Source organism: Phoca vitulina, unplaced genomic scaffold (assembly GCF_004348235.1).
Source record: "Phoca vitulina isolate PV1807 unplaced genomic scaffold, GSC_HSeal_1.0 scaffold62, whole genome shotgun sequence".
Lineage (NCBI taxonomy): Eukaryota > Metazoa > Chordata > Mammalia > Carnivora > Phocidae > Phoca > Phoca vitulina.
This window is the reverse complement of record NW_022589765.1, coordinates 6409143-6529101: the sequence shown is the minus strand read 5'-3', so window position 1 is coordinate 6529101 and position 119959 is coordinate 6409143. Positions and strand designations below refer to the sequence as shown.

Below are 119959 nucleotides of genomic sequence, written 5' to 3'. Positions count from 1 at the left end.
TCAGTGTGGCAGAGTTCATTCAGTGCATTCATTGGTTGGTTCCACCTAGGAGCATCATCCTTAAATGTGCTTAATATTTTCCCTCAAGTCCATTTCTGCTTCAAAGTAGAACCACATGAAATTGGTCTTTATTTGGTAGATGCGTTTCACATTAACTTTTTCCTCCTCCTGTGGCTGGGTACCTTAAATAGTGACACTCTTAGTCACACTTTAAAAGGTGAGATCGGTAATGTGCAGATTTTTTTTCTTTTTATACACCTCCTGAGAAACACCATTCCATCTTTTTCATGGGATAATCCTTTTAAAACGTTACAACAGAGTCAACAAGCTGATCTCTAAAAGCATCATATCCACGGTCAAAGGCACTACAAAAACCATTCATTCAAACATTTAATGCTAATTTGCCTTTTTTTCTTTACAATGTTTTTTTTTACAAATGCCACAGGCCGCCTGCATGTAAATAGAATAAGGTTAAAACAGATTTGTGAGGTCCCCTTACAAATGGCAGTCTGATTTGAACTTGAGTCTTCAATTCTGCACCTGCTGATATGGGGAAAGGGGCATGAGGGAACCACGAGGATTATAACCAAGTTATAATCAAGGAGTCCTTTATATAGGACCCATCTCCAGCTTCAGGGATTACTCACAGTAAAGGGAATGCACTGCATCCTACTAAAAAAAAAGTATCCCAGCAGAATGCATGAAATTCCCATTCATTTTGCAATCAAAGGAGAGGGGAAAAAATCTAAAAAGTAGATCTGTGAGACTTGAGGCTATATATGTAACTGAAAGTTACTTAGTATAACTTAAGTAATTCAAATAAAACTTGAAGCAGCTTATTTATCTGTGCAGGTTTTATAGCAAAGTTATTGAGTTACAAATGACTGCTCTTTAGAAGAAAAGGAAAACACAGGAGCCAACAGAATGGGGACAAAATAGAACAGCAAGGTCGTCAGCAGCTCATTCTCAACATATTTTATTGTCAAGCAGAGTTAAGTGACTTCACCCTAATTCCACATCAATACCAAAGTCGATCTAAGAAGTTAGGAAATCTGGACCCCCAAATCCAGAACCAAATATATAGCTGGCCCAATTACTTGGGAGCCTTAACTGTGACTACGTTCATATTCTGTTAAACTTATCTAAGAAAACCAGATTTATGTGTAACATGTCCCTACTCCCCACCTCCCTCCCCCTGCCCAATCATTTTGGGAAAAGAAATGTGAAGAGAGAAATGAGTTTTCACCCCCTCCCCCTTGAGCCGCAAAGCCACTCTTACTCAAGAGAACTGAAGGCTGGCTTTTCTAACTTGCTAATTGAACCACAGCTTCTCAAGGTTGGCATGAACCCTGTAGGTTTAAAAGAAAAAAATCCTATAAAATCTATAAACAGCCTAGCTTATGTTCCCTTTGCCGCTGTTAAAACATTAAGTGCCAAAATAAAATGCACCCCTCATTTCTCTTCCTACCAACATTAGGAAAGGCCACGCACTGTAAGAGAGAGAGTTAGTGAAAAGCAAACATCACACAGTTAATCACTGTGGGTGCCTAAAACTTAGAGATCCAGGTACAAAAGCCAATCCCTTTATATTTTTAAACTACTGATTTAACTACAATGGGCAGCTTCTTGATGCAAAATATAAAAGAGGGGAAAGGCAATTACTGTTTATAGTGGGCCAATTACGCGTCAAGTGTGGGGCTAAATGTCTTCAGACACTGTAAACACCCTAACTGTTCTATCATTTCATTGGCATGTTTAACTACTGATATTAACATTCATCTCTAAATATTGATCCTTGATTTATCGGAGGTACAAAACCAAAATCACATAGAAGTACACAGCCGGAGATTTGGTCGCAGCCAGCATGTTGGCCCACAGCAAAAACGTGATGGGTGACCGATGAGCTGTTCGCATCTGCTAAGTCATTACGTTCATCCACATGTGCTCTGGTGTTGAAATATTTTGTGCAAACACCACTTCCCCTCTCCAAAGACCCAGAGTGTCGCTACTAGGCTGCTGCCCAGAAATAAGCACACTGCCCATTCTGATCAACGTCCGCTCCTTTTTATTCAGGAAGCATACACTAATTCTTTTTTATACATTTTTTTTTTTACATTCCAGAAATAAGCGAAAATAGCAGTTTTAAATATGTTACAAAGTTGGCTTTTGGGGCTTAATAAGCTTTTTGAGAGAGGGACCAGCCAACTGACCTTTTCATCAAAGCACCAAGGTGTCTTCGGTCTCCTACCAAGCTCTGCCCCCGCTGTGGTCACCTTGGATGTGCTGTGCACCCGACCCGCGGGAGAAGCTGTAACGGAGAGTTGCCGTGAGGCTCTCTGCAAGGCACCAAGAACAAACAGCTCCAGCTTCCCTTCTTCAGATTGAATCAAAGTTTTTGAAACTTTTCAACTGCTCTCTCAAGTAGTGCTCTCTCAGCATGAAGACTAGAATTTATTAAAATTCATGTATCACAAGATAACAGTAAATCACTTCCAATAGTCTGGAAACCACATGGCAGAAGTTATAAATAAATGAACACTAAAATTACTTTAAGAAAGTTTTACATCATTTAGTCGGTAGGGACATTTACACGTACAGCACAATTTACTGTTAAACATTCTTTAACTGGCTTCACACAAAGATGAAAATAGTAATACAAAATGATCTGACATTTTCAGGAAGTCTGAAATTAAGACTGTAGTTTTATCGTAATCAGTATCAACTTTACATATTGTTGCAGATTGCTGTGCTATGCCCTTTAAAATGGGAATTTCTTTCTCGGGGTGAAATTCCATTTGGATATGTGTTCTTGCTTTGTACAAACTACTAAAATCGGAGGGACACAGCAATATCAAAGACACAAACAGTAACTGCACAATATCATCTGCTGGATTTAGGCTAATACAAGTGGACAGAATTCTTCGGGTTCCAGTATCTAATAAAGCACTATATGAAATGAACAAGGTGAAACATCTTAAGAATGGATATACTCTGCAACCAGGACATGTGGCATTTCTTTAATTCATAAATCTGCCTCACCGGGCATTTACAAAATAAATTAGTTAAGAGCTCAATTTGCTTGAGGCATCACAAGCTCGTAATGCCCCACTTGGCCTTCCTGTTTGAGCTGATCTAGTAGGTCTTCCTTCCGTCGTTTTCTACCTACCACCAGGTACCTATCGTGGCCTACCCCATGCGACTTACTCTTAAGACCGTACTTCTGGGCAATCTGGTGGATTTGCTTCCGCTCGTCGTTAGTCAGCTCTGTGGAGAAAGTCAAATCCGTGTGGCTCTCCGAGCGGGCGTAGTTTCTGATGATCTGTTCAATATCTCTCTTGGCGATTTTGTTCACCCTCTCTACATCAAGACCGAGCCCTTCTCGCTTATGCTGCTCTTTGACGGAGATTGGCTCCCGAATGCCCTCGCCAGATTTACCTAAACCACCACCCGTCCAGCCCATCTTTCTCAGCAGCTGGTTTCCTATGTTATCTTCTTTGATTTGTTGTTTGTAAGCCTCCTCTGCTGAGCGGCCCTGAATTTCATTTCTGGAAATCACATCTTCGATAGCTCCTTTCTTCAAATTGTTAATGACGGTCGGCTGGGTCTTTTTGAGGGTTTTCACAGCTTCCCCAGCAGCTTCGTATTTGACCGTTTTCTTCACCCCAACTGCTTCTGCGATCACTTCACTCTCTAGGATCACCTTGCATTTCCATCGGAGGCCCGTCATTCTTTCGTAGACGTACTCGACCGTCATGCGGTTAAACTGAGCTGTGTCGTTCAGGGTGCACACCGGATTTGAAGAATTCTCATAAACCACGAGATCCTTTATATCTTTCTTCTTTCCAGATCCCCTGGGGGAAGAGCCTGTCTGGCACTGTGAACTTTTGACCGAGGGGTAAGTGGGCTGTGTTTTTTGAAGGATTTTCAAAGCCTCATCGGCAGCTGCATGTTTGCTTGTTTTTTTGGTTCCATAACCTTCAGCTAAGCAGTGATCTTGCAGAAACACGCGGCAACGCCACGTGCGATTCGGCATCATCTCGTATTTGTATTCAACTGACATTTTGTTGTATGAGGCAGAATTGTTGAGGATGCCAATCGCGTCGTTTGCATTTTCTGTAAGGACAAAATTGGTCCAGTGTTTGGCGGAAGCATTAAAAATCGGCTGCCCGGAAGCATCTTTAGCCAGCACCACCAGCTCTTCCGGCGGCTTCAGAGCCGGAGGAAATTCGTATGCGGGCATGCCGATCTGACACACCACGAGGTCCTCTCCGATCGTGTGCTTGAATTTCCGCCGGACAACTCGAACTTCGATACGTTTCTGCAAGAGTTTTACAGCTAGCTCAGTAGCTCGATCCCTGGACCCATTCTTGCTGCCAGCATAACCGGTGGTTAAGTAGATATTTTGGCATCTAACTTCACACGCATAACCGTCTGTTAGAAGTTTTTTATTTTTGGGGATGTCGGCAGGAGGGATCTCTTTTAAAGGAGCATATATGTACTCAGGATTTGTCTTACATGCCTGAATACACCGAGTTAACATGTATGTATAATTAATTTTATCAGAGCCAGAAGTCATCTCTGGATTAGAAAGGTTCTTCCAGATAGTCGCTGTTAATTTTTCAATAAAATACTGCTTCTCAGCGACCACAGACTCAGGAAATGTCTGTGATGGTGAAGGCTCAGGAGCTGACTGAGAGTTTGCCTGCTGGGATGTGCTGCCTGGGGCGGGGCTCCCACTGTCGAAATACATGTTGGCTGTTACGGGCTGGTCTTTTGTGAAAATAAATCCTGATGAATCACAATACTGAGAATTCCCGTCCTGCACACTGAAAGAGTCTTGAGTATAATCTTGGTAGATGTCTCTTGGCGTGCCGGCAAAATGTGTTTGTTCATTTACCTCTTTTGTTTGAGGGCCATAAGGATCTTCCTGTCTTTCATCTTTTGAACTACTAGCTACAAAATGTACAGGCTCAAAACGAGGTCTCGCATGGAATTTGGAACCGGCTTGCTTTTTAGGAGGATTCTGACCTACAGAATGAGTGAAATTTACAATTCATTAAAAAGGGAATATTTCAAAAGAAGCAAACAGGAAAATAGTACCAACCATATTATTTGCAGGTTGCACTGTTGGTACAAGATACTTCCCATCACAAGAACTTCAGGTCATTTGGGTGAAGGGACTACCAACGTAGGATTCCAGCATAACAAGGGATGGTCCCTGTCCCACGGGTAAGGGAAGAAACTTGACAGAAAATATGCCCTGAATCAGGTATGCAGGTCACCACCACACGTGACTGGTAGGTGCTTCTGTATCTCATGAGGCAAAGCCCAGGTGAAGTGTGCTGAGTAATAGGTTGTTCCAGTATAATCTCATGCCACCTGTGCTGGGAAGTGCCCTTCTTAAAACCCCGCAAATGCAATAGATGGTTCTAACGCAAAAGAGGTGACGGCCAGGGGCGTTTACACAGCCTCTTGCTTTGGCAGCAGAGGTAACGCTGTCATAGTTCTTTACGTGGTTGTGACTAAAAATCAAATAAAAATAATTATCAAAAGATCCCAAAGGTTTTCAACTTCAAAATCTTAGTTCCGACCTACCCTGCACAAAAGGGTGGTTTGCTATATTTTATTTCTAGAACAGACAGCAGCTGGAAACTAATGATTTACGGGGGATAGCGAATCGAAAGCTATGGAAGAACTCTCTGTTGAGGCTAGGCCAGACACTAGGGCCTCCTCCCTGTAGCACTGTTCAGTAGAAAGCTGGTCCATCTTGGACCCATCCAAGAGGATTTAGTTACTTAGATGTTCAAATGATCAGAGTATAAGGTTGTTCTATTTAGAGGGAGGTTCCATGGCATGGACTTCAAGGATAGCATTATCGTGTGACATCAGTATTCTTAGTTTTCAGTTCCATTTACCATCCTCAAAAAACAAAACAAAACAAAACAAAACACAAAACTGTACATAACTAAAAGTTAAAACTCTTTTACATTTGTGTAAGATCCAATGTTAACCAATGTTATTTAAGACCATATACCACACTCATACCATTTTTAAAAAAGCCATGTTGTTTCTTCAAATCCCACCTTCCAAAAACAAGTATACTCACCATCACATGTTGAGAGGTGACGTTTCTGACCCTTGGAAGGTTTGGACAGCATCAGATCATATGACGGCATCTCCCCAATATCAATACCTTCAGCCATTTGGAGAATTTTTTCCATCAGGCGTGGGCTGTACCTATTTAAATTAATATAATCTACCGTTAAAACAGATAAGAATGCAGTTTTTAAAAAGCTTCTAAATGAGCTAATCTTGCAATTGCTCCCACAGGACTTCATCAACAGAGTATCTTGGCTATAAAACTGAACAATGTGCCCTATAATACTTACCTATCAAATGAGTAATTATGTTACTGTCATTAGAAGACATATGAACATAAAATCATTTAAGTGAAGATCTTTTAATATGAATTAAAAGCATCCATATAAACTCATGATTTTTCTCTGTCATATATGTATATTATATGTAAATAATTACATTTGTATATTTACAGAAGTACTAAGAGTGTTAAGAGTGTCTGGGTTGTTAACATCCAGACTATGGTCTTTACCATTTCCCACAAAAAGGAATCAGGGTCCTTAGAGAAGTGGCTGATTACAAGTCTGGGGGAGGAAATGTACAAGATGAACCTGGGAGATATTCCTGTGCCTGGAAACAAGGAAGCTGTGAAAGGCCTCAGGGGTTGTGTCAAATGGACTCAGAAGCCAATCTGAACACACTCCTACTGACAAAGTGAGCCAACTGGATTATCAATAAGAATAATAACCTGCAGTGGAGTCAGACATAACAAATATGCTAACGATCCATTAGTTTGTAATGATACTTACAAACTCATTATTGGTCACCTTTGGAAGATGGTAAGGAATCAAGTCATTATTCCGAAAACAGGTAATATTAAAGGAAGAAAGCAAGCATTTATCTGGCATTTTCCTGTACAAATTGTACGTCAGAGTAACTAAGAGTTGATGAGAAAAATCTCTTTTACAGAAGCATTCCAGCTAATAAATGAAGGAATGATAGACTACTGCCATTTTGCAACCCATCATAAAATAATAAATTATCATCAATGACTGCTAGGCCTATGAGGTGAAAAGCTGATGGGGAAGAACCCAGAAAGAGACCCCCACAAACATGTCCAAGCTGCAAAAGCAACTCAATAGAGAAGGACATCCTTTTCAACATATGGTGCTGGAGTAAGTGGGCATCCATCGGCAACAAACAAAACCTCGACCTCACTTCTCATCCAAAAATTTATTCAAAATGTATCACAGACCTAAATGTACAATGTAAAACTATAAATTTTTTTAGAAACACAGGAGAAAATCTTCAGATCTAGGGCTAGGCCAACAGTTCTCATACTTGATACCAAAAGCAAGATCCATAAAAGGAAAAACTGATAAAAGGGACTTCATCAAAATTAAAAACTTTTGCTCTCAAAAGCCCCTATGAAGAGGACAAAAAGACAAGCTACAGACTGGGAGACAGATTTACAAACCAAACACCTGATGACAAAACAAAACAAAACCTAGTATCCAGTATAAACATCTCTCGAAATGCAAGAGTAAAAAAATATATATATTAAAAAGTGAACAAAAAGACATGAACAGAACATTTAACCAAAGAGGATAGACATACTGCAAATAAGCACATGAAAAGATGGTCAACATCATTAACTACCAGAGAAAGGTACTTTAAAACCACAACAAGGTATCACTTTGCACCCTCAGAATGGCTAAAGTAAAAAAGAACGAGAACATCAAATGCTGACAAGGACACAGAGAAACTAGATCATTCATAGACCGCTGGAGGGAATGTAAAATGGTATGGCCACTCTGGAAAACAACTTGGAAGTGTCTTATAAAATTAAACATGCAATTACCACTCGACCTAGCAATGGCCCTTTTTTTTTTTGGCCATTTATCGCAAAGAAATCAAAACTTACATTCACACAAAAACCTGTACATGAATGTTCATAGCAGTTTTATTTGTAACAGCCAAAAACTGCAATCAGCTCAGAAGTCCTTCAACAGGTGGATGGTTAAACTGTGGTATGTACACACCTCAGAACACTACTCAGCAATACAAAGGAAATAACTATTGATACACATAGTATCGTGTATGAGTGGGAAGGAAACGTGTTTTTTTTTTAAGATTTTTTTTATTTATTTGTCAGAGAGAGAGAGAGAGAGAGAGCGCACAAAGCAGGGGGAGCGGCAGGCAGAGGGAGAAGCAGCCTTCCTGAGGAGCAGGGAGCCTGATGCGGGGCTGGATCCCAGGACCCTGGGATCATGACCTGAGCCGAAGGCAGACGCTCAACCGACTGAGCCACCCAGGCATCCCCGGATGTGGTTATAAAAGGGTGATGTGAGGGATCCTTATAGTATTGGAACTGTTCAATATCTTGACTGTGGTAGTGGATACACAAACCTACACATGTAATAAACTGTATTCAGCTAAAAACACACACACACACACACATACGAGTACTAGTAAAACTGGGAGACTAAATAAAATCAGTGGATTGTTAACAATGTCACTGTCCTGGTTTTGATATTACACAATAATTTTGCAAAATGTTATCACTGGGGAACTGGGTAAAGAATGCAGGGCATCTCTTTGTACTACTTCCTACAACTGCATGTGAATCTATAATTATCGCAATAAAAATTTTGATTAAAAAAGTTTATGGGAACTTTATAATCTTACTATCACTAAAAAACGAGACAAGCAGACATGTGTCCCCTTATATGAGAGGAAATACAAAGCACTATCTATAAAGTATTGTCCTTCAAATAATTGAACCTGAACCTAAGCAAGCCCCTCACTCCCAGAAATACGTTAAACATCACCATAAGAACATAGCCAGCCAAATCCAGAATGAAGGAAACACTATGTGACAATCCAATTTCTTCATCAAATAAAAAGCATGAAAATAAAAGGATAGGGGAATGGGGTTATAGATTAAAGGAGACAGATCAACCAAATACAGTGCATGGACCTGGTTTGGATCATGAATCAAACAAACCAAAATACAAATGAGGGGCGCCTGGCTGGCTCAGTCCGTAGAGCATGCAACTCTTGATCTCGGGGTTGTTTGAGCCCCATGTTGGGTGTAAGAGATTACTTAAAAATAACATTAAAAAAATACACGTTGAAACAAGTGGAGAAAACTCAACATGGATTTTAAGAAATTACTGTTAATTTTGTTGAGTGTAGATAATGGTATTGACTCTATTTTTTTTTTTTTAAAGATTTTATTTATTCATTCATGACAGAGAGAGAGAGAGAGGCAGAGGGAGAAGCAGGCTCCCAAGGAGCAGGGAGCCCGATGCGGGACTCGATCCCAGGACGCTGGGATCATGACCTGAGCCGAAGGCAGACGCTTAACCATCTGAGCCACCCAGGCGCCCTGACTCTATTTTTTAAGTAGGCTCCACACCCAGCATGGAGCCCAACATGGGGCTTGAACCCATGACCCTGAGATCAAGACCTGAGCTCTGAGCTGAGATCAAGAGTCAGATGCTTAACTGACCGAGCCACCCAGGCACCCCTATTATGACTCTATTTGTAAAAATTCTTATCTGTGGGGCGCCTGGGTGGCTCAGTCAGTTAAGCATCTGACTCCTGATTTTGGTTCAGGTCATGGTCTCAGGGTTGTGAGATAGAGCCCCGTGATGGGCTCAACGCTCAGTGGAGCCTGCTTAAGATTCTCTCTCTTTCTCTCCCTCTGCCCCTCTCCCCACTAAAAAAAAATAAAAATAAAAATTCTTGTCCGGTACAGATACATACTGAAGTATTCGCAGGTGAAATGATGTCGAGATTTTAATATACTCCAGACTATCTCCCACAAAAAAACTGGGGGCAACACAGAAGAAATGAGAAGGGCAGCATGACAAACTGTTGATATTGCTGAAGTTGAGTAATGGGTACATGGAAGTCCATTAAACTCTTTTACTTTTGTGTGTTCAATTTTTTCCATAATAAAAAGCTTCGAAGCATACAATTTTTAAAGGGTTCCTCATAAAGTAGGTTGGCTGCTTGACAGAATATCATATAACTGCAGAGAAACAAACATACAGGCTCAAGTGAAGTTTTTGTTATCATGGGGACCTACTCACCCTTCCTACCTTGAGAGCCTTTCCTGGCCTATCACCAAAAAAAGAGACTCCTGGTGGCCTTTGGGAAGAAAGTTCTGAATATGAGTAACTATCACACCTTGACGTGAATAGGTTCTGAACCTGAAGGAGGGTAACGTTTTCCTTTGGGCACAACTGGTTCCACACCCATCAGATGGCTTTCCCTGCAAAGCCGGGAAGTCGGGACTTGGTGGCCTTCCCGGACAGACGAGCACAAGGCAGCTCACTTCCCACTGATAACCGCGCCCACAACTGCTGCTGCTACCATCAGTATTTAAATGCCAAAAGTAATTTCATTTTCATCTATTCTTATCTAAACATCAGAAAGTACAGCCTGGGAAAAAAAAAAGAAAGTACAGCCTAAAACACTGTACTTTCTATATATCACTTCCATTCAGATTTGGGAGTCCAGTTTCCAAGGTACAGGATGAAAACAAAAGATTATGAAAGTGAAAGTCTCTAAATAATCTTGAACTGGTGATGCCACTTGTGCTACCTGAACTGGCACTACACTCAAGCCACTCACCTTGAGTTCCAGTCAGACTTCTCCAGGCTTCGATTCTGGCCTGATTCCAAATATGGCATACAACTGTAAAGGGCACGCAGGCCATACACACAGCGTGCAGAAGTGATGCATTTGGGGCTCATTCCATTCACTTTTCTCTCAGGTTTCTTCCAGCATTAGTAATGATTATACCTACTGTTCCCTATTCATTACATCTGCCACAAAATTCAACATCACCCATGGGCTATAAAAATAAACCTTTGCGTAGGTTGTGAACACAGTCAGCTTCTCAGTCCTTTAGCAGGAAGTCATAATACTGAGGAAACCCAACCAGCTCAAACAATAATGGAAAAGACCGTATAGTACCTGACTCTTGACTATTCAGAGAACAATGCAAATATTAATCTAGAGTCTTTAATAAGACCACTAGGATTTCATTCCCATTTCTAAAATTCTTCAGAGAGTAGCTATCCAAGAACAAAGAAGTGGTTCCACAAATTTTAAATAAGCTAAGCCAGTAAAACTTTAATTACGGGTTTCCATTATGTATTCTTTCGTAGATCTATTTATTTTTAAAAGATTTGTTCATGTATTTTAGAGAAAGAGAGAGAGCGCACCAGCGGGAGGGGCAGAGGGAGAGGGAGAGAAAAATCCCAGGCCGACTCCATTCTAAGCACAGAGGTTGAGGCGGGGCTCAATCTCACGACCCTAGGATCAGGACCTGAGATGAGGACCAGACCGAAATCAAGAGTCGTTCGCTTAACGGACTGTGCCACCCGGGTGCCCCTAAAGGTGTTACTTTAAAAAATCTACTATGAGGGGCACCTGGGTGGTGCAGTCAGTTAAGCGGTTAAGCATTTGACTCTTGATTTCAGCTCAGGTCCCGATCTCAGGGTTGTGAGATTGAGCCCTGCCTCAGGCTCTGTGCTCAGTGCTGAGTCTGCTTGAGATTCTCTCTCTCTCTCTCAAATAAACAAATAAATCTTTAAAAAAATAAAGTATCACCTTCACTCCAGAAATTTTAGAGAACCCACCAAGAAAGCATCTACAAACCCAACCACTGATAACTTCATTAACATTTGAAGTTTACTTTTTATTCCTTTCTCTATGCTTTCCATACCACTGCCCCCCCCCCAAATCTCTTATAGATCATCTATGTTGATTTGCACTCTGGTAGGGTGGGGGGTTGTTCTTAATTTATGAGATCATAAGTTTTTTTCTATGTCATTACCACATGAGTTTTAATGGCTATACGGTATTTTACCTTATGGAGAGACCATGATGCAAAGTATCATTAAGGCAAATCTAATACAGTAATTTTAAGATGCACACATATTATATATTTAAGTCTGTTAATTTACCCATTTGATCATAAATGCTTAAAAAAACAAAAGCAAAAAACCTCAGGAGGTCTTTAGCGTTTTCAAAGATAGCTTACTATGTACCAAGCTTTTAGAAATCAGGATGCTATTCAACTGTCCCACCATGCCTGGCATACATAAAGATGATTTATAACGGACAAAGACATGTGATTTCATGAATCTTACATTCTCAAAAAAAGATAAGCGCATACTTATGATCTACAATGCACCTGAAATTTAACAAGTATTTAGTAATGCTTCCAAATTTTTAATTAAACTGCTCTACTAGGTCCAAAAACAGCTGAGGTTTGAAAACTAAACAAAGATCAGGATTTCCAAGTATAAAATTATTTATTCAAAACTATTAAGACTTTTAACATCATAAATGAATAACACACAACCAGATTATTGATAAATCTTTGGAAAGCTCCCACTCCCACTTCTCTAGCTGGTGACTGATGCAGGCTACCTATGTGCAAAGTTAGTTTCACAACATGAGCTCAACTGGCATCTACCTTCCAAAAATCAGTCTCATAGCAACAAGGAAGAGACAATAATCAAGGCAGCAAACCTGGTTTCATTTTAAGATATATTTTTCCTATAAATATCTCATCAAAAATCAATAGGCCAGGATTCTGCTTCTAATCCTATTGATGAAGAATAATCGAAAACCTGAATGCTCTAGTTAACCATTCTGCTTTATTAAATATAGATACATTATCTACAGTTTTTAAGTAAAAATTTTACAGTTCCCCAGGCATTCATATGAACAATTATGTGAGTGCTATAGATACAGTTGATTAGAAGACTTCACTAACTTTTCTTTTTTTGTTGTTTCAGAGGTAGAGGTCAGTGATTCATCAGTTGCATATCACACCCAGTGCTCATTCCATCAAGTGCCCTCCTTAATGCCCATAACCCAGTTACCCCATCTCCCCACCTACCTGCACTAACTTTCCATTAGCCACAAGACATATCTTAGAAATTGCTTGCACAAAAAAAATGTTTGACAGGTTGTTTACTTTTATGAAACAGACAAAACAGTGAAGAGAAAAAAGTTCAGCTATTTGAGATTCCTGGTTGCCTGGACTATGAGGGAAAAATGACCAAATGGATATTGGAAAAACACTGTTTTATTTTATCCTATAAAGCAGCGGTTCTCATGGTGTAATCACTGGGCCAGCATTACCTGATCATCAGTACCACCTGGGAACTTGTTAGAAATGCAAATTCAGGGGTCCTGCCGCAGACCTACTGAATCAGAAAGCCTGGGGTGGGGCCCAGCAATCTGTGTTTTAACAAGCCTGACAGTTGATTGTGATGCTTGCTTAAGCTTGAGAACCACTGTTGCAGAATCAAGATAGTCAAGCTTGTTCCATGAAAATCGCCACTATCACCAAAAGGAATGAAACATAGTTTGCCTCCCTGAACATGTGAGCTCCTCCTGGCTTGGTCTTATGATCAAGGAGTTCTCAAAGATACCCTTGACCTAGGAGTTATTTCAGCCCTAACTAAAACAGACCACAGAAAGCTCTTCACTGCGGGGGGGGGGGGGGGGGGGGGGGGGGGGGGTGGGTAGGGGTGGGGGAGTGCTACTATTTACAACCTGTTCCCAAAGTCAAGGGATGAACAACAAATTAACAATTTAAATTCAGAAGAGGTTGTTACACCATGTATTCTGCAGTTCCCTTGAGAGAACAATCTTCTGTCATAGAAGAACAGACCAGAAAATGAGCTCTGCCAACATCAACCTTAAGAAGTACTGGAATACAGATTTTACCCCTCTGAAGCTGACAGCTAACATAAAGCCCGACTAATGTGGAACACTGCACTTGGTCCCTAGCTTCCAAGATTCTGTATTACCCCTTCCCTTTCTCTTGTATCTATGTTATCAGATACAATGTAAACATTATTCTTCAGTTAAGCTATTTGATGTTATGGCACTTCTTGTAGTGACAGAACTGACTTAACTAAAATGTGATATGATGAAATGTGTGTATGTATGTGTGTGTGTACATATATATATTCATTCATCTTGTTACACACACACACTCTACACACAGATGTGCTTGGGTGAGTGCACACACACACAAATGTCCTGGATGCTTGAGCTTTTAACACCAACTACCACTGGCCTGTTCTGTGTTGGTTAATGCCCTAGTTATATAAAGGGCTGTTGTTCTTGGAATGAAATCCTGAGATATAAAAATGATGTGGCTTGTGTCAGTTACTTGCTTTCACTCCTGGGCCATCCTTCCCAAATATAGCAGCTGTGTCTCAGTGGAAAGAGCATTAGAAGACCTGAGTCCTAGTCCCGACTGTGGAACCTTGGAAAAGTCACTTAACTTCTTGGTCTCCATTGACTTAGCTGTAAAAATGAGATACCACCTAATTCCCAAGGTTGTTGTATTAAGAGAGATACATAAATAATTAAAATATGTTGTACATTATAAAGCTATATTCATCTGTTTACCCCACACATATTTATTGAATGGCGATCATGCAGAAGACACTCTTCTAGGCACTGAGGATAAAAGTGTGAATAAGAAAGCAAAAACCTCTTTCCCAAAGGAGCTTACATTCTTGTGGGAAGGTAAGATTTATTATTAACACAAAGGATAGCTATTCTCCCCCACGTAAAAAAAATTTTTTTTCAGGATTCAGATTTCCCACGGCCTTCTGTCATATCAAGGAGATGTATGATTATAGGATAAAGGTACTTTTTCAACTGCAAAAACAATATTGTTAAGTGAAGGTCAATTAGATTTATCTGAATTGATTAATAACTGAGGCTTCCCCAGTTGTAACCAGTTCCTCCAGTGAAATAATCATTGTCTCTGGAGGCAGAAATTATACTAACCTAGAGAAAATAGGAAAAAATAAATTTTGGTGATCAGAGCAAAACAAAGTATACACTAGATGCTATGTTCAACAATTAAAGGTAGAAGTGGATAATCCTATTTTTCTGTATCTGTTATGGTCATTCCTAGAACTGAACTGGCTGAATTTGATTTGATCTTTTTCCAGAATTTCTCATCCTTCCTAATAAAAAATTCACCGTGAGGCAGGAGTGTCCAAAAAAAGAAGCTTCTCAGTCTATCAAAGGAATGATTAGTCTAGGACCGATTTGGGGTGCAGAAGGACAGAGGTCCAAGTAGTCTGGGTTTTTTTAAAAAAATGCGTTGGAACCATACTGCAGTCTCCATTGAATGCAAAGAGCTCTCAAAGAGGCCTGTTCAGAACGCGCACCAGGTTCTAGGAAAGGGGGGGTACACACACACACACCCCTAAAACCTCACCCAGAGGCCAAATGTTAATCCTCCTGATCACATTTAAGGTGAAAGGAGAGCAATCCATTTTTAGAGTAAGATATATCCATCTCTTTGTTTGCGTCCAGACACATTATGCGCAAATCTACAAGCAAGGCGGACCCTGCAGCTGAGAGACCTCATACAAACCGCCTCCCCAGGAGAAGACAGTAAAACCCCGTCGGGGGGCTGGTGCTGTTTTATTTAATGGGGATGGAAAGAGGGAGTGGTCAGGAGGAGACTAGCCGGGTTCCCTTGCCCCCCCCCCCCCCAACCTCCGCCCGCAGACCCTCGAAGCCCCGACTGTCGAGCATCTCTGCGGATACCGCATCCTTGCAAGGTCCTACGCAGGTCCGAGATTCTGCTATTCGTCATTTCCCACGCCCTCCAAAACCACCGCCACAATGACCACCCCTCAACAATCCCCTTCCAGGTGCTGCTTAATCTCCATCCCTGGTCCTGGAGGAGCTGCTCCCGCGATCCCCGCACCCTTCTTCTGGCTGTTATGTCATCCTCTACCACCTCGCTCGGCCGATCCCCCCAGACCAATAGTGAACCTCCTGGTGTCCTCCAACACCTCCAAATCTCCAGCCTCTAAGCCCTCGTCCGTATCCTGCCCCCGTCTCTATCCCGACCCCCATCCCCGAGCCCCCTACCGGGTCCCTAACCCGACCCTCACACCTTCCTCACCTGCAGCCCAGGAAAACGTGGTTGGTCCAGGCGGCGGAGAGCGCGAGGAGCTGGTCCAGGGCAGCCCCGGGATAGCTGTGCAGGTGCCGACAGATGAAGCTGCGCCGCAGAGCCCACTGCCAGTCACTTTCGTGGCTATAGCGCCACTGCTCCAGCACTGGCTCGGGCGGGGGCGGCGGGAGGGGGGGCAGCGGCGGCGGCGGGAGTGGGGGCAGCGGCGGCGGCGACAGGAAGTCGCCCCCCAGCAGCAGACGTCCGCCAGCCATCTTCTCCGCCCCCAAGCAGGGACCCCAGGGATGAAGCCGGCTACTCAGCAGGAGCGAGCGGGAACGGGGGTCGGTGGGAGGGGCCGGGTGAGGGGGGGGCGCGCCGAGGCGCGAAGACCAACTCTCAGGGGACTGGAGTGTGTGCGTGGGGGGCGACCGTTAAGAAGGAAAAGGCGAGCACGAGCTCACGTCCCGACGCCGGGGCGCAAGCCGGCGGCACTCCTCCAACTCGTGGAGGCGCAGCAGGGCGCCCGCCGCAGTCACACGCGCGCCGGGGAGGCCGGGCCCGGCCCGGTGCTCCGCACCTCCAGCGACCCGCAGATCCACGCACTGCGCGGTGACGGGGGGGAGACACCAGCACGCTCTGCTCCCCCTCTTCTGGGCTCTAGCCTACCTACCCGCGTGCCGCCCCGAGGTTGTGAGGCCAGTGCGCGTGCGCCGCGGCTGTTCCCTAACTTCGAAATCCCGTCGCCGAATCTCGCGCGAGGTACATTTTTCCCTCCTGTGACGACTACGGGCCTTTGACGCACTACGGTGACAAGCGGAGGGCGGGGACTTCGGGAAGGGAATTTTGGAAGGTTCTCTGAGGTTCGGGAACATGATTCCCTGAAATCCCTGGAAGGCGCCCTCAGATGATTGTTGGCACAACGGCTTGCCTGACGCTTTTGCCTGGGTTTTTGAGCGGTGAGACAGTGGGACCGTGCCCTTTGGGGGGGCGGGGCGGGGGACTTCGGTTTGGATTTTACACTTTCTCCGAGGCGCCTTTTCTTCAGAGGCTAGATCGAAAACCTCTACATCGTGCGTCCTTAGCCTTGTATTTTATTGTGAAAACATAGGAAAAATGTAATACTTGGCAAAGAAAATCATCCACAGAGCCACTTCTCAGGTCAGCCACTTGTAATCATCCGTATGCCATTCCAGTTGCTGACAAATCCAGACACCATGTTTACACAGTTCTGAGCGCAATTGCAAATAATTCTGTTTGTCATGTATGAATTTAAAACGTGCAAAATAGGGGCGCCTGGTTGGCTTAGTCGTTAAGCATCTGCCTTCGACTCAGGTCATGGTCCCAGGGTCCTGGGATCGAGCCCCGCATCGGGCTCCCTGCTCCGCGGGAAGCCTGCTTCTCCCTCTCCCACTCCCCCTGCTTGTGCTCCCTCTCTCGCTGTCTTTCTCTGTCAAATAAATAAATAAAATCTTAAAAAAAATAAAAAAATAAAACGTGCAAAATACTACAAAATATAAAAAGAGCTCAAAGAAGAGGGTTAAAAGCTGCACAGCAGCAAGTGGTTAATCACCCCGTAGTCAAACGTTATCACTCCACCTGCGGATCTGCTTCAGGCAGTTTCCTCGGTCCTTGTCTGCCGCCAACGTGCGATGTTCAAGTAATCAACAAATGTCTCTCAGCGGGAATTTACACAGCACCTACTGTAAGCTCAATATAGTAGAAATACAAAGGAAAAAGAAACAGGGTTTTCTCTGTTGTCCTAGAACTGATTACGATCTTGGTGGGGAAAAATAGTCCTACATAAAACTCAGCGTCCCACTGGCAGCGGGACCTTTGGATGAGGGGGCTTTGACCCATTGCCCTCTTTACCTCTTTAAATGACATATTTTTTTTTATTTTTTTAAAAGATTTTATTTAATTATTTGACAGAGAGAAAGAGAGGGAACACAAGTAGGGCGAGTGGGAGAGAGAGAAGCAGGCTTCCCGCTGCCGAGTAGGCAGCCCGCCCAGCCGGGACCCTGGGATCATGACCTGAGCCGAAGGCAGCCGGTTAACGACTGAGCCACCCAGGCGCCCCTAAATGACATATTTTTTAAATGACATGTTTCTCATTATATGACACATCTTCTGTGTAGGGGTATATTGGACTAAGAAGAGCAGAAGGTAACAGCAGTTTTCACACTGTTGCATAATGATTTATTTCCATGTCTGTCCCATTACACGGAGTGTGCTTTGTCTTTGACTCAACGGTAAGCATTCATGTTTATTGAAGTAATGGTCTTCAAACTATCAAATCAGAGAACTCGATACTAGGAAGGAAGCTTAGAGATCATACATTTAAGTCATCCTTGTATGAGTGAGAAAAATAAGGCCAGAGAGGTGAATTGACTTGCTGAAGGCTGTAGAGACTGTTCTGGCAAAGCTGAGATCAGAATCTCTGTCACCTGACTCCTTATCCAGTGTTCCCCCAGTCATTTGCCATTGCATTGCCCTGGGTTTTGTTTTGTTTTGTTTTGTTTTGTTTTTTCCTTCTTCTTCACAGCATGTACCAACTTCTGAAATTTATTTTTTAAAGTTTGACTGTTCCCACCCCCCAAGAATGTCAGTTCCATGAGAATAAGGAACTCATTCATCTTGCTTTTAGCACCTAGACCTGGCTCCGGTAGACACTCCAGAGATATTTGTTGAATTAAATGAATCATTGAATGAATGAATGAAGGCTCTTCCCAATGTCCCAACCTTGTGAAATTCATTTTCATGGAGCCTACATTTTAAGCTGATTTGTTATTTCACAGCTGGATTAATTTCAGCCTAAACTGCCGACTTTGATCAAAATCAGCATTGTATTCAATACACATCATGCCTAGAAAAAGATTTGAAAAAATAAAAACTACTTCCTCTCGGCATGGATTAAAACTTCTCCATCATATAGCAACAAGTAATTGCAATCTGAGTTTTGAACTTGGACTACAAAATGAAAGGCAGTGAAACTGATATTAGGGGGCACCTGGGTGGCTCAGTCGTTGGGCGTCTGCCTTTGGCTCAGGTCATGATCCCAGGGTCCTGGGATCGGGCCCCCCTGCATCGGGCTCCCTGCTCCACGGGAAGCCTGCTTCTCCCTCTCCCACTGCCCCTGCTGTGTTCCCTCTCTCTTATTCTCTCTCTGTGTCAAATAAATAAAATAAAATCTTTAAAAAAAAAAAAAAGAAACTGATATTAGAGGCCATTTGCCCTGGGACAGCCATAAGTGGATTTCATTTGTAATTTCCACTGTGGAAAAAAACCCAGCTCCATCCTTTAGAAAACAGAACAAAATTTGCGTGGTTCTCCATGACCTTCTTTCCCTAGTAATCCTTCTGATCAAAAAATCCTTCAGCCAACCTATCTTCAGCCCATCCCCTCTCACAAGCCACAGCTATTTTCTCAGTGAGCAGGAGCTGAGACCTCTAAGCAGAAATAAATTGTCTGCGTAATGGTTGAAGAGAAGTGTAGGAGGGAGCAATGATAAAGGCAGCCATCACAGTCCTAAAATGATCCAGAAACTTCCTGTCATCATCCATCTTTCCTTTCTTCCATCATCTTTCTCTGCTCTAACACAGGCTCTTACCACCATCTTTACACAGCACACAGGGACAAAAAAATCTTTTTTTTTTTTAAAAAAGGGAGAGCAATGACATAAGCCCTAAGTCCACAGTGCTACTAAGTAGCTAAAGAAGTAGTGTGGGAGAAGGGAAGGCCTTGGCTTACAATAGAATACTGTGTGCTGACTGGTAAACATGAAGGGAGTGCTGGAGTTGGAAATTCATCATTTTGTAGATTGGCTCAGGCAAGAATTATCAATAGATGCTAAATCTAGGGGAAAACTTTTTATGAGGAGTAGGATATCTGCATGGATTTATAGTTTCTCCCCCCCCAGATAATTAGTAGCAAAGAAGGAAAAAAACCCAGTAATTATATAGTTGAGAAATTGGGCGACACCTTGACCCCAAATGAGAACAATCTATTTTTTTAAAGATTTTTATTTTTATTTATTTATTTGACAGAGAGAGACAGTGAGAGAGGGAACACAAGCAGGGGGAGTGGGAGAGGGAGAAGCAGGCCTCCCGCTGAACAGGGAGCCCGATGCAGGGCTCGATCCCAGGACCCCAGGACCACAACCCATGCCGAAGGCAGACGCCTAGCGACTGAGCCACCCAGGCGCCCCGAGAACAATCTATTTTTTAAATGGGATTTTTAAAAATATCAATGTCATGGGGCGCCTGGGTGGCTCAGTCGCTTAAGCGTCCAACTCTGGATTTCACCTCAGGTCATGATCTCAGGGTTGTAAGATCGAGCCCCATGTTGGGCTCCACATTGGGTGGGGAGCCTGCTTAAGATTCTCTCTCTCCCTCTCCACCTGCCCTTCCCCCTCTCTAAAATATATATATGTCAAAAAAGACAAAGAAAGATTCTATATAAAAGGAGAATAAAGAGGACACAATGGGTGATCCTAGACCAAATCCTATATGGCAAGAAAAAAATGTTATAAAGCATGTTTTTCAATAGATAAAGGTGTTGTAAAAATGTCAAATTTACCGAAGTTGATAACTGTGGTTATGTAAGAGAATATCCTTATTATTAGGAAATGCCCACTGGAATATTTAGGGGTAAAGAGCCATGATACATGTAAATTACCTTCAAATGGTTCAGAAAAAATATGTATAGTTATCTATAGATCTATATCTGTATACACAGAGAGAGCACACAATGATAAAGCAAATGGGGCAAAATGTTTTCAACTGGTAAATGTGAGTCAAGAGTATGTGGATATACTTTATAGTATTCTCATAAATTAATTCCAAAATTAAATGTTTGAAAACTGCAATAGCTCCCTACATTGCTGAAGAATCTCAATCTCGATACCTCTTAATTACCTTTTGTTGTGTGGCCAGCTCTTTACAGGGCTCTCTGAAGGGCTATAAATGATGTTCTTACCCTTTGGAAGCTTGACATCTCTTGAGGAGGGAAGTCTCTCAAACAAGAGGCAGAAAAGATTATAAAAGTTCAACTAAGAAGTTTGAAAATGGAGAAGAGCTCAGGATACGTGGATGGGATCAAGAAAGACTTCAAGGAGGGACGCCTGGGTGGCTCAGTCGGTTAAGCGTCTGCCTTCGGCTCAGGTCATGATCCCAGGGTCCTGGGATCGAGTCCCGCATCGGGCTCCCTGCTCCGCGGGGAGCCTGCTTCTCCCTCTGCCTCTGTCTCTCTCTCTGTCTCTCATGAATAAATAAATAAAATCTTTTAAAAAAAAAAAAGAAAGACTTCAAGGAGAAGGTGGGGGCTGAGCCTCGAAAGCAGGATTTAAATCAGTAGAGGATATTTCAGACAAAGTCAACAAATAGCTTGTGTAATTCCAGGAGAGGCTTGTGCAGACTGGTGAGCTGAGATGAAGACTGGGTAGTAGGAAGGACTGGAACATTGGGTTGAGTAGATAAGATGCAGGCAGTCCGTAAGTTCCTCAAGAGCAGTGTCTACCTAGATCTCATGCAACAATATCCCCCATAGCATAGGGCACAGGGCCAAACCCACGGGAGGAGTTCAATATATCCTTATTATTGGATTGAGGACAAGTAATTTAAGCCCCAAACCAAGATAAGGAATTTGGCCCCAAGTCTATACATAACAGATAGATGTATAATTTTTTTATAGGTATTGAGCCCAGGGCAGGTACCTTCTAAAGCCCAAGCCAAAGGAGCTAAGAGATAGCGCAGGGTCTGGATAGAGACCCAGGTTAAGGTAGCACCTGGTGGCAAAACCACTGTGAGGTACTACTGTCTGATGCACAACTCTTTCCAGGGGGACCCGCATTTTAAAAGAAGGGCTTTGCAAGAAAGCTGTGCTTTTAGCAAAGGGATGAATCTCCCCAAGTCGGGGCATTTCGGATAGGAGAGGATACTGCTTAACCTCAGTGCTTCCAGCTGGGGCCCTGGCTGCTAGGCTATTTTGAGGGTTTTAGAGGCCCGGTTCTCTCCCTCGAAGCAGTTGGCATTGTCACCTGCTCAACAATGCCCCAGGCGCAGGCCCTCATTGCCCCAACAGGCCCCTGCCCCCGCGTCCATGCTCTAGCAGAACTGTATGCAAATTTTCCCCCACTAACTTGCATTAAGTCTTCAGCCATTTGTCTTCATTTCTGATTTCTTGTTTCTTTTCAAGATTTTATTTATTTATTTGAGAGGGAGAGAGCACAAGCAGGGAGAGTAGGAGAGGGAGAAGCAGGCTCCCCACTGAGCAGGGAGCCCAATGCAGGGATTCCATCCCAGGACCCTGGGATCATGACCTGAGCCGAAGGCAGACGCTTAACTGACTGAGCCACTCAGGCGCCCCTATTTCTGATTCCTTTTAATTGGTCAGTTTCTTCTAGCACCTTTAGGTTCAGTGATACACCAACCAGCACTAAAATGCATTAGAGGTGGGGTCGGCAAACTATGGCTCACAGGCCAAATCTGTTCCCCCGTCTGCATTTGTTTTTTTTTAAGATTTTATTTATTTATTTATTTTTCTTTTTTTAATTAATTAATTTATTTATTTTTTGATGTAGTGTTCCATGATTTATTGTTTGCGTATAACACCCAGTGCTCCATTCAATACGTGCCCTCCTTAATACCCATCACCAGGCTAACCCATCCCCCCAACCCCCTCTCCTCTAGAACCCTCAGTTTGTTTCTCAGAGTCCGTAGTCTCTCATGGTTCGTCTCCCCCTCCGATTTCACCCCTTCATTTTTCCCTTCCTACTATCTTTTTTTTTTTTTTAACATATAATGTATTATTTGTTTCAGAGGTACAGGTCTGTGATTCATCAGTCTTACACAATTCACAGCACTCACCATAGCACATACCCCTCCCCAACGTCTATCACCCAGCCGCCCCATCCCTCCCACCCCCCCACCACTCCAGTAACCCTCAGTTTGTTTCCTGAGATTAAGATTTTATTTATTTATTTGATAGAGAGAGAAACAGAGATCATGACCTGAGCCGAAGGCAGACGCTTAACGACTGAGCCACCCAGGCGCCACCCCCCCACCTGCATTTGTAAGGCCCTCATGCTAAGAATGCTTTTTACATTTTCTGATGGTTGAAAAAAATTCAAAAGAATAATAATTTAGGACATAGGAAAATGAAATTCACGTGTGAATTTCAAATTTCAGTATCTATAAATAAAGTTTTATTGGCACACAGCCATGCTCATCCTTTCACATAGGATCTATGGCTGCTTCTGTGCTAGAGTGAACAGTTGCAGAGGCCCCATTGCCTGCGAAGCCTAAAATAACTTACCATCTGGTCCTTTAGAGAAAACGTTTGCTGACCCCTGGCCTACAACAATGGTTGTCAATATGGGACGATTTTGCCCTCCAGGACGCATTTGGCAATGTCTGGAGACATTTTTGGTTAGCACAGCTTGGGGGGAGGGAGGGTGCTAAATACACTACGAAGCCTAGGACAGCCCCTACGACAGAGAACTCTCTGGCCTCAAATGTCAGGAGTGCTGGGGTTGAGAAACCCTGGATTAGAGAAGCCTAAGGTACTTCGAGTAAAGGGGAAACTCCATCCTTAATAAGGGGTGTGGTTTATTGAACAACCAGTTGGTTAATTTACATTAGCTCACGTAGCTTTCACAATAACCCTGCAAGGCAATTACTTCTATTCTCCTTTTACAGACAAGTTTTTAACCCAACTTGCCCCAGAGCACACACGGACGGCAAGTGTGTCGGGCTCCAGCGCCTGTATTTTTCCACCGCTGCTGCTCCGTGACGTCACAAGCGAGCGTGTCTCTCTCTCTCTCTCTCTCTGCTGCCCTCTAGTGTGTGAGCTGCACAAACGCAGGACAGTGTCGTTTTCTCCGGTACCGAGAGGATAGGGACGCTTCTCTGGTCTCCGGGTCTCCAGCCTCTGGCCAATCGGGAAATGAAACAGGGGAAAGAAAACCCTACCTCGACCGCAACCGGAATTGTAGAAAGTTGACCCTTCTCCCCTCTTGCCCACTTTAATGCTGGGGGCAACAGGAGGAGGCTTCCCTCCCTGGTAGACCCAGGACATAAAGTCCTACATGCTATCTATAGAATGCTTTTCGAGTCATAAAGCACGGTCATATTCATGAATTTCCAGAAGGCATGCGGTGCAGAGTTCTTTTCCTTCAGGAATTAAAACTCACCAGAATCTTGTTCTGTAGAATCTGGCACTCCACTTCCTCCACCTTTTATCCTAGATGATAATCAGCTCAATGCATCAGTTAAATCCATGCTAATGAAGGAAAAGTAGAGGACTTCCTGCCCACCCCCACCCCGACCCTTAAGAATTGCTGGCCCAAATGGGGAGAGGGGGGCACAGCAGCCCACCTATGAAGATTGTATATGGGCTTGCCTCCCCCGAGCCGCTAGCAGTCACCCCACTTGGAAGGCAGCTACCCCCTCCTAGGGCAGACCGTGGTGGAACGCATCATCTAACGATTTAAGATCAGATCACACGGCCACTGAGCATTTCTTTGAATTTTATTGAAAATTGACATGGACATTAGAAAGGTATCGAGCTAAACAGTGCTGGTTTTGGGATGTTTCTCCTGGCGAATGAAAACCCCAGAGGGGTGGTGACTGGTCACACTTTTGAGCAAAAAGAACAAAGGAGAAGAAAGGAAAAACACACAGATTCTGGAAAACATGCAAAGAGGCTCTCTCTGGAGACGCCAGACAGTGGAATGGCAATGTAGGGATATACAGGAATGAGCACGCTCACATGGTATTTTGATGTGAGTTAAGCCAATGAATTCAAGGCAGATTTATCAACACGAAAGCTCTCCTTGCAGATCCCAGGTTGAGCAAAAACCTCTCTCAAAACCCCAACTGGCCCTGGAGGGTTGAATGGAGTAATTTTGCTCTTCCTAAGCTTAAACCCCCTCCTGTCTCTCCCTTCTCCACCTGAGTGTGAGTGGATCCATTTTCCCCCTTGCTGGGGAGGAGGGGAGGAGGGTTCTGCAGAAGGCCTGTGAATGCTGAAGAGAGAACTGTCCCTTGACTTTCTCTTCCATATTCAGAAATGTTTAATAGTGGCCGTCGACAGTCAACCCATTGGACCGGAGAATTGGTGTTTAAAAAGGAAAACCGGGAAACTTGCGAACAGCACTTCCACACCCACGGCTGAGGTCTCCTGCCCCAGTCACTTACACTTGGGTGAGTCATCCTGCAGTTGTCTCTCTGTGGTTACATTTGGTCCATTCTCCAGGTTCTTTTCCTGCCTTGGTTAGGTTAGGACAGGACATTTCCATTTAAAATACCATGTAAGCCAGGAGAGAGCTTCTTGCCTGGACACAGGGGCACGTGAACACGTGTGGAGCGTGGGGTGTGTGTTATGTGCACAGTTTGAGGGGAGAAGGGGATTGGTTGGTTTCTGGTTTGAGACAATATAATGGCAGTCTTCTCCTTTAGACTTAGTGCAGCTGCTGAAGACAAGATTAAAAAAAGCTGGAGAGGGAGAGAGAAAGAGAAAACATGGAATTAGCCAAAGAAAAAGGACGTTCAAAGTAAGACAAGGCAAGGGGAGTGGGCAGCGGGAGGCAGCACAGATTATACTTGGAGAAGACAGGTTAGAAAGGGGGTCACCGAGAGACCGCAACCACCGGGAAATCTGCTGAGAAGATTTGAAGAACACCACACACCGGTTTGAAGCTTCTTGTTTTAATAAAAAAACAAAAACAAAAACAAAAACAAAAACCCAACCACATGTGAATGCCAAATGATTAAAACCCAAACCCAAACCAAAAGTGATCTGCACCGCAGCGAGGAAAAGCAAACTTCTTGGCTTAAGAGAAATGGGGTGTGTGTGTGTGTGTGTGATCACATGTGGGGATTTTTCAAGAAAGCCATTCCATTCCAGTCTGGGAAAATAAAAGCGCAGACCATTTCTAATGACTGGATTTGTTTCACCAGAAGGTAACAAAGTACTTAGGGTATTTAAAAAAAAATAGTAACAGTTGTATTAATTACAAAGCCTCTTCACTGAAGGGGAGAAAAAAAATCTTTCTGTCTACCGTGAGAAAAGCTATCCAGTAAAAGAACTATTTTAATCCTTTTAGCTAACTTTCTAAAGGCCTTCTGTTCCCTCGCAGGTTAGATTTTTTTTTTGTTTACTAAACTTCCTTGATTACAAGGATCTTGTAAGGCACCTGTTCAACACTCGTGTGCCTGGGCCCCAGTCCAGACTTCCAGGAAAGCTGACCAGCCGACGGGACTGTCAGCAGAAACACTCAGCTCAGGAGCTGGCCTGGAGTCCTCTGCTTTGCCCGGCCCTACCCACTCCATCCTCAGGTAGTTTTCTATGGGGGCAGGCAGAACCCTCAAAGGCCCTGTAATAATGCTAACTGTTCGTTTTCTCTGGACATCAAAAGACCTTGGTCTCCAGCAACATAGAGGAGCAGGTTGAATCCATTTGTGACAGGGAGCCGGGGTCAGGAGACACTGAATTTCGCCTGGGACATCGGGGCCAGTCCCTCGACTTCTCCGGGTCTCCATTGCCTTTGGGTCGTATCTGTTAGACGGACCAAAATTTCTCCCTGGCCCCGACATTCCCGCCTAGTCCTGGAAGTTCTCCCCAGGGTTGGCTGGAGGTCTACTACTTTTGAAGTTTTCAGAGCTCCTCAGGCCTCAAGTAGTTAATGTATAAACAAATGCAAATGAGAGCCCCCCCCACTTGTGAGGCAAATGATAACCCCCGGGGAAATGGTGACCGGCTGGTTGTTTCAGTCTGAGATTCTTGGGAAAGAGCCATAAAACTGGACACCGAGACATCAAAGCTGCGGATGAGATGCCTTTCCCAAGGAGACTCGACAGCCCTAATTTAGGATCTCTCTGAGCTCCTGGCGGAGTGTCCAGTTTTTGTTTGTTTTGTTTTGAACCTCCAAGCATGGAGTCTCCTAAAACGTTCCCCTATGAGACTTGGATTTTTCTCAAGAAACTAGTGTCTACTCCACACCTGCCTCTGGTCACTAACCAGTGACTCACCCAACAGCACACATCAAAACTGCGCTCTCGCTCTGCCGACAAGAACATAGAAAGTGTGTGCGTAGGTTCGCTTCATGTTTCTTCTACTTCTCGCTTCCTATTATTTATGATCTCGTAGGGAAGAGAGGAAAGCCCCTCCCCATTCTCAACACCTCAAAAAGCCCTGAAAATTTGGCATAGCCTGGTTTAACTGTGTGTTTTGGGGGAAAAAATAAGTGATCAAGAAAAAAAAAAAACTCAAAAAAAAAAAAAAGTAAAGAAGAAGGTCATGATCAGTGCTAGGGGACTCTGGAGGCAGAACTCAGAAGAAGAGGTGGGACTCAAAGTGGAAGTACATGGCAGGGGCGGGGGTGGGGGCTGCTGCCTGGTGCCCCCCCCCCAACAAAGAAAAGCTGTCAGTTAAAATAGGAACCTTGGCTTAAAAGGCTAAATGGAGTCCAGTCCAGCTGTAGCAGGGGATACTATTCAGTACACAGCCATGGATTACTGCAAAGGAAGGGCAGAGAAACGGCGCGTTAGCCACAGATCATTGCCACGTGACCTTCAGCTCTCTCTCTCTCTCTCTCTCTCTCTCTCGCTGGCCGAACACCAAAGGCCGCTGTACCTGGTGGCCCTGACAGTGGAGGGCTCTCTACTTCAAAGGGGTTCCCAAAGCCACTATCAGATGGGCCCGTTATAAAAATTGGGGCTGGAATATGTTTTAAATATCACATCGTTAGACTGGAGATAAAGTCAGGGGCCTTCCGAGACACAACACCTCTTCTCTCCTCCCCAGCTGATGGTCTCACCTCTTCTTATGGGGGGACACATGCAAAATACAGATTAAAACTCATCCCCTGCACCAAATAAACGGACTGGAAGACTCATCAGAGCAAAGCTGAAAACATTGTTTCTTTGACCACGCAGTTTGGCAGTTTCCAGCATGAACCTGCGACTGGGCCTGCCTGAGTGGGATGGTGTGGAGCCCTAAGGGAGATCACAGAGATACCGAGACACCTCAGAAGAATTCCAGAAGTCTATCATTGAAGACACTAGGCTGGTAATAACATTCAGGTTTATTCTCCCTTCTGCATTTGTGGGGTACCCAGAATTATAGAGAGCAGAAATTTATGCTAGTTTCTTCAGCAGTCATGTTTTCTGGAAAGGGCTTGGTGTCAATAAACTCATTCTGGATTTTTAACACAACTTGAGTGCACTTACTTGGAGCAACTCAAAACAGGAAAGGGCTGGGCTGAGAGGCCAGAAGAAAAAGGCACCAGAGGATCTCCTCTTGGAGCCCTCTCAGAAGGGGCCATGGCTGCTGTTGGGGCTGGGGGGGGAGGGGGTCAGGGAAGCCCAGTGCATGGGGACTAACTGGGACTAACTGGGACTAACTGGCATTTACCCAGGCATGGTGGAGGCAAATACTTCAGGGAAACAAGCAGCAATCAGAATTCGAACAGGGAAGCTGGTGGTGGAGAAGAGCAGATGAGAGTGGCTGGCGGGGGTGGGGGTGGGGGGGAACGACTGGGATGCAGGAGGCATCGCCATTTCCGAGCCACGTGACTGCTGGCTTCTTGACCAGAGGCCAGACACCATCCTCAGACTCCCAGGCTTCTATAAACTTTGGCAGGAAGAGAGGGGAGGGCATGGGTTGTGTGTCCCCTCAGGCGTGTTAAGGGGGAATTAGAGAAAGGGAGGCCCAGCTCTGTTGCGCAGGAAAAGGGTGTCTACAGGAAGCCCAAACTGAAAATGAAAAGAGAAGTTGGGTTAATGAATGGATGGATTAATGTATAACAACAACAACAACAAAAAAGGTTAGAAGAAAATTGTCGTGATGACTAATGGATAAATTAGAATATAGCTATGTTAGAATAAGGTCTTACTGCATTGGCTCCTGGGGACATGCTTTCTCTCTCACGCGCCCCCACACCCCTCTGAGTGGCAGGAGAGTGGCATTAGCTAAGCAAAATAATTACCAACAGCCACAAGAATACTTTCTTTCTAATTACTAGGTCCTAAGGCACCCCCCTGCCACCCAGACACCGTACGGGAGTCCGGTCAGCGAATCTCCAGGGGGCCTCAGGCCGCTGGGTAGAGCGCCAGGCTCTCGGCCATGGATTGCCTTGTCCCATAGGCAAAGCAGAGGAGGTGGAGGTTTCTCCTCAGGTAGACTTGAGCAGCCCCAGTCAGCTAACTGGTACCCTGGGGCAAGATGGTTTCAGAAGTATCTGGAGATGGTTGAGGGGTCTGCAATAGGGTCCAGACCACGGTTACCTGAAAACCTGAACTACGGCAATCTATTATGGGTATACATTTATCTCATTAAATCAAGGCTAGTATTAGACATCTGGGAGGGCTGTTACAGGCACATGCATATGGGAGTTATGTTTGTACAGTCCCTTCCTCAGAGCGAATACATCCACACAGCTCTTCACACACGCGCTTCTACTCTCTCTCTCTCTCATAGCCATTTACGTCAGGAATTAGGAGTTCTGCACTCCTGTTCCCACTCTGCCACTAGCTCACTGTGTGAGCCTTGGTAAGTCTCTGAAATCCCCCACTCCTCCATTCGCTCATCTGGCAAACTGAAGATTATTCCTTTCTTCTCTACCTCACAGGATTGTTGTAAGGTGAAAATAATATGTCGTCCGGAGAAACGCATTACAAATATTGAAAAGTATTAAAATGCCACACGAACGCTCACCTCTTATTCTAGTCTTTGTCTACTTGCCCCAGGAAGAGAGACCTAAACAACATGGCGACGGCCTATGTTCTGGGCTGCGTGGCAAGGCGGACATATTTTGATACGTGTATCCTGTCCGCATACTGTGCACACACACACACGTCCCCCCCACGGGCCGAGGGGCCAGTAACCATTGAGATACAGTACTGGCAACTGCTAGGGGCTCCAGAGAAATTTCTCTTACAGTTGCAGAGAGCGGCCCCTAGCACCTCCAGCAATTTCAAAACCAGAGAGGAAGAGCGAGCGTCCCTCTGCCCGCACTCCAGTTAATGAGGGGTGGCCTTTGTGATCTGCCCCTGGAATGAGGGCTTTGGGGAGGGGACAGGCTGCCTTTGTGGCTTTCAGATCCCCTGGAGCCAAGGCCTCCCTCCCTTATTTGGCGTGGAACCGCTCTTGCGGTCGGCTGGGGAGAAGCCTGCCAAGAAAAGCCAATCTACTCGGGGTTGGGGTGGGCTGTTCCCACTGGTTGCCAATTGCCTCTCACTTGTACAGCATGGCTTTAATTACAGTTTTGCCAGAAATCATTTTCGTAATGGCTACTAACAATGATTTACTCAGGGAAACCTGAACCAGATTGTGTCAGGCCATGTGCACTAACCGGAGTCAACTGAAATCGAACCCACCAGGATTCATCTTTCCTGCGGTCCTCACTGAAAACGGGGGAACACATGAACGGAGCCCCTAAAGGCGTGGGACACTCTGCTAGAGGCACGAGAGCCACGGTGGTGGACAGACACTCTAGGAGTACAAGGTCTTCCCAAAGAGAGATCTGCAGTTTAATTCCTGTCAACTAACAGGGGCTCCAAGACTTGCCTTGAAGCGAGACAATCAATCATGGCATTGTTCTTTTAGGGTTGTTTCCTTTGGCCCAATTTCAGGGGCCTTACGTTTCAGAAGCCTCTGTGGACTTCCTCTTAGAGATTTGCTGGAAAGTAGGCTGTTTTGCCGGCTGCCCGAAGTCCCCAGAACAACAGCTGCAGCAATCGGTTTGGCGACTATCAGCAGGCTCTCCATTTAAATCATAAACTACAGTGGGGAGTGGGGAGAAGCCTTCTCAATACTGTATATTCCCCGATCCAAATGAAGCAAGTGTAAAAGGCATTTATGAGACACCTGGGGTATTCGGAACACTGACGAGAGGTGTGGTGTTAACGAATTGTTCATTTTGTAGGTGTGGTAATGGTGGTGTTGTGGTTACGGGTTTTTTAAGAGTCATCATCTCTTAGAGATACCTGCTACAGAATTGACAGATGAAATGATACGGCTTTTGCTTTACAATAATCCAGCAGGGTTGGGGTAACAGATGAGATGGCACTGGCCATATGTTGAGAGTTGTCTGGGGGCTGGGTTGTGGGCACATGGGGCTGCATTATACCCTCTTCTCTCTTGTTCCTGTTTGGAAGTTTCTATGGTAAAGTTTAAAAAATAGCAATAAGCTTAATTATGTGAAACATACTTATGTTCCCTCCCTACTCACTGAGTCTAGAAAAATAGATAGAAGGGGCTTAATCATTGCTATAATCAGCCTATAAACTACATGATGCGAAGGACTGCATTATTCACTCCGCAGATTTAAGAGCCCTCAGGAATCCATGCTACCGAAGGTTACCTGCTTCCTTTCTTATCAAAGGTGTTCATGAAGCTGGTCTTTGTAGAATGAAATGTAAGGAAATCTCTATCATATTTGAAATCTCTTCATTTTCTTCCACTTTTATTGTAGTTTTTTTTCGGGGGGGGCACACAGCCAAAGGAAATTTGAGAACTTGAACCCCTCAGATAAAAAACAGCCACCAGAGGGAAATAGAGAAGCAAGTTTCCGTTGACTTGGAACATTCCCGAACCTGGGGGTCAACGCCAACTGTGACATTACAGGACAGACTAGCGAGCCCAGTGATTTCCCTCATCATTACCCGTTAGTTAATTTTGAGAGCAACGATTAGGGCACTTTTGAGAAAAAAAGAACGGCCAAAGTGACACCTCAGGGACTGATCACAGGATCCACCTATGCTACTCAACTGTTCCGGCGGCAAGTCCGAAAACACTCCACTTGTCACCACACAGGCAAACATTCCGCACGTACACGGGAGACTACAACAACTGCTTCTTAATACTGTCGGTCGCAAGAGCTAGGACAGTGAAGCAGCTTCTTTCGTGACTAGGTGTGTTGGGCGGGGAGCAGGATTTGGGGAGATGTGTTCTAGAAGCCACCGCCAGTTCTATTTCGAGTTAATAAAGCTTACCAGGACCTGGGTCTCATGCAGCATGCAGCAAACAGCAGAGTTAACTGTAAAACAGTAAGAGCTGATGAAGATGGAGTGAGCTTGAGGAGAAATCCAACATTACGAGTTGACACAAACGATGAGGGGTAAGCGATCAAAGGAAGTGAGGAAGAGTGGGGGCGGGGGAGAGGGAGGGCGGGCTGCTAGGGACCCCTGAAACACCGGTACTCTTTCTTAACCTCTGCAGAGACATGTCTCCCTACGTAGGGTCTTCTGCCTGGAGCGGGGGGGGGGGAGGGATCAGTCCATGTGAGACCACTAGGAGAGAGAGCCTGGTCTGGGAGGAACTTCCACTGAACATCCGAACAGGGGATATTTATAGTTTAGTGTCAGTGGGGTCCAAACAAAGGAATCTCCTGGGGCGCCTGGGTGGCTCAGTCCTTAAGCGTCTGCCTTCGGCTCAGGTCATGATCCCGGGGTCCCGGGATTGAGCCCCACATCGGGCTCCCTGTTCATCGGGAAGCCTGCTTCTCCCTCTCCCACTCCCCCTGCTTGTGTTCCCTCTCTCGCTGTGTCTCTCTCTGTCAAATAAATAAATAAAATCTTTAAAAAAAAATGTTAAAAAAAACCCCACAAAGGAATCTCCTAATTCCTGCAAGCAGGCTGCGAAGCTGCCCCAGGGATGGAGTTAACAAATACCCCAGGCCAGGAAGGCAGCAGGTTAGAGCTAGAAAACAAATTTAGTTCTTTCTGATCTTAAAAGCAGGAACCCATTCCTGCTGGTGTGACTCACACACAATGCCAGATCAGTTAATATATGGTGTGTCCAAAGAGGCCTTTTTTTCTGGCTGGTTAACCTTTATCCATCAGGTAACACCAAAATAAGTTCATTAGTCAGTGAATCTGACACAGAGTGTGGTGACTCAGTAACAAAAATCTCTGGGTTCATGGGTGAAAATGTTCAAATTACACTTTTGAATAACTGGATGGCGAAACTGAGTGCTTTCAAATAGTAACTATTTTACTGTTGTACCGAAGTCACGGTCTTATTCCTAAGTGATCAGCCAGGCACGGAGGAAAGGAAGAGGCTCCCTCCTTCTGGCAGAGAGCCTATAGTTGAGTCAGGAGCAAGTCGCTAAGAACAGAAGGCAAAGACCGTGCACACCTTTCGGATCCTCGGGCCCCTTTGGTAAGGACATGGCCCAGCACTCCCTGTGAGGGTTCCCTGTGTCACACTGCACAAGCAATAGGAGCACAGGGGACCCCTGGATAGGTCCCACTGGACAGCCTCTCCTCTCCTCTGACTCCGGGATGAGGAACGGGGAGCTCGGGCCGGCAAAGCCTGGAGTCGGCTCAGGGTTATGGGTCCGCAGGTCCGCACGTAAGCAAGAGCCCGTGCTGTCCTGCCTTACCAGGGGAGATGGACAGACTCTGCTTGAGGACGGGGCGCGTGGAGTCTACTAGCATCTGGGGGCTCCCCACCAAGTTCTCGGCATCCTGGGCCAGAAACAACGAAGCGGCCAAGAGGTAGGGATGGCACAGAGTGGGAGACCCAGACTGGGCTGCAGCCTTCAGTAAAAGCAGTTAAACTGCTGGCTGCAGCTAAGTGAGAATGGGGTTGGGGGGCTACAGGCATGGGGAGGGGAACACCTCAGACACAAGGATGAACAAGCAGGCCTGTAAGCCAGATCAGTGCCAACTTCTCGGGGGAGAAAGAAGGTGCCCAGAGGCTTCTGCTAGGGCACACTCTCCCCTCTACCCTCTAGCTGTCTTCTCCTTCACCTCTTTCTTACACCTCCGCAGATCTCATGGTTTCCTCCTTTCTTTCTCCCCTCCCACGTTCCATTTGCCTCTCTTCTGTCTCTCCCTCTCCTCTTACCTGGAGCTTGCAAGGCTTTCCCAAGCAGCCGAGCAGAGGGGCCGGGCTCCCGGGACCACAGCCCCCCACCCCACTCTCAGTTCCCCAAACTCAGGGGACACAGAGACCAGTTATAGGGACCCAAACACAAAACGCACCTGTCAGCCCACAGCTCACCTCTGGCCCCCAGCCCCACTAGTCTCCGGGCCCTGTGCTGAGGGGACGAGAAAGAAGCCACAACCCAGAGCCGCCTACCACTTACTTTTTCTTCTCTTTGTCCCTTTTCAGAGTCTGTGAGCCTCCAGCTTGGGAGCCCTGGGACTGGAGCAGCTCAGCTGCCGTCTTTCTCTGTTTGAAGGCGTTCACTTCATCGTCCAGGGATTTCTTCTTATCCTCCAGCTTCTTCTTCTCATCCTGGTGTAGTTTCTTCAGACGGTCAAACTTCTCGTGTAGCTGGCAGGGAAGCACAGGGAGTCTGAGGAGAGGCCCCCTGGGGAGCTCCTCCTTGAGGAGCTGAGCCCAGGGCAGGTGGGGACCGGCAGGACCCGGGCACCTGAGGAGACATTTCTGCCAGGGACTGCTAGGATGGCACCGTGTTCAGGGTGGGTCCCTTTCCTGCCACTTCACCTCCACGTTTCTGCTCTTGAATGTGGTCAGGGACTGTTATTAATGAATGTTAATTAATAATTAGTATCAAGAACCATTTCTGTTATTATTGGTATTTTATGAGGAAACAGAAGGTCAGAGAAGTGAAGGAATTTGCCCAAGGTTAATCCATGCTTCGGAGGATTATACAGTGAGATCACCCTATATGAGAGGGGGCCCCTGTCTTTCCTTACCCCCTCTGGTCAAGGAGGATCACCATGGGTTGCAGACAAAACTTCAGCAGTGCCAAAGCTGGTCAAAGAAAATACTTGTCCTCAGACATGGAAGGAGATGAAAGGATTTTATAAAACGGACTGAGTGCAGAGACCTCAGCTTTGACCAAGGGGAGACTCAGCTAGCCCTGAATAGAACCAGCCACCCAAAGGAGAATGGTAAGAAGGTTCTGGCGTACCACTGTGCTAACAGACCAGAACGTGATAAAGTACCCTGAATACTAAGAGCAGAACAAGCAGAACCTCACTTTCTTTTGAGGGTTCTGGAGAGAATTTAGGATTCCATAGCACTCGAAACATATCACGGAGGAGGGCAGGTCTCCGGCTCTCACAGGTTATTTGGGACGGCCACTTTGTAAGGGCTGGTGGACGACAGGCTTGCCGTGTAGACCAGCTTCTACTAGCCCCCTGGGGTAGGGTGGTGGAAGCTGTGGCCATCCGTTGCTCTAACCTGGCTCTTGTTCGTTGGCCTTTCACTCATTTATCTTTGAGATCCCCTCACGTCTCCTCCAAAAGTAGTGGGTGACATTTTTCTTTTGAAAAGTGAAACTGAAAAAAAAAAAAATCAACGTCCACGCCATGGACTTAGGTCTTGATTCTTGAGCAGTGCTGCCCAATAGAACTTTCTGCGGTGACGGAAATGTTCTATAGCTGTGCTGTCCAATATGGTAGCCACTGATCGCAGGAGGACTGAGCATTTGAAATGTGGCTGATGTGACCGAGGAACTGAGTTTTAAATTTGATTTCATTTTAATCCGTGTAAGTGTAAATAGACACATGTGGCTAGTGGCTGCAGTATGGGAGGGTGCGGCTCTAGAGAATTAAGTAACATGGAATGAGAACACATCCCGGCCTTGGCGGATGAGGGATCAAGAAGACACCGGTCTCATATCGTCCTCGGTGCCAGCCAAGGCAGGGCTGCTGATGCTGGGCCCCATTCCTGCCTGGAAGCTTCGAGGCTCCCGCTGGCTGTGTCCAAGCTCAGCCCCCTCTTCCTGCCTGCTGGGCAGTCAGGGTCACACTTACCTCTTTCTCTGCCTCTTTAAGTTCAGCTTCTTTCTCTTTGACTCTCTGGACAAACATCTGTCTCATCTCCTCTTCTTTTTTCTGGAGCTCCCCCAGGAACTCATTCCTTTTGGCCTCATAGGTCTCCTGTAAGCTGCGAATATAGTCAGGTTAATTCCCCTGCCTTTGGAATGGCTCCTAGTCAATGAAAACTGGCCCCAGTGATCCTCCCTGGGTCCCCCGATCCCCCCTTTCCCCAATTCTGGGAGAGGTGCCAAAACAGAACCACAAAGCTGCAGGCAGCCGGCCTGGCATGTGACAGCAGGGTCACGGGCTGCTTGCGGGGGCTGGGGCAGCCCTGGGGAACTGATAAGATACTTGGAACTGGAAGTGACTCAGAGCATCTGTTTCTCTGCCCTGGTTATACAGATGAAGAAAGAGGGCCAGAGAGGTGAGGTGATTTGCTCAAGACCACATGGCTAGATAGGGGCGAGCCAGGGACCAGAAGCTGGATCTCTTGTCTCTTAATCTGGGTCCTTCCTCTGCACCGGGCTCCCAGGTCCTGGCTCTGAAACTGACCACATTAGTGAACTATTTCAAAAAACACTCGGTGAGACTCCATCATGTGCTAGACACAGGACTAAGCGACACTCTGCTAGTCATTCAACATCGAGAGCCAACAGCCACTGGGCCCGCCATCAAGGAACTCATGGTCTACTGGGAGATGCCCGGGCCAAGCCTCCGCGCCCCCAGCCTCAGTTTTAAAGCAACAGGGGTCAGCCTAGTGAAGAAGAGGAGGAATCATGCTCCGAAGAGGGCAGCAGGTGGAAGGGCACATGTGGAGAGAGGATGATGTACTTGGGGAGCCACGCATAGTCCAACATGGCCGGAGAAGACGGTGGAAGCTGTGGAGTAGAGGGAGGCGAGGTTCCCGAGTCCGGCAGAAGAGAGCGGGTTCTGGATGTCATATTACCCGCTTGGTCATTTATCCGCTGCAGGGTTTCAAGCAGGAGGACTGACTTCATGCAATTTGAAAATGGGAAAGACCACTCAGGCTGTTGCGTGAAGGACAGACTTCCCAACAATCCAAATAAGAAATGATGGGATCGCTCAGTCCCACAAGAAAGCCGGAAAAAAGAAAGAGATCTCGCCATTTGCCACAATCTGGATGGAGCCGGGGGGTGTAAGGCTAAGTGACGGAAGCCAGCCAGAGAAAGACAAATGCCACGTGATTTCACTCATATGTGCAATTTAAGAAGCAAAACAAACGAACCAAGAGAAAGGAGAGACAAACAAACAAACAAACAAAAAAACCAGACTCCTAATACAGAGAATAAACCGTGAGTGGTTGCTGGGAGCGGGGGTGGGGGGGAGGTGGGAGGAGGCGGGTGGGGGATGGAGGAAATAGGATAAAAAAGAAACGATGGGATCTGAATGTTAAGGGCTGGTAGGGATGGAGGATTTGGGGGAACTTAAGGAACAGTGAGGGAAGCAGAACTCCTAGGACTTGGAAGGACTTAAAATAATTCGGGTGTTTGGGCTCCTGCAACCCGGTGGACGGTGGACCCATGAAGTGCAGCAGGAAACACTGGGAAAGGGGTGTGTCTCCGAGGGAGAAAGATGAACTGAAGCTCAGACAGCTGCATGTGGAGGTGCGTCCTCCATGGGACGTCTGAGTGAGAATATCTGGTCAGCAGTTGGAGCAATGGGTTTGTAGCTCAAAAGTACGATTTGGCGGGGGACTCATCCCTTTCTAGGTGTAAGTAGGGCTGATCGTAGAAAGAATCTGCCACCAAGAGAACACAGAGTGACACGAGCAGAGGCCCTAGGAAGGAACCCTGGGGCACACCAACATTTAAAGGCGTGAGCTGAGGAAAAGGAGCCTGCCGGTGTGGGCCAGAAGGAGTGGCGAGAGAGAAGGACCCGACCCAGCCAGGCCAGTGCGAGAAGAGCCAAAGGCAGAGAGAATTTCAGGAAAGAGGCGGTGGGGAGGAATATCGAACGACGCATTGAAATATGAAAAGATGGGACTCAGAGGCCCCATCATAACTGGCCATGAGCATGTGATTGTTGACCTAGGAGAGAGGCATTTCGGAGGCGCAGTAGGGGCAGAAGCCAGTAAATACAAACCACTCTTCCTCTTTCCCACCAGAGCCAAACTTCTTGAAAGGGCAGGGGGTGGCGACGAGGAGGAGTTAAGGGAGTGTTTCTTCAGGATGAGCATGTTTGCCTGCAATGTGGAAAGGAGCCCGGGCAGAGGGCAAAGACTCGGGTAACAGGTGTTCAGGATGGAGTGGGAGGAGGGGAGGGGACTAGAGAGGAGCAGGCAGACCCACACCTCCTCCTCCACAGATGCAGATTGAAGCTGTGGGAGAGGGACGCCGGGTGGCTCAGTTAAGCATCTGCCGTCGGCTCAGGTCGTGATCCCAGGGTCCTGGGATCGAGTCCCACATCGGGCTCCCTGCTCAGCGGGGAGCCTGCTTCTCCCTCTGCCTCTGCCCCTTCCCCTCCCCCTGCTTGTGTTGGCTCTCTCCCTCTCTCTCTGACAAATAAATAAATAAGTCTTTAAAAAACAAATAAAGGGGCGCCTGGGTGGCTCAGTCGTTAAGCGTCTGCCTTCGGCTCAGGTCATGATCCCAGGGTCCTGGGATTGAGACCGGCATCGGGCTCTCTGCTCCGCGGGGAGCCTGCTTCTCCCTCTCCTACTCCCCTGCTTGTGTTCTCTCTCTCGCTGTGTCTCTCTCTCTGTCAAAATAAATAAATAAAATCCTTAAAAAAAAAGATTAAAAAATAAAAATAAAAAACAAATAAAGCCGTGGGAGGGGAAGGAGAGAAAACTGAGGGAGGGCCCACCAGAGAGGTAAGCACAACTTCCTCCATCCCCAGGAGCTCCGGCAGCCCCTGTCCCCGAAGGGGAGCGAGTCCCCCCTTCTGGAACGAGGCCTCCCTGCAAAACTGGCCACACTGTGCCCGCAGAGCCCAGCTTCGTCCTGGGAACAGACACTACGGGATCTCAGGGGCCATCTGAAAGCCTTCTTGGCCCACAAGCGTCCCCCTCACTTCCTCAATGAGGCCCGACACTTCCTGAGAGGGGACTGAGCTGTAATAAAGGACACCACATGGTGATTTCAAGTGTGGGGCTCATGTCCCGCATCACGCAGACAGATCGACGATACCTGGCCTCTGGCTCCTGTCGGCATAGTAAACTGCTTTCGACAACATTCCTCTTGTCTGAAAGCATCTCCGATTCTGATTTGGGAAGTATGCCAAGGATTATTAACAGGCCGCGGTCGAAACAAAACTTGCCCCTGAACGCAGACACTCAGGACAGCGCCTGAAGAGCCTGAAGGTCCCCGGCCCGTGCGCAATGACTGCTACCCGGTCCCGTCATCTGGGCTTGACAAGGGGAAGGAGGGGCAGCCGGGGTCTGAAGAAGACAGCGGGCCAGAGGACAGGCACGGCTGCCAGGCTGCGGGCCGAAGCCTCGGCTCAGGGGTCCCCTCCGGCACAGGTGATGGCAGCCGGCGCGCGCACGTGTGTGTGTGGCTGTGGGTGTGTGGCAGGGGTCCTCTGGCCGTCCTCCCTGGCCCGGCGCTCCCCGAGCCCGCCCTGCCACCACGGAGGGGGCGGCAAGTGCGAGGGGCAGGTGACAGCTCTGCGGCCCTCGGTCCCGGCCCCCGGGTCTCGCCTCCCCAGGGGAGCTGGCCCGCGCAAGCCTTCCACAGTCACGGGGTACCTGAACGGCTTGCTGTCGGGGTCGGTGTCCTTGAAGCCCATCTCCTCCAGCTTGCAGCGGCGGTACAGCTCGTAATGCCGACTGTGGGTCTGCTCCCGGAGGTCCTCCATGTTCACCCGGATCAGCATCTCCCGCAGCTTCACGAAGTCGCAGTGGGCCTCGTTCTCGACTGCACGGCAGGGGAGGGGGGATCGAAAGCGCACTGAAAGGAAGGCCAGAAGCGGCGGAAAAGGACGAATCGAGAGGCCGGAAGCCTCACGGCCACATGGCCCTTCCACCTGTGTATCTGGAGCCTGCGAATTTGCCTCCTGATTCACTTTTCCACGGAAAACGCACGCGGAAACTTACAAGGCTCACAGTAACGGAAAACTGCAAGACCATAAAAAAACATCTAAGAAGACATTCAGTAGCACCTCAACCCAAATGCGCCAGTCAGACCCTCCCGGGAATGTTTATTTGCTCCGCACCACACTTAGGCTCATGGCGAACGCGCCTTCAGCCGTCTGTCCAATAAAGAGTCATGGCATCTCTGCTCCCAGCATGGCGTGAGGCACCGGGAATTCAGAAACGAAGTCACGGACTCTTGCCCTAAGGATCTTACAGCAGAGTGGAAGCAGAGAGGCAAACAGGCAAGTAAAATACAATGCAAAAATGACCAAAATGGAGGTCCATGCGGTGCAAGCCCAGAAGAGGGGGGCTGAAGGTGCCCCAGCAGAGTGAAGGCTTCACCAGAGAGGCAACCCTTAAGATGACTCTTGAGGGAGGAATCAGAACTTATCAGGCAGATCAGGAAAGAGCCCACGCAAGGTCTCAGCAAGGTTAGGCAAGGTCACGTGGCCAGCAAGTTGCGGGTGGGATTGAAGTGCAGGCGAGCTAAAGGAGAGGCAAAGGCTCTGAGCAGGTGCCAAGTCTCCAAAGAATAAAAGGGAAGAACTAGGACATCTATAGAGGGCAGGGACCGAGAGGGCTGTGGACCAAGGTGTGGCTCGCCTGGATGGCAGGTCGTAGTTTCAAAGGAGGTGTTTTTTAGAGGGTGGATAATGGCCTGGCAGCAGCAATGATGACTAGGACAAAGTGGACCCCACTTTCTGGCCTGAATGAACAACCCCCCCCGTCAAAAGAGTACGACAAAGGTCTGCATTTGGGGCAGTGGCCCAGAAGGACAGAAATAGAGACCAAATCATAGCAAAGTGGACTTCCGGTTGGAATACAAGGCTGTGTGCCTCCAAACATGGGTCCCCTGGGTTGTGGTGGGGGTGTCTGGCCTGACCATGTGGGGACAGTGGTGTCTGAGATGATGAACTGGCCTAGTCACCCTAGGTTCTGTCTTCCAGGGCCGGGAGAGGGGAGTGGGGGCAGGGAGGGGGTCTGGGATGACAGGGTGGGCCACAGTTGCAGCAGACTGCCTCGTGGCCATCAGAGTAACCTTTCCAAAGCTCAGATGGGCTCACACAACCCCTCTGCTTAAGACCCATTGCTTTGGGGCACCGGGCTGGCTCATTGGAAGAGTATGCAACCCTGGATCTTGGGGTCATGAGTTTGAGTCCCCGTACACTGGGTGTAGAGATTACTTAAATAAGTGAAACTTTAAAAAATTAAAAGAAAAAAGACCCATTGCTTTGGGAATAAAGCCCCTTGCTGCCATAGAACATAAGCTAATATTAAAAATCACATCAGTCAGGCAACTTCTCGGGACCAGCTCTTTCTCCGAGTCCGGACAGTGATCCCCGGTGGCTGGTCAGAAGGACTGACTCCAAGGTCACTCGAACAGAACAGTGAACTCCAACTTATACAAAAAACCTTCAAAAACCCCTTTGTTGGTTAGGTGTGCACGATCTAAATTGGAGGAAGTCACTGGAACCACAAACTCATTCCCAGTTAGGACTATGGGTCCAGGAACCATTCACAAAACGTCCCTAGCAGAGCATCTTGGCCCCAGACGGCAGAGAAGACCAAAACCTGGCCCAGCTCCAATAAGCAGGCTTGTCCTACCTATGGAAAAATCCAGCGATCACTGGAGAGGCTCCGGCGGCCCGAAAGCATGCCAGCCTTACATGTGAGGTGGACAACTTCCCACCCACTTCCCGTTGTTTGCTCAATGGCAGCGATGAGCGTACAGTGAATCAGCCGCCCTCTCGCACACGGTGCCCCTCTAAGACCCAGCTTACAGCTGAAGACTTGGAGGACAGACGCCTCGTCTGCCATGGCAGCGTCCCAGGCCTTGCCTTATCCACAGAACTGACTAGTGCCACAGGTAACTTACCACGGGTCAGGCAGACCACAAAAGGAAGTTTCCTGAGTGTATATACATCTGTTTTGAAATTGTATAATAATTATATATATACAGAAATAAAGAAGAAAAAACTGAATACCAATGTACCTACAACCCTGTGAAATAGTACCAGCACCTTGTGTCTCTACCTGGTCTTGAAATGAGACTTAACCACTATCCTGACTTTGGGCTTTATCGTTCTTCCTTTTACTTTATGGTTTCGCCACTTACGTGTGAATTCCTAAAAAGATAGATCTTGTTCAGTGTTGTCTACTTTGGGAATTCACATCAACGGAATCATACAGCAAGCATTCTTTGATTTACTGAGCCCAATGTTATGTTTCTGAGATTCATTCCTGTACAAGTAACTATAATCCATTCATTTTCGCCACTGTCTAGTATCCCATTAGATGAACATTTTGCAATTCATCCGATCTATTTTTGATGGTTATCTGGGTTGTCCGCTACTCATCTGCTATATTCTTGTACATCTCCTGGTGCCCTGGGGCACCTGGGGCCAATACACATACTTTCTTGAACATTCCTTCTTACCTGGCTCCAAAAACATTCGTTTTTGTTTTAGGAATGCTTTCTCCATTGGAGACAAAGAGAGCTTGCTCACAGCAGAGAATCCAGGGGTGGGGCCAAAGCTGCTGGAAGCCCAAGGCAAATGAGTACAGACCGGGGACAAGTTAGGGCCTAGTCACACAGCGGCTGGAGACAGGGAGAGGGGCCCTGTGTCCTGGAGACTCACTCACCCTGCACGGTGCCCCAAGGATACTGCCGCGCCTTCATCATCTTGTTGCCTATCTTCAGCTCCTCTGTGCTGCCGATGACAGCGAACGGCAGGTGCGCCTGGAACAGAAGGCAAACCGAGGCTCAGAGCAGAGCTCTGGGAGAAAGGCGCCGGCTCCAGGGCCTCGGGCCCATCACACTGCGGTAGTGTCCCTCCCTGTCGCCATCATCAAGAGGCATTTCTGAAGCTCTGAGCTGTGTGGGGCTGAGAGGCCCAGTCCAAGCTTCTGCTGTTCAGAAATTCTCAATGACGTGGCCAAACACACAGGGAACAGACGAAGATGGAAAATAAGCCGAATAATGAGCAGATACCCAGATGAGCGCGCTGTTCAGAATGCACAGGTGCTGAGGGGGAAAGCCTTTGGAAGGTGGGTGAGTGGGATGAGGGGGGCTACGTGTGGGTAGAGAGGCTAAAGGATCGCTGCCCCCTCCCCCGAGTGTGAGAGCCCCGGGAGCCGGTACGTACTATAACCACACTGCTGACTGAGTTCTGAGCTCCTTGTTCTCATCCTTCCCTTGAAGCAAGAGCCCACGCGGAACTCTTGAGCCTAGAAGTCAAGTCCACAGGTATTTTCCCACATGCCCATAGCTGTGCTGGGTTGTTTTATGTGCCATAAGGGAGACAAAAGAGGTAGAAGGCACACACTCCCTCACCCTCTAGGAGCTTACAGTCTTATTGGGAGCACCAGAATTACATACGCGGAATCGTGTAAGACAGAACATGACCAAGGGCTCAAATGTAGGGTCCGGGGCTTGCACATAGTAGGTACTTAATAAATACTCCTTGAATGGCAGCAGCAGGGCCATGAACACAGTAGAGAGGAAAGAAAGGCAAAGTACAAACAGGGGTATGAGCGTGGTGCTTGCAGGGTCATGGGGAGCTAGGCCTGGCTGATGAAGGTTTTGGGGGTCAGAGAAAAGGCAACTGCCTGCAGCTCGTAGTGGGGAGCTTGGGAAAGGCTTCCAGCACCCTGTGACCCCTGGCCAAGTGGACCCCGTGAATAAATACTGTTTACAAACCAGGTGATCCTGGGTGGGGTTCTACCCAAAAGGCCTTTCCCCAGACAAGGGCAAGTCCACCGGAGCAAGCTTTCTTCGCCCGCCAGGAGAAACAGGCCTCCGTCCCAGATACTTGGACTCATTTGCTGACTCATCCATGCTCGCGGATTTACTGAGCCCCTACCGTGTGCTAGGCTTGTGTTCCCTCTCTCGCTGTGTCTCTCTCTGTCAAATAAATAAATAAAATCTTTAAAAAAACAATAATAATATTGACTATAAACAGAGGTCCAAGAGCCGGAGGGACAGAGGAGGGAGCAGCTCACTCCACAAAGTCAAAGCAGGCTTCACAGAGGGGGCAGCAGCAACCGCGCCAACAGTCGGGCAGCTACGGAACAGGCAGGAGCTGCAGCGGCAGCCTACGCGCCTCGCGGGCTCTTTCCAACAGCACAGTGAGTTAGGGATTCTTATCCCCATTATATAGACACGGACACCGAGGTCCAGTTGCCAGCGGGCACACAGCAGTGAGGGCCAGAGCTAGGGATGGAACCCGGGTCTCTCTGGCTTCGAAGCCCGCCACCGGGCTGCCACGCTCACGCAGCGGGTCCGAGCAGCCGGTGGGGTGAGCGCTCTAAACCCCCGGGGCGATCCGCTTGCACAAGGCCAGATGATAAGAAGCAGTTGGATTCTGGCAAACCTACAGCAAATGTCTTTTGTTTGCTTAATCTGCGCGCTGATGGCACAGCCAATCCTTCTTCCCCATTCTCTTTAGCACCTGCCCCCCAAGAATGTTCTTCAGAGTGGAAAGCCACAGGACTTAATCGGGAGCTCAGCTCCAGGACACCCGCAAGTCCCCCGAGGCGCTTGGTCATCCCCCTGAGGTGGCTCTCGCATCACCCTCTGTTGGCCGCTCTCAGAGCATCACCTCAGCAACCCCCTCCACCCCTTCCCACTCCACTCACTGTGCCTGAAGCGAGGACACAGGAAAGAGGAGGTTATGCGCATATGGAGGATGCGCTGGGCTGGCCGCCGGAAATGTTGCATCGGTCCTAGGAGGGGACTGAACGTGAGGGTCTTTGGGCATGCGACACATGGGGCACGAGGGCCAGAGCCTCCCTGACCCCTGCCAGCCGGCTTTGTCGGAGGGACATCGCTCGGGCACAGTTCATTCCCACTCAGGACCCCAAGACACGTGGGGAACCTCAAATCCAGCCCCAAGCGCTTTCTGGGAAAATGCTGCCCCTCCTGCCGAGACCCAAGACTTCAGCCACGGGACACCAAAGAGCCAGAGGGCAGCGACGGCAGAGGGCTAGACCGAGGGACGAGGTGAGAAAGAGAACCTTCTGGCGCATCCCCGGCTCTCAGCTGAAAGTGATGGAGGAGGGCGTGTGACGTGACCGGGGACTTCTCTGGGATCGAGAGGAAAGGAGAAAAAAAAACCCAAGAAGAGAATAAAGGCATTAAAAAAAACAAACCGGTTTTGTCTTTCCTTGGGCCCGTTAGATTTATCCCCACAAGCCACTGCTAGTTAGGATGACAGGGTCACTCGCCTGCCCTCTTCCTCACCGCGCTGTCATTCTGTCCCTGCCTGCGGTAAGGCACGGCGCCCGCCAGGGCTCCCGAGACCTCCCGAAAGTCCGGCGAGCGGAATTTTTCTGGGTGCTGCCGAGCAGCTCTGGTTGGCTTCTCACGACAGCCCTACGGGGCGGTTCTCATTCACCCCATTCGCGATCTGGGGGAAACGACTAGCCCAGGTCCCTAACTCCTGGGCCCAAATCTTGCCAGGGAAGAGTAAGGCCACCATGCTTTAGCTGCCGGGCCCTCCCAGCCACCCGCAGCCGCCGGCGCTCTGCCTCGTGGCTAAATGGCAAAAAGCCGTCTCCAGGTGTCATCCAAAAACGACAGCTCATGACACTGAATCAGGAGTGACAGTCATTTTGGGCAGGATATCGTGGGGCCGGACTTCGGACCTCGTTCCACTGCTCTGGAGAGACGGGCAGCTTTGACGACCAGGAGAGTCGAGCAGAGCAGGGAGATGGTACACCCTCCAAGCAACCACACTCCTGGGGGTGACACTTTGCAGGTGTGGGCCCAGGGAGGAGACTCTGATGGCGGCAGGACAGCGCTGCCCTGAAACACGGGCGGATGTGCCCCCCGATGTCAGATGTCCAGTCTCCGAAAACTCCAAGAGACACTCTCAAGCCTCCTCTTGGGAGTCTGTTCTCAGATTCACTACCTTTCCTCTCGTATCGACCTTAAATTCCTCTCAGTATAGGGGCACCTGGGTGGCTCAGTCGGTTAAGCGGCTGCCTTCGGCTCAGGTCATGATCTCAGGGTCCCGGGATCGAGCCCCACGTCCAGCTCCCTGCTCAGCGGGGAGTCTGCTTCTCCCTCTCCCTCTGCCCTGCTACTCTGCCCGCTTGTGCTCTAAAATCTCCTTTTTAAATAAATAAAATCTTGGGGCGCCTGGGTGGCTCAGTCGTTAAGCGTCTGCCTTCGGCTCAGGTCACGGTCCCAGGGTCCTGGGATTGAGCCCCACATCGGGCTCCCTGCTCAGCGGGAAGCCTGCTTCTCCCTCTCCCACTCCCCCTGCTTGTGTTCCCTCTCGCTGTGTCTCTCTCTGTCAAATAATTAAATAAAAATCTTAAAAACAAAAAAAGATAAAATAAAATAAATAAATAAAATCTTTTAAAAATTCCCTCAGTATATTTTAAAGTATTGGATGATCCAGTTGGCGCAAATTAGTCTATTCCAGTTCCAGCACATCCATTATAGTTGGGAGGCTGGATGACCGTTCTCCTCAGCCTGGTGAAATACAGACGGTCAGCACCGTTGATTCCTTGTCTGATAATAACCTGATCGGGAGTGGCTTCCTCCCAACATAGCAATCTTCAGAATTAAAGTCTACAACCTTGAGAGTTACCAGAGCACGGGTTGAAGAAGCATGCAACAAGACCGCTCACTCCCTTCTCTTGCCGACCCCCAATCTGATATCGTTTTTCAGACCCACCCATAGGCCAAGGGGGTGGCTGTGACCTCATTAGTCTTATTTCCCCGCCATGAAAATCCCTAGTAGGGGGCGGTGGTATGGCTAGACGCTCTTCTCGAGACGGCTGAGAACTCTTTCCCCTTTTTATTCTTAGCAAAGCAAACCACAAGCCCAAAAGCTACCTGGTGACGTAGGGAACCCAAGTTTGAAGGTATCTACGGGGCCCAATGCTCTGAGGTGACTAAGCGCTTCCAGACATCATGCCAGGGACACCACATGACACTTCTCTCTAGGTTCCCTTTTTCTTTTTTTTTTTTAAAGGACTTTATTTATTTGAGAGAGAGTGAGTGAGAGAGAGAAAGAGAGAAAGCACAAAAGGGGGTAGAGTCAGAGGGAGAAGCAGACTCCCCACTGAGCGGGGAGCCCGATGTGGGACTCAATCCTGGGACTCCGGGATCATGACCCGAGCTGAAGGCAGACGCCTAACCAACTGAGCCACCCAGGCGCCCCAAGGTTCCCATTTGTCTGCAGGCTAGGCACCCTTTCAGGTTTTCTCATCATGGCAGAGTCTGGTTTCCATCAAAATGCCCTGACTGCTTGAGAGGATAAGGGCTCATCTTTCTGTTCCCCCTTTTTTCACGCTCACGATGGGTCAGAGAGGATAGGACTCCACCCACCCCAAGCCACGTAGCCTTACTCTTAGGCCAGACTGGTCAAAGATGATGAGGGACTTCTAATAACGAACACATCTCGGGTGTACCGATGGGGGGCAAGGCAGACGGAGACAATGACTTGCAGCCCCGCCATGCTAATTTGTTGGCCAGATTCTAGGAGGTAGGAGCTGATACCATAATGATAACTCAGGGGCGGCAGCAGCTGGAAAGTTTTCTAAAAATGGCTTTTATTACCAGGCTTTCCTGAGTTTGGTTATACCCGGGCATTATGTCATTAGGAAAAACTGATGCCTCTCAACAGAGAGAAAAAAAAATCTGTTCTCAAAGCAGAGGCTTTCCAAAAGCTATTAGCTGTCTCCTTGAAATCACAACATTGAAGATTTCACAGCAACAGCATCAACACGTTGTAAAGAAGCACGAGGAGATGTTTGACTCCCCGCCTTGCTCATTACTCATTCTTCTAGTTGTGGGGGGGAGTGGGAGAGGAGAGGAAAGATGGCAAGTTGGGGTGGTTTTTTTTTTTCATTCATTCACACTCAATAAAGCAAAGCATCACCCTGAAACTGAAAAATAACATTTCTCTAGTCACCAGAAAAATCAGAGGCTATAGGTCATTTTTCCCCCCGGGGGTAGAGGGCTCGATGATCTGAGTACATATTATCCTGGAGTCCCAGAAGCCAGCCAACTTTTTCTGCTGTGCTTGTCATGGCATTGTTTTGGTCAGAGAAGAAGACTGTTTGCCTTTCTGGCAGGCCCAGGGGGACTGGCTTAGACCGAAGCCGCATCCAAGAGGAGGGTGGAAGGAGAGGTCCGAATCCCCGGCTCCAGACTCTTCCTGAGGTCAGCCTTTCCCTCCCTCAGTCTCTGGCTATTAATCTCTGCGTCTCTGAGGCTTTGAGGCAACCAACACTAAGGGAAAGGAGCTGTTTGGATTCTGGATTCTTTCTCACAAACACCCGAAATTCAGATGATGGAGAGATGACCGCACTAAAATGGATGGTGATGTTCGACGACTAGTTTGTAAAATAATAATAATAAAAATAGGGGCGCCTGGGTGGCTCAGTCGGTTAAGCGTCTGCCTTCAGCTCAGGTCGTGGTCCCAGGGTCCTGGGATCGAGCCCCGCATCGGGCTCCCTGCTCAGTGGGGAGCCTGCTTCTCCTTCTCCCTCTGCCTGCCGTTCCTTCCTACTCGTGCTCTCTCGCTCGCTCGCTCGCAAAAAATAAATAAATAAAATCTTAAAAAAAAAGAAACAGCAAATCGTCAGAAAGTTGAACCCCTGTGCCCCCACTCACGTTCATGGTTCCATTGATCTCTGCCACTGACTCGTCATCTGTAGGGAATTGGTAGATCTGGACCCCATTGCTGACAAGTTCGCTGGTGATTTTGATTTTGAACTTTGTTAGCTCACTCTTCGAAATGGCATCTGATTTGGCGATGATGGGGATGATGTTCACCTGGGGAAGGGAGGAGAAAAGCGGGATCATTGTTGGTAATCTGCAACCGACAGCAGCATGGCAGAGGACTTCCACCAGCTCAACCCAACGGCCCGGGACTGGCCACCTCTGTGGCCAAATCACAATATAATAAATGACAGTGGGTGCCGCTTACTAAGCTCTGGGTACTGGACTAAGTGCTTTACATGGATTAACACAATTAATCCTGACAACACCTCTCTCAGTTTACCAATGAGAAATTAGTGCACAGAGAGGCTAAGTAATTTGTCCAAGGCCACAGAGCAGGTAAGTAGCAGAACTGGGATCCAGATCTAAGTTTAGCCTTCTTCCTAAATCCAGAGTCTTAACCAGCTCAGCTCCAAACTGATGAGCTGTGTGATATCTTCATATTGAGATCACTGCTTGGGTGATTCCAAGCAGAAAAAGGACAGTTGGGAATCTGTGGTTGACAAGGCGGGGAGGCGGCCACTCCTTGTTAACAGTAAATTGTCCCAACCTATCCGGGGCAGGCTCGCCCCGGTGTGTTAGGGACCCAGCCCCACGGGCCACGGCAGGGAGGAGAGGCAGGGCAGAGCTCAGTGAAGGCGCTCACCTGGCCCCCTTTCTGGCAGCAAACTTATGAACCAACCCGGCTGGATGAAGAAGACCCTCGCGGTTACCAGCGTGATCCGAGACTTCATGCAAAAAGGAGTGACGCTACCTGAGTTTCGCGATTACTTTCTGCACAAAGCAAGCAGGTATATATGCCCAATTTCCGACAGCAGGACAAAGGCCTAACGCTACCCCGAAGTTCAATCCCCCTGAGCCCTGCTCCTTGAAAGGACTTCAAGGAGAGACAGGGCTTCTGCGGCGGGCAGGTGCAGAATTGCAACACGCACATGCCTGTGAGGCAGGGCACACGTAAGCTCAGGCTCACACGGGGGGCAGAGGCGTTGCCGTCAGCAGGCTCCTGTGGGGCAGCATCCTTAGTGCTTGGGCCCCGGAAGGAGCTCTGCGCTTGGAGGCCGGTCGGCCTGCTCTACGCCTTGCCTGGGGAGTACCTGTAAAGGTGGCCTCCGGTTTCATGCACCGGGGCAAAGGAACACTGGACCCTGCAGGTACCTTCCTTGAAGCCTTCGCGGGAGGGGGGAGGGTCAAAGCCTTTGCCAAGGTGGAAGAGTAGACAGAGCTAATTCTCCTTGTCACTTTTCCCTGTGTCCCCATGGACACACGACAAGCATATGCCAAAGGCTGCTTAACTTAACCCAACCCACCCAGCGGGCCACCGCCGCATGGCTCTCTGCTGCCCCATACAGGACATGCAGGGCAGAGCGACATTTCCAGAGCAGCCGGGTACTCACGGGGGGGTGAGCTCATTGCTGCAAAAAAAAAAATGAAAAAAATTGCTCCTATTTTGATTTGAGCTGAGTGTCGGGTTTTTTTGTCACGGAGAGCCTACTAAATAATGCATATAAATTAGAATTTCATAAAATAAAATACCTTGGAGTCAGAGAGAGCCAGGTCCAAATCCCAGACCCCTTACAAGTTGTCTGACCTGGAGCAAGCTCTTTGACTCTCTGTACCTCAGTTTTCTCATGAGGGAGTGCGAATAATAGCATCCACCACACTAGATTCTTGGAAGGATGAAATAAAATAATGCCTATAAAGTACTCATCCCAGTGCTAGGCACATAGGAAATGTTAGGGGGAAATGTATTAGGCTTTTTAAGGAATCCTGCATCAGTTTTTTTGTACAGAAAATACTCCTTTCACAGGAAGAATCCTTGTCTGATTTCCATCTGGTATGGGACTTACATTTTTCAGTTCCTTTTAGAGCAGGACACGACTGATTCCCACAGCCATCTTTCTCAGGAATGGAGGCCACAGAACATGGTGCCAGGGATCTGAGTTCGAATCTAGACTCTGCCAGGAACTAGCTACATGACAACACGCAAGTCCCTTACCCTCTTAGGGCCTCGGTGTCCACTTCCATAAGTGGGGGATAATGACGCTGTTTGCCTTATCGGGTTGTGGGAATTCAAGGAGATACTCCAGAGGGTGCTTGCATGATAGTGGCATATAATGAGGATTTAACAAATGTTAGCTGCTGTTACTGAAATTATTATTGATAATAAAAATAATAACTTTCCAAGTCAGGTTTGCATGTTCGATTCTCGAACAGGCCAGTTAATCCTGGGGCAAAGAAAAAACGCCTTCCCATTGCCAACAGCTGAGCCCCTAGGCCCGGACCGCCATCTTGCTTGCAGCCACCCTTAACCCCCGGAGGGATCAGGGCAGAAAGACGGCTCAGGGTAGACCCACGCCCAGCGCTGGGAAAACAGATCACAAAGCATACAACGCAGGTGCTGGATCAATAACACCATCTCTCTGGAGGGACAGGGAATGAAGGAGAGGATGAGGAGGCCACAGAGCGTCTCCTGGAATTTGGCACCTGCCTGGCCTGAGAGACCAGTAAGGGTGATTCCGGTGTGCCCTGCCTCCCGCCCGCCCTCCTGCCTGCCTCTGTACCTTACTGTCCAGCTTCTTCATCGTCACGAGGTCCAGAGACTTCAGGGAATGGCCCGTGGGGGCGATGAAGTACAAGCAGGCGTGGATTCGGGAGTCATGGTAGGTGTGCAGGACCCTGCGGATCTTCAGCTCTTCCTGCAGGTAGGCCTCGAACTGGGCGTCAATGAACTCCACGATGGGCTTGTAGCTGGGGAGGGGTTGGGGGAGAGCAGGGACATGGCCTGACTGCTTCCAAACCCGGGCTTTCGGTACAGTCCCTTCTCGAAGTTTGAAATGCCCGGGTCATCTGACTCTTCCCGTCCAGCTGCATTCCCTCCATCTCCCTTCGACGGGCCGGCCACCAACTTGGTCGGCGCGGGAGCCGAACTTCTGCCTCTGGGCGTACCTTTGCTCTGGAGTGCCCGCATCTCTCTTCTCATCCCCCTCCTGCCCTCCCACACCTCAGGGCCATGGACTGTCCACCTCGTCTTCCACACAGCCTTCCCCTGTTCTGCCAGAAATCCCTTCTGTGACCCCGGAGCATAAACAAAAGTAATTATGCTATGGGATCGCTTACTCTCCCTTCACAAGAATTACCGTTCCGTCAAACAGACTGCGTCCCTCTGAGGGGCGGGGGCCACGAAGGGCTCTTCTCTCTCCCGCATGGGGCCCCGATGCAGTGTGGAGACCACTGGCAGGGTCTGTGGGTGGGCTGATTGTGCTCCGGGCGGGCTCCGCGTCTGTGCTCCCTGCGTCTTCCCCCCTGCCCCCCCCCGTGCCTAGTGTGGGAGCTGGGTACCCGGTGGTGGTGGCCGGGACCTGGCCTTGACCCACTGCGGGGGAATCTCGTCATGATGCTCTGGGTTCTGCTCAGTCTTGCTGGGTCTCCGGCACTGCCCACATGGCTCTCCTAAGGTCCATATTTTTCTGGTTCTCATTTCCTCCAAGAGTGTGACTTTAAAATCTAAGCATGTGGACAACATTTGGTAAAGATTGCCCCCCCACACACACACACACGTACACACACACACATCCAGCTCACTGAGTCTCCACACAAAGTCCCCTTCACGACCCCAAGTCTTGCCAGGGCGTCTTAAACCAGAGCCAGTCCTCTGCTCCTCGCCGTCCCGGGAAGCTTCTCTCTTCTCTCCTGGGCCTTTCCTGCCACCCCTGCAGCCTCTTTCTGCTCTAACTAGGTCGGCGTGGCTTCAACCCTGCCTCTGCTCTCATCCCCCCATCTGTCTGCCGCCTCGCCATCCAAGGCTTCCTCCCTTCAAGCCAGAAGAGGTTTGTAACCCAAGCAGTGAGCTTGCAGCTACGGCATCGTCAGATAGAAACAAGACCGAAGGGAGCGGGGACCGGGCCAGGGCTTCTCACCTGCGGCAGCCCTCAACCTGAGCCTTTCCGAAAGATCCCCCGGTAGAGAAGGGAAAATAGCTTTAAAAAAAAAAAAAAAGAATCGACAAATCCTAGATTCTGAGCGCTACATACAGACGAGAGATCCAGGTGCAGGTTATCTCTAGAGCCCCAGAGAAAATTCTAAAAATAAAATCCTTTTTTTTTTCTTCCTTTGATCCCTCTGAGCCAAAGATCATTCTGAAGGGTAACAGCATCCAAGAATCTCTTGGTTGCAGAGATCCTTAGAAGGTTCCTGAAGAATTAGGAGCAAGGGTGGGGGATGCGTCCCTTTGACCCCTCTAATTAATTTTTGGATGATTGGCTCATTTGAATTATCGAATCATGGCACTGCTTCTTTTTTTTTTCTTTCTCCATTACATAACTTTTTTTTGTTACTTCATTTTTTTGTTCTGTAAAAGGAACCAAAGGAGAAAAGAGTGCTTTTTGAGTTTTTTCTCACCCTCCCTCCCCCTCATCTCTGGTGATACCCTGGGCCTATCTTTCTGCAGCTGCCTCAGGCCCTTAGGGGGTCCCTGGATCAGACCAGCCAAACCAGCCAATCAACCGACAGCATTTGGTCTAGACTAATCATAATGGTGATTCATCTTTGTCTTACTCATCTGTGTATCCTCAGTGTCCAGCGTGGTTATCTGGAATCTAGTAAGGATTCCACCCCACTCTGTTGTGCTCACTGGCCCCCAGTCCATGATAAACCGAATCCCTTATTCACACAGGCAGTCTCTGCACAAATGTTTCTTTCTCCCAGGTCATACCTGACTCCCCTTCAAAGATGGAGCTTCCCTCAGATACCTTCTCAGCTGGAAATTTCTACATCTCTCACACCCAAGTTCCATGGAGGGGTGGAGAAGGCAGCTTTCTTCTCGCTCATTATTCCCTGGCTTCCTACAATCTCTTCCATCTGCTACAAAAACCCAGCTCTAAGGCGCACCTGGGGGGCTCAGGCGGTTGAGCGTCTGACCCTTGGTTTTGGCTCAGGTCGTGACCTCGGGGTCGTGAGCTCAAGACCCGCGACAGGCTCCGCACTCAGCAGGGAGTCTGCTTGAGATTCTCTCCCTCTGCTCCCCCTGCTCATGTGCACGCACGCACCCGCGCGATCTTCCCTCCCCTCTCTCTCTAAAATAAATAGTCTTTTAAAAAAACCCAGTCCCAACATAATCCACCCCTCCTCATCACTACTGTTTGTCTTTCACATTTTAGGGCAGGTGCTCTTTTTTTTTTTAAAGATTTATTTATTTATTTGTCAGAGAGAGAGAGAGCGAGAGAGCGAGAGCGCAAGCAGGAGGAGCGGCAGGCAGAGGGAGAAGCAAGGTCCCTGCTGAGCAGGGAGCCAAACGTAGGACTCCTGGGATCATGACCTGAGCTGAAGGCAGACGCTTAACTGACTGAGCCACCCAGGCGCCCCTGGGGCAGGTGCTCTTAACCTGGGGTCCACAGACTTCCAAGGATTCACAGGATCCATGAACTTGGATAGGAAAACACCACCTCGTTTTCACTGAGCTCTCACTGAAGCTTAGCAGTTTCTTCAGGTACAAATGTAGGTAACAATCTACAGTAATTTTAGCAGTACCTGTGATTTCACAGTCAATAGAAATCACTGATATTTCTGCTTCCTATTACAGTTGTTGCAAATATCTCAAAATAGCATTTATACTTACATACCTTCTAAATTATGATAGTTATTAGAGCTGCATATAGATATTACTTCAGGAACTAATAAAGAAGGACATAGATCACTAAATCACAATTTGAAAATATTTTGAGAACTGTATTTTTAGTATAATGGGCATATTTTAGGCATTTAAAGCCATTATTTGAAGTATGAGTCCATAGGCCTCACTGGATTGCTAAGGAGGCCAAAGGCACAAAACAGTTCCTGGTATGGGGTGCCTGGGTGGCTCAGTCAGTTAAGCGTCTGCCTTCGGCTCAGGTCATGATCTCAGGGTCCTGGGATCGAGCCCCCCTTCGGGCTCCCTGCTCAGCGGGGCGTCTGCTTCTCCCTCTCCCTTTGCCCCTCCCCCTGCTCATGCTCTCTCTCAAATAAATAAAAATCTTTTTTTTAGAAAATTATTTAAAAAACAATTCCTGGTCTGGACACTACTTCTTACTCCTTTCAATAATGGGGATAAAAAGTGACTGTGAGGGGCGCCTGGGTGGCTCAGTCGTTAAGCGTCTGCCTTCAGCTCGGGTCATGATCCCAGGGTCCTGGGATCGAGCCCCGCATCGGGCTCCCTGCTCGGCGGGAAGCCTGCTTCTCCCTCTCCCTCTCCCCCCTGCTTGTGTTCCCTCTCTCGCTGTGTCTCTCTCTGTCAAATAAATAAATAAAATCTTAAAAAAAAAAAAAAAAAGTGACTGTGAAGGCTTCCCGACAATGTGACCTTTAAGCTGCATAAGACAGCCATGGGAGAATCTAGGAGAAGAGCATTCCAGTGGAATAACAAAGGTAATGGTCCAGAGGCAGAAGCGAGCTTGAGGAGATCTGCAATAGGAAGAAGGCAAGGGAGCTGGGAGCTAGTGCAGGAAGGGAGAATTATTCACAGTTGCCAAAAGGTGAAAACAACCTGGGGCGCCTGGGTGGCTCAGTCGGTTAAGCATCTGCCTTCGGCTCAGGTCATAATCCCAGGGTCCTGGGATCGAGCCCCTCATCGGGCTCCCTGCTCCGCGGGAAGCCTGCTTCTCCCTCTCCCGCTCCCCCTGCTTGTGTTCCTTCTCTAGCTGTGTCTCTCTCTGTCAAATAAATAAATAAAATCTTTAAAAAAAAAAAAAACAGTGAAAACAACCTAGTGGCCATCAACTGATGACTGGCTAAACAAAATGTGGGCAATCCAGACAATGGAATATTACTCAGGCTCTAAAAGGAAGACAATTCTGGTGCATGCTGCCCTGGGGATGAACCTTGAAAACACCGTTCAAGTGAAAGAAACCAGACACAAAAGGATAAATACTGTATGATTCCACTTACAGGAGGTGCCTAGAATAGTCAGAGTCATAAAGAAAGAAAATAGAAGAGTGGTTACCGGGAAAAGAGGGGAGAAGGGGGTGGGGAGTTAGTGTTCAGTGTTTCCTTTTGGGGAAATGAGAATGTTTGGAACGAGGCAGAGGTGATGGTTGCACCACATTGTGAATGTATTAAATGCCACTGAATTGTTCACTTTAAAATAGTTCATTTTATGTTGCGTGAATTTCACCTTATTAAAAATAAGAACAGGGGTGCCTGGGTGGCTCAGTCGGTTAAGCATCTGACTCTTGATCTCAGCTCAGGTCTTGATCTCAGGGTCGTGAGTTCAAGCCCCACATTGGGCTCCATGCTGGGCGTGGAGTCTACTTAAAAAAGGGGGTGGACCAAGAACAGTAAGAGATGAAGCAAGCGAGGTAGCAGGGGACAGATCACATCGGGTCTGTGGGCAGGATAGAGTAAGGGGTTTTTACTGTGAATGAGGTCTTCTGTTCCATTATGTTTTCTTGTTAGTTATTGTCGGTTGATAAGAAGTCCATGGTTTTCTTCATGTCTCTTTTGAAACTGGCTACCTAGGGATGCCTGGGTGGCTCAGTCGGTTAAGCGTCTGCCTTCAGCTCAGGTCATGATCCCAGGGTCCTGGGATGGAGTCCTGCATCGGGCTCCCTGCTCGGCAGGGAGTCTGCTTCTCCCTCTCTCTCTGTGCAAGGTCTCTCTCTCTCAAATAAATAAATAAACAAATCTTAAAAAAAAAAAAGAAACTGGTTACCTAACTGAACTGGTATTCATTAGAAGTGTTTTCCAGATGATTGATTACCTTGGGTTTCTTAAACAGTCATATTACAGAAAACTAATGATTTTACCTCTCAGCGAGCACTTTTCAATTGCCATCTCTCTGGACACTGACGACCAGTCCCTTCTTGAAACACTGCCCTCTGGCTTCACTGCCTTGAGAACTCTTCTTTCTCACTCGCCTTAAATCTTGGCCTGTCTCAAAAGTTCCATCCCGGACCATCTTTTGCCCTCATTCTACTAACAACGCACACGCATTATCCCTGGGTGGTCTCGCTCATTCCCACGGCTGCAGTGGTCACCGCCCCCCAATGACGCCTGCTAGACGCCCGCAGGTCATGCCAGTCTCCTCCCTCTCCCACGTGCTGTCCTCTGTGTAGCCCCACCTTCAGAGCCCCCCCCCCCCCCCCCCCCGCTGGAAACTCACAAGGCCCGGTCACAGACACTGTGCTTGAGCACAACCATCTCGGCCAGCAAAACCAAGGGGGCACAAGGTCAGCTCTACAGGAACAAAGCCAAACGTGCGGGCTTGTTGGAAATGCAGAGACCCCAGTCCCCAGCCCAGACCTACGGGATCGGAGTCTGCATCTTCTCAAGAGCCTCAGCGGCTTGTATGCAACATGAAAGTTTAAGCAGGCTGGCCTCTATCATCTTCCTGTCCACAGAACTTGCCTACCTCTTTGCCCTAATGGAAACCTAATCCCTTCCTGCTCCCCCCCACCCCTGAAGGATACCACAGCCCTGAGGACCTCATTCCCTGGCAGCCCGCTCCGGAGTGGGCTGCTCATTCTCCCACAACCTGTGTGCCTTGGGGTCAGTGGGGTGGGCATTCGTGTAGCCCCCGCCCAGTGCCACTTCTAGACCATTCCATCGTCTTCTGGTGGCGCCTGACCCACGCGGTCCCTCTCCCCGTTCTGGGTGACAGCAGTCAGCAGTGTGCTCGTAGACAACCCATCAACCTGCAGCCTCTTTATTCCCTGATTGTCTAAACTCCACAATCTTCGGGCTCTCTCTACTTCAGCCCCCAACACACCTTACCATTGGCCCGATCAGCTTCCCCCAAGACATCCTCTCTCTAACTCCCCGCGCTCTGGCCACAACCTCTCATCTTTCCAACCCTCTTACACCTTGGATCCTCCCAAACCTGATCTTTCACCTCACGGAATCCTCGGGTACCTTGACCTCTCTACGGTCTCATAGGCGATCAGCCCCTCCCTGGCCTCATCTCCTTCTCGGCCCCGGCTGAACCCCATAACTGATTACCCGAACCACTCTTTTATCAACACCTTCATCTCCACTACACCCCTGCCTTCCACCCTCTGGCCCAGCAAAGTGCTGCGCGGAATACATTTCAGGATCTGCCCTCGGCCGCCACACCGCTGCTGTTGAAGTTAGCCAGAGGCCATCACAAAAGCCTTGGCACTCAAAGCCATGGCCTCCAACCTCAGATAGAGCAACAGGACAATCCCTTTACTTGACCTTGATTGGCTGCCTTCCCATTGCCTTTGTTGACCATTCCAAACTGGCACTCATTTCCTCAAGCTCCAAAACTTCACTCTCGAGAGATGGTCTTACCTCCAACATTACCAAAAAACTGGGGCCACCAGCCTCACACCAGCTCAACTTCCTGCCTCAGTCTCTCCCTTCTAGAACTGAATCAGCCCTTCCCCACCGCCCTCTAGTCTCATCGTGTGCAAGGCCCATCACCCTCCGTGCACTCGCTCTCATCCCTTTCAGGCTCTTTGAGAATCTTGCTTCATCTATCAGCTCCTCGCCCCCTACTGACTCCTCCTCAACCTATAAACATGCTGAAGTCTTCCCTCATCTCAAAAGAAAGATCTTTCTTCAACTCAATCCCCCTTGACCACACATTCTCCCCAACTACTGCCTTATGTCTTTTCTTCCCTTAGGAATAGAATTTGTCTTCTGCACCTACCACAGGGCCTGGCATATAAGAGAAGTTCAATAAATATTTAATGGATAAATGGAGATCTTTTGGAAAGAATAATCTACTCATTCATTCATTCCTTCTCATTCACTCCTCAACACATCATAGACTGTTTTCTACCTTCATCGACATCCTCGTTAACACATTCAATGGATGCATTTGGTCTTGAAAGATAAAACCTTAGAGGTATTTTTTTAAATGTATTTTTTTAAGATTTTATTTATTCATTTGAGACAAAGAGATACAGAGAGAGAGAGAGAGAGAGAGCATGAGCAGGGGGAGAGGCAGAGGCAGAGGGAGAAGCAGGCTCCCCGCTGAGCCAGGAGCCCGATGCGGGGCTCGATCCCAGGACCCTGGGATCATGACCTGGGCCGAAGGCAGACGCTTAACCATCTGAGCCACCCTGGCGCCCCCAGATGTATTTTTTTAAATTTTCTTTTTCCCATCAATGCATATTTCATTCACTCGACAAATAGGTACTGAATACCCACAGTACGCCGGTTGGCTAACCTGTGCACATCCTACAAGATTTCAAGACTTAGCCCAGCCATTCCTGACCACCTCCTTTCCACCTTATACTCCCACTGGGCTCTGCTGATTGCTACGCTCTTCCCCACAGTTCCTTCCATTTGCCTTTGTTATCGTACTCACTACACTATGTAGAATTTGTATGCTACGTATTAGTCCTTTCCACTAAACTACAACTTCCTTATTTCTTAGTATCCCTGGCACCTCACACAGCTGACATTTAGTATAATGTTATCAACTGAACTAGATCCCCCATATCAATTTGGTTACTAGGTGTTGTGGATTCTTTCTCTTATACCTGCCTCCTCCTCTCTGTCCTCGAAGCTTCTGTTCCTGTTCAAGCCCTCATCCTCTCTCTCAGCCTCAAAAACATCACCCCTGGGGGGGGCCTGGCTGGCACAGTCACAAGAGCATGCGACTCTTGATCTTGGGGTCATGAGTTCGAGCCCCACGTTGGGGGTCGAGATTACTACAAAAAATAAATAAACTTAAAAAAAAAAAGTCGCTCCTGACCTCTTTGCCTCCCTCTACACACTGCCTTATCTCTTTTTCCCAGTTCAGGAAAGCTTTTTAAATGAGCGGTCTACACCCACTTTATCTGCTTCCTTTTTTAAGACTTCATTCTTTTTTAAAACTTATTCTTAATTGCGTGACCAATATGTATACTTGTGCTCCCCTCCTCAGAGGTAACTACTATTTTCAGTTTGTTGGTTCACCTTGCAGATCTTTTTCTATGCATTTATATGCGGGGGCTGTTTGGTGTTTCATTGGGAAGGGTGGATTTATACAAATGGCATCGTGATCTGTGTATCATTCTGCAACCTCTCTTTTCACTTAATAACACACCCACGTGAGTGTACACAGATCTACTGCATTCTTTTAAACTGCCAAATGTATTCCATGGTACAGTTGTACCATAGCTCATTCAGTTGCTCCATTGGTGGAAATTTCAGCTGTTTAAAATTTTTTTTATTCCATATCCAATGCTGCAGTGAACACCTTTTCTGTATGTTTTTCATGAACGTGTGCAATTGTTTCTCTCGACTGTATGCTTAAAAGTGGAACTGCTGGATCATAAGGAATTCACATTTAAGATTTTAATAGGTCCCACCAAATCTGCCCTCTAAAACATCTGTATCCATCTACATTCCCAGCAACATGAATGAAATTTGCTGGTGTTAGCGGCCATTGTATTTTTATCTCTTATTTTTGCAAATCTGATGGATAAAAAATACTTCATTGTTTCATTTTGCACTTCCCTAATCACTGGTGACATGGGTTGAGCATCAGTTTGTATGTTAGTTGGCAACTTCTAATTCCCCTTCTGTCAATTACCTGTTTATTTCTCGTAGAACTGTAGCTCTTTTTACATTTTAGAAAAAGCCTTTGTGATATAGGTTGCAAATTTCTTCTCCCTATTTGTAGTTTGTCTTTACTTTTGTTTATAGCATCTTTCAGTATGCATAGGGTTTTTTTATTTTATTTTAATAAGTTTAAATCTGTCGGTCTTTTCTTATATGGCTTTGGGATTTTGTATCACAATTACAAAAACCTTCTCTACTCCTAAAGCTATAAAAACATTCTCCTATATTTTCTCCTCATATTTTTAGAATTTGTTTTTAATCCATCTGGAATCTATTTTTGTGACTAGTGTTTGTGTGGGATGGTCTCATTTTATTTTTTCCTGATGGATGGCCTATTTTCCCAGCACATTTTCTTGAATAGTCCATTCTTTCCCCGCTGACTTACATTACGCGAAATTCCTGTGTAAACATGAATTTGATCTTGGTCTCACTTTTCCACCCTATTGCTCTTTTTGTTATTCGGATGCCTTTACTTACTTATCTTCCATTCACTCATGGCAATTTAGCTTCCACCCACAACTTCCCTGGAATTATTATTCCTTAGTGTATTAATGACCTTCATGGTGCCAAACCCAATGGATATTTTTCAGTTCCATTTATTATTCCCTCCCATTATGCTACATGGTACAACTCTCCCTCGATTCTTCTACCAATAAAAGTCATGATCATAACAATATCTTCTGTTTGTTAGTTACTCTGTGCCAGGCACTGTTTTTTCTTAAGAATTTATTTACTTATTTGAGAGAGACAGCATGAGCGGGACGAGGATCAGAGGGAGAGGGAGAAGCAGGCTCCCCGCTGAGCAAGGAAACCAAGGCGAGGCTTGATCCCAGGACCCTGAGATCATGACCTGAGCAGAAGGTAGACGCTTAACTGACTGAGCCACCCAGGCGCCCCTGTGCCCGGCACTGTTGAAGCATTTCATATGCCAGACACGGCAAGGATGCCTCACCACAACCCTCTACGGTAGATATTAGTATCATCATCATCCCCACTTTACAGATGAGAAAACTGAGCCATAGAGAATTTAAGTGTCTTATAGTGTAAGCTCTGAGAGTTGGTTTTTCTTTTTTGCCATGCAAGTGCCTGATTTAAGTTTTATTGCTGAGGCATCCACTTCAAAGACAACTGACTATCTGGAATAAACATACTGCCAGCCACCTAAAGGTGAAGAGTCAGCCCTCCCTCCGCTCCCACCACCACCCACAGGGCTCCTTTGTTTCAGAAATCTTGGTTGATTTCCATAAGTGACCCTTTGGGCCACTTGTTTTTTCTCTTCCACTGCTTTAAATTTTCGCTCTTATGTTTTCAATTCACCCATCTAGGGGCGCCTGGGTGGCTCAGTAGGTCAGGCATCTGCCTTTGGCTCAGATCATGATCCCAGGGTCTTGAGATCGAGCCCCAAGTCCAGCTCCCTGCTCAGTGGGGAGTCCGCTCCTCCCTCTTCCTCTACCCCCACCCCTCCCCCAGCTTGTGCTCACTCTCTCACTCACTCTCTCAAGTGAATAAATAAAATCCAAACAATAAATTCACCCATCTAGAGCAAGCCCACCAAATCTTAGACCTAAACCCTCCATCTCAATAAAAGCAGAACGCCAGACCCACACCCGCGTTCTCTTTCTCTAGCCCGAGACCTCACTGTGTGGTCCCAGCTGTGCCATGTGTTTCCCAGGACCTGTGAATAATAAACCTTTCGGGTCTCCAAGTTCCCTGATGGTTATTGCTGACAGCGTCTTGCAATCATAAGAACCACAGGGGCCGGACCAGCCAGAACATTAGTTATCAATAGGCTGACAGCGGCACAAAACACTTGTCCAGCATCACCGGGCTAATCAGTGACAAGATGGGACTTGAACCCAGGTCGGTCTGAGACCAAAGCCTAAGTTCTAGCCTGTCCTCGGTCTCCCTCCTGAGTTCCTTTTGCTCCTGCATCTTTTTTTTTTTTAAGATTGTATCCATGTATTTGACAGACAGACAGAGGTCACAAGCAGGGGGAGGGGCAAAGGGAGAGGGAGAAGCAGGCTCCCCGCTGAACAGGGAGCCCGATGCGGGGCTCAATCCCAGGACCCTGGGATCATGACCTGAGCCCAAGGCAGACGTTTAACCCACTGAACCACCCAGGCGCCCCGTGCTCCTGCATCTCTTAAATAGTGGCTTTCCCCAGGGTATGGCCTTAATCACTGTTTTTCTTAGAAGACCACGCACCTTGGGTAAAGGATCACATTCTCGTGCTCTGCTTCAATACGGCTGCACTGACATATCCATGCCCGAATGAGCCCATCAGTATGGAGAAAACACTGCTTTTTATTACGAATCCCTGGAGCTTGCTCTACCCCTGCTCTCCAGCCCAGTTTCTGAGAGGCTCTTCATTTCTACTTATTTGAGTTTGTATTATTTGATTTTGCATTAGTATGCATCATGTTTATAATCAGGAAAAACAATAAGGATATTACTAATGTAATGGAAGTAGATTAGCCTCTAAGGGGCCGTATCAGCTCAGTCCTCCCAAACCATCATTACCAAAGCAGTTTCCAATATCAGATATGTTAAATGTATGTTGCCGAGAATTGTGAGAAATTTAATTGAAAAGATCCTGAGCCGTCTGTGGCTGAGATGACCCCAAATATCCATCCCCTTTCCCCAGGGTCCAATTTATTCTCAAGCAAACAAAATTAGCATAATAAGCAAAGCTATAAAAAGCAGAGGTGTCCATCTAGGATGTCAAACGAAAAACAAAATTCAGTTCAATTATTAAGAAGCTGAATATATGTATTCATTATCAGGAAATGGGTATGGCTGTTGGAACTTCAAGGGAGAAATAGGAGAACTGGGGATCCAGCTCAGCTAAGAAGCAGGAGAATCCTCAACACATCCCCCGTGTCTGAGCCGCCCCACCCCTCACTCACACTCCATTCTCAACTCCCCCCACCCCCCTGCAGTCTCTCCTCCTACCTCTCTGCATATTCCTGCTCAGTCTCTTTCCAGAATGTGTCATTTGCTCCATCTGCTGACTTAACATCCTAAGGTTTTTGTCTGTAGCCCAGTGTTCACCACGCTCCACTCCGAACCCTGGGTGGTCTTACACGTGTCTGCGGTTGGAACACAGCCCCTACACCTTGATAATCCAAATCGGTATTTCCAGTGCTGACCCTCTGCCGACCCCTAACCCCCGTATATTCAGCTGCCTACCACAGAAGGTCATCAGGGGTCTCAGTAGTCCGCGGACAGCGCAACCTCAACAGGTCTAAAACACAGCTGATTCTTTTCAAACGTGCTTCTCTTATATTAATTCTCCAGAAATCTGGACCTCATTCTAGATTCTTCTTTTGCCTTCACAACCTCACACCAAGTCTCTGCCGAGTCCTGTTGATTCTACCTACTCGATATTTACCAAACCTGCCTCCTTTTTCCTATCTCAGCACCTGTGTTACCTCTGGCCTCGATCTAATTGGTCCAAGAGTCTCCTAATTGGTCTTCCTGCTCTCCCTACCCTTCCAAACAACCTACTTCAAGGCCAATCAGACTATCTTCTTTTTTTTTTAAGATTTTATTTATTTATTTGAGAGAGAGAGCACAAGCAGGGGGAGGGGCAGAGGGAGAGGGAGAAGGAGACTCCTGGCTGAGCAGGGAGCCTGACATGGGGCTTGATCCCAGGACCCTGAGATCATGACCTGAGCCGAAGGCAGATGCTTCACCAACTGAGCCACCCAGGCGCCCTGAGACTATCTCATAAAACCTACTTCATAAAACCTCTCAATGGCTCCATGTCTGCACATTCTAGAAATTCCCCCATGATCTGTCTCCTGCTTCCCTCTTCAGGCTCATCTCTCCCTACTTTCCCCTCGCTCACGCCAAGCACCAGCCCAGGGGCAGACACAGGTACTGTGGGAGCTTAAGCTTATGCAATTAGAAAGGCCCTCCAGGAAGACAAAACAACATTACAACTAAAAATTAGTTACAGGACCTTGGCAGGGCTTGTGCAAGTGAGGGCCCTGAAGCTTAAGCTTCATTAGCTGCACAGTCCATCTGCCTCTAAGCTGGCTAAACAGAGCAAGCGACAGATCCCTAGAATATGCCATAGTCTTCCACACTTCTTTGCCTTTGTACAAGCGTTCCCCCAGCCTGGACTGCCCTTCCCTCTTTCCCCTGGTCTGTCTGGCAAAAGAGTTCATCCTTCAAGGGCCAGCTCAGGAGGCACTTCCTCTGTGAAGGCCTCCCGGATCTCCCCACATGGAACAGACTGTTCTCTCCCTCATATGCTCATTGTTACTTGTCCTTTACCTCTTCGCACCCTGTCCTTCCCAAAGCGTATCACACTCGATGGAACTTATTTGTTCAAAACCGGTCTCCCCTGTGAGTGCCTCAAGGGCAGAGACAAAGTCATTCCTTTCTAGATTGTCAAGACACGGCAGCGCCTGGCACAAGGTAGGAAGGAGCTCAAGACATGCCTGCCACAGGGACTGGAGACCTCACCCCATGTATATTGGAAAGACACCTTTCCTTTGGCAGAGCGCATGGAGTAGACTGGTTGGTGGAAACAAGGACCCTGGGTGGAGGCGCCACTTGTGAGGGGTCTGCGCCCTGCACACGCCATTTTGGGAGGAGGTCCAGGCAGGACCCCGTGGTGAGCTCCTCCCCGCGGCCTCCCACCAGCCTCCACGCCCCATCCCCTTCCTTACCTGTCTTCCTTGTTGATCTGGTCCCCAAAGCCCACCGTGCTAACAATGGTGAGCTTCAGCCCCACGTTGCTCTCTTGGAGGTCATAGGTATTGGACCGGAGCTGGACACCCGGCTGTGTGTGGGTGGCCGGCTCCCCCTCAAACTTGGTGTTGAACAGGGTGTCCATGAGGGTAGACTTGCCCAAACCGGTCTCTCCTGAAAAGCAAAAGGACAAATTACGGAATGTTCACACAACAGCCGTGCAGACCCCACATCATGTTTTGGACGTATATTCATCGACGTGGGGGCACGTACGCAGTAAGACACTAAATGAAGAGCGAATAAAACTAGATAGACTGTTGGCTCTCAGTTAAGTGAAAGAGACTGACAGGAACTGCTTCAACATATCAGCAGCAGCATCTCAGGATAGTGGAACTGGGGTAATTTTCCTTTTAGTCTTCCTATTTTTGTGTCATTTGAAGGTTGAGGATGCATGGCTTTTATCGTCAGAAAAAGAAACTCTGTTGCAAGCAGTGATGGAGACAGCAGTTATGCCTGGAAAAGTCCAGAAGGACATACAATATACTCTTACCAAGAGGGCTATCACTACGTGGTGGGGGTGATGTGTGGTTTTCGTTTCTCTCTTCACGCTTCTGTGTATTTTCCAAGTTTTCTATGTGGAACATGCATAGCTTTTTTTTTTTTTTTTAAAGATTTTATTTATTTATTTGACAGAGAGAGAGAGAGAGAGAGAGCAGGAACACAAGCAGGGGGAGTGGGAGAGGGAGAAGCAGGCTTCCCGCCAAGCTGGGAGCCCGATGTGGGACTCGATCCCAGGACCCTGGGATCATGACCTGGGCCGAAGGCAGACGCTTAACGACTGAGCCACCCAGGCGCCCCATGCACAGCTTTTGTAATAAAAATCAAAGGGCTGTTTTCGATTTTAAAAGAAAGGGACAGTGGTCCCTTGTCGAATAAATATCCTCTCCTTTTCATCGCCACCTCACCTCCCTGCCAGGCCCAGACTGCGCTCTGCACATGCCCGGATGTGTATCCCAGTGGGGAGGCCATTTTTAGCTAATGGGGAGGGAAGTTAGCAGGCCACAAATTCTTCTTCTCCTTAAATTTCAAACAAACCAGTCATTTGTTTGTTTAACTAACAGGCTGCGGGACACTAATAAATTAAACCATTGGAATTCCAAGTCTTGACTTTCACACCAAGGAAAGGAGGGGGGAAAGCCTGTGGAGACCGGTGAAGGTTTTTTGGAGGTCATCCCTGGGAGACCCGAGGGAGGTCAAGCCACTGCCAGGAGCCAAGGGGTCTTGAGGAAAAGAAGACATTGGAGGAGAGTTGGTGGCCTGGGAGTTGGGCAGGAATGTGCCAGGAGGCCCCAAGCTGGGCGGAGCACTACAGGGGCTTGTCACCTGCAGGGATCCAGACCATATTTGGGCTTCCCCCCCCCCCCCCAGCGATTCAGGAATGCCAGGAATAAAGGATTCAGTAGCTAATCACCCCGGATTGCCTTTTGAGTACCTAGACCACCCGGCTATTCTGCTTTCCAGGGCTAGGGTTAGAGCCACACGTGTAAATGCAAATGGCCCCGCTCCCCCTTCCACCTTCTGGGTGTGTCTAGCTTTGCATCTTACATGCCTTTTATCCTGAATAACAAGCGATGAATACAGGAGGTGCTTTTTCAAATCTCTGTCTCCGATGAGAGCTGTGTGTGTGTGTAGAGATTGATGAGAGAGAGAACAAGAAGAACATTCAACTCAGCCTGGCTCCCCAGCCCCCCCAGCCCAGCTTCGTAGCCAGGTCTGACTAACGTGGTGGATTGCCAGGGTGCAGGGAAATGGTCCCTCACACGGATCATGTTTCCAGCCAAGGTCTGCTATACCTATTAGAGCAAAGATTCTCCCAGAAGAGGCCCCCTTTTTTCCCCCTCCCTAAAGGAACAGGGAGTATTTGGGTCTCAAGAAAAATTTGGTGAGGTGGGGCCTTTGCAATGGGAGGTGACAGACTTGGCTAAGCAACGGAATGTATCACCCCCCCCCTCCCCGCCCAAGGTGGGGGTGCAGCTCAATTGCGCAGGGGACCAGCTCCTCTGAGGTGGGAACACAGGGGTGGCTCCTTCACCCCTAATTCACCTTCCCTCTGGGCGCAGAGGTTTCAGCTCCATTTGAGCTCATGTTTGTGTGTGCCTGATGAACTTTCCATGTACGGCCCCCCCACCCCCTTCTGCTCCGTGAGCTCTCGGCTGAATGCCCTGCAGCTCCTAGAGGGCTGGGCCCTATCTCCCCAGCACCCAGAGCTGGCTCCCTGGCCCCTGAGCCTAAGGATCATCAGAGAGCAGGGGATGGGGCATCCTCCCGTACTCCCCAGAGGGCCTAGCCCAGGCGGGCACGGAGGCCTCGGGCGCAGGCTACAGTGTTTGCTCAGCCGGAGGGATGGAGGCCGGCCAGGCAGGGCAGGGCAGGGCAGCAGGGGGGAACGGCAGGGCAGATGACCACGCGAAAGCCTGCCAACACAAAAGGGCTGTGGAAATTAGACGCCCGATGATGAGAGGAAGAAAAGAACCCGCGGGTGTCCAGGGAATTGTGATAAATGCAACCCGAGGAGAGGACAGAGACTCAAGCGAACTGCTCCCATGGCCATGGGAGGGCTCCCGGTCCTCTGTGCCATCAGTGTGGAGCCTGTGGGGTGCAGGGGCCCCTCTCCATGGTTGGCACGGACCCAGCCTGAGCCTAGCATGCCGTCCCCTCCCGCGCTGCCCAGCATCGAGGAGGATCAGGTCGGCAGACGCCACACCCCTGCAGGAAGGTGGGGACTTGGCAGATGCCGCAGGAAACCTGGGGAGTCCCCAGGGGTCAATTTCTCTCTCCTCCTCCCTCCTCGGACAGACAGCAGGATTTCTTAACCCTTTTAAGGTCTTCATCACCCGGCCCAGAAGATTCCATTTCGCTTTGCTTAATGGAGATAGGATGTTGGAAACACCCAGGGTTTTTAAAAAGAATTTCCATTTAAAACGTGTAATGTGAAACACGCTTTTTCAAACTACACTCCCTAGGATAATCCACTGTTGACCTCTCTACTCAGCCTTTTTTTCCTCATCTGCTGCTAATATCGCATCCTCTGGCACCTTGTGGCCTTAAGTCCTTGCAGGCGGGGAAACGCAGAGGCCCGGCCACGTGACGCCCGGCCAGAGGCGTTGCCCTCTCTGGGCCCCCGTCTCTCTCCCCAGAAAATGGACAGGTTGGATTGATAATAATAGCGATGGCTTCTGGAGCAGTTCCTATGTGCCAGGCACAGCTGTGATACTCTCTTTTCTTATTTGTTCCCCACAGTAAACCTACGAGGTAGATACTTGTCTTTCAGTTACGGGAGGGTCAGCCAAGCCACTTCCCAGCTATGTGAATTCGCCGCACTCCCCAGTCTCTCTGCACCTTACCTTCCTGATCTGTAAAACGTGGAGGAGGGAGCTGGTCTAGGGTCACAAAGGACTCAGTAGCAGAGAGGGCCCCGAATCCAGTCCGACACTGGAGACACTGGAGCCCAGACGTATAACCAATACGCCCTAGTGGGTCGTGGAGGCGCGCTACGTCGGCTCATTTGGTCGTTCGACAAATGTTCACGGGGCCTCTAGCCAGAGCCACGCGCAATTTTAGGGACGAAAGATACAACAGTGAACAGGACAGCCACCATCCCTGTCCGCAGGGAGCTCGCGGTCACCAAAGCGAAGGTGTCTGCCGGCTCCGAACGGTGGGGGGGATCCACCAAGAGAGACGTCTCCCGGGTTCAGCAAGGAGGTGTTCGAAAGGAAACTCTCCTGGAACTCCAGGGAGCCTAGCAACAGGGACAAGGTCGTGGCTGGCTCTGTAACCTTGCCCTCTCCTTCCTGACCTTGCCGAGGCCTGGCCCACAGGGGTGTCCTGGAGCCGGCTCCCCCAGCCTCTTGCAGATCTGCTTCTCGTGTGTGTTTTATTCCAAGTTCAACGCGGCCCAGTTGAGCCTGGAATCCTGAGCAGCTTCAAAGTAAATATTATCATGATGACTCTCTGCACTCCTCACAGGCATTACTGTTGCTGGCACATTCGGAGGGCAGCGTGTCTCCTGGGCTCTTTCTCAGCAGTGCAGAGCAACGGGCCCCAGAACGTTTGTCCCGCTGGTTCCAGGGGCTGAGGCCTCCTGCACTAGATCTAGGATCGTGGGATCCTTGCAATTTCCAGAGCTAAGCAATTAGTATATGTTTTTTGTCTGGGGTGGGGGGTGCTGGGGAGGGAGAGGGCAACCTCACGCCACTCAGTCATTATTGTCAACTATAGAAAATCTGTTCGAGAGGAGTCATAATATGCCCACACCCGTGTGCCTAGCCCTCCAAAAATAATAACTGTGGCTGCCATTTATTGGAACCCTTACATATGAATTAGGCTCTGGGTTCATAAAACTCCTCTCTCCCAATCCCACCATGCACCTGTGCACACGGGCACACACCTCCATCACGGTGAAGGGTGCTCACTCTGCTGGGGCGCCTACGGTCAGCAGCCCAGCACCCAGATAAACAACGCCGTGATCCAGATGTCTTAGGTCTCTGTTAATAATCGAAGCTAGCGCTACCATCAGTTTACACTTAACATGCCCTATGAGAAAAGAAAAGAAAATCCTTTGGGGGAACATAGTCTACGCCTAACCAGACTCGTTTGAGAGCAGTCGTTAAGGGAGTAAACCTGATAGCTATGCACCGGCCGTGAGCATGGAGGAACGATCACCGAAAATCCTGCGGGAAAAAAGATCACCTTCCGCAGGCAAGCTACGGACCCTTGGCCAAGCCGGTGACAGTACCCAGCCCCATGGCTGGGCTGAGATTGCAGCCTGAGAGCCCATCTCAACCGCTCGTGACCTTGGCCCAAATTGTGGGTTCTCTGAGCAATGACAGGGTTGCGAGAACGGACAGAGAGCAGGATGCGCGGACTGCCAGCTTGTTTGAATCAGGGATGGGGAATGAAATGAACCCAGTCCAGGTGGGGGCATCCACTGCACGCACCCGCAGTGCCAAGAGGGGAGCTACTGGGGCGATTTCCTGGGACTTGGCAGGTGCGGAAAGAAAGAGACGGGGTGACTCTTTGGGGGTGAGGATCTCCTTCCTACCCCTCCCCCCTTGAAGGGTCTGGGGCAGTTGAGCAGGCGCACTCCGAGCGGCTGAGCTGTACAACACCTGGGTGGGAACTCGAGGACGGGGGTTTACTGTTTCTCCCACTCGCTTTGCCTTGAGTGTAGCTGCCTCCTCTTCGGGGCCCTACGGGAGCCCAGACTCCCCACGTCTAGTTGCACTACACTTCCGGCCCTCGGAAAGCCATTCTGATTTCTGCGGCCTCCCTCCTAAAGCCTCACTCATCCGCCCAACTGCACTTAGTTGAAAGGTTGATGAGGGTGGGCCTCTCATGTCACTTCTCAACTCCTCAACTTCAGTGCAGGTCATACCGAGCTCTGGGAGGAATGCCAAGGGAATCCAATATGTTTGTGCGGAAATTTTTCAGTAATCAAATATTATGCAAAATAAGTTGGCCAACCGCCAAAGATTGGAGCGATTTGGCAGTGCTAATATTGGATGTGATAGCATCTTGATGTTGATCACCGTGACTTCTATTTATTTTGTATCCTTCTCCTAATAGCATCTCATCATAACCACGAGTAGACTTCTGGCATTTGAAGAATTGTTGGCCTAGCTCTGGATGCCAAGGCCCATGATATGTAATTCTGTGAAGCACATATTGTCATCTCCTGGCTTCCCAACCTGATGTGTGGGAGTGAGTCATTCGGCCAGTGAGTGAGCCTAGCTGACTGTCATCCATATTGAGAAGTGGCCTCCTTGTTCGCTACTCGTCCCTGAGTGCGCAGTTATTCTCCTACAGGAAATGATCGAGAAAGAGAGCTAAGGGGGCACCTGGGTGGCTCAGTTGGTTAAGCATCTGCCTTCGGCTCAAGTCATGATCCCAGGGTCCTGGGATCGAGCCCCGCGTCGGGCTCTCTGCTCAGCGAGGAGCCTGCTTCTCCTTCTCCCTCTGCCCCTGCTCATGTGTGCTCTCTCTCTCTGTCAAATAAATAAATAAAATCTTTAAAAGAAAAAAAAAAAGAAAGAGAGTGCTAAGGATGGAGGAAAAGAAAAAGAGAGAGTCCAAGAAAATGAACGACCCCAGTTAGAAAACAGAGCTTCAGGCGACATTAAAGAGTAAAATATCCAATTCAGTGGTGGGTCGGAGCCTCAACATGAATGAGTTCCCCATATGCTCTCTAGAAAAATAAGAAAGGGCAATTAGCAAAAGTGTCTGAGTGTTCCAACCAGCGGGAAAACAGACTCTATTATAGTATTTATACAATCATTAAGGTTTGGAAGTAGGGCACTGAAAATGAGCAAGTATACTTTGCTGCACAATAGAGTGAAAATCATATGCTATGATCGTGTTTGCAAATTTGGGACTTTGGAAGGTCTAAGGAGAGATTCTTAAAGAATGTCAAGGAACTGTTGTTCCTCACATCTGCTTGGCTGGTGCCTGACCAGTTCCTAAGTGCCTTTGTGTTCTCAAGAGATGTCGCTAGCAGCAGTTAGAGAAGCGGTGGGAGGGCCAAGGGGTCAGCCAGACCTGGGGCCTTGTCCGCTCCACCACTTACTCTGTGTCGCCCTGGTCAAGTCTCTTATCCTCCCGAAATGTCTGTGAAGATACAAATGTTACTCACTCTACTCACTTCACAGACTCCTAGGAAGGACTCAAATTGCTACTATGGGAAAGTATCTGAGAAATAGAACGAGTGGTGCCCGTGGGGTTAACGCATTCATTCATTTCACAAACATTCCTGAACTCTCTTGGCGCTGTGATTAACACACTAGAGGTGACTAAGACCTGGTTCCCACATTCGAGACTAAAGGTCCAGGTGGAGATATGCTTTTTTTTTTTTTTAAGATTTTATTTATTTATTTGTCAGAGAGAGAGAGTGCAGAAGCAGGGGGGAGCGGCAGGCAGAGAGAGAAGCAGGCTCCCTGCAGAGCAAGGAGCCCGATGTGGGGCTCGATCCCAGGACCCCGGGATCATGACCTGAGCCAAAGGCAGACGCTTAATCGACTGAGCCACCCAGGCGTCCCTGGGTGGAGAGAGGCTTAAAGGCAATAAGAGAATTCGCACCCTTGAGCTCAGACTGTAGCGAGCATCGCAGGGCTGCAAAGGACACAGCCCCAGCCCGCTGCCCACAGCCGGTGGGCAGGCATCCTACCACAGCCACCAACCTCCCTCCCAATTCTGCCCTGGCTCCTGTTTTCTGCAGTCCAAGTGAACTTGACTGTGGTAGCTGAGCCAGCCGGCTCCCTTACAAAAATTTCCACTGGGCGTCACGCGGCTCCCCAAGGTCCGGCCCCGTATTCTGGTCTGACCAGGGAAAAATAGCATCACAGCCGGCTGCTCACAAAGGCAAACAGAGGGATAAAAGAGGAAGAGGGGGGAAGCCAGTTTTGCAAATAGACCAGAATGACACAGTATTTAACCTAATTACCTGCCAAGCCACATCCAGCCATTAAGGATCCATATTCTGTAATAGAATTTCCTGCTATGGAAATACTCACCCACGCACAGGATGTTGAAGCAGAAGCCCTGGCTGACTGACTTATTCACCAGCTGGTCGGGCAAGCTGTCAAACCCCACATGTCCAGCCAGGGGGACGGTGCGGCAACCTTCACCCTAATGTGGAAGGGAAGGGAGGGAGGGGAGAAAACGAAAATGGGCTTAAAAGCAATCCGGGTTCTCACTTCTCATCCAAATGACTTGCGAGCGAGGAAGGAGCCCCCGCCCAGGCCCAGGGTGTCGTGTCTTCCCTTAGGTCCTCCCTGCTCCAAAGCAGAACGGCCCCCAGCTTGGAAGCCATGGGTTCTTAGGTGCAGGCCTCTTGCAGGCTCCGAGGGGAAGGTCGCCCTAGGTCCACACAGAGCTTCCGGGCCGGCGGGGGAGGGCGGGGGCAGGGGATGAGGTTCACGGACTTGGGGTAGCTCTCCACGCAACCGCTTGTAAGCCGGGTCACCTCTCCGTGACTCCGTTTCCTTGCACGTCTGTCCCATGAGATAATAGCGTCTATCTGACAGGTGGTCGGGGGGGACTCAAACGAGCTTAGCACAAGGCCTGGGCCGTGTCTAAGCGTCCGGTAAATATCACAAAAGGACATCAAAAAGCAACTCCTCCTCTCTCCAGGCCATTTTGGGGCAACTACAAAGGTGGCACAGCATAGGGGTCAAGAGCATAGGCTTTGAAATGAGGCAGGTCTCAGTGAGAGCCCCACCCCCTGCCCCTTCTGACCTCGGACAAGTTACTTCAGTCCTCAGAGTCTCCCCATCTGTGAAGTCAGGGACAAGCAGCGACTAGCTCATAGGACTGGGGTGAGGATCACACAGCGCTGAGCGCGGTGCTTGGCACATGGGGAGCATCCCATCAACAGAAGCTGCTCCTCCTATCGCTCTGCGAGGTTACCCCTCTCCTCGGACTCCCCAAATAACACGGGACACCATGGGACACTTGGGGCTCCCCCCAGCTCGCGAGAGCTGCCTCCGTGCTCCCCCGCACCGGGTTCCCTGCTCTCCACGGGGGTCAGCCAGGCCATTCACAGCCCTGAAAAGCAGAGGGCCCGTGCTTCACCTGCTAGTCCCAGCGCTTCTTACTGTTAATGGTTTTATAAAACAGGGAGAGCCTCAAACTGGGGCAGCCTTCCAAGGAGCTGGGGAGGCAGAGGGGGAGGCCTGCGTGTACTCAAGAAAAGTGCTAACCACCAATGGCCCCAGGGGAAGAGAGGAGGACGGTGGGGCGCAGCTAACAGGAGGTATGGGCTATGTAAGAAGCCAGCAGTTTCTGTTGGGCAGGGGCTACACTGAGATTTCTGGGATCCAGAAGGGTGCCCAGAGCGATCCAAGAAGGGCATGGGCAGTGTCAGGAGGCCCGCCCCAGCATCCCGGGCTGTGCTAGCAGGAACGCTTTCTGCTCGCCTGGACCTGCTTTCAGGCTCGGTCCCTGAGGGGGCATTTGCACCCGGAGAGGGATGGGCTGAGCCCCTCAGCAGCTGCTGTTGCCAGAATGGGTGCCCAGATAGCCCCTGCACCCAGTGGTGCCATCGGGTGTTCCAAGAGCGAGAGACAGGGCTAGGGCCGGGACTGCCATCTGGCAAGTTCATTACCCTCACACGTCTCACCCCATGCACTCCCAGCGGAGTATTCCTGACACACAACCATATGCCATCGCTCAGTCTGAGCTGGCGTCTTCCAGGCCCCAGAGGGGCACCTGAAAACAGCTGGGGTTCATGCGTGGCCCACGGCACTCGGGGCTGGTTCTACATACACCCCTTTCTGCTTCCCCTCACCCCTTCCTCCTCCTTTTTCTTAAAGCAAACAAACGAAGATGTAAGTTTCCCACTGGTTGTTCTTGGTCCTCAACACTGCAGGGGAGAGAGAGACTTAAGAGCCAATATGCTTTCTCGATGGATCCTCCTACGTAGCAGGCATCGGAAATTGGGACAGACTCAGAGTTGAGGTTTCCTGAGCCATATTTTATCACCCCTGTCTGCCTCTTCCTGTCTCCAAATTCAGCACCGTGAAACTCTGGCCTCTGGTCCAAGTGCCAAAAGGCGAGGAAAGGGGATTTTCAAACTGAACAGAGTGGAGACATGGGGAGAACTCCACTCCTTCTTCTTTTCTTTTTTTTTTTTAAGATTTTATTTATTTATTTGACAGAAAGAGAGAGAGAGAGCTCAAGCAGGGTGGAGCAGCAGAGGGAGAGGGAGAAGCAGACTCCCTGCTAAGCAGGGAGCCCATCACGGGGCTCCATCCAACACCCTGGGACCTGAGCCAAAGACAGACACTTAACCGACTGAGCCACCCAGGCGCCCCCCTCCTCCTCCTATTTTTTTTTTTTTAATTAAGAGAGGGAGAGAGGGGCACCTGAGTGACTCAGTGGGTTGAGCGTTGGACTCTTGGTTTCAGCTCAGGTCTGATCTCCGAGTCGTGGGATCGAGCCCCGCATCAGGCTCCACTCTAGGTGCGGGGTCTGCTTGGGTTTCTCTCCCCCTCTCCCTCTGCCCCCCCAACCAGCACTCTCTCTCTCTCTCTCTCTAAAATAAATGAATGGATAAATCTTTTGAAGAAGAGAGAGAGAGGGCAGGGGGAGGGGCAGAGGGAGAGAATCTTTTTTTTTTTTTAGGGAGAGGGAGAGGTGGGGAAGAGGGGCAGAGGGTGAGGGAGAGAGAGAATCTTAAGCAAGCTCCACAACCAGTGTAGAGCCCTACAGAGACCTCGTTGCGGGGCTCGATCTCACAACTCCGAGATCATGACCTGAGCCGAAATCAAGAGTCAATGCTTAACCGACTGAGCCCCCCAGGCGCCCCTCCACACCTTATTCTTAAAGACTTCTTTCATTGTCAATAACTCACCAAGGACCTCCCGTGTCCCGCCCCCCAACTGTTACCTCCCACCTAGCCCAGTGCTGTAAAGAGCCCTAAATAGCCGAAGAGTATGGGTTTTATTCCCTAGGCAAAGGAGTTTGGGGGCCCTTTGAGTGTTTCGGGGGGGGGAGAGCCACAATACAAGTAGCGTTTTTCAAAAGATCATTCCAGCTGCGGGACGTTTGATTGATTGGAGGAGTGAGGGAGCAGAGGCAGAGGACAGATGACTCCACTAACATGGAGTGACATCCAGGCAGAGTGACATCCGGGCACGGTGCCAATAAATGCTGGTTGAACTGAGCAGCTCTGACTTGGGACTCAGGAGGGAGGAACAAACTTGAGAGATGTCCTAAAGAAGGGGGATCACTCAGTCGGTGATTGGGTAAGGGGGAGTGAAGGGACAATCAAGGCTCCAGGGCTGCACGGTTCTGAGCCTGGGAGCTTGGATTGGGGGCCCCATGCCCAGAAAAGAGAAAAGCCAGGAAAGGGTGCTCGCTTAGTGGGGGAGGATTCTGGTCTTAAATAAGCTATTATGAAAACATTACATTTATCGGGGTTTTTATTTTCTTTTTTTTTTAAAGATTTCATTTATTGGGTACCTGGGTGGCTCAGTTCGTTAAGCAACTGCCTTCAGCTCAGGTCATGATCCTGGAGTCACTGGATCGAGTCCCACATCGGGCTCCCTGCTCGGCAGGGAGTCTGCTTCTCCCTCTGACCCTAACCCTTCTCATGTGCTCTCTCTCATTCTCTCTCTCTCAAATAAATAAATAAAATCTTTAAAAAAAAAAAAGATTTTATTTATTTATTTGTGAGAGAGAGAGCCCAAGAGGGGGTAGGGTCAGAGGGAGAAGCAGACTCCCTGCTGAGCAGGGAGCCCAACTGGGACTCGATCCCGGCACTCCGGGATCATGACCTGAGCCGAAGGCAGTCACTTTACCAACTGAGCCACCCAGCCACCCCGGGGTTTTCATTTTCTAAAAAGGAAACAATGTTCACTGTAAAACTTTTAGAACACAGGGAAAAATGATAAACGAGAAAACAACAACCACTCATAACATTTATATGTGTTTCCCTCCAGTTTGCATACTTTTTGTTTCTTACAAAATAGGGATAATTCTGCAAATTCCTTTTCATAGCCTGACGCTTAATAGATTGTGGATGTTTCCTTGAGAAATTAAGCATACTTCTAAAACGTTATTTGTATTGGCCACATAGCATTCCACTGAGCCAATCTTCTACTGCTAGACATTCAGCATGTTTCCAAGTTTTAAACAATATAAACAATAATTCTCGTTCTTACAGGTTTGCATAGATCTTTGATTATTGGCTTAAGTTAAATTCCTAGGATTGAAGCTCACTGGGTCCAAGGGCACACACATTTGAAAGACTTTGGTACATACTGAGAAATCATTCAATAGAGAATAGTACAAACGTCTATTTCCGCCACAAATATGTGAGAGGGTCTGTTTACCTATACTTAGACCAACACTAAGTTTCTGAAGCTTTTTAACCACTGTGAAAAGAATCATTGAAAAATGGCATCACGTTTAATTTGCATTATATTAGTGAAGGTGAACATTCTTTTTATAGTTCAGCTCTATACGTGTTGTGTATATGTACACATATATGTGAGTTGCCTATTCATGTCCTTGCCCTTTTTTTTTAAATTGGTGTTTGTCTCTGTCTTATGGATTTGTAAAGGCATGTTTTTAAAAGATTTTATTTATTTATTTATTTATTTATTTATTTAAGAGAGAGAAAGAGCGAGAGCATGAGCTGGGGGAGGAGCAGAGGGAGAAGGCCAAGTAGATTCCAAGCTGAGCACAGAGCCCAACGCAGGGCTCTATCCCAGGACCCTGAGATCACGGCCTGAGCTGAAATCAAGAGTCAGACACTTAACTGACTGAGCCACCCAGGCGCCCCAAAGCATTTTGTATGTTAAGGAAAATAAGACAGTTTTGATTTTCTGGTGAGATATGCAGAAGAAATCCAACAATTACCCATATGGGATTGTAGGCTCAAGGAGAATTCAGGACTGGGGTATGAATTTAGGAGTGGGAGGTATGAAACTGGATGTGTTCTCCAAGAGATAGTACAGAAAAGAGCTGGAGATTGAATATAGGAAATGCCCACAAGTAAAGAATGGGAAGATGGAAAGGATTCTTCCATGAAAGGGAAATGATGAGAAAAATAAGAGATGACCCAATCATTTTCTAGCACCAGAGGCCGAGGTTGAAGTCAGGAAGAATTACAGAGAAATAACCACTAATCTGGAATTTGGTGAAGGTCACTGGTGACTTTAGAATCTTTATTTCTTCTGTATCTTTTTACCCAGTATCCATCCAATACACAGAAATTAACTGGAAGGTTTGGGGACAAGGGGACATGGGAGCTGGTTACTGTGTTTTTCTTGCTAAGATTTAAGAAGCAAACTTTTTGTCTCAGTGCTTATAGTTGAGAAAGCTTCAAAAATATATTTGTATATATATTTCCTGCTTTAGGAAATCCTGTCTAGCAAGCACCATTGACTCTTGTTTTGATAAATCTTATAAGATGTCAAGGTCATCATTATGAGTATTAGTCCTCATTGTTCAGAGCTAAATATGTAGAGGTAAAAAGGACACTGGACTGAATGTACACTGACCCCAGGACAGCCCCTGGAAGTTTCTGCCCCCTCCCTCATTAAAGCTCTGCTATCTTATCTCTTTCCTCTTTCTCCTTAAGGTGGCCTGATTAATTGAAGTCTTAATTACTCTGATTGCAGTTAATTTGAACGTTCCCTGGATTACAATGTGCACAAGAGAAGATGGAACTGACAACTTGGCTCAGAACTAATACCTCAAGATATCATCTTGAGTAGCAGGTGGTGGGTGCCATGTTTAAGGCTAGAACTGAGATGCCAGAAAGGCCACGGTCACCAAAATGTTAAAGGGCCCATCTCCGGCACGCATGGGTGGTGTCTGCCTTCGGCTCAGGTCGTGATCCCAGGATCCTGGGATGGAGTCCCACGTCGGGCTCCCTGCTCAGCGGGGAGCCTGCTTCTCCCTCTGCTCCTCCTCCCCCATTTGTGTGCTATTTGAGAGAGTGAGAAAAAGCATGAGAGGGGGAGGGTCAGAGGGAGAAGCAGGCTCCCCGCTGAGCCAGGAGCCCGATGTGGGACCCGATCCCAGGACTCCGGGATCATGACCTGAGCCGAAGGCAGTCGCCTAACCAACTGAGCCACCCAGGCGCCCCTAAAATCTTTTTTTTAAAGGGCCCATCTCCTGTCACCCTGCAACCTCCCCTAGGAATCTATCCTATAGAAACTCAATGTCTGTACAACGATCCATGTACAAGGAAATTCATTACAGCATTGATAATACTGAAAAACTAGAGGAAAAACCCATAAATGTCTGATAAAAGAAAAGTATTGAACTAAATTATAATACATGCACATTCTAGAATATTCTGCAGCCATTAAAAAGAATGTGGTAGGTCTTGGGGCACCTGGGTGGCTCAGTCCGTTGAGCACCCAACTCTTGGTTTCCGCTCAGGTCGTGATCTCAGGGTCGTGGGATCGAGCCCCACGTTGGGCTCCACACTCAGCGGGGGAGCCTGCTTAAGATTCTCTCTCTCCCTCTCCCTCTGCTTCTCCCCCCACTCATGTGCTCTCTCTCTCTCTCAATCTAAAATAAATAAATAGGGGTGCCTGGGTGGCTCAGTCGGTTAAGCGTCTACCTTCGGCTCAGGTCATGATCCCAAGGTCCTGGGATCGAGCCCCACCTTGGGCTCCCTGCTCAGGGAGGAGCCTGCTTCTCCCTCTCCCTCTCCTTCTGCTGCTCCCCCTACTTGTGCTCTCTCTCTGTGTCAAGTAAGTAAATAAAATCTTTTTTAAAAATAAATAAATAAATAAATCCTTAAAAAAGAAGAAGAATGCAGCAGGTAAGCTCCAATGCAAATATCTCCAAGACATATTATAACGTAGAAAAAAGAAGATGTAGAACAACAAGCACGCGGGGGGGTCCATGTATGCAAAAAAGCCCCATATATATGTGTGTTTGCACATAAATGTATGTGAGTGCGTGGAGAGGAGCCAGAAAAGATCCCACCAAACCAGGAACGTCGGTGGCTACCTCAGGGGAGCGGAGTGGAAACAGGGGCTTACTCAGGGGGCTAGTTAGTATGCTTCCTTATCGTGTGATCTTTTTACAGCATGAATGTATTCACACATTACCCGTGTCATTTAAAAACATTTTTAATACAAGAAAAAAGAGTTCTCACTCAGCTTTGCAGCAGGGGTAATTACGATGCAGAGTCTGAGAAGAGCTAAAAGGAAGGCAAAATGAAAGAGTGCTCCTGAGAATTGAGAAAGCCCCCCTCCCTCCGCTCCCCAATTACATTTCCTGTTTTCTCCCCATCTGCAGTCACCTGCGGTTTGAAATACGTTATACCACATTTCATATCACGGGCAGAAACACGGCTCTCTTTCTCTTCCGCCTCCTCCCCTGGGGACACACCAATTTCATTTTTTAATTGAATATTCAAAGGTTCATGTTACGAAGAACGAGTTATGGCCGTTCCAGCTGTGCATCTTGCTCCCACCGCTGTTATTCTGAAAATAAAGAGTCCCATAAGCACCCCAATGGGCAACCCCTGTCCCCCTGTACCGGTCCCCCCGGCCCCTCTTCCAACCTTAGCGGTAGAAGAAGCGAGCAGTGCTTGAGGCCTCTGGGAACTGAGCTTCCTGCCTCCGTTTCGAGCTGGGGTGGGTGGCTACGTTAGTAGCCGACATGTTAAAGGAGGAAACCAAAACAAGGCCCCTGGCTGGCTCAGTGGGTAGAGCATGGGACTCTTGATCTCGGGGTCAGGGGTTCAAGCCCCACATTGGAGGTAGAGATTACTTAAATAAATAAATAAGTACAGAAGTATGAGACCAAAACAAAAAGGTTGGAACGCATCGCCGACGACTGGCCTGTCCCTAAACTTTCTCCTCTGGCCTCTGCACATTGTAGATACACTGAACTAGGATTCGCTCCAGCAGCCTCACATGTCACTTACTGGTGGGCCTGATCTCTTCCATGTTTCCTTTCTCTATCTCCATCCCAGCCCTGAATGCCGATCTTTGGGGGGTGGGGGCAAAGGGAGAGGGAGAGAGAGAGAATCTTATGCAGGCTCCACGCCCAGTGCAGAACCTGATGTGGGGCTCGATCTCACCACCCTGAGATCATGACCTGAGCTGAAATCAAGAGCTGGGTGCTTAACCGACTGAGCCACCCAGGCGCCCCTAAATACCGACCTTTGATAGACCCTGCAAACCCTCAGGATGATCAAAATCAATTAATAGTTCAAGGACGCACAATGGAATATTAAGCAGCTGATAAAAATATTTTCTAAGAATATTTAGTGACATGGGAAAATGATCACCAAATAGGCAAATAACAAAACAAAACAAAACCCTGTATATACAGGATCATTCCAATCATGGGGGGACGTGTATATGTGTTTTTTAAAGCTTGGAAGAATATATAGTTGACCCTTGAACAGCACGGTTTGAACTGCCTGGGTCCACTTATACATGGATTTTTTTCCATAAATACAAGACAGGGGTGTAAATGTGTTTTCCCTTCCTTATGGTTTTCTTTCTTTTTCTTTTTTTTTTTTTTTAAGATTTTATTTACTTATTAGAGCAAGAGGGAGCGGGGGGGAGGGGAGGCAGAGGGAGAGAGAGAGAATCTCAAGCGGACTCCACACTGAGCTCGGAGCCGATGTGGGACTTGATCTCACGACCCTGAGATCATGACCTGAGCCGAAATCAAGAACTGGATGCTTAACCAACTGAGCCACCCGGGCGTCCCCCTTATGGTTTTCTTGATAACATTTTATTTTCTCTAGCTTACTTGATTTTAAGATTACAGTATGTCATACAGATAACATACAAAATACGTGCTAGTCTTACTATTTCTGTTATCGGTAAGGCTTCCAGTCAGCAGTAGGCTGTTAGTAGTTAAGTTTTGGGGGAGATGAAAGTTATACGTGGATTCTTCACTGTGCGGGGGTCGGCGCCCGCAACCTCTGTGTTGTTCAAAGGTCAACGTTACACCAAAATGGTGACAACAGTTACTTTTGGGTGGGGGGAATGTAGGTGTTGTTGCTTTTCTGTGTCTTCCAAATTTTCAACAGTAGGCATCTTTTACCTTTTGGGGGGGGCAGATTTTACTTTTATAATCAGAATAGAAATGTTATTTTTTTTTTTAAAAAAGATTCTATAATCATACTTTCCTAGGCAGGAAAGTAGCCTCAGATATTCTGGCAAAATCTTCAACCACAACTACCAGAAAGGTGCTTTACATACAGATCATCAGAAAATCTGGTTAAGTAGTCTGCTTTGGGGCAGTTTTATTGTACGTACACATTTATTTTACCAATAATACAACAAAGCCCTATTATTATCCTTACTGTAACATCATACATACATAACTTATTATTTTACAGTATAACTTATTATTATAAGGGTTGACGGGAACCAGAAGTCAAATCACATATCCTGAAACATGCAGCAAAACTGCTTGCTGAAGTAATCAGGTGGATGGGAGCCCTATCCGCTGAGTCCAGTCAGGGGAGTGGATGCCACTGTATTATCGGCCTTAAGAACCACAAAAACACTGATAAGTTCCCAGAGGTTAAAAAAAACCCTCCAATGTGCCTCACACACCAAATGTCAGGATTTCCCTCCTGCCGATTAAGCCGGGCTAAGAGGAAACTGACAAGAGTAGCAATGCCCTGAATTGGGAGAGAGACATTTGGGGGCCTTTCCAAGGAGCAAATAAGCCTTGCGGACACTGGCCTTTCAGTGGGGGAGAAGCTTCGGCGACCCTGGGGAAGCACAAAGGAAAACTTCCTTACCATACAGGGAGAAGGTCCATTTTTGGCAAATCCAGTAGATGAAACTCTGGACTTTAATACACCAGATCAATTCCCGAGTGGCTTTTCATTCTATAAAAGGATTCGCAGCAGGATTCCATTAAATGGCCAGCTCGCCTAGTGCATTTAAAACAGGATTCAAATACAGAAATCCCACCGTCATGTACTTTTATAGGAAGACAATAGCTATATACACCTACATGGACAGACTCTCTGAACGGCTCTTTCTGCTCCGCTGACAGGGATCCTGCTGAGCTCAAAGCACAGACTTGCCTTTTCCACAACTCGCTCCCCACCCCGCTGGAGGAGTCATAGCAGGGACGAGGTGGAGTTCAAGTGGGCCAACTCAGTTGGAAGCAGAAGCAGCAAGAGCCTACGAGAAATTAAGCCGGAGAACCAGGAAACCGAAGGAAGGTACAGCGTTAGAGCTGATCACGCCCTTAAGGCTCACCTACTCCAACCCGCTCGGTTTACAGAAGGGGAAACAGAGACTCAGAGAGAGGAAGTGACTTGTCCGGAGTCACAGAGGGATTTCGGGGCAGAGAGCGGTACGGGGCTCTGGGGCCCCATCACCGACTGCCGCTTCCCAATGGAAAAGCTTGACTCCACGCTGGCAGGTATATTCCTTCAAGCTGCTAAAGTTTGGGGGCATTGGGCTGGTGGCTTAAGGACAGTCAAGAGGGACAACGGTCGTGGATCACGACCTGGACCCCTGTGTGCTCACCAAGGTGGCTCTGGCCCACGGAAGGCAACTGAGGCAGCGGATGCCATGGAGGGGCTGGGACCCTTCTCCTGCGTGCTCTCTTGTCATTTGCCTCTCTTCTGACTTGGGCCTAACTAAGCCTGAGCCCCAGGGCGACCTAACCCAACTGGCCAGATTCTAGGTGAAAACCAGTTCCACCTCAGGCCAGGGGCAACTCCTGCTGGGAAGGGGTCACCTTTCCCACATAAAGCCAGACAGATTCCCTTCCAGCCAGGCTCTTTAAACAGAGTTTTCGAGGTGTTCTGGCCACTGTTATCTCCAATCTGCTTTTAAAAAAAAGAAAAGAAAAGAAAAGAAAAAAGGTTTACTCACAGGCCTCTGGATGAATGCCCAACTGTCCTCTAGGGAGCCTGAATTTGCCTCTGCCTCCATCTGGTCCCATTTAAAGTGGATCTGAAAAAACCCAGTTCCTGCCTCCGCGCTGGTGTTCAGAGCCGGGGCCTCCGCTGGGAAAGGAAACTCAGCACCGCCTCACACCTCATCAGGGTCAGAAAGCAGAGATCTGCTCCCATTACCCCAGGGCCTTCATGAGGGGGTCACAGGGGGGCCCTGCCAGGAGAAACCTGAGCCCTGAGTCCTGTCCCCCCCTCCCCCTGCCGGAGAAGGCCTGCAAATCTTTTCCCCAGTCACCTTTAAGTGAGTGGAACGAATGACCCAAGTCCAGGGCCAACGGAGAGCACGCGGCATAATTCAGCAGATGGCTGCCTCTAATGGGGAGACCCCGAGCAAGAGGATAACATTATTTCTCACCCTCCTGAGCATGTGGCCTCCTTCCTCTTGCAGGCAGCGGAGAAACCCACAGTTTCAAATCCCAGCAGCAGAAGCCTCCTCCTGCCAAACCGAGGAGGAAGGGTCTGTGTTTCTAATTTATTCTGCTCCCCCCCCCCAAAGTTGTTACTTAAAATAATCCATCATTACATGGCTGGTGGCTCCAAGATTTTTATTTAAAGCAATATGGGAAGAAAGAAAAAGAAAACCCACACATAACCCATGACAGCGCTATCTGGGATTGAAGCTGAGAATCTTTTTACCATCACGGAGTCTTCGAGGCACCCAAGTATACTCTTCTCTGGCTCCCCACGGGTGCGCTGGGGTAGGGGGAATGCAGTGAAGAGAGGGGGAAGTTAGGGTCTGGCAGGAGTTTTATTTCTCAGAAACGTCACGAAAAGGGCAGGTTTGGTTGTTTTGAACATATCTGTGTCATCCGGCGTGTGTCTCGTTGTTTCATCCACTGAGCAGCACTAACACTTTGGACTACGTCCCTTGGTCTCCCTGTACCCATAAAAGAAGAAGACATGAATACTTGTCCAGGAAATATAGATGAAAGCGTTTTGAGGCCATTGAAAGAAACATGTTACACTTATCCACGGTATTCTCTTTCCTTTCTTTTCTCTTTCTCTTTCTTGAATGTGGTCTTAAGAGTACACGCAACTTAAAAGCCCTTCTCAATTGTTCGGGCTAATACGAAACCATGGCTCTGATAATCCAGAAACCCAGGCAAGTCTAGAAATCAGTCCTATTTAGTTTTGGAATACCTTTTTCCAGGGGCTTATCTTCCTAATTAGTTTTGCTCAGACTCATGCAACGGGTTTGTTCCCTTAGGGCACACAAAGGGAGGGGCCGCGCTGGGTAACAAAGCCAGCAATTAACAGAAAATTTACAGCAGAGACTCCGCAAGGTAAATGCTATGCACATGACTGCAGATCAAAATCTCATTATCCTACACAGACAAATCGCTCAGCTGTAATGCAGTTTTGTAATAAGAACACTGCTAACACTCAACATTTCCAGGATTTAGGAAATGAAAGGAAACGGGGCTGATTCCTGCCTGTCATCTGGAAGCTCTCAGAGGGCATGGTCCTGTGTGCCTTGGCACCACCATATCCCCAGCACCTGGCACAGGGCCTGGCAGAACTGGTGCCCAATCAACACGTGTTGAAGGAATGAATGAGAATAGAAGTGTGTGAATTAACAAATGAAATGTTCCCAGCCCAGGGGCAGAGTGAGAGCTCACCCATCTTCACACCCACCCCCTTTCTTAGCTGAAGCCCTCAGGAGGCCTTTCCTGTCACCCACCGCCCCCACTGGAGGCTGGATTGGGTTCGCTTGTAATGAATTCTTACAGCAGGAAGCAGCTCTGCTGCGCAGCACTGATCACAATGATAATTATATAGTTATTTAAGTCTGCCTCCACCTACTAGATCGTAAACTCCTCGAGGGAAGGGGCCCGTAAGCGTTTGGTGGTGGGGGCGAGGGGACATTGTCGTTCCCCGCCCCCCAACTTTTTCTTTGGAAAAGTCTCAAACACAGAAAAGTTAGAAAATGGTACCATGATCACCAATGGACCCTTGGTTTAGATTCAATCATTTTTTAATATTTGGGGCCATGTGAATTTTCTTTTTATGTTTAAAGATTTATTTATTTGAGAGAGTGCACGTGCGTGCGAGCAGGGGTGCAGAAAGGGCAGAGGCAGAGAGAGAATCTCAAGCAGACTCCCCGCTGAGCACGGAGGGGGGGGCCCCCACCCCAATGCGGGGCTTGATCCCACGATCCCGAGATCACGACCTGAGCTGAAATCAAGAGTCAGCCGCTCAACAGACTGAGCCACCCGGGTGCCCCAGCCATGTAAATTTTCTTCTGTGCTGTATCCTCAGTGGAGGTATGGGTACATACTGGGGTTGTGCTCTCCCTGCTTGGGCTAGAATATTACTTTTAGTGTGAGGTGGTACCGATGGCTGAGGCAGGGAGCTTCCAGGAGAATCGAGGGTAGGTGCCATTTGGTAGCAAGACCAGAATGCAGAGGCAGGCTTCTCCCAGCCTGTAGGCAGTTGCCCTGAGATACCTGCCCCAGACCAACCCCAGGTAGGGCAGATCTTTCTTTTTTTTCTTTAATATAAATTTTTTTAAAGATTTTATTTATTTGAGAGAGAGAGAGAAAGTGAGAGAGCACGAGAGGGGGCAAGGTCAGAGGGAGAAGCAGACTCCCTGCTGAGCAGGGAGCCCAATGTGGGACTCGATCCTGGGACTCCGGGATCATGACCTGAGCCAAAGGCAGTCGCTTAACCGACTGAGCCAGCCAGGTGTCTGCCCCCCCGCCCCCCCTGCAAGATCTTTCATCAGGGAGAAAGACCATTACCTGGCTGCCACCGGAGGAGAGCATCACTGTCCACATTGGGGTACTGGTTCAAGCCCGAATCAACGAGCCATTCCTTCTATGGGCCAACACTTAAGTCTGGACCCCAAAATGCAACACTGAAAGAAACAGCTCAATGAAAAAGCCAGAAGCAGCAGCCCCTGAGGCCTGGGCTGTGCCTTGCTAGGTGACCTTGGACAAGTCATGTAACCTCAAAGAGTATATATTAATAGCAGCCCAAGCCACCTCACAGGCAGGGACTGGGAGTGGGGACATCCCAAGAATCTTCTATAGTTCTCTAATTATTTCACAGTGTCCACAATCTGTCTCCAACTAGACCATAAGCTTAAAAGCCAGGAACTATGTCTACTAACTTTTTTTTTTTTGTCAAGTTGACCAGGGCTAGCCATACTGCTGGACACTTATCAGTCAGAAGTCAGTGAGTGGACACAACGGAGAAATAGTTTTGCCATACAGAATCTTCACAGTGTTCATTCAGATGGGATGGGACTATATTGAGTACACAAGAGCTGAACTTCCAAGCGACATGCATGTCCAAGTAAGGGTCCTATCCAACAACTCCATGGCCTGTTTTAAGTCACTAATTATGTTACCTTACTAGCCACGGTGACCTTCAACTGATTCTGGAAAGAATACCCCCCACACGCACACACCAGAGCACTGCTTGGATGGCACCATGTCTCAGAGCTCCTCCAAAAGAACTCCTACGCTAGGCACACTTAGGCTGATTCTCCAGGCTTCTCTTCCCAAACCCTGGATGTGTGTTCTTTGGAAGAAACAAGCAGCAACCAGACATCCAAGGTCTCCTGAGTTAATTCCATCTTCCCCTGGTGAATTACAACTTCTTGCAGACACAAAGGAGAGCAGAGAGACAAATGACACATAAACAAGAGCTTTACAGACTGGGGGAGGGGGGGCAGGGAGAGTGACGTCAGTTTTCCCAGAAACCCATTTATCCTGATAACAAGGTCTCAAGTGCTTGGGCTGCTCTTTGAGCTTCAGAATCTGGCGTACAATTATGTTCTTCATCATACAGTATGGGCAAGGCCAGCCAGAGCAAACTGGAACCATGCAAAGCAAACCAAATGGCCCTAAATCACCCCCACCCCCCATCTGCCAAACAAAGGGGACCTCTGGGTTGCCTCAGTCCGCCTGAAGTGAAACACAACCTTCTGGAATGTTCCCCGTTACAACAGCAATCCTAATCCAGGCAAGGGGGACTGGTGACAGAGCAAGGACAGGTCGATGCAAATTAATTAGCTGACAAGAAAAAATCATTAGCATCCTTTTTGGTCACTAAAGATGGAGAAAGTATAAGCCAGGAGACTAATCCCTCTACTTAAGCCATGCCATTTCTAAAATGCAGGTAACAGGGAGCAGAAAAACACTCTGGGAACCTTCAAAATGCCACAGCAATAAATATGACAGTGCCAATCTTAGAAGAGAATTCTCTCAAATTCCATTATCACAGAGCCTTGTCTATTTACTCCTCGCCCTTCCACATCATGACTGCATAAAGAGCTGGTGCTGGGGTCTGCAGGGGTTGGGGAGGTTCAAAAGCAATCACCCTACCCTTCCAGACAGGGACAAGAGGGTGGAATAAATTCATATATATCCTGTAGAGAAAATACTACCAGATTCCAGATTCAGATTTTGAAAACAAAAACAAATCAATTTCAATTACACCAAATACCTAGAGGCTTTTTTTTTTTTTTTTTTTTTTTTGCACCGGAATTGCATGGACTATTTCCCTAAATAAGTAAGCCACAAGGTTTAAAAACTTGTGTGTGTGTGTGTGTGTGTGTGCGCAGTTCGGAGATTTTCATCCAGTACTATTTGGTGTTATGGGGTTCACCTACCTCTACTTCACTCTCCCTCACCACAGAGTGTGGGTAATTGTGGGCTTCTGAAGACCCCAGATACCCATGGATGAACAGAAAGGCTAGATTGTTACCCCCAAATGGAATCATCCCCTCCCTTTACAACCAAACTTCTGGTCTAAAAAAAAAACCCAAACAAATATGAAGCCTCAGGTCACTTCGGTGTGATTTCTCTGAACATCCCAGGCTGGAAAACTTCAGTTCTTTAAAAGAAGGTGTTTTTTGTTTGTTTGTTTTTGTTTTTTCCAGAGTCTGCTGCCAACAAAAAGAGAGACGGCACCGCTTTTGCAAGCCTCATACTAATTTTCCTGAGTCCCCGTAGAAGGAAGCCAGCTCCACAGGTTTTGGCATACAAGCCCAGTTACACTGAACACGCCCCCGGGGCAGACCCCCAGAGGCCCGCATAGCCAGAAACATGCCAAAATACGCAGCCAGCCACCTACAGCCCAGCGAGCTGCACACACGCACACGCACACGCACACACGGGACCCAGAGGCACCCAGCACAGGCAGAGAGGGGCCGGGACACACGGACACACGCCACGGAGGTGAGCGCCCACAGAGAACCAGGCGGACTCCTCCACGGTCACAGACAGCCCCGGCGCCGCCGCCCGCCCGGGAGGCACGAGTGCGCGCGCGTGCACTCAGACGCACACGGTGATACACACACACAGACGCAGTCACATATGTAATGCATATGGAGAAACCCTACCCCAGCCAGTCACCTCCCCGCCCCCCCCCACCACTCACCGCCTCCTGCCCGGGGCTCACCCCAGCCCCGCGCCCCTCTTCCGCAGGAGGCCCGGGTCCCGCGGGGGGAGGGGAGGGGGGACGCTGGGCGCAGGGGCGCGGCCCGACGGCCGGAGGAAGCGAGACCGGGGGGCCTGGGACCCCGAGGGCTCTGCGGCTCGCTCGGCCATTCATTCGGCAACGCCCCGGCGGCGCGGCGGCAGCTGCAGCGAGGGAGGCGGCGGCGCTCACTGCAGCTCTTGGGCAATGCAAGTTCAGCTGCCGGCCCGCAGCCTCCGCCAGGGCCCCCCCGCCCACCCGCCCGCCACCGGCACTCTCGGGGACAGGCTGGGGGAGTGAGCCGCTGACCCCGGGAGCAGAAGTCCCGCCGCGCCTTGGCTCCTGGATGCTGCCCGCTGCCCTCGCCGCGGCCGCGGCGCCGGCCGGGTCTCCTCCGCCCTTGCCAGGCCCCCGGCCTCGGCGCCGGCACCCCAGCTCCGCACTCACCACCTGGCGAGCTATATCGGTCGCTGCCATCGCTCCTGCGTCCGCCAGGGCTGCCACGGGTGCCGCCGCAACCGGAGCTACAGCACAAGAAACAGCGGAGCTCCTCCGACAAAGAGAAAGTGTTACACTTCGGGCGCGACCAAGTCCGGTGGGGGGAGGTGCGAGGGAGGGGCCCCCGCGCCGCTGCTCCAACCCCAACCTCCCCTCTATCGCCCACCCCCTCGGAAGTAGGGTACGGGGAGGGGGCGGGTTTCACGCGCCGCTTCCCCCTGCGGCGAGCCCAGTTCCAGTTCTCCCTGCAACCTCAGCTGTAGGCCTTGGCGGAGGGGGGCGGGGGCTCCCCTCGGTGACCACGTCCTCTGCCCCCCCCGCCACTGGGCTCCGTGGTACGTCCCGACCTCTGCTGAATTGTCACACCCCCCTGCTCTCGCCTTACATCCCAGAGTCCCCAGACCCCGGAGGCTGGAAGGGAGCCCCTGCCCCTCCCCCTCCCGCGCACAGCTCGGCGGCTGAGCTCTGCAGTCCTCCTCCCCCTCCTCCCAGCCCCCTGTATCCCCTCTTCCTCTCCACCGAGATCTCAGGGTGCTCGGATGGGAGCGCCCGCGGCTGGAGACTCGAGACTCCACTACACCTCCTCCCACCCCCCACGGCCCGGGAGTGCTGCTGGGGCCGGAGGTGGGGGGGGGTGCAGCTGCGGCACCTGCCGCTCCACAGGGGACCTTAGAGAGGGGGCCGTTGGGGGGGAGCCGCACTGCGGCCCCGCAACTGAACTGTGACGTGCGGAGTCCGAGGCCGGTGGACTCGAGGTCCCCTTCTGCCCTGGGGTTTCCAAAGCTCCCATGCTGTGGGCTGTAATTTCGTGGAGCCGAGCTCACCACCGCTGGGTACTTAATACAGACGGAGCCCACGCCTCCTCTCCCCACCGAGCCCTAGAAGCTCAGCGTGTGAGCGGGGGCTCAGACCACGACCCCCTTCTAGTGAGTGCCTGGGTCGCCGGGGAGTCTCAGAGGAGGAGCTTGAGGATGAAGACCCCCAGCTCTGTCGAGCGGGATGTGGGAGTGACGGGGAGCGGCCTCCGGTGGCTCCGTCCCGCCCGGATTTCCCCTTCACCTTCGCTCAGCCCGGGAGAAGGCGGCGGGCGGTGCGCAGTGAGAGCCTCCGAAGGCAGAGGCTGTGCCAGCCTGCTTTCCTTTTCCTCCTGGCCAGCCGCCGCCGCGGGTCCTCTCCCTCGCCCTCCGCACGTCTCCGCCTCTCCAGTCCTGACGCCCCCCACCCCTCCCGGGGAGTGGCCCCTTGCTAGCTCCCTGGGACTAGCGAACCCCGGCAGACTTGGCGTGCCCGAGGCCCTAGCGGGCGGACACTGCGCTCCACTCCTCGGTAGGGCTGGTGCCCTGGTCTCGAAGAGGCGCCCAGACCCTCGAGTGGAACCCGGGACCGCAGGGGGAGGCAGGCCCACGGGCAAAAGCCGGGACAGCATGGTGGCCCGGATAGGACAGGGGAGGTGGCCCCGCAGCGGCCCAAAGGCGGGAGCGGCAGAGGGGGAGGCAGGAGAGAGGAAAGGAGAAAAACAGGAACCAGGGAGAGAGGAGAAGGGACCCGATGCCGAAGCCCAGGCCTGGGGAGAAGGAGGGAAGGCAGAGAAGTGGGGTGGCCACATGTCGTGCTTTCCTGGCACTGGGTTCCACCTGCCGGGACAGTGCTTCTCACACTGTCTCAGGGAGCTCTCTACGTGCGGTGTGCACCTTGAGAACGGGGACTCGGCAAAATGCATCCCCGGTGCCTAGTTCGGGGTCTGGCATCCAGGAAGCGCCCAATTAAGCGTTTCCTGAGCAAGAGGGCAGGGGATTGGGATGGGGGAAGGGGTCCAGAAGAAAGAGACACAAGGAGGGGGTAGCAGTCAGGACAGTCGTGACGAGCCAAGTATTGAGGGTGCCCACCGTGCGCCCATCACTGCCGTAGAGACCCAGGAGAGGCCAAAAGAGAAGAGCCTGGCACAATCAGGGACCAGTACAGGGGAGTTCAGGAGGCAGCGCGGGCCCTCGGGGCAGATGGTGATGGCAGCGAAGAGGGGCGGCTGTAGTCTCCGAGGCCCGCCAGGGTGCTGGAGCAGGGCCTGGGGGAGGTGCCGGGCCCTGGATTGGGGTGGCAGCGACACGCGGGACCAGCGCTGTATATGAGGAACCGCTGTAAGGCTGGGCCCAGACCGGATGGGGGCGGGGAGTCCGAGGTGACTGGCCGCTTCCCGGCTGGGTGTCTGGGAGGGAGACAGGTCTTCCCTGGCAAAGGCTGGGGTGTGGTGGACGGAGAAGGGCCCGAGGTCACTAAATGATCTGGACGTGGGACTTGGGTGGTGGCTGGAGGAGAGGGGTGCATCTGGAAGCCAGAGGCCAGAGCTGATATCCAGAGCGTCGGGGAATGGAGCCTGGAGGAGGGCCTGCTGCAGCTGGGCTTCCCGGGAATCCTGCCTGCTCTCTGGCGTACTGCCCGCCCCCAACCCCCCTGCCAAGGCCCCCCCCCCGCCCCCCCCCCCGTAGCGCTCCCTGTTGACCAAAGCTCCATACATTTCAGCCCCCCCAGGGGGTACCTTAGCTCAAAATCCTTGGTGCCCCCGCCCAGGTGACCCACTCCACCCACCTGTCCCTAGGGACCCTCAGAACCTGGGAGGCCCCCTCCTCCAAAAATCTGGACCTCCAGACTGGAACCAAGTATGTAATTCAAGTCTCCTACAACCCTTTGGCCCCTCTAAGACCTGCTGCCTGCTGCAAGCCCTTGCGGGGTTCTGGGCATCCCGGCTTCCGTGGGCTGTGGGTTGGTACTGACGTGTGAGCAGGTGTGCATTTGTATGTGTCAGTGGGTGTGTCAGCTACGTGTCCGTGTGTTTCAGCATGTGTCGATGTGTGTGTATGTTGGCATGTGTTTACTCCTGTGTTTGTGTTTGTTGATATGTGTCTGCCCAGTGTGTCTGTGCGTTGATGTGTGTGTGTCAGAGTGTATTTTCAGTGTGTGTTGGAATGTGTATAAAGGTGTGCATGCCAGTATTGTGTGTTGGTGTGTGTGTCAATATGTGTGTGTGTTGGTATTTGTGTCATTGTGTGTGTGTGTCGGTGTGTGTATGTCCGCATGGGTGTGTGTATGTGCAGAGAGGTTTTAGCTCACTGTGTGCTGGGCTTTACATACCTTGGCCTCACTCAATACAGTGGGCCAATAGCTGAGAGGTGTGGATTCTAATGTTCATTTCTTTTTTTTAAAGATTTTATTTATTTGACAGAGAGAGACAGCTGGAGAGGGAACACAAGCAGGGGGAGTGGGAAAGGGAATGGGAGAGGGAGAAGCAGGCTCCTGGCTGAGCAGGAGCCTGATGCGGGGCTCGATCCCAGGACCCTGGGATCATGACCTGAGCCGAAGGCAAGACGCTTAACGACTGAGCCACCCAGGCGCCCCTATAATGTTTATTTCAACAAAGAGGTCTGGAAACTCACTGGGTTGGTGTTTCCCAATCCTTGGTCCCGTATCACCTGCCCAGGCACAGGGCGGGCAGGAAGGCTGAGGCAAGAGGGCTCATGAGGGGTCAGTTTCTTCCTTGAATGTCTGTCCCCCTTGATGAGTGGAGCAAAAGATCCGCTTCATGAAGAGGCACTGTCGACCCTCAGGCGCTGCCCACGGACACAGGCCCATGTTCCATGTGTCCTGGGGGGATCCCTCGGGCCCAGCGCAGTGTCAGGCAGGTGCTCAACCAATGTTTGTTAACAGAGTGAATGAATGAACGGAAGCATTTAAACGTGCTGTTTTCAGTGTTTCCACTGTCCTTGAGGAAGCCGGAGCACGCTGCGATTTCCCAGGGCCAGCAGGTGACTGTCATTAGCATGCTAATGTTGTTTGTAGAACCAGCCTCCCGGGGAGGGGAAGTGGCTACCCCTGCTAGGTGGGAGTGGACCTTAATGGGAGCCAAGCTTTAGAAAGGTCACTCACTGCTGGGGTAGGGGGGTTGCTAAGACTGAATGGGGGAGCGGGGAGGGGAAAGAGGGCGATGAAATGGAGCTAACAGCTCAGGAGAGCCTTTGTCCTGAAATGGTGGCTTTATGAAAGGAGGAAGGGAGGGGTGGTAACGTTGGGCTAAAGTGAAGAAGCTAGAGAACAATCTGAAAAGATCAGAAAGTTGGAGGAGGAGGACCAAGCAAAGCAGAGGGAAAATGATGTGGGATAGAAGAAATCCAGATAGCGCCTGCCAGAATCAGAACCTCAGTTCAGGGGCGGAGTCAAGATGAAGTAAGGGTTCCTTTGTGCCTCATTACCTGCTGCTCCTGGTTTTACACTAATTTATCCCACTGGTTCTCAAAATGTGGTCTTTGCCTAGCAGCATCACCAGGGACATTAGTAGAAATGCAAGCTCCCAGCCCCCAGCCAAGACCTACTGAATCAGACCCTAGAGGGCTGGGACCCAGCAACCGGTGTTTGAACTTGATGCTAAAGTGAGTTCATCTGAAATCTAGCCCATGGAGGGATGGGACACAGGACGGGTAGGGGACGGTAGGATAGCAAGGGAAAAGCTTGAAGCCGGGGCTCCAGCGAGGATGGTAGGTCCTGGTGGATTTCTACATGGCCAGCATAAGGTTACAGAGTGCATGGGGTTGGGGAAGGGGTGCCAGAAAAGGCACAGATGGCACCCCTGTAGGGAGCTGGAAGATTCTAAAAATAGACTTCACTTCCTTTGCAATTGTACTCATTCATTCCACAAATACGCACCAAGTCCCCACCTCACACCAGCCACCACGCTAAATGCCAGGGAATTCAAGAAAAGGTGGGCAACAAGAACCCCTACTGCGACCTGAGGGAGCTCCCAGGCCAGTTGACAGATAGCCTCACAAACGAGCAGTGACGTCATCAGTCCGGAGCAAGACCTTGGGGAGATAGAGACCCAGAGAGGTGAAGAAAGGCACCTGAAAGAAGAGTCCTTGGGTGGAGTCTTGAGGAATGAGTAGTAAGTTATCTGGTCAACAAGGGGGTGGCGGTGGGGGGGTGGGGAGTAGAAGAATGGTATTTGTAAAATCACAAGACAGCGAACATTTAGCGAATTCCAAGTCTTGGCCCTGGGGGTGGGGGGTGCAGTGGCTATAAATGAGGCTAGAAGATAAGATGGGGTCAGATCTGGAAGCATCGCATTGGTCATGCCAAAGAGTTTAGACTTCATGCTCCAGAGTAGGGGTGCTCAAGTTGTGCTCTCCAGGGACAATGCCTGCTCAGTCCGGAAACATGCCTGCCACAAATGGGTGGATGCTCACAGTGAAAAAAAATCACATAATGGGTAGAAATTTCTCTCTTTTAACTTTTTTTAATCATAAATTTTCCCTAAATCTTTGACAGATGCTCCTGCTTATCTGCTAGCAAGCAACAAAATGAATGAACAAGAAGCAAATGAATATTAAACAGACACTCCCAGTATTGATCATGCTTAATTCAACGGTTTATTTTTTTCATGGACATCTGTGCTTGTGGCTATGATTTCATATTGCACACACATAATGTGGACGTATTTTCTGCTAGCAGAAGTAGTCTTTTGAAAAGTGTTTTATTTCTTTTTTTTAAAGATTTTATTTATTTACTTGAGAGAGAGACTGAGCGAGAGAGTGACAGAGGGAGAGGGAGAAGCATGCTCCCTGCCAAGTAGGGAGCCCGATGCGGGGCTTGATCCTAGGACCCTGGGATCACGACCTGAGCCGAAGGCAGATCCTCAACGAGCTGAGCCACCCAGGTGCCCCAAAAAGTGTTTTCTTTCATATGGTGCGATTTAATATATCAATTATTCTATGGCATTCTGGAAAGAACACCATGACATCCAAATGTTGTGCTACCTGAGCCAGTTGGAGAAACTGTCCCTTCGATGGTGAGGAGCCACCAAATGGTTTTGAGCAAGGGAGTCATATGAACGTGTCTGCAGTTTTGGAAGGTCGCTCTGGCTCCAGCTTGGGGAAAACACTGGAGCAGGGAGCGATTAATGCAGTTAGGACTTGGGAATCAGAACACTGTCACAGCAAGAAATGATGTGACAGTAACATGAGAGTGGAGTGGCAGGGAGGGAACAGAGTCAGCATTAAAAGGGGCCACCCATTAAGGGCTTTGTGGGCCATGCTGAGGGTGCTCAAGTTCCAACCCGCAGGGACTAAAAGAGCCTTTGAGACTGTGTTTCTTCATCCTCAGGATGGTACCTGAACCAACGGCCTCACAATCCCCCACAGTGCTTCTTTTTTTTTAAAGGTTTTATTTATTTATTTATTTATTTGAGAGAGAGAGAGAGAGAGAGAAGTGAGGAGCAGAGGGTGAGGGTGAGGGAGAGAGAGAATATCCAGCAGACTCCATGCTGAGCGCAGAGCCCGACGCGGGGCTCAATCCCATGACCCTAAGATCATGACGTGAGCCGAAACCAAGAGTTGGACGCCCCAGGGACTGAGCCCCCCAAGCGCCCCTCACCCACAGTGCTTCTTATGGATGCAGCTGAACTAGACCCCACCTTGGACCTGCTGACTCAGACTCTGCATGGGGAAAAGTGCGGGTTTGTAACAAGCCTCCCAGGTGCGTCACCGTTGGAGACCCAGTGCATGAATGGTTACTGAGCAGTGGCATGACACAGTGACATCTTTGTCCACACAGGTCACTCGAGTCACCACCCGAAGAACTGATTGAACGAGGGCAAGACAAGAGACCCGAAGGCCAGTTAGGAGGCTATCCCAATAGTTCCAGGCTGGCTTTCTACATTGGGCAAGAGCCAGAACTCAAGAGAAGGCTGGGCTCACCGCCCACATCATGATGTACTAGTTATCCTTATACCGTGATCTGTACACACAGATTTAGACAAATGATACAATTTTGTCTTCCCTCAAACAATTCTCGTTTGCCAAAATTAGCCCTCAGTGGTCTTCCCAGAGTCACAGAGTTCACCTAAGATGCAGAATCATGTGAAATGCATCGCCCACCTACTATCTCTAGGGCACCCACTGCACTAGGCACCAGGAGAGGTATAAAGAAATATAAGGTATGATTTTTGTTCTCAGGGAACTGTCTAACTGAGGAGATTCACTGTGTGTGCACTGGAAGTCAAGTAGTCAGCACCGAATGTGCTGGAAGACAGGATCCAACACGCACCCCAGACAGTAAATACCAATGCTTTACTTCTTAAACTGGTGGTGGTCACATGAGCATTTGCTTCATAAATACTGATTTTTGCTGTGTATGCTTTAGGAACTCCTCTGAAGTGTGTTACATTTCGCAAGATAAAAAATGGTTTAAAAAGACAAGGGGTGCCTGGCTGGCTCCTGGCTGCTGGAGCGCACGACTCTTGGTCTCGGCGTTGTGATTTCAAGTCCCGTGTTGGGTGTAGAGATTACTTAAAAATATAAAATCTTTAAAAAATTTTTTTAGGGATGCCTGGGTGGCTCAGGCGGTTAAGCATCTGCCTTCGGCTCAGGTCATGATCCCAGGGTCCTGGGATCGAGCCCCGCATCGGGCTCCCTGCTCAGCGGGGAGCCTGCTTCTCCCTCTTCTGCCGCTCCCCCTGCTTGAGTGCTCTCTATCTCTCTCTGACAAATAAATAAATAAATAAAATCTTTAAAAGACATTTTTTTAAAGACAATAAGTTCTGTGATTTGAATGATAATAATCAACAGCCCCTAGACATGGTACAGAATCTAGAGAAACAAGGTCTCTATCCAGAGTCCTTACAGTCCACAGATGAACCACAAGCACTGTGAAAGGTTTGAAATATGAGACAGAGGGATGCCTGGCTGGCTCAGTGTGACTCTTGATCTTGGAGCCCCATGTTGGGGATAGAGTTTGAAAGGAAAAGACAGAGCTGAAAAAAAGATGGTAATGACATGTTGATAAAACACTAGCTTCACCATCACCACTATCATTGCTTAAGGTGAGGTCTTAAAAAAGGGAGGGGGGGGGCGCCTGGGTGGCTCAGCTAGTTAAGTGTCTGACTCTTGACTTTAGCTCAGGTCATGATCTTGTGGTCCTGGAATCGAACCCCACATGGGGCTCTGTGCTCAGTGGGGAGTCTGCTTGAGGATCTCTCTCTCTCTCCCTCTGCCCCTGCGCACGCACGCACGCACTCTTTCTCTCTCTAAAATAAATAAATAAATCTTAAAAAAAAAAAGATGAGGTCTTCATTTGTATCAATCTCTCAACACTTTGCACTTAGGTACCGATTTATTTTTGTATCCATATATATGTTCACATGCGTGTGTGTGCATGTGTGTGCATATGAACACACATGCACACGCACACACAGCATCTTATTCCAAAACAGATTTTATGGGTCAATAAACTAGGAATAGAACACCAAACTAGGAATAGAACACCAAGATTAAAAGAGATGATTCACATATCTTATTTATAGAGGGTTGATATGATTACTGTGATTAAGCTTTAAATATGATTCTTAGCTTCCTGGAAGCCTTAATAAAAGGAGAAATACTAGCTGGCCTAGTTTTATGAATTTCCTATACACAAGAATCACTAAGTGAGGGGCGCCTGGGTGGCTCAGTCATTAAGCGTCTGCCTTCGGCTCAGGTCGTGGTCCCAGGGTCCTGGGATCGAGCCCCGCATCGGGCTCCCTGCTCCGCGGGAAGCCTGCTTCTCCCTCTCCCACTCCCCCTGCTTGTGTTCCCTCTCTCACTGTGTCTCTCTCTGCCAAATAAATAAATAAAATCTTTAAAATTAAAAAAAAAGAATCACTAAGTGATTCATTAATCCTGCAAATATTAATTATGTACCTACCGTGTACCAAGTCTTAGTCTAGGTGCTAGAGATCAATGATGAGCAAAAACAGACTTAGTCCTTGCCTTCATGGAGTTTATGGTCTAGTGGGGAAAACAGAAAATAATCAAATAATCACACACATAAATGCAAAAATAAAACTGTAACGAGAGCAATTAAGGAGATATTTAATGTACCATGAGAACCTATAATGGCGGGCTGGGGTTGGGGGGATGCAGATTGGATTTCGTCTAGCATGTCAGTATCGGAGGCTTCACGGAGGGAAGTGACATTTGAATTGAGATGACAGATTAGCAAGGTGCAGGGAGGATAGGAGGGGAAAGAGCATCCAGGCAAAGGGCAGAGCGTGTGTGAAGGCTCTGTTCAAGAAACCATGAGAAAGTCGGCGTGCCTGGAGTGCAGGGGGACTGGAGTGCTAGGAAATGAAGCTGGAGACATGGGCATAGAGCCAGGTATTTCAGGGCCCTAGGCCATTGCAAGTTGTTGTTTGTTTGTTTTTAATTCTAAGCAATGGGAAACCATTGAGAGGTTTAAGGCAGGAGTGTGACACGATCGGACTCCTGTTTTGAAAAGTTCCCTTGGCGGGGGGGTGCCTGGGTGGCTCAACTGGTTAAGCATGGGACTCTTGGTTTCAGCTCAGGTCATGATGTCAGGGTCATGAGATCAAGCCCCCCATCAGGCTCTGTGCTCAGCAGGAAGTCTGCTTGAGTTTCTCTCTCCTTCTTCCTCTGTCCCTCTCCCATGCACGCACACGCTCTATCTCTCTCACTGAAATAAATGAATAAATCTTTAAAAAGAAACAAAAAGAAAAGAAAAGAAAACACTCTTCATTGTGGAGAGTGTATCTAAGGGAAGAAAATAGAGGCAGGAAGACCAGTTAGAAGGCTGTCCAGCTGAAAGATCATGGAGGTTTGTACTAGGGCAGTGGAAGTGGACGTGAGAACTTACCTGGGAAGGGGCGCCTGGGTGGTTCAGTCGCTAAGCATCTGCCTTCGGCTCAGGTCATGGTCCCAGGGTCCTGGGATCGAGCCCCGCATCGGGCTCCCTGCTCTGCGGGAAGCCTGCTTCTCCCTCTCCCACTCCCCCTGCTTGTGTTCCCTCTCTTGTTGTGTCTCTCTCTGTCAAATAAATAAATAAAATCTTTAGAAAAAGAGAGAGAACTTACCTGGGAAATATTTAGAAGGCAAAGACAACGCAAACTTGTGATGTGGGAGATGAAGACAGAAATGCCAAAGTTGGCTCCTAAGTTTCTGGCTTATATCGTGGTGCATTTTATTGAGATGGGGAACACTAGAGAACCTCTGGTTTGAGGAAAAGAGAAAGCCTTTGGCTCCAGTTTGGGATATGTTGAGTCCGAGATGTTTTTGAGACACTGAAAGGGAGACATTGTCAAGTAGGCAATTGGAACTCAGAGGAGAGGCCAGGGCTGGAGATACAGATCTAGTAATCATTTGCATATAAGTCGGTAATGGGGGCACCTGAGTAACTCAGTCGGTTAAGCATCCAACTCTTGGTTTTGGCTCAGGTCATGATCTCAAGATCCAGTGATCAAGCCCCAAGTTGGGCTCCCCACTCAGTGGGGAGTCTGTTTCCCTTCTCTCTCTCCCTCTGCCCCTCCCCCCGCTCATGCTCTCTCTCTCTCTCTCTCTCTCTAAAATAGATAAATAAATCTTTAAAAAAAAAAATAAAGTCACAGGAATAGATGACATCACCTAAGGAGAGAATAGAGAAGAGAAGACGACTCAAGACTAATCTCTGGAAATCACCAATATTTAGATGTGGGAAATGTAAAGAAGAATCTGAGAAGGGAACTGAAAAGGAGGAGCTAAAAAGGTGGGAGGAAAACCAGGATCATGTATTACACTGACGCCCAAGGACAAGAAGATTTCAAGAAGGTAATGGTCAACAGAGTTGAATACTGCCAAGAGGCCAGAAAGGTAAGGGAAAACTCTCCATAGAATTTAGGGTTCACGGAGCTCATTGAGCTGGGCAAGATCTGTTTCAGGGGAGTGGTGGTGGCAAAAAATGGCTTAAGTGTATTGAAGAATAATTAAGAAATGAGTACATGGATTCAGCAAGTCTAGTCAATTCTTTGAAGAAGTTTGATGTGAAGGAAGACAGAAATGGTATGGCAGCTGGAGAAGAATAAAGTATGGGTTGGGGCTTCTTTAAAGATAGCGGAGAAGACTTGAGAGTGTTTAAAAGTAATTGGAAAGGAACCAGGTGAGAGAGAATGACTGAATATGCACAGTAGTTTGCAGGTAACACTGTTCTCCAAGGAAGAAAACCAAACTCTGATATGCAGCACTTGCTGGTTTCCATGGCGGAAATACTCTCACCATGAATGATTTCAAGCCATCTATATAAGGTCTCAAGCCCTCAATTAGCCTCCAGCATTCCACTAACAAGAGAAAGAAGGATTGAAATGTTATCACCCAACTGTATTTTTTCTTTTATGAATTTCCTGTTCATGTCCTTAGCCACTTTTATATTGAAACACTTATTTTTCTGTTAATTTGTATGAGCTCTTTATATAGTATGGATATTAATCCTTTGTCATTAATTTTATGATGGATTTTGGTGTAAAGAAATTAAAAATATTTATACAGTCAAAATTGATCAATATTTCCCTTTATGATTTTTCCCTTGGTGTTCTAGATTTCTTTGTAAATTGGTAAATTGGCACTTTGCTTTAATTAATGTGAAATTGGCTACCATGAGTTCATTTTCTTGGTTTGGAGTGTTTTATTTTTTTTTGTTTTTAAATTTTTTATTATTTTTTAGTCATAGAAAAATATACATAAAATTTACCATTTTAACCAATTCTTAAGTGCACAGTTCACGAGCATTAAGTGCATTCACATTGTTATACAACCATCACCACCATCCATCTCCAGAACTTTTCTCGTTTTCCAAAACTGAAACTCTATACCTATTAAATAATAACTCCCCATCCCTTTTGCCCCCAGCCTTTGGCAACCACCATTCTACTTTCTGTCTCTATGAATGTGACGACTCTAGGACCTCTCATAAGTAGAATCATACAGTATTTGTCCTCTGGTAACTGACTTATTTCACTCAGCATAATGTCTTTAAGATTGGTCCATGTTGGGACGCCTGAGTGGCTCAGTCGGTTAAGCATCTGCCTTCGGCTCAGGTCATGATCCCAGGGTCCTGGGATTGAGTCCCACATCGGGCTCCTTGCTCAGCAAGGAGCCTGCTTCTCCCTCTGCCTGCCTCTGTCTCTCTTTCTCTGATAAATAAATAAAATCTTAAAGAAAAAAAAAGATTGGTCCATGTTGTAGCATGTGTCAGAATTCCCTTCCTTGCTCAGACTGAATAATATTCCATTGCGTGTATATAGCGCATTTTGTTTATCTAGAGGCTTAAGTGTTCTTTTGGGTTTTTTTTAAAGATTGTATTTATTTATTTGACAGAGAGAGACACAGCGAGAGAGGGAACACAAGCAGGGGGAGTGGGAGAGGAGAAGCAGGCTTCCCACAGAGCAGGGAGCCCGATGCGGGGCTCGATCCCAGGACCCTGGGATCATGACCTGAGCCTAAGGCAGATGCTTAACGACTGAGCCACCCAGGCGCCCCACAGAAGCTGAAGTGTTTTAAGTTGCAAAGGTAAAGGACAGATTGTGGATTTTAGTAAATTCACCAAGGTACTACCATCCTGTGAGTTCTCCTGGTGGCCAGGTAATTCCTCTGATCTCATCTTTTCTACTAATTAGTTCCAGTATTGTAGTAGGTCAGAAAGCACTTGCCAAGAGCCTGCCTACTTCTTTTTAAATTTCTCCTCCAATAATTTGAATCTGCATTCCAGTCACCTGGACACATATTCTCCCCTACCACGACGAATAGACACGGGGACCTTTAATAGGCTGGTGACATGATTCTATCATCACCTGTCAAGAGGTATCTTAAAAGATAATCAGTCAGGGGCGCCTGGGTGGCTCAGTCGGTTAAGCGTCTGCCTTCAGCTCAGGTCATGATCTCAGGGTCCTGGGATCGAGTCCCACATGGGGCTCCCTGCTCAGTGGGAAGCCTGCTTCTCCCTCTCCCACTCCCCCTGCTTGTGTTCCCTCTCTCGCTGTGTCTCTCTCTGTCAAATAAATAAATAAAATCTTTAAAAGAAAAAAAAAAAATAATCAGTCATAGTATTTTGCTCCTATTAGAATTAATTAAGATGAAATTGTAAGCAATGAGTTCAGCACATTTTTCTATACTCAATTGGTCAATATTAAATACCTTTATAAAGTAGGTCCAGTCACCTGGGGGCATACTGACTTGTAGCTAATTCAACCAAGTCAACTCATGGGGAAGTTGTGTTACTTAAAATCAGACATTTCATAGTGTCAATCTCCAGCTAAAAGTTCAAGTCAATGACACAGGCAGGGCTTAAAGGAGTGGGTAAACACTAGCAACCAGAGATGGGTTGAGAAATGCCAAGCGGTCAACAAAGGCTCAGGAGCGGACTCAAACGGTATGAGTCCATTACCTCGAGCTGGAATCGAAAACTGAAGGTGAGCATGGATGTGTATCTGGGAGGTGGGGGGCGAAGGTTCTAAAATTAAGAACCTTTGGTTCTCCCTGCCAAGACACGGGATATGGGAACTTTGAAGAGACCTCTAAAGTAAGTAAGGCTGAAATCATCATGCCTCAAGTGCTGGTGGGATCTGGTCAGAAAAGACAAACACCCTTTACTGAAGAGCACTTTCTTTTTTTTTTTTTTTTTAAGATTTTATTTATTTATTTGACAGAGAGAGACACAGCGAGAGAGGGGACACAAGCAGGGGGAGTGGGAGAGGGAGAAGTAGGCTTCCCGCGGAGCAGGGAGCCTGATGCGGGGCTCGATCCCAGGACCCTGGGATCATGACCTGAGCTGAAGGCAGACGCTTAACCGACTGAGCCACCCAGGCGCCCCTGAAGCGCACTTTCATATGGTGTGCCCCACCCCCACTCCCCAAAGGGGCTTTATGTGGTCTTTCCAGAGCTGGAATAGTATTGAGGTTACTGGTTAATCCCATGCTTCATATTGTGAAACTCAGGGACTCCATAAAGCACTTTTTGACATGCTGGCAAATAGCCAAGTTTGCTTCCTGAGGAAGATCTGGGCTTCATTGTAAGTAGCTTCATGGCCCACCTCCAGAGGTCCTATGACCTTCCATTAAGTGAAACCAGAGGTTAAGCTTCTCAGCTTCCATAACAGAATATCTCCCAACCACCTCCTCTATTGGTTTCCAAAATAAATGGATTAGCCCTCAATAAACAATAGAGAAAAAATACTAGCTCTCTAAGCCCCTTATCAGATATTACAGGTTTAAATGACTTCCCATGTAGTTTTGATCACAAATCTAGACAAGAGAACTGAAATTTCAGTAAAGTTTGTTTAAGGCGGGGCATCCACATTTTTTCCATCAGAGGTCACATAATAAAAGATGCAGATATGTACAGGCCACATAAGTGGATAGTAATAGTGAAATATGGCTTGGTGGCTCTTCAGTGGTAGGGATTGTAGGGACAGAAACCCAAAGGATCCAGAAAAAGTTAAATCAACTGTATTCACTCAAAAGTGCACATTTATAGGCCTATTGTTGGTCATTGGTCAATTTCCATTGGTTCAATGAGAATAGAACCCTGATATTTACCAAAATGAACTGGAAATGCAGGAGCTATTCAGTCTGGGCCTGTCTCATGCTGACTCCAGAGACAGACCGTCCGGGGCTTCGGTTTTGGCAGTTTTCAGAAAGAGAGCACACTTTCAGCTGCATCGGGAAGACCTTAACCTTGTCTAGAGATTGGCTATCCACCTGGAGAGGTTGGGATAATGTTTACCTGCAAAATTCTCGGCGGATCCAGTTCACTGAGCTGAATGCTGACATACACTAGTAGTAGTGGGTCTGATAATTTAGCAATAGGCAGGGTATACATAAATAAATGACAGCCTAATATCTGTACTCTCAACACAATCATAAAAATGTCTTTTAAATTATATTTTGTGTGTTTATGAAAATTAAGGACTGTCTGTACTCACCAAAACATATAAGCCAGATGAATTGTGTGGTATGTGAATTATAGCTCACTAAAACTGTAATACTGGAGAAAACAAAACCTAGCACCCTCTTCTGACCATCCTGCCCCGGTGCCTTAAATTCAGCTGGGCCCTCTGCATCCTATCGAGGCTGCTACAGGAAATGCAGGGCAATCAAGCATGCTTGGTGCCTGCCAAGCATGGCCCAGGCCTGGAAGTTGGCTCTGATCCTGCTGTTACTGCTCTGGCCTTCTTGGCTTGCAGATAGCTGGCTCTGTGTGTCTAGCCCAAGGTAGGAGACTCCCTCCCTCCTCCAGTCCTGGGCTCTCAGGATCCTGTGATCTAAATGCTCCCCTGCACCCCTCCCCCTGCATCCAGGGAAGAAAATCCTCACACACATTGACTTATTTTCCACCAAATGGAGTGCAGCATTCTTCAAAATCTATGAATGCATTGAACTCGAGATAGCTTGGTAATGGAAAATGAGCGGCTTCCTGTCACCATCTGCCCAATCCACATGTCCAGTTGGAGTCTCCATTTCCTTGAACAAATCAACGGAGCTTTTGTTTGTCCCCTGCAGTTTCAAGTTCAATGTGTTTAGATGTCTTGTCACATCCATACAAAAATATAATCCTGTGAATCACTGGAGGTCTAACAAATTGGATTTGGGAACTCTTATTCCAAAAGCCCTTGACTGGAGATGGCAGCTCGGTAAATCTCCATACTTGAGATCAATCTCTTCTAAATAGCTCATGATTAAAGGCATGAGCACAGATAAAATTCATAATCTTTATTGCTTTCTCCAGCACATCATGTGGTGAACCGGACTTGCAAAATTCATGACATGAGGCATGAGGCAATGACAGCTGGACCCACCAAATTTCTCTTGGCTTGAATAAATTGTTTTAACGTGGGTTTAAATTTCAGTTTGCCTCTTACTAGCTATGTGATCTTAGGCAAAATGAACCTCTTTGTGCCTTGGTTTCTTCTCACCCTGTAAAATTCAGATAATGATAATAACAGTACCTATTTTACAGGGCTATTATGAAGATTTAATTAATTGATTGATTGATTGATTTAGAGAGCATGCAAGCGGAGGAAGGGGCAGAGGAAAAGGAAGAGGGAGAGGGAGAGAATCTCAAGCAGACTCCCCATTGAGCATGGAGCCCGACACAGGGCTTGATCTCACAATCCTAAGATCATGACCTGAGCCAAAAGCCAAGAGTCAGGCGCTTAACCAACTGAGCTACCCAGACACCCCTAAATATATCTAAATTTGCAAAATGCTTAGGACAGTACGGGCATACAGTAATGTCATATGTCAATTATATCTCAATAAAAAAATAAAAGGTAAAAAAAATAGGCAAAGGATCTGAATAGACATTTCTCCAAAGCAGATAGACAGGTGGTCAATACATTTGTGAAAAGATGCTCGACATCATTAGCCTTCAGAGAAATGTAAATGGAAACCACGAGAAACACCCACTTCACACATACTAGGATAGCTAAAATAAAAAAGACATACAATAGCAAGTGTTGGCAAGAAAGTGGAGAAATTGGAACCCTCCTTCACAGCTGGCTGTAATGTATAAGGGTGCAGCCACTTTAAAAAGCAGGCTGGCAGTTCCTAAAATGTTAAGCGTAGTCATTATATGACCCAGGAGAATGACCCAAAAGAAATGAAAACATATGTCTACCCAAAAACTTGTATGTGAAAGCACATAGCAGCATTCATCATAATGACCAAAAAGTGGAAACAACCCAAATGTCCATCAGTGGATGGGTGGAGAAATAACATGTGGTATGTCCATATAACAGAATATTATTCTGCCTTAAAAAGGAATGAAGTTCCGATACGTGCTGCAACATGGATGAACCTTGAAAACATGATGCTAAGTGAAAGAAGCCAGTCACCAAAGACCATGTATTGTATAATTCTAATTTTACTAAGTGTCCAGAATAGGGAAGTCTATAGAGACAGAGAGTAGATTCGTATTTGCCTAGAGCTGGAAAGGTTGGGAGGGGGGTGGGGGCGTGACTGCCAATGGCTATGGGGTTTCTTTTGGAAGTGAGGAAGATGTTCTAAAATTAGATTCTGACAATGGTTGGCGTATCCATGAAATGCTAAAAGCCACTGAATTGTACCTTTTAAAAAGGAGAATTGTATGATTATGTGAATTATATCTCAATAAAGCCATTATTAAGAAAAATCTTTGGGGAGCCTGGGTGGCTCAGTCGGTTAAGTGGCTGCCTTCAGCTCAGATCCTGATCCCAGGGTCCTGGGATCGAGTCCCACATTGGGCTCCCTGCTCAGCAGGGAATCTGCTTCTTCCTCTCCCTCTGCCTCTGCTGTTCCCCCTGTTTGTGCTCTCTCACTCTCGCTGTCTCTCAAATAAATAAATAAAATCCTGAAAGAAAGAAAGAAAGAAAGAGAGAGAGAGAGAAAGAAAGAAAGAAAGAGAAAAATCTTTGTGGTGACAGGTGCAGAAAAGAAACTGGAGACAGTGAGACCAGAGGCCGCCAAAGTGACTGGTGCATGGTCAGGGCAGGAGAGGATGAGGTCTGAGCTGGAACAGGGTTGATGGAATAGATTCAAGAGAGAGATTCCAGATGGAGATAGGCCAGGACTCGGTGATGATTGGGTTTTGGCTCGATTCTTGGTTGCATAGTATCTGTCCCGACACTACCAGAGTTTGTATCCGTGCATTGCTCTTTGTGTACAAAGCTGCCACATGCTCCCAGCCAGCACCATCATCATTCATCTCAACTACTGCCCTCCTGGATGGCCTGCCTGCATCCACTCGTGCTCCCTGCCAATCTCTTCTCTACACGGGAGCCACGGCGATCTTCTCACGCTGCAAATCTGATCATGTCAGCCTCCTGCTTTCAACTCGTCAATGATTTCCCTTTGCACTTCAGATAAAGACCAAAGTCCTTAACCCACTTGACCCTCCTGAATGCCCTAGCGCCTGCCTATCTCTCTGAACCTGTCCTTCACTCTTTGTGCTCCGAGTCTGCTGACTGCTTTGCCTCCCCGTGCTCTCTCCTACCACAGGGTCTTTGCACATGTTGTTTTCTCTATGGAATACTTCCTTGCTTTGCTTGATGACTCCAACTCTCCCTTCAGTTACCAACCTCACCATCACTTCCTCCGGGAAGCCTTCCCTGATGGCCCAAGTCCCCTATTTTATATTCTCAAAGCTCTTGGTGCTTCTCCTTCATGACTCTTATCACGGGGTGTTTATTTATGGCATCCTTTGATTAATGTCTGTGTCTTTCATTCAACTGTAAGCTTCATTAAGATCGGTATCTGTGGCCATTTTTGTTCACCATTGTGTCTCTGGTACCTAATACAGTGTTCAGCACATAGTTGGTCCTGAATTTTATCTGTTAAATAAATAAGCCTCAGGAGCAATTTTAAATGCAATTAAAGCCAACAGTGATCTACCCTATGGTGCCCATAGATTGGCAAAGTTGAAAAAGATTAAAAATACTCAGCGTAGGCAAGGATTGAGGAAAATGGGCACCCTCACACTTTGGGTGCTGGGTGGGTAGATTGCTATGTCCTTTGTGGAGGGCAATTGGACCTTCAAATGTTCACACTGTTGGATCCCACAATTCTACCCATAAAAATATATTCCAAGAAAATGATCACTCATGTGCATAATGGTATCCACAGGAGGATGTTTACCAAAGCACTGTGTGTAATAGAAGAGGGTTGAAAACAACTTAATGTTCAACAATAGGATATTAGTTCAATAAATCATGGTACATTCATACAATGGAATACCGTGCAGCCAAAAAAATAATCATGTGAATTGTATTTATTGACATGATAAGATGTTCGTGATAGAATCTATAGTAAAAATAAGCAGTTAATAGTGTGATAGGAGGATGCAAGATTTTCTTTTTCAATAGTATGTAATGCAGATCTCTAAATTCAGAGAAAAACAGCTGCGAGGATAAATGCAAAGCTATTTACTACGAATTGCTTCTGGGGTCTTTCACATTTTACCCTATATTGTTCTATATTTTGTTGAAAGCTTTTATGAAAATGTACTCAGGTATCACTTACATAACCGAAGAAGTTTCAAATCAAAAAAAAAAGAAAAGAAAAGAAAAAGAAAGATAGAATGCCAAAGGTAAATATCCACATATGACCATATGGATATCTATTTTAGATAAATGTACATATCAAAAGGATCCAAACTCATCACAGAAGTACTAACACAAAATCACAAAGGTACTAACAGTGGTTGTTCTGGGTCGTGGGGTTTATGGGTGACCTTTATGCTCTCGTCTTGCTTGTCTGTATCTTCTATAATTAGCATCTATTACTTCTGTAATAAGAAAACTTCATGAAATATATTTCCAAGGACAGCAAGCAACGGTAGGGTGCTACGTTCACCTCCCCTGCAGTGAGAATCCGCCTGCCGTACCTAGTGCCCCAAGAATCCACCCCAAGACTGTTGGATCCCATTGCACTGGACCTCCTTGCTTGTATATATATATACACGACTTGGCCTCCCCCGACCGTGTCTTAGAGGCCGACAGTAAACTCACAGCTGCACCACTCAGCTTTGCATCCATTTGAGGTCTGGCGTCTGACCCTCTGTTTTGCCCCTGGACTTCTCGAGGCTTCATCTGCAGCCTCTCCCCAGTGGATTTCACTTTGGACTTGCTCCTTGACTTCCCGCTAAGCTTCTCTAGCTCCACAACCCCAATAGGGGCCCTGCCTCTACCTGCCCCACTCCCAGGGTGGGGGCAGGGCGCGGGCATTCAGACACACACCTGACAAGTGACCCAGACAGTTCAAGAAGCTGAGTGAGACCCTCAGACGTGAGGGCACTGGGTGGGCCCTGCCAGTTCTTTTTCTAGTTCCCGCTTCTCTGTGTCTGGTGTTGACTGCTTCCCTTCTGAGCAACACATCCTCTCCTCAGCTTATAACTCTCTGTTAAGTTACAGTCAATTTCTTACTCTCCCTGCTTTGGGCCTGGGAAACATTTTGCCCTTAAAATATTATTTTTAATGTCTGATCTTCTCCATCATATGCTGATTTTATTACTTTGAGGGAGGGATTGCCCTGCTAATCAACAGAAACCAAAGCGTATTTTAAATTTCTTATATACCCTTAGCATCCAACACAATGCCAGGCATACAGCAGGTGCTCAGTAATAACTGAGTGAAAGAATGAATTCAATGAAAGCGGATGCGAAATATACGGACAACAGAGTGGGGATGTGGGACAAATCAGCCTTTTAGAGTTTGAGTCTTAAAACATAAATGCATTATTAATTGCACAGATAATGCATGAATCCAATGTTATAAAAAAGAAAACAAAAGACAAAAGAATAAAGTCAAAGTTCCCCAGGGTGCCTGGCTGGCTGGGTCTGAGGAGCGTGCGACTCTTGATCTCAGGGTTGTGAGTTTGAGCCCCACACTGGGTGTAGAGATGACTTAAATAAATAAATACTTTTTAAAAAAAAGTCAAGTTCCCTTTCATCAACTATCCCCAAACCTAATCTCTTCCCTACAGGTAACCACTGTTTGACATTCATCTTCTGAAGCACTTGTTTTTTTTTTTTAAGATTTTATTTATTTATTTGACAGAGAGAGACACAGCGAGAGAAGGAACACAAGCAGGGAGAGCAGCAGGCAGAGGGAGAAGCAGGCTTCCCACTGAGCAGGGAGCCCGATGGGGGCTCGATCCCAGGACCCTGGGATCATGACCTGAGCCGAAGGCAGACGCTTAACGACTGAGCCACCCAGGCGCCCCAAGGCTTGGTCTTTCTGGCGAGCAGTCCTCATCCAAGCATCACCCAAGAGCCCACCCAGAGTCGCCTCATTTGTCAGAAAAGGACACTGCTGTCACCCTGAAATGATAAGGGTTTGGGAGTCCTGTGCCAAAACTTGTCAAAAGACCCCAACATTAGAGCAAAAGAGGCTCCTGGTGCTCTGATCGCTTGGGAAATCACAATGGCTCAAGGGCCCTATGCCAGGAACCGGGTGCAGAGACAGACACATATTTTTATTTCTATTATCTCACAGCCCACCCCCTGGTCTCTGGCCACAGAGCCCTTACAGCAAAATGATACACAAGTCAAAAGATAAAGGCTCATTACTAGAACCTCTTGCAGTCATTCATACCTACCCAGTCCATCATCTTATTGTAGGAAAACGTGTCCCAGCACAAGGCCACTCAGGCGTGTGGGCTTCCACTCGGTCTTGTCCCAAAAGCAAGAGTGGTTTCAGCAAACATATGGCTTCACCACTTCAGGCATCTGGTATAATCAGCTAAGAGCCAATATCATCTTTTGCTCGGAGCTTCTCTCGAAGTGTTACTGTAATATTGGATTTCCCTTTATTACGTAACCCATGTGTTTATTTCCTTACCCTCCATGACTCTTTTTCCTTCTCTCCACTTATAGGCAAACGTTTTCCCCTCGGGGAGGGACATCAGGTGCTGTCCACTGTGTTGGCCTAGACTGCAGGCAGCTCTATCAGCCCAGCAAGGACCTGCGCTCGGTGCACTGCTGTTCACACAGGGTACGGGTCACGGGTACAGAGCTAGCGGGCTCTCTGCCCCACCAGGCCGTATATAGCTGTGTTTGCTGTTCGTTCCAATTTTGTCAGAGGAGGCAAAAGTACATCCTGCCCCATTAGGCCCTTAGAAATTCTGTCTGACATGCAGGTCACAACCATAGTTAACGGTGTCTCATTCTGAAATCAGCCCTACTTCCAGCCCCTGTAATTGCAGCCCCGGTCCTATCACCCCTGCTCCAAGTAGGGGGAAAAAAGTTGAGGTGATGTGCGGAAGAAGAAAAAAAAAGTGTAGGGGCGCCTGGGTGGCTCAGTCGTTAAGCGTCTGCCTTCGGCTCAGGTCATGATCCCGGGGTCCTGGGATCGAGCCCCACATCAGGCTCCCTGCTCAGTGGGGAGCCTGCTTCTCCCTCTCCCTCTGCCTGCCCCTCCACCTGTTTGTGCTCTCTCTCTCTGTCAAATAAATAAAATCCTTAAAAAAAGAAAAGAAAAGAAAAGTATAGCCATGATACTGTGTCTTCCCTTGGCAAGAACTGCATAGTCAACAGTGTACTATGCTAAGTGGAATAAGACAGAGAAAGACATATACTGTATGATTTCACTTCTATGTGAAATCTAAAACACAAAACAACGGAACAAACAAAACAAAACAAAACAGAAACAGGCTCATAAGTCCAGAGAACAAACTGGTGGATGCCAGAGGGGAGAGTGGGGGGATGCATGAGGTAGGTGAAGTGCATCCAAAGGTACCACCTTCCAGTTATACAATCAATAAGTCACAGAGATGTAAAGTACAGCACAGGGAATGTGGTCAGGAATATCGTAATGACTTTGTAGGGTGACTACACTTATCACAGTGAGCGTTTTGTAATGTATATAATTCTCTAATCACTATGGTGTGTGCCTGAAGCTAATTTTTAAAAAGAATTGGATTTTTTAAAGATTTTATTTATTTATTTGAGAGAGAGAGAGATCATGAGCAGGGGGGAAGGGTAGAGGGAGAAGCACACTCCCCGCTGAGCAGGGAGCCCGATGTGGGGCTCGATCCCAGGACCCCGGGATCATGACCTGAGCTGAAGGAAGACGTTTAACCAACTGAGCCACTCAGGTGCCACAGACAACCACTGTTTTATTTATCCGTTCCCTTCTCTGTCAAATCAGAATTCTGAGGACATCTCTCTGCCCACGGTTGGACATTACGGGCTGCAAAGTGAGTCCCATGGTCTGAAGAAATGACAGTCAGCTGTTCAAACTGCAGCAATGCCCTCTGTTCCGGGTCTTTTATTTATTTATTTTTAAAGATTTTATTTATTTATTCATGAGAGACAGAGAGAGAGAGAAGCAGGCTCCCCACAGAGCAGGGGGAGCCCAACACGGGGCTCGATCCCAGGACTCTGGGATCATGACCTGAGCCGAAGGCAGACGCTTAACCATCTGAGCCACCCAGGCGCCCTGATCCGGGTCTTTTAGAGCACTCAGAGCATTGGCATCTACCACCCCATAAGCAACACCCAGGCTAGAGTCAACATCTGTCTATTTGTGTCGGGACCCATTAGTGGCCCCCAGGGCTGCCACAGTCAGTCTCGCTTGCCAGCTACATTCAGGGCCTTCCCACCCTTGGCCACACAGCCATCTGCAGTCTCTGTCTCTCTTGATGGCAGACAGAACTGTTTTTATTGGCATTTTGTGCCTCAGAAGGTGCAGGAGGAACATGTCTACACTCAGCCCATCTCTGCCTTGCTGGAGACCTCCAATGTCCACTTATTTCATGGACACAGATGGCCATCTCCAGGGAGCGCCCGGGGATATCTGTTTGTCGATTCCTGTCATCTTCCAGACCTGGAAAGGAGCTCTTCTGATGGGCATTGACATGTCCTTCTTCAATGCACCCGTCTAATTTCCATAGAACCAAGCCCCATACAGGCATCTTTTTAATAGGCCAGATTTTCATTGTCCTCCTGTCTGACCATACGACCAGGCCATTGGCCACTTCCTATGAGTCGGTAAAAACCCCAACATAAGGGCTCTTTCCACTATTCAATTCTTCCATCACTGCAGGAAAACAGTGTGTGTTTCAGCCCACTGAGCCGATTTGTTTTGACCTTCTTTGATCAGAGTGGTGGCCATCCAAACAAGATGTTGTCCATTCACCATGGAGCTGCCACCCACAAATCAAGAGGCTCTTTGTTGGGCCATCAAGAGCTCTGTGTAGGGCACTGTCCAAGTTACAGTAGATGCCAACAAGTCCTCATGCACTTCCAGAGTCAGTCCTAGGGAAAAAAAGTCTCCTTGCTCACAAGCATCTCCTCCTCATGATCCCGTATAAACCACTTCCATTTTCTTATGGAACACCTCTGTGTGCTGCCATTTCCATTAGAGCTTTGCTCCAACATCACCCAAGACATTGCGAGTATTTCAGGTTTCAAGAACCTTTTATGTCCTTCAGTCATCAGAGTAGCTTTTTAAAGATTTTATTTTATTCATTTATTTTTTTATTAGAGAGAGAGAGACAGCGAGAGAGGGAACACAAGCAGGGGGAGTGGGAGAGGGAGGAGCAGGCTTCCCACTGAGCAGGGAGCCTGATGTGGGGCTCAATCCCAGGACCCTGGGATCATGACCTGAGCCAAAGGCAGACGCCTAGGACTGAGCCACCCAGGCGCCCCCATTGGAGTAGCTTTAATTACTGTCCGAAAGCAAGGTAGTGAGTGCCCCTTAAATTGAATTCTCTAGTCCTAAGTCCTACTAGTCATTGCTGGGAGGCACTCAAAGACTTTCCCAGAAGTCCTAGTCCATTGTCTACACAGGGCTATTGCCCCAAGAAATGGTCCCTACCAATACTCCAGCTTCTATTCCCCACTGTGCAGGCTCACGTGGTCTTCCTGATTCCCATTCAGCATGCCCAAGTAATATCACATGAAAGGCCAATTTGCTGGCCTTCTGTTTATAAAGCAGAACACTAGGTGGGGGAAACATTCCCCAGTCAGATACAATGTTTATTTCCAAAATATAATCAAGTAATGACCCAACAACTTCACAGAAAGACAATGCACACATACCAATTCTCCTACAAACTTTTACTGAATTCCATCAACCCTTACATTCCTAACTGTAGCCTCCATTAGGACTTCATCAGCAGGTTTGGGTTTTACAGAACTGGATAGGGAAAGGGTTTGGGGGCCAGACATAATATCCACTCCCATGTAGGGGAGGGCTGAGACCTCCCTGTAATAAAAGACAGAGTATCGGGAAAAAAAAAAACCACAGAAGTTTAATAACATGTACACCTCCTGTAAACATGGGACATACCAGGAAAACTAACTTCTAGAAATGGCCCAAGCTACCACCTTAAATATCTCCAGCTAAAGACAAAAGATGGGGGTGGGGGAAGCAGTTATGGGAGGTTCCCAGGCAAAGCACAGTAAAGGAGGGTAAGTCTCAGATTTCAGTGTCTGCCTTCTCCACGGATAAAAATTTCTAGAGATTTCTCAGCCACCCTTCTCTTTCTGGTACACCAAAGGAGACACCCTTCCATATGGAGATTTCCCTTATAAACATAAATGTCCCTTACAAAAGGGTTTTTAAGATTTTATTTATTTATTTGTCAGAGAGAGAGAGAGCACAAGCAGGGGGAGTGGGAGAAGGAGAAGCAGGCTCCCTGCCAAGCAGGGAGCCCAATGCGGTCCTCAAGCCCAGGACCCTGGGATCATGACCTGAGCCAAAGGCAGACACTTAACCACTGAGCCACCCAGGCGCACCTCAAAAGGGTAACTTCTACTTGTTTTTCAGAGCTTCTCCTGTGTCTGCTGTTTCTTAAAAATAACCAGCTCAAGATAATCCTTATGCCAGAGAGACTTTTTTGGGGTGGCCGCTTCTGTTCCCCTTTACCCATAAAACATTCAGGGGGCCCAACTTCTTTACACAATGCCTGTTTACACGTTCCAACCTTCACAATCCTATCAACCATTTTAAAATTCTTTTGATCTAATTGTAGCCCGAATCAGGGCTTCACCAGTGTTTTGGTACCACAGTGTGTGAGGCTCCTGTACTGATGAGTCCTGGAAACTTCTCTTCTCCATCCCCTGACCATTTTACTCACTCTTGCTCAACGGGTTTGCATCACCATCGAGGGGCCAAGCCAAGGGACCCTGGACCTTTTGTCAATCTTTACCTTGATTAACCTGCTTAACCATCACCCCCAGTGATTGCTGGTCAACTTTCTCATAGTAATCTCTACCTTCCAGCTTTTAAAAATTTAACACCAGTGGCGCCTGGGGGGCTCAGTCGGTTCGGTGTCTGCCTTCAGCTCAGGTCATGATCTCATGAGCCCAGCATCCTGCTCTGCAGGGAGTCTGCTTCTCCCTCTCTCTCTGCCCTCACCACCCCCCACCCCCGCTCATGCTCACTCTCTCTCTCTCTCTCTCAAATAAATAAAATCTTTAAAAAAGAAAGAAAGATTCTCTCTCTCCTTCTGCCCCTGCCCCCCCCAAAAATTTTTTACACCATAAATAAATAAATAAATATATATATATACATACATATATATATATATAAATTTTAACACCAAACAGGGGTAAATAGAGTACACTTACTTGGGTCACTTTAATGTTGGGGGAACCAATAGGGAGTCTCTTTGTTCGACACAGCCTTTGGTAATACCAATTACAACCTTTGTTTTGTTAAAAAGAAAACCACAGGCCCAAAATGGCATTGCTTGGGTCAAGCCAAGTCACCAAACCAGGGCTTCATACCTAACCTAATTGCAGTCTCAACCTCCTCCTAAAATGTAAGTCAACGTGTCAATCAGGAATTTTCTGATAAACATCAATGAGGTAATCTATCACGGGGGCCTTCTCCATTGGGCAAAGGAAGATGAAGTGATCTGCATAAAAAGACCCTTGCCCGTCTTCCAAGGGAAGGTGATCCCACCTGAAATAATCCTGGCTTTTCTTTCGCTTATAGCTTTCTTGCCATTTTCTACAAAAACGCTTCCATTTTGTTCTTCTGGGAGTGTCCCTCTACTTGCTAGATGAGGTGCTGCCCGATTCATGAATCGCTGAATAAAACCAGTTAGATCTTCAAATTTACTCAGTTGAATTTTGCTTTTCAACAGATCTAACCCTATCCATGTCCATTTTATTCATCCCATTTCTTAATAACCATCTAAAGATTTCCACCCTGCTGGGGAAAGGCCAGTGACTCTCTCCTTTCTGCTTCCTCTTGGTTTCATCCCATCAATATTTGCCTTACTCACTGTATTTCTTATTAGCCATTTAAAAATGTTCACCCTAGGGCCACCTGACGGGCTCAGTTCCTAGAGCATGCAAGTCTTGGTCTCAAGGTTATGAGTTCAAGCCCCACCCTGGGTGTAGAGCTTACTTAAACACACACACACAGTTAAAAAAAAAAAAGGTAATTAAAAATTTCCACCTTGATGATAAGAGTTCCACGACTCTCCCCTCAGCCTCTCCCCATTCCCTTGTTAATTAACCTACTGGGGTTTTTGTTTGTTTTTTAAAGATTTTTAAAAAGATTTTATTTATTTATTTGAGAGAGAGAGAGACAGTAGGAGCAGGGGCAGAGGGAGAGGGAGAAGCAGACTCTACTCCTCTTCACCACAAAACGAAACAATTCCTTCACACTATAACCCTGGTTTCAATGGTTTCTTGGTTTTTGCCCTTCCCCCATGTTGACTACCTCCTTGGGGACCAGAGGTCCTAGAGGTATGTTCTTGTGGCCCCTACATAATTGTTCTCTTTGTAGGTGGCTTTGAGGCTAGTCACTGAAGCTTGGACCAACCCAAATCTGAGCTTGGTTTAGCATCAAGGACGGATCAGGCACTTCCTTTTACTTTCATTTTAGCTTGTTAACTTTCGCAAAATAAAACTGTCCGTTATTTTACCAACAACAATGGGTTTATTCCGGAGTAGCAATTTGGGACAAGAAAGCTGCACAAAACCATTGGCCAGTCTGCAGAACAAAGGAGAGGACCGCTCTTTTATAGAGGAAGGAGTGGGGGAGTTGGGAGGGCTTTCATAAGCACACTGCTAGGGCCCCAGGGCACCCGTGGTGACCAGGGCGAGAGGATTTGCTTTGCTGGCCCACTGCTCAGCTTCTGCCATTGCCAGTAAAGAGCCACCTTTCCCGGGGCCGGAGCTAATTGCTCCCAAAGTCTTCAGAGAGCTATTTGGATCAGCAAGATGTGGCCTTGCACAGACCAAACACTCCCGGAGAGTCCTCGCAAGCTCTCAGAATTTATACTCTCAATGTCCCTTTGCCGTAGTTGCTTCTTCCTATGTTTTCATTGATGAGCCCCAGTGGGGCCCCTCAGCAGCTGAGCTACTGAGTTCTTTTTTTTTTTAAAGATTTATTTATTTATTTGAGAGAGTGAGTGCGTACACATGCATGAGGTGGGGAGGAGCAGAAGGAGAGGAGGAATCTTAATCAGGCTTCGTGCTCAGCGCGGAGCCGGATGCCGGGCTTGATCTCACAACCCTGAGATCATGACCTGAGCCGACATCAACATCCAACGCTCAACCGACTGAGCTGCCCAGGCGCCCCCTGAGCTACTGAGTTCTCATCGGTGAGAACACAGGAGAGGACAACATCCTAACACAACTTACTTCATTCTTAGAACAACTTTACCTCCAAAAACAACTTTTTTGGGGGGGGCGGGCTTTGCCATAAATAAGTAGATTAAAACAACTTCACTTAAATCACAAACAAGTGGGTTTGAAATCACATCGAGCCAATACACAACAGTCCCTCGGGGGTGTCTGCCTTTATTGGAGCTATCCCTTTCCTGCTCCGGGAGCCACTGTGCCCCATCAGCAGGATGGGCCCTGCATCGGTTCCCTAGGGCTGCTGTATAGCAAAGTACCACAAACTAGGTGACGAAAACTCCAGAAATGTATTGTCTTACAGTTCTGGGGACTCCGAGTTCAAAATCAGGAGTCATCAGGGCCACACTCAACTCCGCCACCTGCGCAGGAATCCTTCCTTGTCCCTTCCTAGCTTCTGGTGGTTCACCGGGGATCTTCACCATTCCTTGGCTTACAGAGGCATTGCCTCGACCCTCCCGGTTCCCATGCCATCCTTGCCATCCTCCCTGTGTGTCTCACACCGTCTTCACTCTGGCCATGTCTCTGTGTTCAAATTCTCCCTTTCCATGAGTACGCCCACCATATTGGATTGGGGCCCACCTTCTTGACTTCATCTCAACTTGATTACCCCTGTAAAGACCCTCTCTCCAAATAAGGTCACATTCTGATGTACTGGGGGTTAGGACTTCAACATATCTTTTTTTGGAGGGACACGGTTCAGCCCATAACAGCCCCCAGGAAGCCATGTTAAGATTGCAGCGCTTGCCCTCCTGCCCATGGCTGATTGAACAAGGGTGACTCAAGGTGAATTAGTCAGGCTTTTTCTCTCAGGATGTTGGATCTAGAATCGAGAAACATAATCTTCAGGTGTAAACGGGGAGCTGAAAAGTGCTATTTTGCACTCTGTGGACCAGAAAAGCAGAAAAAGCCAGTCTGTAGAGGGAATTTGGAAGCAGATGCACACAGAGAAATAGAGGAGGAAAATACTTCGAGTCTACGCAATACCCATGTACTGAATACGGCTAATGTGTAAGGTCTGGGCAACTCCTTTCTATTCGTTAGCTGATTGCCTCATCTTAACATATATCATCTCCATTGTAAAGATGAGAAGAGTGAGGTTCAGAAAGGTTAAGTTGCTTGCCCAAAGCCACCCAGCTATTAAATAACAAAGCAAAGCTTCAAATCTGCCTGGATCCATGGTTCTCTACTTTCAGTGCACATACTAGATTGCTGTCCTGGCTCTAGTCCCATCCTGAGGCCCACAAACATTTCTGCTCTTGAATTCCAAGACACGTTATAATAAAGTACATACATCTTAAAGGTATAGACCAATAAATTTTTACATATTTTGGGGGCGCCTGGGTGGTTCAGTTGGTTAAGCGTCTGTCTTCGGCTCAGGTCATGATCCCAGGGTCCTGGGATGGAGCCCCATGTCAGGGTCCCTGCTCAGTGGGGAGCCTGCTTCTCCCTCTCCCTCTGCCCCTCCCCCCACTCATGCTCTCGCTGATTCTCTCTCAAATAAATAAAATCTTGAAATAAATAAATAAATAAATTTTTACATATTTTTATATACACCTGTGTACATGTACCTAATTCATGATGGAGTACATTTCCGGCACCCCAGAAGCCTCCCTCCTGATACTTCCCAGTCAATCCCCCCCAAAGGTGACCACTTCTCCGATCTCTCTAGCACCATAGACAAAGGCGTGGGTTTGTTTGTTTTGTTTCGTTTTTTAACCAGCTCTTGTGCTCTTCTCTTACCTACAGCCTGAGAGTCCTCTAATTCAGTGTGTTTCATACTAAGTTTCGACCCATTAGTGGCTTTTGAAATCGAGCATTTTCTTTTTAAGGGAAAACATCAGAGTACATCAGACGTAGTAAGGGCGTTATTTTGAAACTTGTATGATAATGGCGTGTGCCTGTGTGTGTGAGTGTGTGTGTGCTGGGTCGTGGTGGAAAATGCATTTCTCTGTAGGAGTCATACTAAAAAAAAAAATGTTTCCAAAACACGCATTAACTCCCACAGGGGGCTGCGGAGAAGGGCGGCCCCTTCTCTGTCCCAGGCCTGGGTGGGTGGGGGGGCCCATTCCACCTGGCTAGCTACCGGGGCCTCAGAAGACACAGAGACACAGAACACCTCGCTGAGCCCTGGGTCTCTCTGTGGGGTGACTCTCTCTCACTCCGTGCCGGGCCGTGTGTATCCGTCCAACCCCAAGGGGGTGTATCTGTGCATCAAGAAAGACAGCAACCAGGCTGGCGGCGAGCTACGTTGTGCCGTTGGATCTGTGGCCCTGACCTTGGGCTGCCCTTGAGTCTGCCTCACGCTGCCTTTCAGATCACGCGGGACGGTCTGCTGTCCCACCCACCTAGTGTGTTATCTTGGTGGCTCGAGGGCCACAGTGGCTGAGAGGAAGGGCAGCCTGACGCGCTCAGAAAGGACTGGCGGCGCCCGAGAAACAGAGACTTTTGAAACGGGAGCTATACGGGGGTTCTGTGCATCGATCTTGCAGCTTTTCTGGAAGCTAGAACTTATTTCCAAAATAAAACATTTTAAGTCGAAACCATTTTAATTGCCTTCTGGAGACTCCTTCCCGTTAGAAACAGCTCAAAGAAGCCAGGATGGTTCTCGCTGGGTCCTAGGTGGTAGGTGCAATGGTAGAGGTTCAGAAAAAATAAAAACATGCATTTTCATTCCTTCATTCCCTAAATATTCATCAAGAAGCAGCTCTGTACTCAGCACTGGGGACACAGCTGAGGAAAGGACCACCAGCAACAAGCCCTCATGGAGT

General features: G+C 48.1%; 2 protein-coding genes across 8 annotated transcripts; both read right to left on the bottom strand.

Moving 5' to 3' along the window:
- Positions 1–2042: 2042 nt before the first annotated feature.
- Positions 2043–16398, bottom strand: NKRF (NFKB repressing factor). Its single transcript, XM_032391423.1, has 3 exons — positions 16061–16398; positions 6107–6237; positions 2043–5028 (listed from the first exon to the last, which is right to left on the bottom strand). Exons 1-3 carry the CDS (start codon positions 16324–16326, stop codon positions 3071–3073), a joined length of 2355 nt encoding a protein of 784 aa, XP_032247314.1. The 5' UTR covers positions 16327–16398; the 3' UTR covers positions 2043–3070.
- An 8163-nt stretch (positions 16399–24561) lies between these two features.
- Positions 24562–89521, bottom strand: SEPTIN6 (septin 6). 7 transcript variants are annotated; one of them, XM_032391388.1, is made up of 11 exons: positions 88738–88952; positions 72440–72554; positions 64853–65048; positions 51191–51377; positions 48522–48683; positions 42533–42629; positions 39503–39671; positions 35788–35920; positions 34146–34336; positions 32047–32090; positions 28555–28806 (listed from the first exon to the last, which is right to left on the bottom strand). In XM_032391388.1, exons 1-10 carry the CDS (start codon positions 88909–88911, stop codon positions 32087–32089), a joined length of 1428 nt encoding a protein of 475 aa, XP_032247279.1. In that variant the 5' UTR covers positions 88912–88952; the 3' UTR covers positions 28555–28806; positions 32047–32086. The 7 variants fall into 7 exon arrangements, with proteins under 7 accessions (XP_032247278.1, XP_032247276.1, XP_032247280.1 ...); XM_032391387.1 differs by lacking the exons at positions 28555–28806; positions 32047–32090 and adding an exon at positions 24562–25545 and having other exon boundaries at positions 88738–88951; XM_032391385.1 differs by lacking the exons at positions 28555–28806; positions 32047–32090 and adding an exon at positions 25579–27567.
- Between the last annotated feature and the right edge of the window lie 30438 nt (positions 89522–119959).

Excerpts from the sequence above, each read along its gene's own strand:
- NKRF (XM_032391423.1), bottom strand. The coding sequence starts at position 16,326 with ATGGCTGGCGGACGTCTGCTGCTGGGGGGCGACTTCCTGTCGCCGCCG. Across the intron at positions 6,238-16,060 it reads CACGTTTTCCTGGGCTGCAG|GTACAGCCCACGCCTGATGG; the intron begins GTGAGGAAGGTG and ends TAATTTAAATAG. Across the intron at positions 5,029-6,106 it reads TCACCTCTCAACATGTGATG|GTCAGAATCCTCCTAAAAAG; the intron begins GTGAGTATACTT and ends CTCATTCTGTAG.
- SEPTIN6 (XM_032391385.1), bottom strand. The coding sequence starts at position 88,911 with ATGAATGGCCGAGCGAGCCGCAGAGCCCTCGGGGTCCCAGGCCCCCCG. Across the intron at positions 72,555-88,737 it reads TGAGCCCCGGGCAGGAGGCG|GGTGAAGGTTGCCGCACCGT; the intron begins GTGAGTGGTGGG and ends CTTCCACATTAG. Across the intron at positions 48,684-51,190 it reads TGAAGAAGCTGGACAGTAAG|GTGAACATCATCCCCATCAT; the intron begins GTACAGAGGCAG and ends TCCCTTCCCCAG.